The sequence below is a fragment of the Anolis sagrei genome, chromosome 5 (assembly GCF_037176765.1).
Source record: "Anolis sagrei isolate rAnoSag1 chromosome 5, rAnoSag1.mat, whole genome shotgun sequence".
Taxonomy (NCBI): Eukaryota; Metazoa; Chordata; class Lepidosauria; order Squamata; family Dactyloidae; genus Anolis; species Anolis sagrei.
Genome location: NC_090025.1, coordinates 13,630,545 through 13,750,544, shown reverse-complemented (window position 1 = coordinate 13,750,544; position 120,000 = coordinate 13,630,545). Strand labels below are relative to the sequence as shown.

The following is a 120,000-nucleotide window of genomic DNA, read 5'->3' as shown; positions in this document are numbered from 1 at the left end:
GTTTTTGTACTTTATTCTTCGTTTTTTCTTTTGCCAAATAAAATTCATCATGTCCTTGTTCCAATCTTTTAGGATTTTTTGAGTTTTTAATATTGGTAAGTTTTGAAATAAAAAGATCATCTTTGGCAATATTTTCATCTTTACCGTCGCTATTCTACCCAATAAACTTAATCTTAGACTTTTTCAGCTTTCCAATTCTTTTTTTTTATTTTCTTCCAGTTCTCTATAAAGTTGTTTTGTAATAGATGTAGGTTTTTTGGTGTTACTATAATTTCCAAGTATTTAAATTTTTTCAGAATTTTTATCTTCCAATTTTTCCTCCATTTTTTCTTGCTCTTTCATTGAGATTTTTTTTTGTTAATGCCATTGTTTTTTCCATATTTATTTTAAATCCCGCCAGTTCTCCGAATTCTCTTATTGTTTCTAGCCATTCGTTTAAATTTTCCGTCTGGTCTTCTATTATGCATATTATATCATCGGCAAATGCTTTAATTTTATAGTCTTGTCCCTTAATCCTTGTACCCTTTAATGTTCCTTCTTTTATTTTGTCTAATAATACCTCCAAGGTTAGTATGAATATTAAGGGTGATAGCGGGCACCCCTGTCTTATGCCCTTCTGTATATCCACTTTCTCTGTCTCATTCCCATTTATCAATATTTTTGCTTCTTGGTTTTCGTATATGGCGTTTATTATATTTTGGAAGTAATAACCGATGTCCATGTCTCTCATTAAAAATTTAAAGAAGTTCCAATTCACGTTATCAAATGCTTTTTCTGCACCCAGGGCCAAAAAATTACTTTCTTCTGATTTTTAATTTCGTAATATTCAATTAGGTCAACAATAGTTCTTACATTTTGACTTTGATTTCTTTTGGGCAAGAAGCCTGCTTGGTCGCCTTTTATGATTTTCCCCAATAAGTTTTTGAGTCTTTCTGCAATTATGGTGCTAAATATTTTATAATCTGAATTTAATAGAGATGGGTCTACAATTTTTAGCTTTTTCTGGATTCGTGTTTTCTTTGTGAATGACACATATCATTGCCTGTTTCCATGATTCTGGAATTTTTTGAGTTTCCCTCACTTCATTCATAATTATTTTTAGATACGGTGCTAATTCATTTTGGAACACTTTATAATATATGGATGAAAGTCCATCTGGACCTGGTGCTTTGTTTGGTTTTAGACATTTTATTGCTTTTATTTCCTGTTCTATAATTTCTTTATTTAATTCTTCTGTGTATCCGAGATTTTCCTGATTTTTTGATTGCCAAGGTATTGTGTTATTTCTTCTTCCTTTATCTCTTCTTTCTGGTATATGGATTTGTAAAAGTTTCTAAATTGATTTTCTATTTTTTTCTCCTGTATAAAGATTCTATCTCCTTCTTTTAGTCTTATTATGTAGGTTGCTTCTTTCTTTTTCCTTAATCTTTTAGCCAGCCATCTTCCAGGCTTGTTTGCATTTGCAAAATCTTGGATCATAAATTTCAGTTGTTTGCCTCTTTCCTCCATTTCTAAGAATTCTCTTTGTTTATGTAATGCCTTTAATCTTCCCTGTATTTCTTTAGTTTTGGGTTTCTGTTTGAGACTCGATTCTTCCTTGCCAATTTCTTGTCTAATTTCCTCTAGTTTCTGTGTCATTGTTTTTTTCTTCCTTGCTTTTTGTTGAATGAAGTAGCCCCTCATGACCACCTTACTTGGCTCCCATACTGTGAATATGTGAGTTTCTGGTTTGTCATTTAACTGATAATAATCCTTCAGATTTTCTCTATTTTTCTCTGTCTTCCTCTTTTTTCAATAAGTTCTCATCTAATCTCCATCTCCAATTTTTCTTGTTGTTTATGCTCAATTCTAAGGGGCAATGATCTGAGTCCTCGGTAATATTTTAATCTCCTTGACCGTTATCATTGAGGATTTTGATACCTAAATCATGTCAATTCTGGACCACTTCTTGTGTCTGTCAGAAAAAAAAGTATAGTCCCTTGTCTTTTCATTCTTTGTCCTCCATGCATCACACATATCAAATTCATCTATCCAATTTATTATTGATTTTGGGAGATTTCCGGACCTTGTCTTTTTGCCTTTTTTTTTGTCTAATTTTTTTACTTCTGTCCATGTCATCATCCATGACTCCATTAAAATCCCTGAGTATTATCATTTGATCGAATTCTTCTTGCTCAATTTGTTTTTTTAATTTTGTTGCAAAGTTTGTTTTAGCGTCGTTGGGAGCATATATATTACAAATCAGCACTTTCTTCCCTTGGATTAATATTTTCACCCCTACGTATCTCCCTTCTTCGTCTTTGAAGGCAAGTTCCGATGGAATTTGTCTGTTTATATATGTAGCCCCTCCTTTTTTTTCCTCCGGTGCCGATGCGTAATATAGTTTCCCCAATGGTTTGTTTTCTAAATGTGATCCATGTCTTCGTTTGATATGAGTTTCTTGTAAAGCCAATATATGATATTTTCTTTTTTTTATTTGTTAAATATTTTGTTTCTTTTATTTGGGGAGTTCAGACCATTTATATTGGAGTATATTTTTAGTTCTCCGTGCATGTTGTTTCTTCTATCCCTTCTCCCCCTCCTTCTCCATCTTCATCTCCTTCGTGTCCTTCTTCCTCTTCTTCTTCCTCTTCTATTCCTTAATCATCTGTTTGTCTTTCATCTTTTTTGTGGATTCTGAGACCAGCCTCTTAGTTTACTTTTAGAGTCCTCTATGTTTTTCGTCTCTCGTTGTTGTGTCTGACTGTTGTCCCTTTGCTATCAGTTCTTTTTCCTTTTTCTCTTCCTCTTTCCGTATCTCATTTGATTTCGTTGAAGAACTCTCTTGCTCTCTCTTCGCTCGTGATCCAGTATCTTTGGTCCCTATATGTTGCCATTAGTCCTTCTTTTTCCCATCTGAAGCGGATTTTTTGCTTTCTTAGTTCTTCTGTAAGAAACGTGTACTTCCTTCTTCTTCTTAGCACTGCAGCTGGGAACTCTTTTAGTATTATGACTTTCCCCCCTTTGTAATAGATCTGACTTTTCCCGTTAACTCTTAGAATTTCATCTCTTACTGTCTTTTTCACCAGGTGCACTATCACGTCCCTTGCTGTTTTATTTCTCTTAGCATAGTTTGTGTTTGTGAGGAAGTGCCAATTCCACTGAATGTGAGGAACCTTCTCTTTCTTTGTCAATTAAGCTGCCACCAATAATGTTCAGAGACGCAAGTTTACGTCTCTGTTTATCCTTAGTTGTGTTGTGAGGTGATTTTGGTAGTGTGGAATGCACCAAACGTAAAAGCAATGGAGGAGGCAGGTTTGAAATACAAAGAGAACAAGTTTTGTTACACTCTGCCTCCTATAGATGGTGTTTTCTATGTCAGAGCCCTTTTCATGCTGTGGGCGCGTTTGTTGTGGATAAAATGGCTGCCTGTTTGTTCTTTTGTCCCCTGGCAGATCTTCCCTTTTAAATCCTTCTTTCAAGGTTGTTATTTGATCCGCCATACCCGCTGCCTCTACAATCGTGGATGGCTTGCGATCTTGAATCACCCAACGAATTTCACTAGGCACTAATTGGAAAAATTGTTCCAGCTTTAAAAGTTCCCTCAGCTGTTGATAATTTTCTACCTCAGATGTTCTTATCCAACTATCAAACAGTTGAGACAATCTAGAGGCCACCTGAGCAAAACTTTGTGTTTTATCTTTCTTCAAAGTCCTGAACTTAAATCTATAATATTCAGGAGTCAATCTATATTCCTGTTGAATCTGTTTCTTAAACAGATCATAGTCTCTACAAGACTCCTCAGGCATCTGTCCATAAATCTGTAACAGCTTCTCACTTATTTGAGGCCTTAGGTATATCATCCATTTGTCTTTAGCCAACCCAAAATCCCGACAACATCTCTCAAAAGATATAAGGAATTTCTCTGGGTCATCTCCTTTGGTAAATTTTGGGAATTTCTTTGTCAAATCTGGGGTATCCACCCCAGATCTCCCTTCCTGGACCTCACTGGGTGTTTGAGACAAAGCCAATCTTTGTTTTTCTAGCTCAAACTCCATTCTTTTTAATTCTAACTCCTGTTCTCTCTCTCTTTGTTTTTCCTCCAGTTCTCTCTCTCTTTGCTTTGCCTCCATCTCTAGTTCTAATCGTCTCATCTCTAATCGTTTTTCCTCCATCTCCAGTTTGTATTTATAAGCCATTTCTGACATAGGCACTGGCTCTGTCTCTGCCTCAGAGCCCGAACTTTCCCCTATGTCTCCCACTCTTTCTTCAGCCAGCTTTCTCTGCCGCCTGGTAGCCATTTTTCAGCAACTTTTACCTCACAACTTATTTTTTAAATCAAACTTAAGGCACTCGATCAGTTGTTACTCGAATCCTGTCGTCTGCCACCAAAATTATGTGAGGAAGTGCCAATTCCACTGAATGTGAGGAACCTTCTCTTTCTTTGTCAATTAAGCTGCCACCAATAATGTTCAGAGACGCAAGTTTACGTCTCTGTTTATCCTTAGTTGTGTTGTGAGGTGATTTTGGTAGTGTGGAATGCACCAAACGTAAAAGCAATGGAGGAGGCAGGTTTGAAATACAAAGAGAACAAGTTTTATTGTTAACAGAACGTAATTGTTGCAGTTTTAAGAAGTTGAGATACATTCAGGCTTCTGATGTTACAATTCTACAAACTCCTTCTTTAGTGAAGTGCTTTTATTACTTCAGAGTTCCCAATTGTGAATCTCCACACTGTTTGTCCTATACTCGGATCAAACCCCTGATCACCAGTCTTTTCCTACTGGCGATCCTTAAAACCCCTTCTGTTAGATTCTTTTAACCTAAGCAATCTAACAAGGTAACACCTTCAGCTCTCTTGCTGAAGAAATATTCACAAATCCTAAGAACTAACTGAATTCTCACAGCTTCACACCACAGAGCCCTAACTGACTCTGCTCTTCTTCCCCGGGTCTCATCCACCGGACTGAATATTAACTGACGCTTTCAAACCTTTTATTCCTTAAACTCCGCCCACCTCCTCTGAGGCTTTGTTACCATGGCAACCTATCCCTCACAGTTAGGCCATAGCAACTAATGTAAAACCTAAATACAGTTTAAATACAGTATAATAAACACTCTATAATAAACATTTCTCTACAGTGTTTATCCTGTATATTCTATCTGTTTGCATTAGCACTTCCTGTTCTGTCCATTCTAGCAGTTCTGTCAAAATTTCTGTTATTTTTTCCTGTATATCTTCTCCTCTTTCTTTTGGAACATTTCCTTTTTTTTTTTTTTGTTAAATCGTTTTATTTAGAATATGTGCTCTAAAGAGAAGAGCATGATAGGGAAGCCTCGGATCCCCTAAGATTAATATAAAAAGTATATATCGATATCATGGAAAGGGGGGAAACAATGGGTTTGTGATAGGACAGTAGGAAAAAGAATAGGGAAGGGGGGGAAGAGAGGGGGTGAGGGGGGTAAATAGTATAGAAATCGGTCTGCAAGTGACCGTAGATCTAGTCTCTTACAGGTAGATATACTTCCAGGATTCCGGGTCAGATTTCTTTCCATTTTTTGTTTGTTTTGTATGTTTTATATTGTTGTTTTTATTTTCCTTTAATCCGAGTAAGAGAAAAAAATGTCCTTGTTTATCGTAGAAGTAGACACTGGTCTTACTTATTTCTGATTGTACTCACTCATATTGTCTCATTCTTGTAATGTTTATTTCATTGTTATCTTTTTCAATATATTTTATTAATTTTTCCCAATTGGTTTCCCTTGATTTAGTTATATTCTGCAACAATCTCTGTGTTAGTAGATCCATGTTCATTATATCTAAGGATTTTAGTAGCCATTGTTCCGTTGAAGGTACTTCTTTTGTTTTCCAGCATTGTGCTAACTTTATTCTTGCTGCTGTAACCAAAAGGAAGAGAATCTTGTCTGTATTGTCATCTATGTCCATGTCAGTTATCCCCAGTAAGAAATACTCTGGCTTTAGATCGAACTCCATTTGTAATATTGTCTCTATTTCTTTATGTATACGACGCCAGTAAGATTTCACTACTTTACATTTCCACCACATGTGGATTAGATCTCCTCTCTTTTTATCACACTTCCAACATTTTCCTGAGCTTCTTCCTTTATCGAATTTGGCTATTTGTGCTGGTGTCAAGTACCACCTGTAGAAGAGTTTTATCCAGTTTTTTTTAAGTTGAGTGGAATATGTACATTTTAGTTTTCTCTGCCATATCTCTTCCCATTCAGAAAAATTGATGGAACGGCCAATGTCTTTCGCCCATTTAATCATTACCTCTTTGACCTGATCTTTTTCCGTTATTAATTTTGACTCTTGATTTCATTATTTTGTCCCAAAAGCTTTCTTCCACTTTGAACCCCACTCTTTTATCTTTGTCATAATTCTCTTTAATTTGGAAATAGTGGAACCACGAGATGGTTGGGTCAGTTTCTTTTAGTTCTTGAGATTTTAGCGTGATTTCTTTACCTTCCCTGTTTATTAACTGCTTGTACGTGAACCATTTGTCCCTTGGGATCTCTCTTCTGTGTTCTGCCTCGATCGGAGAAAACCAGAGCGGGGTCTTCTGGTAGAAGTTTCCTTTATATTTCGCCCAAACTTTTAACAATGCGGATCTTATAAAATGGTTATTGAAGTTCCTCTCTGGTTTTATTTTTCCCCTCCATAAGTATTTGTGCCAGCCAAGGGCCAGATTGAAACCTTCCAAGGCTAAGAGTGATTTTTTTCTCTAGTACCGCCCAATCTTTAACCCAACATAGGGCTGCTGATTCATAGTAAATTTGTAGATTTGGAAGACCCAGGCCTCCACTTTTGGTGTCGTCACTGAGATTTACAAAATTAATCCTATGTTTCCCTCCCTTCCAGATAAATTTTACCATATCTTTTTGCCAAGATTTAAATATGGACATTGTTTTAATTATTGGTATGGCCTGAAAGAGATATAATACCTCCGGTAATACATTCATTTTTATTACCGCAATTCTACCTAAAAGGGAGAGATTTAGTAATTCCCATTTTTTCATCTTTTCTTTGATTTCTATCCATTTCTTCTGGTAGTTGTTCTGTTGTTCATTGTTATTATAATTCCTAAATATTTTACCTTAGTTGTAATTTTAAACCCTCCTACTACTTGTAATCTCTCTCTCCTTTCTTTTGTTACGTTTTTTGTTAGAATTTGAGTTTTTTCCTTGTTTATTTTTAATCCTGCCATTTCTCCATAGGAATCAATTTCTTTCAGCGATTTTCCTACACTCTATCGATCCCTCGATTATGCACACCATATCATCCACAAATACACAGATTTTATAGGAAAATTTGTGTGTTCTTAAACCTTTAAGTTCAGGATTTCCCCTTATACTTGTCAAGAGGAGTTCTAATGTTAGTATGAACAAAAGAGGGGAGAGCGGGCACCCCTGCCTTGTTCCCTTGTTGATCTCGATGTTACTAGACAATTGGCCATTGATTTTAATTTTCGCATGTTGTTTGGAGTAGATGGAATCTATAGATTCCATCTTCTGGAACATTTCTTAGTCTCAATTGAAACTCTAGATTTTTTGCTTCTAATATTTCCTGTTTTGTCTCCAACTTCTCGATTTTTGAGTTTAATGTTTCCACTTTCCTCTGAAGCAGTTCCTGTTCCTTTTTTATGTTCTTTTTTCTGATCTTAGTTCCTTCACTTGTTGTATCATCACGAGTTCTGATTTTACTGCTCCTACTTCTTTTAATTCTTTTTGTAAGTCTAGCATTTGTTCCTGTGCTATCTTTTGGTAGGCGTCTTGTTTTTCTTGCATTTTCTCTTGCTTTTCTTGTAGCTTATCTTGTTTATCCTGTATTGTCTGAAGTTCGTTCATCATGCTCTTCAACATCTCTCTTATGCTTGCCTCTTCCGATGCTGAGAGTCTTCTTGCTGCTGTTCCTTTAGTCTCTTACCCTTCTTTTTCTCCTTTGGTCTTAGGGGCCGCCATTTTTTTCTTCTTTTTCTTTGATTCTCTCCTCTTTTTTTGAAATTAAATTTATTTATTTGTAATTTTTTTGTAATTGTGGTTTGAGTTTGTTTTTTTTTTAATTTGATATTTTTAACTTAATTTACTTCTTTAATTTTTGCTTGTTATTTCATATATGTATATATTTGTTTTTGTTTGTTTTTTGTTTTTGTTGTGTTGTTGTGTTTTTTAAATATATATATTACTTGTTATTTTTATTTAGTTTATTTATTATTATTATTATTATTTTTCCTCTAATTTATTTCTTATTTTATTATTTTTTATTTTTTATTTTTTATTTTTTCCCTCTTCTTGTGTTATTTTTTGTGATTCTCATTTGCGTACCTTCCACCCTTCTTACGTAGTCTTGCGTCAACTTCTTTGTTTACTTCCGCCCTCCTGTTCTCCCTCGCTTCAAATCCCGTTCTCATCTGTAATCTTGCCTCTTCTCGCGATCTAGCTCTTTCTCTCCTGCTTAGCCTTACTTCCTCTCTCCGCCGTGTGGGCCGGGATGCTGTGTCCTTCGTCTCCTCGGATAGCCCAAACAATCCTGGCTTTTCCAAGGTCGGTTTTTTTTATTGTTTGTTTTTTTCCTCCTTTCTCTTCTTCTTCTCTCTCTCTCTCTCTTCCTCTTCACCCTCCTCTCTCCTTTCTCTTTGTTTTATTTACTTTATTTATCTATTTTCTTTATTTTCTTTTCTATTTTTTCACATTTCCTTCGCGTTAGCACTAGCGGTTGTTTGGATTTGTCTAGATTTGTTTTATTTCCTAGTTTTATTTGTTATAATTATTTTATTTGCTCTATGTTTTATGTTTCTTCCATTTTTAATTACTTTACAGGAATAGGGTGGAGAATGTCGTGGGGGGGGGGGTGCTTTTCTTCTCTTCTCTCTCACCCCCACCAGATCTTCTCTTCTCTTCTTTACTTCTTACCCTCCTATCCCCATATATCATTTTTTTCCACTTCTTACTTCGCAGACTCTTCTCATCTATGACTGTTTCGTCTTCGGTCTTTTGTATGTTGTTGTATTATTTATATGAGGGGCCCTCCCGGGGGCACCTTCCTTATTTCTTTCCCCTCCGTTTGTTTTCTCTCCTTCCTTCTCTTCCTTGAAGGAGAGACTCCGATAATCCACTCTTCGAAAATTACTTACTTTCGCATGTCTTCTCTTCTTCTTGATAAGGTGTGCGTGGCAGGAGATATACAGGTTTTTCCCCCTGTGAGCTTCTGCCTCAGCCCACCGTACCTCGGAGCCAATACCGGACCCTTTTGGAGATTCCCTCTTGAGGAGAGGACCTCCCCTTTGGGTCGTCGGTTGGCCCCCTGGTTCCGCTGTTCCTCTCACCTCTATCCGTTAGTGGAAGGGAGTATATAAACTCTACCCAGCCGCTGGCAAAGCTGGCATCTCTCCGGAGAGAACTAAAGTGCCCGACTCTCCGCCATTGCTGCACACCCGGAAGTCCCGGTGAGGACGATCTGGCTGTGACATCTGTCACCCCATTGATCGCCAGGGTTGATTCGGCTGATTTGGCTGGCTAGGCGGGTGTCCCCTTCCTCCCTCACCGCTCCATGTGCGTCCCTCCCGAAGCTGCGCGCTCGGTGAAAGAGGACGACGTCCCAGCTATAGAAGGAGTGTACCGAGGTCTCCAGTCTTCAGTCCCAGGTTTATGATAGCTACGCTCCCCTGCTAGAACCTCCAAACAAGCTCAAGGTGAACATTTTTTTTGAAAGGAAAAGAAAAAAAGGGGGGAAGGGGAAAAGAGAATAGAAGGAGGAAGGGAAAAGGGCATGGGAAAATGGGATTAAAGGGTAAAGGAACAGGGAATATGGGATGATAGAGTATGGGGGGGGCAAAATGCAGAAAGTGAAAGTAGGGTGGAGTGTAGTGCTTCCAGTACGATCCACAGAGGTTAAGTCTTCAAAATAAACAATAAATTCCTTCCGTTGCTCATCTAATTTCCCTGGGGAGTGAATTCCATAGGTGAGGGGCCACCACTGAGAAGGCCCTGCTCCTCGTCCCCGCCAATCTCACTTGTGATAGAGGCGGGGCCGAGAGCAGGGCCTCCCCAGAAGATCTTAAACTCCAAGGTGGGACGTAGAGGGAGATCCGTTCGGACAGATAAGCTGTTTAGTAAATAATATTCCGGTTTCAAATCATACTTAACCCTAATTATCTTTTGAGTATGTTTATGAATTAGAATCCAGTATTATTTTATTATTGTGGATCCCCACCATAAGTGGAAATAGGTTCCTATTTCTTTCCCACATTTCCTGCACTTATTACTGTGGTTTTTATAAAACTTAGATAATTGGACCGGTGTTAAATACTAATGGTAAAATGATTTGTACCAATTTTCTTTTATGTTTACTGCTTTTGTATATCTTAGTCTGATCTTCCATGCCTGTTCCCACTCATTCAATAAAATTGAGTGACAAACGTCCATCGCCCATTTAATCATATTGTCCTTTATCAAATCTTTCTCTGTATCCCATTCCAATAATTTTTGATAGAGTATTCTAATTAACTTTTTCTCTTTTTGAATTACTATGTCCCAATACGTTTCTTGCGAGTTGAAACCTATCTTCCTTAAAGCAATCCCTTGTTTGCAAATAGTGGAACCAACTCATTCTTCCATCATATTCTCTTTAGATTTCAATTTCCATTCATTATTATATTTTTTATTAGATATTTATACGTAAGCCATCTTTCATTGGTATTTCCTTATTGTGGAATGCTTCGGCTGGAGATACCCATAAGGAGGTTTTTTCGTAAAAGAGTCCTTTATATTTGTTCCATACTTTCAGCAATGCCGCTCTCACAAAACGATATGTAATTTTTTTTTCTACTTTGGCCTTGCCGTACCAAAGGTAGGCATGCCAGCCTCTTCTTAAATCAAAACCCTCCAAAAAATCCTTTTTTTGTAATAGTGTCCATTCTTTCCCCATGTCAGGGCACTTGCCTTGAAGTATAATTCCAAATTTGGTAACGCCAATCCCCCCTCTATTCCTCTCATCATGGGAAACTTTTGATAAGCCCTCATTTACTAACCACTGCTTTACTTTCTCTACATAGCTATTTAATTGCCTTTTTAAATGTGTCTTCTATTCCAATTTGTCCATTGTCTCCCATAAATTCATGATGTATTGTGTCAAATGCTTTATATATGTCCAATTTTAATAATGCCAATTTCTTATATGCTCAATCATATTTATTATATTTACTATATAATGGGGTGTCCAATTTGCCTCCCTTTCACAAATCCAGATTGATCCTCTTTTATCATTTTAGGTAATACTTTTTCTGATCTATCTGCTAAAATTTTTGTGAATATTTTATAGTCTTGGTTTAATAAGCTGATTGTTCCATATGAGCCATCGTTTGGGTTTCTCTGTGGTTCCAATATTACTCTTATTTCTGCTTTCGTGTGTTAAGGGCTTTTGCCTACCTATCCCTGAAATGAAGAGGCAACACACATGTAAATTGGATTAAAATTTGGGCAACGTTTATTAATAATTATCTATATTACTTTTCCTATCAGAACTATAACTGTGTTGGACTTGATGGCGAAGCCAAGGTAGCGTCCTTGCCCGGCCTACTCCTCAACTTGTAAGGGCGAAAAATCTGGGTTCCCTGGTGACCTAAACCCGGGCAACCTCAAAAGGGAAATGTATGGAGAAGCCTCCCCCAAGGTTGTCAAGACCATACTCCTCCCGTTTCAGGGCCATTTAATTTCACCTCACCCCTTAACTAGACATTTGCCCGCCTGCTTCTCAGCCTCCTCCTGGTTCATGGGGCGCGAGTTACCTGCCCACCCCGTGGGCTTCATTCATGGTGGGGCCAGGGCCACTTTTAAGTGTTGTTTTGATGGAATTGTATTTTAAATAGTTGGATTGTATTGGATAAAGGCCCACACCCCAAATGGGACCAACACTAAGCCTATTTAACCAGACCTACCATCCCAGCTAGCCCCTAAACAGTATAGGGTAGGCAAAAAAAAGAGAAGAAGAAAAACCACCTTTCTAGAACATAGAAAGGAAAAATTCCAACCTGTCCCGGTAGGCAACCACAAAGCTATACTGATAATGGATGGGAGTGGCGGGTCGATGTTTGAAACCAAGAATGAAGGGCTGGCTGCCTTCTGGCTAGCCACGCGCCTTTCTGGATGGTTTGATGTAACCATCCACCCTCTTCAGAGGAGGAAGCAAATTGCTCTCCCTCCCCACTTCGTCAAGGAGGGAAATGTTCATCTGGAACAGAAAATTCATTTTCGGCAGAATGTTCATCTTAACCATGGCCACTCTTCCCATTAAGCTTAAGTTTAGATGTTTCCAATTATCTAGTTTCCTGGCGATCTCCTTCCATGTATGTTCATAGTTGTTCTTGATCAATTGTGCGTTTTTGGCCGTGAGGGTAATCCCCAGGTATTTTACTTTATTAACAATGGTAAAGTGTGAAATCCTCTCTAATTCTAGTTTCTTACTTGTACTGATGTTTTTCGTTAAGAATTTGGTTTTGAAGCGATTTATTCTTAGTCCTGCCACTTGCCCATATTCTTCCATTTTTTCCGTCCAATTAGAAATGGTCTCCACCGGATTCTCTATTAGGCAGACGATGTCGTCTGCATAAGCTTTTATTTTGAATTCGTCCTTTCTTTTATGCCTTTCAATTTATCGTCTGTCCTTATGTCCTCCAGGAGAATTTCCAAAGTCATAATGTACAGGAGAGGGGAAAGGGGACAGCCCTGTCTAGTGCCTCTCTCTATGTTGAAGTGTTCCGTGAGTTGGCCGTTTATTTTTATACTAGCATTTTGCTCCCTGTATATTGCCGTTAACATATTGTTAAATTGGTAACCCATACCTTTTTCCCTGGCTAAATGAGTCATGAAGTCCCAGTTTACCCGGTCAAAAGCCTTCTCCGCATCAAGGAACAAGAGGCCTAATTCTCTTTGATGGTTCTTTTCGTGAAGTTTGATTATATTTATTATGGTTCTTAAGTTCTCATTCATTTGCCTTTTCGGCAGGAAACCCGTTTGGTCCTCCTTAATGGTCTCTCTGAGGTATGATTTTAGTCTGTTGGCCATTATTTGTGCAAAGATCTTATAATCAGTGTTTAATAATGCAATGGGCCTGTAGTTCTTTACATTATCTTCCTCAGAGCCCTCTTTGTGTATTAATGTAATCGTCGCTTCACGCCAGGAGTCTGGGATTCTTGCTTCTATTAGTATGTTGTTAAATATCTCCTTCAGATATGGTGTTAGCTCCTCTTGGTAGATTTTATAATAGAGAGCAGTTATTCCATCTGGGCCAGGCGCCTTCTCCTTAGGGAGATTTTTTATAGCCCTACTTATCTCGCTCTCTTCTATCGGTTTATTCAGTATTTCCCTTTGAGCGTCCGTTATTCTTTCTATTTTGTGCTTCGCCAGATACTTTACTATCTCTTCTTCTGGTATTTTTTCTTTTTTGTATAAGTCTTTGTAAAACTCAATAAACTGTCCTCTTATCCCCTCTTCCTGCATATAGCATCTTCCTTCGTTAGTTATTTTCGAAATATGCTGACTTTGTCTTTTTTCTCTAAGAGTCTTTGCCAGTAATTTGCCTGGTTTGTTAGCCTGAGCAAAATATTTTACCTTCAAATACTTTAAATTTTTTGCTAGTTGTTCTAATTGGCTCGCGTTCCATTGTTTCCTCAGTAACTCTAGTTCTATTTTGGCCTTTTTATTCCCTGGTTTCTTTTTAAGGATATTTTCTTTTTCCTCTATTTCCTTTAACGTGTTTGCCTGTTCAGCTCTCCTTGTTCTATTACGCATTATTCCTTGTTTGATAAGATGCCCTCTGACTACCGCCTTACTGGCATCCCATAGTACTTCTGCTTTTGTGCCCTTGTTGGCATTAAGCTCAAAATATTCTTTAATCTGATTCCTACATGAGGCTACATCTTCCTCTTTTTTTAATAGATATTCGTTTAATTTCCAGGTTCGCTGGGGTTTATTCCCCTGAATTTCCACTATTATCGGGCAGTGGTCCGAGTAGGTTCTTGGGATTATCTTGATCTTATCTATTTAGGTTATCATTGTGTTTGATACCCACACCATATCAATCCGAGACCACGTAGCGTGTCGGTCTGAGTAGAAGGTGTCGTCTCTGCCTGTTGGATTTTTAACTTTCCAAACGTCTTGTAAGAACCACTCCCTCTTCATTTTTAGGAAGCTTTCCGGGAGCCTCCCTCCATTACCATGTGTCCTTTTTGTCCCTGATTTGTCACTCCTATACTCCATGACTCCATTAAAATCCCCCAGTAGTATCAGATTGTCGAATGTTTGTTCTTCTAGTTTCCTTTTTAGTGTTTTGATAAAGTTCATTTTAGGGCCATTGGGGGCATATATGTTGCAAATGAGTGTTACTTGGTTGTTTGAGGTGATTTTTATCCCTATAATTCTTCCGTCCTCATCTTTGAAGGCCATAGAGGCTTTATAGGTCCCTCTTACATATATAATGACCCCCCCCCCCTTTTTTTCCGTGTAGCTAGTGAAAAGAATTCTTGGCCTAATTGTAGTTGGACCAAGTAAGTACTGTATTTGGGGATAATGTGAGTTTCCTGCAAAGCGATGACATCATACAGGCCTTTCGTCAGGGTGCTGAATATTTGCTTTCTTTTATTAGGGGAGTTCATCCCGTTAACATTGCTAGAATATATTGATAAGTTCCTCATTATACGTTGTTTGAATATCTTGTTCCAAAGGTCCCATTCCTTTTTCTCCTTCTTCCTCTTCTGTCGAGTCCGGTCTTGGTCTTTTCTTGTCCTTTTTGTTCCATTCTGTCTTTTTTGCTGTCTCTTTTTTGGATGTTTCACCTCCTTTGTTTGTTCCTTTGTCTTTCTCGGGGTTTGGTTCTCTTTCTAGGTCTTTCATCAGTTTTTTATGGAATTCCTTTGCCTTTTCTTCGGAGGTAATCCACAATTTATTCTCTTTATAGGTGACAAGGATTCCTTCTATACGTTCCCATCGAAATCTTATTTTGTGTTTTTTAAGTTCATCCGTTAAGAAATAATATTTTTTTCTGTTGTTCATGGATGCGGGCGAGAACTCCTTAAGTATAATCACTTTCCTCCCTTTGTAATTTATTTGTCCGTTGGATTTCAGTTTTAGAATTTCCTCCCTCACACTTCTCCTACAGAAATTTACTACGATATCTCTTGGGACGTTGTTTCTTCTTGCATAATTGGAATTTACTCTCCTGATGGAGTCAATCTCTTTACTTGTTTCTTCAATGGTTGTCTTTAGTATCTCTGCTGTAATCTCCATTATTATACTCCTGAGGTTATCCCCTTCTTTCTCCTCTATGTTCCTATACCTCAGTTGGAACTCCGTTTCCTTACTCACCGTCGTTTCCTGCTGTTTCTCTATTTTTTCATTTTTTTCTTCTAATTTTTTCATTCTGACTTCTGCTTTTTCCTGAGCTTTCTTTAGGTGTGCATTTTCCTTTTTCAATTCCTTGATCTCCCTCTGGGCCCCTTCCATATCTCTTTTTATCGTATCCATGTCTTCTTTTATTTCCTGTCTTAGTTTCCCCATTTCCTTCTGGAATAATTTTTCCAGGTTATTTTGGGTTTTGACTTGGTTATCTTCAATTTTCTTTTCGATATTTTCTTGGATTTTCCACATTTCCGCCATCAAGTCCTTCAGTGATATGTCCCCTTGTGTTGAGTGCCGTCTTGCAGGTATTGGGATTGGGGTTGGAGTTGTTCCCTGCCCATTTGTGGGGGGGGGGGCTCCCCCTCCTGCTGTATTTATTGTTTTGTTTTGCTTGGTTCCTGTCAGATATTTTTCCATTCTGCCCTCCGCCATACTTTCGTTGGGGGTTATGAGTTGTCTCTTACCTAAACTCTATGGTCCTTAGTCTGGCACTAGCTGTTTTAAAGTGTACCATTCACTTATCCCTCTTCCTGTCCTTTTCTTCGCTCCACTATGTCCTAGAGTCTGGATTCTTTACTCTTTGAGCTTTTTTCATCTCTTTATACCTCTCTTCCTCTTCTTTGCACTGTATTGTATGAACTCCGCTTTTCTCAGGGATCTTTCCTATTTCTTATTTCTTCTCCCACTCCTTCCTTCCTTCTTCCCTTTCTCCTCCCTCTTCCAACTCCCAGTGTCTCCTCTTGCCAATCTTTAAGATTGTACCTTGAATATTGCTGCCTTCGTCTTCTTTTCTTGCCTCCGTGTCTGCTTGTCTTGCTCCCTCTCTTCCACTCCTCCCTTTCCCTAACGTCGTCGCGTCGTTCGAGGCCGCTTCTGGCGTTGCATTGCGTCGCTACGTCACTGCGCAGCGGCGCTACTGCGCAAAAGCGCTGCAGCGGCGCAACGCGCGCTCTCCTCCGCCCTCCTCCGCCTTCCTCTTCTTAAAGAAGCCGGTACACTTTATATTTATATATTAACAGGAGGGTGTTCGGATGGCATTTGGGAGGGGGTTTGGGGGGGTGTTTCTATTCCCGATAGGAGTGGGTATGACTTTGGGAGGCAAGGGTAAGGGGGGCTTAGTGCCTAACCGGGACCTCCCCCAATCAGCTGAGCCTTAAGGCCTTGGGGCCTTGTGGCCTACCTTTATGTTTCTGGATTTGCTGTTTGTTCTTCTTTATTATTTATTCTTTATTCTTCTGACTTTTTGTATGTCCTGCTTCCACTCTCCACTAGACCTCTGTCTTCTCTCTCCTCTCTTCTTTTGGTTGTTTTTGGTTACTCCAATCTTATTGTTATTATTGTTGACGCTGCATCTATGCATCTCGTTTCATGTTGCTTTCTTCTCTTCTGTCTGCTGTCTGCTGTCTTCTTATCGTGTTTCTTCTGTATAAAATGAAGGCTGGCGGCGAAGCAGTCCTTTCGGACTGAGCTTCCTTCGGGGCGCACGCCCACTGACCTGCCAGGCAGAGATGGCAACCTCCCTTGAGGGGAGACCACTCCTCTGCCCCCGCAGGAACCGTGGGTTAGCCAGCAAGCCGTCCTCACATCCAACGGCTTGTGGGGGCTTTTCCTGCCCCCTTACCCCTCGTGAAGGATGCCTGGGATTCCCTAGGCTCTCGGAGCCTCAGGAGTCCGCGTCTGCCGCCATTCCCACCTCCACCGGAAGTCTGTTCCAGATGATACCAGTCCTTAGAACAAACCACTGCTTTTTAATCTGGAAGAGAGACATTCTGAAATTCATCTGGCGGGGAAAAAAAGCAAGGATTAAATATACAACCATGGTGGACACGAGGGAAAGGGGAGGTATGAGTTTACCAAATTTACAATGGTACTTTGAGGCTTGCGCGCTGACATGGGTAAGGGAATGGGCTACCCTAAAGAATAAAAGATTGCTAAACCTGGAGGGAGCAGAGCTAAGGAGGGGCTGGCATGCCTATCTATGGCATGGGAAAGCTCAAATAGAAAAAGGTTTTTCCAACCACTTTATTAGAGCAGCACTGCTGAAGGTTTGGGAGAAGTACAAAACTAGGTTTTATAACAAAACGCCTCTTTGGATTTCTCCCATTGAGGCATTTCACAAAAGGGAGCTCCCCAGTTGTACTTCGTACCCATATAGGATGCTATTAGAAAAGCAAGGAACACAGTATAGTTTAAAATCCTTAGAAAACTTGAGGACCCTAGATGAAAACTTTTCGTGGTTCCACTATCTCCAGGTGTCAGACAGTTTTAAAGAGGACAACAAAAAAGGTTTTGAGTCAAATGAGACCCTCTGGGATACAATTATGGCAAAAGAAAGGAAGCTAATTTATCAAAAACTAACAGAATGGGGGACTGAAAAGGAACTCATAAAGGAAAATATGATTTCTTGGGCAACAGACCTGAGGCATTCCATCTTGTTAAAAGACTGGGAGGATATTTGGAAAGTTAAAACAAAATTCGCCAAATCGATAAACATCACAGAGAGCTGGTACAAGATGTTTGTAAGCTGGCATTTAACACCTCAGAGATTGGCGAAATTCTATAAGAGCTCAAACCCAAACTGCTGGAAATGTGGTACTAAGGTGGGCTCATATCTACATATTTGGTGGCAGTGTAAGAGAACAAGGATATTCTGGAGGGAGATTCATCTACATGTACAAGGTGTATTACAAACAAAATTTGAGTTAAAGATAGAATACTACCTACTACACCTATTAGATTTTGGGCTGGAACGCAATAAGGAGATGCTATTATATCACTTATCGGCAGCAGCAAGAACTGTGTTTGCAAGTAGATGGAAATCGAGGGAGCTGCCTTCAGTAGAGTCTTGGCTACTTAAAATAAAGGATTACATGGAACTAGATTCATTAGTGAATATAGTGTATGATGTAAGTAAAAAGAGAAGAGTAGATTGGCATCCACTTAGACGATACTTAAAAGAAAGGAAAAATATTAAGATATGAAAAACTCAATAGTTGACGAGAGCAACGTAATAATAAAGAAAATAAGGAAACAATCAGGAATTAGACACCTCGCAGAAGGTTGGGAAGTCAACCGGTTGTATGGAAAACAGCACACTAACACTTCCCAAATCACCACACCCCACCCACACACACACCCCCTCCCTACCCATGCCCCCCCTCCCTACCCATGCCCCACCCCTCCCCTCCCGGGTATGCGTGGATTATATGTAAGCATAGATAGGGACAGGTATATATAAGACCTCTTGGTATGGATTCAACTGTTGGGATCGATACTGTAACCGGTCTATGTGAATATATAAATGCTTGTATGTATGTGTGTAACAATGAAAATACTTCAATAAAAAATATTTTTTTAAAAAGAGGGAAATGTTATGCAGCGACGTGTTTTGCCCAAATGCAAAGGACTCGCAGACCAGAGTAAAAATAAACAGAAAAATCTTTACTCTTTACTCAGCAGAGATGAAAACATAAACTGGCAATGTTGCATACATAAAATCAAGCAGTGCAACAATCTTACTACAGTCTTTATAAGAAACAGAAAATAAGGCATCTTCATCTTACAGCAAATGAGAGATCAAAATGAACCTTGAGTAAATGCTATTTCACCATAGCCTCCTCCAGAGTAGCTTCTCCAAACTGCTCCCCAGAGCAAAGCCTTGTAGCATAGGTCTCCTCAGAGAAAAGGCTCTCTAGAAGCTCTCTAGGATGTCCCCTTCTGCATCTCCTGCTGGAACTCCAGAATGTATTCTAAAAACTCAAAACAGTTATAGCCCCTTGGGCCACACCCAGGCTTGCTGGTTGACCTACATTTCCAGCTGTACATGATAATGCTGCAAAAAAAGGCCGTCAAAGCCACTGCCTGAAATAAAATTGGCTCATATTCAAAACTGCAGACCTTGGCACAAGATTGTCTAAGGCCTTTTAAAATCTCAGGAGTCAAGGGCTCTCTTTCGTCACTGTGGCAACCATACTGTTGTGTCCAACCTGCCAAAAGCCTATGCAAGTGAAAATCATTAGTAGGATCAGGAAGACCTTGTGCTTTAAACCAATAGGCCAATGCTGCAAGCTTGGATCTAATTGAATGGGGTACCAAGCCCCTCCTATTACAATATACACAAAACTGCAATTTGGTCGTATGGTAGTGGAATGAAACTAGGCAAAATGTAGTGCCATCTAAAATGACTTAAATCTTGGACAGTTCTAATATATGTCTTACTGGAACTGGGAGCCAAAGCTAATGCCATACCCAACATCACTTCATCACTCCAACCTGCCTGAAGATGGTGAGGGTCTGTGTTGGGAGCTAACTGCCAAAAACACTCCATCTGCATGTGAGACAGTGCATCGGCTAATGAATTATCTATACCAGCTATGCAAAATGCATGAAACAAGATGTTAAACTTCAAGCAATGCAGTGTAAACAAATGCAGTGCATCCATCACCCATGTAGATTCGGAGGTTAAGGTGTTAATTATATGGACAGTTGCCAAATTATCACACCAAAGAGACTAGGACGCGGAACAATGGCTTCAAACTACAAGAAAGGAGATTTCCATCTGAACATGAGGAAGAACTTCCTGACTGTGAGAGCCGTTCAGCAGTGGAACTCTCTGCCCCGGAGTGTGGTGAAGGCTCCTTCTTAGGAAGCTTTTAAACATGCTAGATGGCCATTTGTCAGAGGTGCTTTGAATGCAAACTTACTGCTTCTTGGCAGGGGGTTGGACTGGATGGCCCATGAGGTCTCTTCCAGTTCTATGATTCTATGAAAATGAAAATTATGAAAATTCCAAAAAACTTAAGTTAGCTGTAATGCCCAACTCGTGTGCTGGCCATTAAAATAAACTCCGAAACCGAAAGGTCCCGATGCACCCGAAGCAACTTTCAAAGCATTTTTCATCATTAACTCCTGGAGCCAAAATGAAACACGGTTAAAATTGGACAAAAGATCGGATTTTATGGAGCATGTAATTCTGATGTGATGGTGGGTTCTCTCACACCAGAGAGGACATTACACATTCTCAAAAAGACTTTGCCAGGCACCACCACTTTGCAAACAAAATTCAAATGACCAATTAGTTTCTGAAACTCCCTCAAAATGGCCAGAACCGTTTAAGGCTTTAAAGGTTAAAATGAGCACTATGAATTGTGCCTGGAAGCTAATCGACATCCAGTGAAGCTGGCGCAACAAAGGAGTGGTTCGCTCCCTGTACACCGCTCCCGTTAGCAACCTGACTGTCGACTGTTGGACTAATTGAAGTTTCCAAGTAAAATCTAAGGCTAAGTTTTTTTTATAGAAATCTCTTGCTTTGTCTTTTGCCAAACCTGAAATTTTATTTGGAAGTATTGGATCTTTTCAGACAAATCGAGGCATGTTGCATTTGGTCCGTGAAGCAATGATAAATTTAACTCATTCAAGATGGAAAACAGTTCTATTTTGGTTTCACCTGACCATATGACATTCTCCCAATACCCTCCTGGATCATCCAAATGCTCTTCTGGATGATCCAAACTTCAGTCAGCCCCAGACATGTACTGGCTTAAGCAGGGGGACACGTCTTGTGCCGTCACACCCAGACACGATAAAGTTAAAACTAAGATGTGCTTCTCTATCTGGGCGAACCCACGGGTGCCTTTCTTTGAAGCTTAAGATTCTCAGCAACTGAGGCCACTCCAGGTTTTGAACATCAAACAGAACATTTATTTCTCAAAGTCCTTGGCAGACTTCGCACAGCTTGGTAAAGTTGCAAACAAAACAGTCAATTTGTGAATCCATGTAGATGTTCTTTCCTTCCTTTTTCCTCCAGCTGCTGAGTTAACTTCCCCCAAAAGGTAGAAAAATCCTGAGATTTTTGCCCTAGCCCTAAGCTGCTGTCTTTTAGAGAGAGCAAGTCTTCCCCTATTCAAGCTTAAGGCTAGTTTTGGAGATGAAGTAATGGAGCCTCTCCCAAATAGCAAAGAAATCCGGAGATATTCCCTGCCCCAGCACTGAGCTGTTATTTTCAGGAAGAGCAGGTCTTCTATCTAAGCCCAGCGCCAGTTTCAAAGGCAAGAGGGCCCCTAACCTAAATCTCAATATCTATCTCAATAGTACTCACAATAGCTTGTCAGAGCTTCCTAGCTTGACCAACAGCACATCTGAGACTTTTTTGTATACTGAAGAAGGCAGGGAAGATTCCAAAATGGAGATCTTATCCCCAGGGAAAAAGGCGGTCTTTAGACCCAAAGGATACTTTTTCACTGTTCAACGGAGAAAAAGTTGCGGGCCTGAAAATAGCTGTTCTTTTATGATTTTGGGGTGCTGAAAACGAAAATGACATTTAAAAAATGTATATTGGCTCTAGTTTTTATGATATAAGCAATCACGTGATCACATATGATTGAAAAACACATGTTGCGACTTACACTATGGAAGATTCTAGAATATTCTAGAAAGTTTGATGACGCAGTATTACTGCCGGGTGCAAAAGCCAGATAGCCCTATATAAGGCCAGACTTTTGAACGGTGAGGGTCAGTCAGTTAAAGACTGAGACAGTATTGTTAAACATCGTTTTACATTGTTCTTTTTACTGTAGTTATGCCTCACACGTGTGTAAATAAAGCAGATAATTTCTGCTATGTTTGTGGCGAAGTTACTTTTGAATCATAAAAGAGACGAATAACAGCAGTGATTAGGAAAGCCTACAAGTTGTATTTTGAGTGCGAAATAGGAGACCAAGACAAAAGTTGGGCGCCCCACATCTGCTGTAATTCATGTGGATTGAGACTTGTCCAGTGCCTGAAGGGGGGAAAGTCTTCCATGCCTTTCGCAGTGCCAATGATTTGGCGAGAACCAACCGATCATGTCAGTAATTGTTACTTTTGTATGGTGCCTCCAATTCAGAAAGGTGTTACAAAGAGAAAGAAATTGTTTATTCAGTATCCAAACATTTCTTCACCAATGCGTCCAGTACCTCATGGAGAAGGACTACCGATTCCAGAAGCACCTGAATCTTTCGTAATTGACTCCAGTGAGGAAGAACCAGACGAAGCTTGTAGCCTTATTTGATCCCGATTTTCTGCCATCCACATCCAATGAACCGCATCTCATAACACAGATGGAACTCAACGACCTAATAAGAGATCTGGATCTTCCTAAGAACAAGGCCGAGGTTTTAGGTTCAAGACTGAAGCAATGGAACATCTTGGCAGAGAGACCGTCAGAAAGACCTTCCACTCTTTGACCAAGTAGGTGATATTGCTGTTTGTAAAGTTTTAACATATATTATATCATTGATATTTTAGTATTTAAATGTTTAACACCACTTTAATTACCTTATTTAATAATTGGGTTTTAAACTCTGTTTTAACATTGTTTCCTAATATCCGGATGAGTGTGTAACCTGATGCTTGTATACTTCTGTACTTGTGCTTGTACATGTGTGCGTACTCTGACACTTGCACACCCTGACACTTGTACTTCTTTTATGCTGGTCATTGACCATAATAAATGTTTATTATTGCTGTTTGTAAGAATATCTGTGATTTAATGTCGGTCCTCTACATAAATTATAGTCCCGAAGAGTGGAGGTTATTCGTTGACGCTTCCAAAACAAGTCTTAAGGCTGTATTACTGCATAATGGGAATCAGTTACCATCTATTCCAATTGCTTATGCAGTTGCAATGAAAGAAACATATGAAAACCTGAAAGAGCTTCTAAGATGCATCAACTATGATCAACATTTATTTATTTATTTGGTACACTTGTATACCGCTAATATCTCAGCCTGTGCGGCGACTCATTGCGGTTTACAACATATTTAAAATACAATATTCACTTTAAAAATATAAAATAGAATATCAAAATACATACATAGTATTGGGCCACCAATACAGACCGGAACATCTCATAGTTAAAGTCGTAATCCAATTCGTTATCCTTGATTGCTAGTCCATGGTCAAAACAACATCACATCGGAAATTAGTTGAAAACATCAGTGGTCAATCTGTTGTGACCTAAAAGCTGTTGCTATCTTACTTGGTCTTCAGGGTGAATACACTAAGTACTGTTGTTTTTTATGTGACAGGGACAGTCGTGCCAGAGAATTGCATTACATCAAAAGAGACTGGCCGCTAAGGCAGACATTGCAGCTGGGGAGTAAAAATATAAAACATCCGGCACTTATAAACAGCGACAAGATCATATTACCTCCATTACACATAAAGCTGGGATTAATGAAAAACTTTGTCAATGCAATGGATAAGAATAAACCAGCTTTTATGTATTTGAAAGGTAAATTTCCATCAATTAGTGCTGCAAAAATAAATGAAGGAATTTTTGTTGACCCACAGATCCGTCAACTTATGGGCGACGCCGAGTTTCTTTCTCTATTGAAAGGAAAAGAAAAGGCTGTGTGGATATCATTCATGTCAGTAACATCAAAGTTTCTTGGAAACAACAAATCCTCAAACTACAAGGAAGTGGTTGAAGAACTACTCCAAGCCTACCATCGTCTTGGATGTAACATGTCATTAAAAATTCATTTCCTTGACTCGCATCTGGATTTCTTTCCATCAAATTGTGGGGCAGTGAGCGACGAGCATGGTGAGCGTTTCCATCAACAATTGCCACTATGGAAAAAAGATATCAAGGCAAATGGACCCCGTCAATGCTGTCAGACTACTGCTGGAGCATTGGAAGAGACAATCCTTTCCTTGAATACAAAAGAAAAGTCAAGAGAAGCAAACAGGATATAAACTAAAGTCACGATTAAGGTGACATTTAAACTTTCAGACTTTTCAACTGCATTAGGCCTACTAATATAGTTTCTTGCTGCACAAACATAAACAATAGACTAATTAAATAAATATTTCTCATGTATAAACTATTGGCAATATAATTTGACTAAAATTTAGTAAATATTCACGGTTTATATACATGCAGTAAGGTTAGGCGCATTATCATAATATTAATGAATTACCTATTGTGGAGAAAATTGAAATAGCTGTAGCTGCAACCTTGGGGAAAATTCAAAGGGATGTTATTTTATGCAACTAAGGGGCAATGCAAACCAAGCTCCTGGAAGATGGAACACGTCTGGCAACCAAGTAAGCTCACTGCAGTTCACTGAAAAGTGCTTTTAACTGTGATCTTGCATTCTGGTAAAAAAACATTTTGAGATTATCACGAAACTCAAAAACACATTTTAAAGAGTGATCATTAGCAGATTATTATGAGGTTAGAATCTTCAACAATTATGCAAACGTTGCCTTCAATGACTCATGCTAACTAAAAAAGAGATGCTGTTCTCCTCTATAGTTGTATAAAGGGGGAAAAACAACATGATTTATGTACCTTGCTTTGATGCATCTATTCTCTGACACAAATTACTTGTGCCAATACAAGTCCCTGATCATTTTGAATTAGTCTGTGCTTGCTGAAGAGCTGTTGTACTTGTCTAATTTAATTACAGCGCATTGCATTAACAAAGCGGCGTTTGTGTTTGCATTCTATGTTGAAACTTGATGACTCATTCAAGGTTCCACCAGTGGCAGCACCAGAAAGAAATTTTGGACTTACTGTTCTAGCCATCCAGGCATCATCAGACCTAATGGTTTGAATTCAAAACCACATAGTTATAGTTAGGAACCCTGCACAGAAATCCTGCAGAGGTGCTTTCATTTATGGATGACGTCTGTTAAGAAAGCGAAGATCACTTATTTAACCCTGATCCTACTTTTATTCATTCTATAACAAAACATCTGAAGATGACAGAAATTACAAATAATTTATCAATATTTATAAACAAAAATTCATCCAACCCCCCCTCTAAATATGTAATGAAATTTCATGCACATATCCCTAAACACAGTGAAAAGTATCCCCAGCATGTTTGTGTTAATGCCACCACTGTTTACTAATATAGAATTAGCCAATCCATGATGTCCCACTATACACAGTACTCCTTTTCTGTTGTAATTCCCATCTCCTTTCCCCACTCTGGGATTTCTTGGTATTAGGTAAAGGTATTCCCCCTTGACATTAAGTCTAGTCATGTCCGACTGCGGATTGGTGTTCATCTCCATTTCTAAGCCAAAGAGCCGGCATTGTCCGTAGATACCTCCAAGGTCATGTGGCCGGCATGACTGCATGGAACGCTGTTACCTTCCTGTAGAAGTGGTAGCTATTGATCTACTCACATTTGCATGTTTTTGGACATGTTAAGTAAGGAGCCTCCAGTGGTGCAGTGGGTTAAACCACTGAACTGCTGAACTTGCTGACCGAAAGGTTGCAGGTTTGAATCCAGGGAGCGGCATGAGCTCCTGCTGTTTGCCCCAGCTTCTGCCAACCAAGCACTTTGAAAACATGCAAATGTGAGTAGATCGATCAGTACCACTCCTATGGGAAGGTAATGGTGCTCCATGCAGTCATGCTGGCCACATGACCTTGGAGGTATTTATTTATTTATTTATACCCCGCTAACATCTCCCGAAGGACTCGATGCGGCTTACAAAGGCCAAGGCCGCCAATAAAACAACAACATAACAATACAATAAAACTCCTAAAGCAAACAATAAACATCAAGCAAAAAAATAAAACACTAAAAACAATGACACCATGACACATTTAAAACCTAAGGCCAGGCCAATGTAATGAACAAGTGCTGGGCATGACAGGTGAAATGTAGAGGTTTGGAGGTAGGTGCAATGTGCAGAAAATCCTAAATCTCTAACAAAGTGCATTTGGGACATGGTGCTAGGAGTTTCCTATTCTGGAAAGGCACACTGGAACAGCCAAGTTTTCAGGCTCTTCCTAAAGACTGCCAAGGTTGAGGCTTGTCTAATGTCCTTGGGGAGGGAGTTCCAGAGTTGGGGGGCCACCACAGAGAAGGCCCTGTCCCTCGTTCCTACCAAACGCGCTTGCGACGCAGGTGGGATTGTGAGCAGGGCCTCTTCAGATGATGGAATGGATCGTGTGGGTTCATATGTGGAGATGCGGTCACGCAGGTAGGCGGGTCCCAAACCGTTTAGGGTTTTGTAGGTGAGCACCTGCACCTTGAATTGGGACCGGAAGATGAACGGCAGCCAATGGAGCTCCTTAAACAGGAGGGTTGACCTCTCTCTGTAAGGAGCACCAGTTAACAACCTGGCTGCTGACTATTGGACAAGTTGGAATTTCCGAGCCATTTTCAAGGGCAGCCCCACGTAGAGCGCATTACAGTAGTCCAATCTGGAGGTGACCAAGGCATGGACCACCGCGGCCAGATCAGCCTTCACGAGGTACGGTCGCAGTTGGCGCACGAGTTTCAATTGTGCAAAAGCCCTCCCGGCCGACGCCTGAGCCTCAAGCGTAAGTGATGAGTCCAAGAGGACACCCAAACGGCGGACCTGTGACTTCAGGGGGAGTGTAGCCCTGTCCAACACAGGTTGCCACCCTATACCCCGATCCAGTTTACGATCGACCAAAAGGACCTCTATCTACAGACAGCACCAGCTCTTCAGCTTAGAAATGGAGATGAGAACCAACCCCAGTATCGGACACAGCTGGCCTTAATGTTAGGGGAAACCTTTATATTTACTTAGATTAGCAGGATCTGGGCTAATAGTGGGAGCTGGGTAGCTTCCCATATTTGAACTACCGACCTTTCGGTCAGCAAGTTCAGTGGTTTAGCCTGTTGCAGCACCAGCGGACCCTTCTTGGTATTAATCTGCTTTTTCTATTAAGAGAGACCCAAATAGTAAACAATTCTAAAACTACAATTTACAATGTAAAACCCCAAGCATCTAAACAACAAACTATAATTAAACACAGGAATGTTAAAAATAAACAGTAAAACCCATTAAAATAATTAAAAACTTATTAAAATACATAAAAACTACTACTGGATGTGCTGCCCTACAAAGGAGATGCCCTGGTAGGGTTGCCAGACTACACACTGGAGACAACTATACTTTTAATGGCTTTGTATACAGCAAGAAATTTCAACAGGTGCTGCTTTTCATGCAGTCAAGTCACAAGTAACCCCTGCAGAAATTCCCTCTTCTGCACAACCATTAAATATAACAGAATATATTTTTTTCTTCTGGCAACCCCATGGTTGTACATTTTCCTTAGTGTGTGTGAAAACCATCTCCAGAGGACCGTAGCATGTCAGCCTTTGGAAGAATCAGCAGGTGTTGAATTAACTCCTGCAGCCCTTGCAAAGATGCTTGAACAAAAGCTCTCTGCTAGTGGAAACCGGACACCAGAAAGTGGCATTGTGCAGTTCCCAGGCTTTTTGCTCAAAGCTACTATCTGAGGTGGAGTTGTTGTTGCCTGGGTTACGCCGGCTTGTGAAGTGAACTTGCCATGTAGGCAGCCCAAAGGAAGATTATTGGAGCTGCTGACTCTTTCAACGGTTAATCTGCGCCTCTTTGGCCTCCAACGGTTGCCAGAGCCGCGTGCAAAGGGCAAATCGAAGCATGACCCAAGGGGCAGGCTTCAGAAAGAAGCAAGACCTCTCTTCTCCCTTTGTGCATATTATGGCAAGGTCATTTTCATACTTTGCCAAGAACTGGAAGGGAGAAATCCTTCAGGTATCCAGTTGGAGGTAGGTGCATGTAGCATGTCCCAGGGTGGAGCTTCGTATTATTAGTGACTGATTTCTTTCTTTGTCTGAACTTTTAACTTTTGTCCGACGTAATGTAGCAGGTTGCAGACTGGAGGAAATTCCTGATTTCCCCTCTCTAGATTAGCACAGACTGACTTTCCAGGCCTTTGTGCTTAAAAGGTATTTCTGATTAACAGTTTTTCTAAAACCTGCTCTCTTGTGTTATCAGAATTTTACACCTGAAAATGTCCTATCCAATTTAAAGTCTAGGTTAGTTTTTTGAATTAGTTTGAGAACCATGTGTTTGGGTTCATGTTTATAGTTAATGTACTGTTGCAAACATTATATAAACAGATACACAAATGCAAATGGTTGTGATTGTCATGACACTAGATTGAAAAACTACATTTTGAAATAAGATCTGTCAGGATTGATTAGTTTTCAGTTTTCCCAAACCATTTTTCTCCTTGGGTTGTTGTAGGTTTTTTGGGCTGTATGGCCATGTTTTAGAAGCATTCTCTACTGACGTTTCACCTGCATCTGTGGCAAGCATCCTTAGAGGGTTTGTTTGTTTTTTGTTTTGTTTTTTTGTCATGTCAGGAGCGACTTGAGAAACTGCAAGTCGCTTCTGGTGTGAGAGAATTGGCCGTCTGCAAGGACGTTGCCCAGGGGACACCCGGATGATTTGATGTTTTTAGTAGGGCTGGGCGGTTTCGTTTCATTAATTCGTAATTCATTAAAAATTCGTTATTTTTTTTTTTTTGGTTAACGAAGCGATAACGAACCATTCTGGAGCAACTTAAAAACGAAACGAATTTTTCAATTCGTTTCGTAAATGCTTCGTATTTCGTTATGTATTCGTTTTGTTATTGGTTTGAGGTCGTTTTGTTATTATTTCCGCATGTGTGGGGCAAGTTTTATAGTTGTTTTTTGTTTAATTAGTGAAAAAAAATTATAATATCACACCAACACTCAACAACAGAGGGAGAGGGAAGCTTCAGAAGTTTTTTTAGCGTATTGCGCGATTGCGGCCGCCATTAACGAATCGATTCGTTATTGTTTTGTTATTGTTTTGTAATTTTTTTACCATTTACGAAATTTTGTAAATATCAAACTTTTTTTAAAAAAATCGGAATTCTTTTAAATATCGAAACGCAAAAAAACCCAAAAAACGAATCGATTTTAGAAACAAATTTTTCCGTTGTTACCCAGGCCTAGTTTTTAGCATCCTTGTGGGAGGCTTTTCTCATGTCCCCGCATAATAATAGTAATAATAATAACAACAACAACAACACTTTATTTGTACCCCGCTACCATCTCCCCAAGGGACTCAGTGCAGCTTACATGAGGCCGATCCCAAACACAACAATACAAGCAATAATCACAACAATACAAGCAATTAAAGTAAAAACATAGACAATAAACATATAATAAACATAACATCAATGAGGAGCTGGAGCTGATAGAGGGAGCTCATCCGCTCTCCCCGGATTTGAACCTGCGACCTGTCGGTCTTCAGTCCTGCCGGCACAGGGGTTTAACCCACTGCGCAATCGGGGGTTCAATCCTCAGAGGTTGTGAGGTTGTGAAACTCACAATCATACACATGGCCATACAACCCAAAAACCTACAAAAGCCCAGTAATTCCAGCCATGAAAGCCTTCTACAATACATTTTTCTCCTTCCTTTTAAAAGTCAAACTAAAGTTGTTGTTTTTCTTCCTGCCATGACATTCATAACATGCCATATACAGATATACCTCACTTAACAAAGTACATGTGTTCCTGAGAATTGTTTATTTAACAGAATCAATGGCTGCCTTGGGAGGCCGCTTTTGAGTCCCATTCAGGGTTGAGAAGAGCGGGATACAAATACTGTAGATAAATAATTAATAGGAACAGATGCAGAAAGAACGTGGGAAGGTTTTGCATATACACACAAAGAAGTAGAGTTCAACATGTTTCAAATAACATTTTATCTCAGACCAGGGATGCTCAAGGATTGCTCAAGTTGTTGTTGTTTATTAGTTCAGTCATTTCCGACTCTTCATGACCTCATGGATCAGGCCATGGCAGAGCTTTCTGTTGGCCGTCATCACCCCCAGCTCCTTCAAAGTCAAGCAAGTCGCTTTGAGCATACCACCCATCCACGTTGCCCTTGGTCGGCGCCTCTTCCTTTTTCCTTCCATTTTCCCCACCATCATTGTCTTCTCCAAGCTTTCCTTTCTTCTCATGATGTGGCCAAAGTACTTCATCTTTGTCTCTAGTATCCTTCCCTCCAGTGAGCAGTTGGGATTTATTTACTGGAATATGGACTGGTTGGATCTTCTCGAGGTCCAAGCCACTCTCAGAATTTTCCTCCAACACCACAGTTCAAAGGCATCTCTCTTCCTTCATTCAGCCTTCCTTATGTTCCAGCTCTCACATCCGTATGTTATTAAGGGGAATACCATTACTTTAACTATGCGGATCTTTATTGTCAGTGTGATGTCTCTACTCTTCACTATTTTATCGAGATTGGTCATTGCTCTCCTCCCAAGAAGGAAGTGTCTTCTGATTTCCTGGCTGCAGTCTGTGTCTGCAGTAATCATCGTGCCTAGAAATACAAAGTCTTTGCTCAAGTTATGTTAGTAACAACAACAGTGGTTCAAGATTGGGAAAGGCGTACGGCAGGGTTGTATACTCTCACCGAACCTATTCAACTTGTATGCAGAAAACATCATGCGATGTGTAGGGCTTGAGTAATGCAAGGCTGGGGTGAAAATTGCTGGAAGAAATATTAACAACCTTAGATATGCAGATGACACCACTTTGATGGCGGAAAGCGAAGAGGAGCCGAGGGGCCTTCTAATCAAGGTGAAAGACGAAAGCGCAAAAGCTGGGTTACAGCTAAACATCAAAAACCCCAAGATTATGGCAACAAGAATGATTGACAACTGGGAGATAGAGGGAGAAAATGTGGAGGCAATGACAGACTTTGTATTTCCAGGTGCAAAGATGACTGCAGATGCAGACTGAAGCCAAGAAATCAGGAGACGTGGGATCAAGAGCAGGGCCTCCCCAGGCGATCTTAGGTTCCTGGGGGGTTCGTAGGGAGAGATGCGTTCAGATAGACTGGGCCAGAACCGTTTAGGGCTTTATAGGCTAAAGCCAGCACTTTGAATTGAGCCCGGTAGCAGACTGGCAGCCAGTGGAGCTGATTCAACAGGGGAGTTGTATGCTCCCTGAGCCCAGCTCCTGTTAGCAGCCTGGCTGCCGCATGCTGGACCATTTGAAGCTTCCGGGCCGTCTTCAAAGGCAACCCCACGTAGAGTGCATTGCAGTAATCTATACGGGATGCAACCAGAGCATGGACCACTGTAGCCAAGTCAGACCGACATTTTGTTATTCATTTGGCGGGGACGAGAGATAGCGCCTTCTCTGTGGTGGCCCCCCAGCTATGGAACTCCCTCCCCAGGGATATTAGATCAGCCCCCCTCCCTCCTGATTTTTCGAAAAAGAGTAAAAACTTGGCTCTTCGAGCAAGCATTCAGAACCCCGGAGTAAACAGACAAACTAGAGTTGGAAATTGACCCAGGAACGGCCAAGACAATGTAATGGATGAACAGAGGACATAGTTTCTTTTTAAATTGTTAATTGCACTTAATGTTTTTGCTTTATCAATGAATTTTGTTTCGGCATCGAATTGTGCCCACTGTGTATACCGCCCTGAGTTGCCTTCGGGCTGAAATGGGTGGGATAGAAATAATGTAAATAAATAAATAAATATATAAAGACAAGTTGAGTCTTCACAAATTCAGATGTTTGATGCATATAAAAGGCTAGAGAACAGTTCACAACTCCCAAATGACAACATCAACTCCCCTCTCAACCCCACCAGTATTCAAATTTGGGCGTATCGGATATATTTCTGCCAAATTTGAGCCAGTGAATGAAAATACATCCTGCACGTCAGATTTTTACATGATGATTCATAACAGTAGCAAAATTACAGTTATGAAGTAGCATCGAAAATAATGTTATGGTTGGGGGTCACCACAACATGAGGAACTTGTATTAAGGGGTCGTGGCATTAGGAAGGTTGAGAAACACTGTTGTACAGGATTGACCCAAGTTGGAGATAATCAATTGCAGTACCACCTCCTGCCTGCAGAGGGTGCTGTGTTTCCCTAGGCCATGTGCTCAGGTGTCAGTTCTACTTCCTCTTTCTGCCACTTCCTGTCCAGGTGAGTCACAGCTAGGACAGGCTTACAGCAGGTTGGACATGGCTGAGGCCTAGAAGACCAGGTGTTGTTGTCCAGGCCCATTGAGGAGGCCTCCTGCCCTCTTCCTTGGCCTGACTGCTCTGTGCTTCTGAGGCTTCTCTCCCCCACTGACATTATCCCAGTATTGTTACTCTGCAGCCTTGCTGGCCTCCCAGGGGATCATGGGGTGCCAAATCACCACCGCAGCACCAAAGCCAGGCTTATATTTAAAGGTTGATGACCAGCTTGACCTTTCTCTCATCTGGGTCTTAAGATAGGTGAGGTTTTCTCAAGCACCAGGCCGCAGGCCTTCATATGAGCAGGAGAAATAGGAAGGGAAGGTTGTTGAAGGACCCAAAAGAGCTGCCCAGATGCAGCTGTACCTCACATGGGCAAACTTTGGCCCTCCGGGTGTTTTGGACTTCAACTCCCACAATTGTGGGAGTTGAAGTCCAAAACACCCAGAGGGTCGACGATTGCCCGCGCCTGATCTATACTGTCAAATTAATGCAGTTTGACACCACTTTAACCATCTTGGTTCAATGCTACTAATCCTGGGGTTTGTAATTTGATGAGGCACCAGCACTCTTTGCCAGAGAAAGCCAAAGACTGGATGAAATTACAGTTCCCATTATTCCGTAGCATTGAAACATAGCAATTCAAGTTTTTTTTGGTCGTGTCAGGAGTGACTCCTGGTGTGAGAGAATTGGCCGTCTGCAAGGACATTGCCCAGGGGACGCATGGATGATTTGATGGTTTTATCATCCTTGTGGGAGGATGACAACTCGAAGCAGGCCTGGTGCCTGCTGGGTCCACCGCAGCCCATTTAAGGCTGCTGGGCCCAGGGTGCAACCAGCCCCTGGCCAATGCCAGGAGCTGGGTGGAGCTGGCCTCTGGTTGGCCAGCTGATCCAGTGGCAGGAAACTTCCTGCCACACAGGGGCTTTTGGGAAGAGAAGCCCCTGGTAACCACATGGCCAGAAGGGAGGGCACCCCCCCCCCCACCGCAACAGCCTTGCCCAGTAAGTTGGGCAATGAATTTGCGTGTGGATGGGCGACACTCCTCCCTCCTACAGAACCAGAGATGACACAGACACATAGATTGGGCCCACATCCGCATGAGGAGCTGGAGCTGATAGAGGGAGCTCATCCGCCTCTCCCCGGATTCGAACCTGCGACCTGTCGGTCTTCAGTCCTGCCGGCACAGGGGTTTAACCCACTGCGCCACCGGGGGCTCCAAGTGATGTCAAACTGTATTAATTGGACTGTTGTAAATGTACCCCAGTTTATTTTTTATTTATTTATTTACTATATTTATATACCATTCCTCTCAGCCTGCAGACGACTCGGGGCGGCTTACAGTTGGTGTCAAGACCATAAAATACAATTTCAATACAAAAAAAAAACATAACAAAATCAATAAAAACACAAACATTGGGGTCTCCTATTAAAAACATTGTCCAATCATATCGTCGAACCATTCCATTTTCCTATGTCTATTACACTGTATTTGGAAATGCCTGCTCAAAGAGCCAAGTCTTAACACTCTTTCGAAATGTTAAAAGGGCGAGGGCCAATCCGATATTCTTAGTTTAAATATTGCCTCTGGAACACCCCAGCCCAAGGAGATAAGAACAGCCCCTTCCCCCCTCCCTTTTAAGAAAGAGCTGAAAACTTTTTTGTGTTCTCAAACATATAGAGAGGACATAAAATATATAAACATCTGGCACAATAAAAATGGAACAGAATATGGAAATGTTTTTTGGCAATAATAATAACAATAATAATATATGTTAATATTATTAATTACTATTATTTTTAATAATAATAATAATAATATGAACTGGAAAGACTGGCACAAGCCAGTAAAGGTGGTCCCAGTGCTGATCGGTACACTGGGTGCAGTGCACTTAAACACAATCGGCACTGACAAAATTACCAGCTGCAAAAGGCCACCTTACTGGGAGCTGCAGGCATTATTCGCCGATATATCATACAGTCCGATGTGTGATCCAATACAACAGCCAGCAGAGTGATCTTGTCTGCTGTGAACTCACCTTGTTGTTTCAAATAATAATATGTTTAAAAGAATTGCTTTTGGGTGTGGAAAAATTAGCCGTTGCCCAGGGGACGCCCAACTGTATTTACTCAGTCTTTGAGGAGGCTCTTTCTGTTTCCCCCAGAACTACCTAAAAGAGTCATCTACCTTGTGCGACTGTGGAGCAGAATAAACAACTCTGCACCTGTATGCTTGTCCACAATGCCCTGCCTCATGTACAGAGGAAGAATTGTTTAAAGCTACAGACAATGAGACCACTGTGGCCCAGTTTTGGTCAAAACATTATTTACCCACTTGTTCTCTTTCTGTTTTTGTCAGTTTTATACTTATGTATGCAGTGCTTTTGATATGAAATAAATAATACTTTATTTGTAACCCACCTTATCTCCCTGAGGGGAGTCAGGGCGACGGTTTCCAATGAATAACAAAAATGGCAAAAATTCAGTGCCAAAAACAAAAACGACAAATCAAATCAAATGCAATGGATAAACAATCTCAATATAAACTTATAAAACTATCCAAAAAGTAACTGAAAATTAAATTTAAATAAATATAATATAACACAACACATACATTTACCATGTAATAAACTCATACAGATTAAACTAAAAGCATAAATTGTTTACAGCATCCAACGGGCTGGGGTAGGTGTCCAATATCTAGGCAAGGATATATATAGGGATGTACTAAAGCAGCAATAGGAAAGATTACCAGGCCAATTAGATTTGACGCTGATGACTAGGATGGTTTTATATTGTGTGTTTTAATACTGAGATAAACGTTTTAAATGTTTATGCATGTGTATATTAATTTGTATCCCAGCATTGAATGTTTGCCGTATATATGATGTGCTCGGCCCTGAGTCCCCTTGGAGGTGAGAAGGGCGGAATATAAATGTTTTAAACAAACAAACAAACAAACAAATAAATGTTATGTTTTAATTCCTATTAGCCCTAATTTTTAAGTGTTGTCCTTTCTCCAGTACTGGGACTCAAGGCAGTTTAGAACTTATTCTAATTTTCTAGGAGGGTTTGATCAAAATTTGGTCCACCTTTCCTTTTCTATCGCAAACAAAACTCAGGGGTGAACCAGAGATGGGGAATAGCTCTATAGAACAGGCAGCCAGAGAGAACTAAATACGGTTTTGGAGAGCTGTAAATGATTGTATAGTTCAGGGTTTGACTGTGATCTAGTTATGTATTAATAAATTCCCATTTGTTTATTAAAAAAATATATCAAAATTTCAGAAATGTAACATAATTCATGTATTTATGGGATATGTACCCCATCTGCTTTAAACACCTCTTTAGACAGATTCCACTAACTCAGGTCATTCCTATGTGATCCTGACAGACTTACATGTATTTTGAACTTGGTGATCTGAACAAAATTGGTAAAGTAAATGCACCAAACTTCAGTCTGCATACTATTGCCTTCTCTACATAAGTAGAAAGAGAATGGAACCTCAGTCATTACATTCTTGAACTTGTAAAATGATGCTCTATACCCTGACAGTATAAAATGTTCTGTCTTGCTTACTGAAAGATCTGCCTATGACAATTTTGAATACTAACAAAAATTATATTATTCTAGGTTTTCCATGAAATCCTTCTATGATTTTTGAGCAGGGGAAACACCATTTGTTGAGGTATAAATACTTAAGCAGTACCTTTGGTTTTTATTCTTGTGATGTGATGTGATGGTGGCTGTGTACGGAGAGAAGGTACTGTATATTGGCTTCTATTATATAGAGGCGTGAACTACTGTGAGAGTGTTTGAATGTATATTTAGAGAAAGGGACAGAAGGGAAGGGAGACATGGACAATGAAGGACAGGACATTAAGTGGTTACAATTTCCTTTTAGAATTAGTGAATTATACATTTGATGGTATTATAAAGGATAGCATGATGGTGAAAAATATCCAAACTAAAGCATCAGAATAGAGAGGTTTTTAAAGTGCCACAAGACACTTGTTTTGGCTTGAATAAACTTATTTGTTTCATTGTTTGTATATAAATCAATTGGCAAGGCGTTCAATAACAATCTATAAATGTTGTCTGGTGCTGTCCTGTGTCAGTGGAGTAGTGAATCTATGCTAGCGTATAGTCCGAACATTGAAAGGAACTATCCAAAGTTCTGAATCTGCTTTATGAAACTATAGCTTAGGCTGGATCCACACTTCCATGTTGTTCAGTTTGAATTGCATTATATAGGTCTACACTGACCATATATGGAGTTCAGACTGCAATATATTGCAATGCAGGCCCACTTTTAGACAATTCTTTTAATGTTTGCAATAAAACTCAGTGCAAGCTCATTGTCCTACTGATATACAAGTCTCCACCAACCATTGCTGGTTAAGAAAGCAGTTTTCCCGGGAAATTTGCATGTTACATTATTTTTAGACATAGCTTGTTAAACATACGCAGATTTTTTAAAATACTCATTAGTTTATCTATATACATTCACGGACAGGATTTATAAATTTAATTTCTTACCAATATTGTTTTCTCTTGATTTGCTTTTTGCAGGTTTTGCAAAAATGAGTAAGAGCCTTCAGGAGCTAAGGTAATAGTTGTTTTCATGCTAATACAGAAATTTCACCAATAATGTGCAGATAACATTTCAACTAAAAAAATGTTGATGATCATTAATATTTTTAGGGAGAACACTGTGGAATTATCTGTCAGTCAATCCAACCATTAAGATAGGTAATTTTTGTTAGTCAAGGCATGTGTGTTAATACCTATTAAGTCTACTGATCACCGTAATGTAGCAGTATATTCTAGATGAAAATACAGGTTAAGTATCACTTATCCAGAAATCTGAAATGAACGTCTGAAATTTTCCATGTGAATAACTGAGTGTTGCACCTCAAGCCAAGAAATACCTCTGTATTTATTTATTATTTATTTATTTGCTTCACTTTTATACCGCATATTTCAGCCCTTGACAGGCGACTCAATGCGGTTTACAGTGCAATTAAAACACAGCAATACAACAACCGGAACGACAACGTCGCTCCACAACAATTAACATCAGACAGACAAATCAACAAACAACATATATAACGCCTCAGTTAAAGTCAGACCCATTCTCATAGTCATTGTGCCGTTCCTATGTTCAGTTACCGTCTTCCTTAGTTAGTTGCTTTGCCTAGCCAAACGCTTGTTCGTAAAGCCAGGTCTTGACCATTCTCCGAAACGCCAGCAACGAAGGTGCCTGTCTGATGTCTGCCGGCAAGGCATTCCATAGCCGAGGGGCCACCACTGAGAAGGCCCTGTCTCTCGTCCCCGCCAAGTGCACCTGTGACGCAGGCGGAATCGAGAGCAGGGCCTCCCCAGACGATCTTAATATTCTAGTCGGTTCGTAGGCGGAAATGCGTTCGGAGAGGCAAGCGGGGCCAGAACCGTTTAGGGCTTTATAGGCCAAGGCCAGCACCTTGAATTGAGCCCGGTAGCGGATTGGCAGCCAGTGGAGCTGGCTCAGCAGAGGAGTGGTGTGCTCCCTGAGTGCCGCTCCTGTTAGCAACCTGGCTGCCGAGCGCTGGACCATCTGAAGCTTCCGGGCCGTCTTCAAGGGCAACCCCACGTAGAGCGCGTTGCAGTAATCAATCCGGGATGTGACCAGAGCGTGGACCACCGTGGCCAAGTCCGACTTCCCAAGGTACGGGCGCAGCTGGCGCACAAGTTTGAGTTGTGCAAATGCTCCCCTGGACACCGCCGAGACCTGGGGTTCCAAGCTTAGCGAGGAGTCCAGGATCACACCCACACCATTCTAGGTTAAATCAGCAAGACAGTTTATTGAAGATTATATAAAAAGCAAACAGAAAAAATAGTAAAAACTTCAAAGTTCAAATGTATCAATAACCCATAAGGTACCAGGTGCAAAAATAATCAAGAGTCCCAAGGCAGCAAGGCAGCCAAAAAAGGAATACAAGAAAACTCAAACACAGAATCCAATACAGTAAAACAGGAACAAACCCTGGTCCTTGAAAATAAGAACACGAACAAAGGCACATAACTAGACGTCTCTAAGCAGGCATGGCTTGACAAGAGCTGTTGTCTCCATTATCAACGTTGACCAGACTACTGGGCAAAACTCCCAGCCTCCCTAATGTACCCAAAAAATCTTTTCACATGAGGTTCAAATATGGGCCTCTTTTCTAATAAGCACCATGGCCTTCTACTAAAACTAGGTCTCCTATCAACAAACTCGTTACCATTATCTTGAAGGTCATTATTCTCCGCACCTGGAGTTTCAGGCTCTGAACTCCTTTTCCTAGAGATTAGCTCTGCTGCATCCTTTGGAATGGGGTCTTGACTAGTTGGAGACACAGACTGCTCAGTTTCAGGACTTAAAATCTCAGGCCTAGAATCCCTACTAACAGTAATATCAGACACCACCACGGGCTGAACTACAACACTGAGGTAGTGACAACTAATATAGAGGTAATGAAGTTATTAAAACACAGCATTGTATAAAACTTCCTTCAGGATATTTGTGTATAGTATATAAGAAACAAATGAACATCATGGTTTGATTTCTACATGGAACACTGAAAAACAAGCCCTTGGAACAGCAACCAATAAGCCCACTATATGGTTCAGATATGTGGATGACACCTTCACTATTTGGAGCCATGGAGAAGAAGAACTCAACAGGTTTCTGGACCATGTTAACAGCATCCACCCAAACATCCAGTTCACTATGGAAAAAGAAAATGAAGGAAGACTGCCTTTTCTAGATGTCCTAGTCATCCGCAAACCAGATCAACAATTGGGTCACACCGTTTACAGAAAACCCCCACACACAGATAGATATCTACATAAAAACTCCAACCATCACCCAAGTCAAAAAAGAAGCACCATTAAAGCCTTGGCAGACCGTGCAAAAAGAATCTGCGAACCCCACCTCCCCCAAGATGAACTGAACCACCTCAACTGGGCTCTCCAGGCCAATGGATACTCCACCTCAGACATCAGAAGAGCTGCAAGACCAAGAACAAGCCACGAGAGTCAGGACAAAGATCCATCCAGAGGAAAAGTGTTCCTGCCATACATCAAGGGAACCACTGACCGCATAGGGAAGCTGATGAGGAAACACAACATACAAACTATCTACAGACCCACCAAGAAAATCCAACAAATGCTACGTTCAGCAAAGGACAAGAGGGATCCTCTCACTTCTGCAGGAGTCTACCGTTTGCCGTGCAGCTGTGGACGAGTCTACATAGGGACCACCAGACGCAGCATTGCCCAAACACGAATCAAGGAACATGAAAGGCACTGCAGACTACTCCAACCAGAGAAGTCAGCCATAGCAGAGCACCTGATGAACCAACCTGGACACAGCATATTATTTGAGAACCCAGAAATGCTGGACCACTCTCACAACCACCATGTCAGACTACACAGAGAAGCCATTGAAATCCACAAGCATGTAGACACTTTCAACAGAAAGAAAGAAACCATGAAGATGAACAAAATCTGGCTACCAGTATTAAAAAACTCAAAAATTACAACGGCAAAACAGAGAGTAAACAATCAGGCACATCAAATCACCTCTCAAAGAAAGATTGCCCCAGGCACTTCCAAGCCATTAAATGCTAATCAAGGTGGTCAGTTGAAACATTCACACCTAGCTCCAGCAGACAAAAGTCCTTTGTCCCACCCTGGTCTTTCCACAGATATATAAACCCATTTTCCTACTTCCAACAGACCTCACTACCTCTGAGGATGCTTGCCATAGATGCAGGCGAAACGTCAGGAGAAAATGCCTCTAGAACATGGCCATATAGCCCGGAAAACCTACAACAACCCAATCATGGTTTGACTCGGGTACCATCTCCAAGATATCTCATTAAGATGTTTATCAAGATATATTCTTCTTGTCTCAAGCATTTCAGATAAGGGATACTCAACCTGTAACAGGTTTCATTGTGGGGTGAGTAATAAATGTTGCATGGTGTATGTTGATATCATACCATTTGATTGCACAGGGAAGCATTACAAAAACAAACACAAGAGACCTTGAAGCTCCAGGAAGAAGCAAACAAATTCTCAAAAGAATGTGTCTCACGCCGGCAAACAGCTAGTTATCCTTGTAATATTATTTCAGGTATGTACAGCACATATGCATAATTGTATAGCAATTAAAGAATACTTTGAAGGATGTTTTTCCATAAGTGGCTATTGTCGGGGCAAATAATTTCATTCAACAAATTGAAAATTAAACCTAGGAGAACTTTGTTTAGACCCCTTGGATCCTATACAAGGAGAAAGTTGGTATATAAAAATTGGATAAAATAAGAAAATACTTCCTTGGACAAGTGTCTTAATCTTCAAGTCCAGTTCCCTGTTGATAATATAAAATTAGCAGTGATCTAGTCTACACAAGTGATGTAAAAATCAACATTAGAAAGTATAAAGTATTATATACATTTTAAAATAGCATGCAAATTATTGTTGGTGAATGAAATAACTTTACTATTTCATCTTTGCCAACCATTTTTGATGGAGAATTTCAGTCACCTGCACACTGTCTCCAAAATTATACTAGTACACCCAGATCATTTCTTTCTCCATATATTGACCCCTTCTTTATTAGAGGAAAACATATCAGATGGTGTAGACTAGGGGTCCTCAAACCAAGGCCCAGGGACCGAATGCGGCCCTCCAAGGTCATTTACCCGGCCCTCGCTTAGGGTCAACTTAAGTCTGTAATGACTTAGGTTGCACACAACAACAACAGCAATCCTGTCTCATTAGCCAAAAGCAGGCCCACACTTCCCATTTAAATACTAATAAATTTATATTTGTTAAAATTGTTCTTCATTTTATTTATTGTATTGTTTTTAAGTGGTTTTGCACTACAAATAAGATATGTGCAGTGTGCATAGGAATTCATTCATGTTTTTTTCAAATTATAATCCAGCCCCCCAACAGTTTCAGGGACTGTGACCTGGCCCTCTGTTTAAAAAGTTTGTGGACCCCTGGTGTAGACTATATTTCAGAGGAAGGAACTTGCAAAACCACCTCTGATTCTTCCTTGTCCAAGAAACTCCCATGAAATCCATGGGGCCAACAGTCAACTTGGAGGCAAATATGCACTTATGGGGTGTGTCTTGGTTCCTTGAGGAGATGTCTCCGAAAGATCATCTTCATGCTCCTTCCATTCACAAACTGACCACTGGGTTTTGTGTCATAGTTATGATTGCCACAATAGGTAATGGTTTAAAGCAGTGGTTCTCTACCTGGGGTCCCCAGATGTTTTTGGCCTTCAACTCCCAGAAATCCTGACAGCTGGTAAACTGGCTGGGATTTCTGGGAGTTGTAGGCCAAAAACATCTGGGGACCCCAGGTTGAGAACCACTGGTTTAAACGAATGGAAGAGGTAATAGATTGCAGCAGAATGGAGATCACACTTTATTTCTTCAGTATACCTCATATAATAGGAGCCCCCAGTGGCGCAGTGGGTTAAACCACTGTGCCGGCAGGACTGAAGACCGACAAGTCGCAGGTTCGAATCCAGGGAGAGGCGGATGAGCTCCCTCTATCAGCTCCAGATCCTCATGCGGGGACATGAGAGAAGCCTCCCACAAGGATGATAAAAACATCAAATCATCCGGGCGTCCCCTGGGCAACGTCCTTGCAGACGACTAATTCTCTCACACCAGAAGTGACTTGCAGTTTCTCAAGTCACTCCTGACACGACAATAATAATACCTCATATATTGTCCAGACTTGAAGAAATAAACTGTGTTTGCAAGAAATAGCTTCATAAGCAAAAGAAGTAGAGTAACACACAGTAAAACTTTTGGAAATTACAGATTCCTTGATGAAGAATTAACTGAGTTAATCTATTTTCACTGCTACCTGCATAATAATAATAATAATAATAATAATAATAATAATAATATATTGCTAACCCACCCTCTCTCCCCAGAGGAATTCAGGGCAGTATAAACATACAAAAGGCAAATATTTGATGCTGTATATAATCATAAAAACAGAAGCAAGTATGCATAAAACACGATAAAATACAGATCATAATACACAGCACTATACTAAGAGTAGTAGTGTTGAGTGCTTATTTTTGAGTTTGTAAAGAAATGAAGTAGAAGAGTAGAAGAAGGAAATGATCAATTACTGTTCGCAACGAATACATTATTGATAGTTGTCAGCTTTACACTTTATTCTACTACAGGCGTGCACAACATATGGGCCCCAGGACAGATGCAACGTGCAAAGACCTTCACTGCGGCCCAAGGTGGGGCTGGACTTTCCTTTGTCAGTCGGCCCTTTGCATGCCTGCTTGACTAGGAACTACCGACTGGCAAATGAAAAGCCCAGTCCCTTCGCTAGCCTTAGCCAATTCCCATGGGCGTCTTTTTTGGCAGGGAGAGAGGGAGGAGGGGTAGTTCATAGAAGTTTTTTTAAAAAATTACTTTAATATTTGCCCTTTACGAGGGCCAAGTTGTTCAGGTTTGTTCTACTCCCCTGAAGCTCTGTTTTTGTCTTAGGTGGTTCTGTTCCACTTGCAAGAAACTCAGGTCTGCAACCTTCCATTATGCAAAGTGAAATCATAGCGAGCTCTGGTCCATTTGCAAGCAATGCAACTTTGCAGCCTTCCGTTATGCAAAGCGAAATCATAGCGAGCTCTGGTCCATTTGCAAGCAATGCAACTTTGCAGCCTTCCGTTATGCAAAGCGAAATCATAGCGAGCTCTGGTCCATTTGCAAGCAATGCAACTTTGCAGCCTTCCGTTATGCAAAGCGAAATCATAGCGAGCTCTGGTCCATTTGCAAGCAATGCAACTTTGCAGCCTTCCGTTATGCAAAGCGAAATCATAGCGAGCTCTGGTCCATTTGCAAGCAATGCAACTTTGCAGCCTTCCATTATGCAAAGCGAAATCATAGCGAGCTCTGGTCCATTTGCAAGCAATGCAACTTTGCAGCCTTCTGTTATGCAAAGTGAAATCATAGCAATCTCTGGTCCATTTGCAAGCAATGCAACTTTGCAGCCTTCCATTATACAAAGCGAAATCATACACAGCACTGGTCCATTTGCAAGCAATGCAACTTTGCAGCCTTCCATAATACAAAGTGAAATGGTAGTGAGTTCTGGTCCACTTGCAAACAGTACAACTCTGCAGCCTTCCACTATGCACAGCGGAATGGTAGAGAGCTCTGATCCACTTGCAAGCAGTACAACTCCGCAGCCTTCCATTATGCGCAGTGGAATGGTAGAAAGCTCTGGTCCACTTGCAAGCAACACAACCCTGCAATCTTCCAAAATGCGCAATGGAATGGTAGAGAGCTCTGGTCCACTTGCAAGCAACACAACCCTGCAATCTTCCAAAATGCGCAGTGGAATGGTAGAGAGCTCTGGTCCACTTGCAAGCAACACAACCCTGCAATCTTCCAAAATGCGCAGTGGAATGGTAGAGAGCTCTGGTCCACTTGCAAGCAACACAACCCTGCAATCTTCCAAAATGCGCAGCGGAATGGTAGAGAGCTCTGGTCCACTTGCAAGCAACATAAGTCTGCAACCTTCCTTTATGCGAAGCGGAATGATAGACAGTTCTGTTCCACTTGCAAGCAACACAGTTCTGCAGCCTTCCATGGTGCAAAGCGGAACAGCGGAACAACCTGCCATTACACGAAGCAAAACGATAGAGAGCTCTGGTCCATTTGCAAACAACATTCAATTTCAGTCTTCCATTATGCAAAGCGGACCAGTAGAGAGTTCTGTTTACTCTGGTCCTAGTAGTGCTGGTGGTAGCCCTACAAAAACCTTGTATTCTAACTATGAACTGGACGTTGAAAGCCAGAGGAAACCCTCTAAATACTCAGAGAGAGATACCCTCTTGGAAGAATATTCTCAGCAAGTCAAAGATCTGCAGAAGAGGCTAAGTGAAGTGAGTTTTGTACTTAAGACAAAGTGTGTTGATTGTCATGTTAAGTGCAGAGAATAGATACTGTCATCAGGGTTATGTATTCTCTGCATGGAAGTAGTGAATGAACACTGGCAAAAAGGCTTGTATTCTGTGCCAAGAAAAGGTGAAATCTATATCCTATATGAATGAAGAAAGATAGGGTAATTTCTTTCGAAGTCTGGACATTACATAGAACCCATCCTCTTTTACTAAAAAGTGAGTTTTAGCTTTCATTTTTTTAACCATGAGGGCCAGATAATAATAATAATAATAATAATAATAATAATAATAATAATAATAATAATCTTTATTTCTATACCACCCTATCTCCCCGAGGGGACTCAGGGCAGTTTACACCAGAAAATTGGCAAACTTTTAATGCCGGCATAACATAGCAAACAAATTATATCGTAAACAATAAAATAAACAACATCAGGTGTACTTATAGAACAACTCAAAATTACAAACCTAGACATTTAAATATATAAATCAAACACTTAGAACATGTTAACTACTAGATCTAATAATAGCAAACAGTCAAAACATGAAAAGGAAAAAGGCATTTACTAGTCAACAGGGCTGAGGTGGTGTCCGAGTGGGGGGTTTTAATAAAATTATATTGCACAATTCCATAAGTTAAAAAGGACCTATATGAGTCTAGTTACCATCCCCCTTCCACACCCGCCTCCCCATAATATCCACTCCAATTCTTTATGCCCTCCCAGAGATTCCCAGATCCTCACAATTAAGGAGTCCTCTGAATACTGTTTAAGCACAGGAATGTAACCCAGGTCTTCATGGGGTGGGGAGTATAAACTGTGGTATGAGGTCCTTGGGGAGGCAGATGGGAGTGCACATTTTAAATTACCTTGCACGTTTTAAATTACCTGCTGAGATTTTCAGGATGCCAAATTCTGCTCTTTCCATGCACTTGCACAGACTGGATCATGGATGTCTCTATATCACAGGTTCAGTTTAATCAGTGGATTACACCAAATTACCACTTTCCCCATCTTCGTTCATTAGCCACAACACAGTCCCATTTTTTCTTGCTTTTTGCAAATGACTGCTCTTATTATTTTTCATCTATTATGGTTTATAATTACTGTATATACTTGTGTATAAGTTGAACCCATCTTTGGAGTCAAAATTATGGATTTTGCCATGACTCGTATATACTTAACTTACTTACTTAGGCGATCCCTCGTAGCCCGATGATGATGGCCTTCCAAGTGTGGTGTCTTGGTGATGGATATGTAGATGGTTGTGGAAACCTATTCTTGACCTGCATGTTCTTTCTCAGTGAGGACATCAGTTTTCAGGTGGAAGGTGGTCCTGGTCAGGGTTGGCTTGACATGTCTTCTTCTTGGCACGTTTCTCCCTTTTGCCCTCCATTCATGCCTCTTCAGATTCCACAGCACTGCTGGTCATAGCTGACCTCCAGCTAGAGTTGCTCAAGGGCCAGAGCTTCCCAGTTCTCAGTACCTATGCCACAGTTTTTAAGGTTGGCTTTCATTCCATCTTTAAATCTCTTTTCCTGTCCTCCAACATTCCATGTCCCCTTCTTGAGTTGGGAGTAGAGTAACTTTTCTGGGATGTGGTGATCAGACATTTGGACAATGTGACCAGTCCAGCAGAGTTGATTGCGTAGGAGCATTGCTTCAATGCTGGTGGTCTTTGCTTCTTCCAGCACACTGATGTTTGTCCGTCAGTCTTCCCAAGAGTTTGCAGGATTTTTCGGAGGCAACACTGATGGGAATCGTTGCAGGAGTTGTGTGTGATGTCTGTAGACAGTCCATGTTTGCAGGCATATAGCAGGGTTGGGAGGACAATAGCTTTATAAACAAGCACCTTGGTATCCCTACGGATGTCCTGGTCCTCAAACACTCTGTGCTTCATTTGGAAAAAGCTGCACTTGCAGAGCTCAGGAGGTGTGGTATTTCAGTGTCAATGTTGACTTTGGTGGAGAGGTGGCTGCCAAGGTAGCGAGAATGGTTAACATTTTCTAATGTTACACCATTAAGCTGTATTTCTGGCATTGCAGAGGGATTGGCTGGTAACTGCTAAAGAGCACTTTGATTTTCATGATGTTCAATTAGAGGTAAAGCTTCTCGTATGCTTCTGCAAAGACGTTTAGAGTGGTTTGTAGGTCTTCGAAGGTCTGCAGAGAGGAGAAAGCACTAGTATTATTTATTCAGTTATGATATTTCTATCCCGCCTTTCTTGAACCCAAAGGTGACTCAAGGCGGCTGTTCTGTACTACCTCAAGTAACCAGCCATCCTAGGCTGCTGCAGCCACCATTCCCCAAGCATTGAAAAGAGCCAGGAGTGGTACCACAGAGAAGAGAGTAGATGAGATCAGTTCTTTTAGGCTTTCCTAGGATGAACTAAACTATCACCTTTTTGCCACTCTACTCAATGATGACTCTGTTTGTGATATGTGTTAAGTTACAGTACTTAAACTGCTCCATGGATAAGTCAACCTAGTGGCTTGGGGGTCATTTTTTTGACTAAAATTTCCAGACTTTTACACGAATATGTACAGTATTCAGCAATATTTAGTATGAATAATGTGAAATCATATGTTTTATAGAATCATAGAGTTGGAAGAGAACACCAGGACCATCTAGTCCAATCTTCTGTCATTCAGGAACACAAAATCAAAGCACCCTTGACAGATGGCCATCCAGCCTCTACTTAGAAACCTCCAGAGAAGGAGACTCCACTACACTTGGGCAGCATACTCCACTGTCAAACAGCTCTTATCAGGAAGTTCTTCCTACTGTTTAGGTGGAATCTTTTTTCCTAAAATGTGAAATCATTGGGTTGTTGTAGGTTTTTTCGGGCTATATGGCCATGTCCTAGAGCAGGGGTCCTCAAACTTTTTATACAGAGGGCCAGGTCACAGTACCTCAAACTATTGGGAGGGCTGGATTATAATTTGAAAAAAATATGAATGAATTCCTATGCACACTGCACATATCTTATTTGTAGTGTAAAAAAAACCACTTTAAAACAATACAATACTTAAAGTGAAGAACAATTTTAACAGATATAAACTTATTAGTATTTCAATGGGAAGTGTGGGCCTGCTTTTGGTTGATGAGATAGGATTGTTGTTGTTGTTGTTGTTGTGTTCTTTCAAGTAATTTCAGACTTAGGTTGACCCTGAGCGAGGGCCGGGTAAATGACCTTGGAGGGCTGCATCCGGCCCCCGGGCCTTAGTTTGAGGACCCCTGTCCTAGAGGCAGGATGCTTGCCATAGATGCAGGCGAAACGTCAGGAGAGAAGGCCTCTAGAACGTGGCCATATAGCCCGAAAAACCCTACAACAACCCAGTGATTCTGGCCATGAAAGCCTTCGGCAATACTGTGAAACCATTGTTCCAGGTCCAAGTCTCCAGAGCAGCAGAAAACAAACTTGCTCCCTTTTCAATGTGACATCATTTCAAATATGTCAACTTGGCTATTACATCCCTTCTCAGCCTTTTTTTTTTCTCGAGATCCCTCCGCCATTTCCTATTCAGAAGACTCACTCTAATGTTGCTAGTATAGGGAAAGGTCAGAGGACTAAAGACTAATATCAGTAATCCAATTTAGAGTCAGCATTTAATGCATGAATGAACATTTAAATAAAATTTAAATAAGAACTTTATGGGGGAACGTTACAGATTAATTGCAGTGAACATCACTCATCTGGTTTGGACTCCCATGATTCCATAGCACTGAGACATTGAAGTCAAAAGTGTGAAACTGCAGTATTTCTACAGTTCAGATGCACCTTGTAGTTCTCAGAATTTCTAAGCCACCCTGAACCCTATGTATATTCAACATTTAAAACTATCTAAACTAGCAAGTTATCAAGTTAGCTGGCAGTTGTGGCCTTTAAAACTATAGTTGCCAAGTCCTGCAAGCTTCTACTCTGTCTCCTTGCTATTTCACTCTCCTATTTCTTCTCAGTTATGTTCAGCCCAGAATTTATAAAAGCCTTACAATTAATGTTTTTCTCCCACAGACCACGGAACAACACGAGCAACAGAAATTGGGTTTAAGGCAATCAATACTGGAGTTGCAGGCAAGCCTTCAGCAAGTGGCCAGAGAGAAAGAGATGATTGCTGATATCAGGTAAGCATATTAATATAAATTAGCATTGACGACTCGGACTGGCCATGGATTATGACCTGGATTATGTGATTTTAAATTGTTGTTCTTAATGTGATGTTTTAACTGGTTGGTTTTAATGTATTTATTTATTGATGATATGTGTACATGCAACATCAAATTGTTGCCTTTTTCAGGCTGCTCTGAGCCCCCTTCGAGGTTGAGAAAGGCTGGATATAACTGCGGTAAATCTATATAAATAAAAATGTAATGTTCGTTTGTGGGATTAACAGAATTCAAAAACCACTGGACGAATTGACACCAAATTTGGACACAAGATACCTAACAACCCAAAAAAAATTATTTTGTCATTTGGGAGTTGTAGTTGCTGGGATTTATAGTTCACCTACAATCACAGAGCATTCTGAACACCACCAACGATAAAATTGGCCAAAACCTCCCACACAGAACAGCCATGTGGGCGACAGCAACGCGTGGCAGGAGATGGCTAGTAATAAATAAATATATTCACAGCATGAGCCAGAAATGCAGTTGGTATTTGTTCTAACTGCAGCATCACAATTGAGCTCTAGAATGATTAATGTAGAGGCGATGATTCTTTAAATGTCTCAAGCTCTGTCACATATAAGTGAATGCAGACTTGTTTTAGAGTCCATTTCAGTTGCCCATTAGAAGGAATGACTTGACAGTTAAAGCTGGTTTGTCAGTGGAACGAATTGCCTCGAGCAGTGTTTCTCAAACTGCTCCTCCAGGTGTTTTGAGCTTCCACTCCCAGAAATCCCAGCCAGCTTACCAGAATTGTGGGAGCTGAAGTCAAAAACATTTGGAGGAGCACAGTTTGAGAAACTCTGGCCTGGAGAGGTGATGTATTTCCCTTCTTTGGCTGTCTTGGAAAAGAGAGTGGATGTGATGGCCAGCACTTTTCTGGCCTGGCTCGCTTGCTGCTGGGGGCATCTCTAGCAGACGAGGACCCTTCTCAGTATTGCAGCAACCTTGGGAGGAGTTAATCCAGGTATGGACAAACTTCAGCCTTCCAGGTGTTTTGGACTTCAACTCTCAATTCCTAACAGCCAGTAGGAAGTTGGAAGTCCAAAATACCTGGAGGACCGAAGTTTGCCCATGTCTGAGTTAATCTAACCACATCAAGGAAAGAATCATAAGCTGCAGGGGTTATGTTGCTGAAATGAACACCAGCTGAGATTTCATAGTAAAAGAGGTTTGGAAAAAAATAACTCTTTGGCAGAAGATAACACCATACCTTTGGACTCTTGTCATGGATCTTAGCTGCTGCCCCAGGGTTAGAAGTCTGTACCCTGACCTTGTTCATGTAATCCTGATCTGGACCCTGTTGAATACTGAATCCTTGACTCTGATTTATGGAGTTGAAAGGGGACTTGGACTTCAGTTTGCATCCCTTACTGTCTGGCTTGACTTTGGAACTCTACCTTTGGTTTGTGTACACTTGGATTCTTGGTCGTTTTTTGATAAGCGAACACCTGGCATATGATTATTGAACTGTAACCTTGGGTATTGTTTATTATTGCTTGTGACCTGGCTCGGCTTGTTTGCATTAATTGGACACTTGGTAGTATATATATTTATCGTGTCGTCAGCAACCATTGTGTTACAATTCTAACAGAGCAAAACAAACACAGATTAAAAAGAAAAAGAAAAAAACACACAGATTTTGCAAATTTGGTATTTGGTTAAATGTCCTTTGACCAGTATCAGGCCACTTGGAGTGCCTCTGGGGTTGCCGCAAGAAGGTCCTCCCTTGTGCATGTGGCAGGGCTCAGGGTGCATTGCAGCAAGTGGTCAGTGGTTTGTTCTTCTCCGCACTCGCATGCCGAGGATTCCACCCTGTAGCCCCATTTCTTAAGATTGGCTCTGCATCTCGTGGTGCCAGAGCGCAGTCTGTTCAGCGCCTTCCAAGTCGCCCAGTCTTCTGAGTGTCCAGGGGGGAGTCTCTCATCTGGTATCACCCATGAATTGAGGTGCTGGGTTTGGGCCTGCCACTTTTGGATTCTCGCTTGCTGGGGTGTTCCAGCGAGTGTCTCTGTAGATCTAAGAAAACGATGTCTTGATTTAAGTCGTTGACGTGCTGGCTGATAACCCAAACAGGGGATGAGCTGGAGATGTCTCTGCCTTGGTCCTTTCATTATTGGCTGCTACTTCCCGGCGGATGTCAGTTGGTGCAATACCGGCTAAGCAGTGTAATTTCTCCAGTGGTAGTGACTTGTATTCATCATTACTCCAGCTGTCGTGACCCAGAGCCCAAAGATTGTCCAGCACAGCAAATAAAGGGTTAACAGAGTATTTAATGGGTCTTTAACAAGGCTAATAGCACTCAAACTGCAGTACTAATTAGCAAAACAAAAAGGCCTTCAGGCAGGTAAACAAAGGAGGAGAAAAGCCGGATTTTCCCAGAACTCAGTCACTCAAAAAGGAAATCTGGAGCAAAACTAGCGATGGCAAAAGCGAAGTCAAAAAGTCCTAGGTCAAACACGGAGTAAGGCAGCAAGAAGGGTCCGAAAAGCAGATGTCGTGGTCAAGAAACGTTCCATAGTAAAGGGCAAGATGAAGTCACTCACGTAGTCCAATCCAGAGTCAAGGCACACGGTAACACGATAGCTGTATTCCCAGGACCCAAACAGGAGATAAGGCAGCACAAAACACCCGATACAACGCTTTGTCCTCTGCAAAGCTACACATCCCAAAGCCCTCATTTTATTAGCAGTCACTATCGCTGGATTGACTATCATCACTTGCACCTGGATCATTATCTTCAGTTGCTGGCTCATTACTTCGCCAGCGTTGCCAGCGTTGATCTTGTCCAGAATCCTGCCAAGACGTGCCTGCCTGCCAAGTATCTTGGAATCCCTCAAACTCGTCGCTAGACGTGGGCTGTGCACATATGTCCTGAATTTCTCTAACACGTGTCCAGTCCAGCCCCTCTTCCATTTCCCCATCACTGGATCCCTGTTCATCCGAACTGCAATTGTCGGAGCCGTTTGTTCATTACTTCCTCATCACTGTCAGACTCACTGGCAAAGCGCTTTACTCCCCTGTAATCTAATTCCTCTAAGTCTTCGGTCCCAAACCCTGCAAAGTCACTAGGTGCCAAAATAATCTCCCGAATGCGTTTCAGCTGACGCTGTTCCTCCTCTAACTCAGCATCACTCCCTTTCCTCCTACAACTGGTAGTAGCTTCACTGCCAGGACGCTGAGCCTCAACACCAGCTGTGTGATCCAATTCAGTTATTTTGGCCAGACCTTGGAAGACTCAATACTTTAGTTTTATTTATAAACATGGTGTTTGTTTAAATAAATCTCAGCTCTGATACTGGGAGAGCCTCAGGACACGACAGTGGACAACTACCTAGTGGTATGCTTTAGCTGGAGATCCTACACGGAGAAGGGAGTTAGATTCTTTCAACTCAACTATTCTATTTGTTGTGTACTCTTCTGAGGAGGAGGAGGTAGAACAGGAGGCTGGAGATGTAGGAAATGGGAATTTGCGGCCAAGTGTTGAGGAGGAAGAGAAGGAGAGGAAAACATACTGCCGTTTCCTACGTTTCAGGAATGCCGAAGGGTGAAGGAAGAAAAGGAGAAAGTCAGCTAGAATTACTGCAAGGACGCTGAGCAATCAGACCTCGGCCTAGCTGAGGGCTATAAATAAGCAGTAAAGCGAGTAGTCAATGCTGGCAGCAACTGGTCTACTTAGTGTTTCTCTGCTTGCAGCTCCAGCATCAACAAAGTGCCCCACAAAGATGTTTTGCCAAAGACTCTTGTTTCATGTCTGATGTAAGACATTTTGGAATTTTCCTGCTATTCCTTTCCTGCTGTTTGTTACATTATTATCATTTTGCTGAAGTAAAGGTTTCTTAGTTGCTTTAACCCATGTTGTAAGGCTATTCCTGGGACAAAACAGGGCACTATTGTTGGTTGAAGGCTGCTAATTTCGATCAGCAAAAGATAGCAAGTTATTGCTGTGCACCTTCAAGTAGTTTCTGACTTATGGCAACCCTGAGATAAGCCTACCTTTGGGGGCTTTTTTGGGAAGATTTGTTCAAGAGGGGTTGCCTTTGCCTTCTCAAGCTGATAGAGTGTGACTTGCCCAAGGTCACTTGCCCTGTGGCTGAATAGGGATTCAAACACTGGTCTTGGGATTCGTAATACAACACTTAAACCACTGTGCCATACTGGCTGTCAATGTATTATATCAAGCTTTAAAAAAGTATTTTGTACTGCAACTTCCTGAAACTTCCAATCAACTGCCTAGAAAATTCTGGGAGGTGTAGTCCAAAAAGGGGATTTCCCAAGCTCCTGTAAACACATGAATAAAGCTAAAACATAGCCAGCTACCCAAGGCCACTACATTTATTAATAAGTGTTTTTGTTTCTGGTAAATAGACGGAAGGAGTCTCAGACTCAAGAGGATCTCAGCTGTCAGATGAAGGCTACAATTAGTGAACTGGAAACTGCCAGTCAGCTTAAGGAAGAAATGCTGAAGGAATCCAGTAGCCAGACAGAGCACCTGAGGATGATGGTCCAGGGCCATGAAAATGTGTTCCGGGAACTCCGGCAAATCCTAATAAAGTATGAAGAGGACATGGGTAAGAAGGTGTACGAACATGAATCCGTTACCAATCTCCACATCTGCAACTTGCCCACTGCTTTTGGCAAAGTGCTGCGAGATCTGGAAGCTGAGGTGCTGCGCCTCCAAGGAAGGCTTGCCTCAGTAAGTGCCCTTCCATTCAAGTTGCCTAGAGTCTAGAGCAGGGGTCCTCAAACTAAGGCCGGAGGCCAGGTGCGGCCCTCCAAGGTCATTTACCTGGCCCTCGCTCAGGGTCAACCTAATTCTGAAATGACTTGAAAGCGCACAATAACAACAACAATCCTATCACATCAGCCAAAAATAGACCCACACTTCCCATTGAAATACTAATAAGTTTATATTTGTTAAAATTGTTCTTCGTTTTAATTATTGTATTGTTTTTAAGTGTCTTTTGCACTACAAACAAGATACGTGCAGTGTGCATAAGAATTCATTTATGGTTTTTTTCAAATTATAATCCGGCCCTCCAACAGTTTGAGGGACTGACCTGGCCCTCTGTTTAAAAGGTTTGAGGACTTGCTGGTCTAGAGATTGCATAGAACTGTGTATTTGTAGTATTATGTGTAGGAGAGAAACATAAAAATTGGAATAGGACATGACTTAATCAAAATCATGTTGAGAGACTAATCATAATAAGGTAGTATGAAAACAATTACTATTAATAATGACGACAATCCACTTTCCTTTCTCAAAGGACAATACTGGTCAGTTGAGTACCTGTCCAAACGTATCTCCTGCTATGAACCACCACAAACTTAAGATCATCAGGAGAGACCCTGCTCTCGATCCCACTCACAAACGCAGTTGGTGGGAACGAGAGACAGGGCCTTCTCAGCAGTGCCCCCCCCCCCCCCCCCCCCGTCTGTGGAACTCTCTCCCTAAAGATATCAGGTTGGTCACATCCCTCCTGTCCTTTAGAAGACAACTGAAAACCTGGCAATGGGGCCAGGCATTCGATTAGAAGCCAGCGGCAATAGGAAAAGGAAATTGGGATTTTACGACATGGATTCTCCTGGCTCGGCTTGGTTTTACTAGCACGTTAATCAATTAATTTATTGTTAAATTTTACTATGATGTTGTACAATGTTCTAAAATGATTTTATTGTGAATTGTAATTTTTATGGTATTTATGCTCTTGGCATCCTCTGATGCTCATGTGAGGCCGAGCTGAGTCCCCCTTATGGGGAGAAGGGCAGGATTTAAATATATTAAATAAATAAATAAAATACTGGATACTCCATCCTGTTGAGATAGGGGTAAATAACTACAGTGGTGGCTCACTGCCATTGTTTTGGATGGCTAGTCACAGTCTTAATGCACTTTGGTCTTTTAAAGTGCATGGGTTTAAGTGTCTACAAGGCTGTACTGAACTCTCCTCCTAAATGGGTTTGAGGTGAGACCATGTCTGCAGACAGTAAAGCTTTGTGTTAAAACTGGGATACTTTTGATTTCTAAAAAGCTAGATATTGCCATGGGAGCAGTCTTCCAGCAAAAGACAGATCCTGGATCCAACTTCGGAAATTATCTCAAAGCTCATCTAGTCCAATAACTTGGAATATAGGCAATCTATTACCACACTAAACACAATAAGGTAAAAGCAATGTTGCCACTGCATATGCATGCACACAGTCATACCACTTTTTTTCTCTGAAAACACCCAAAAACTTTGTATGAGGTGATAGAATGAGTGTGCAAACTATAGGCAGTATTTTTGTGCCTTTTTAAAGCTCTAGTTGTCTTACCACCAACCTCTCACTGTTTTGACAGTTCATTTGGAATGGGAGGGGGCAGATGGTAGTAAAGGGGAGTATACAGTTATGGGGACAGGTGGACAGTAAGGTTGTGTCAGGAAGCAAGAAGAACAGTTCCAGGTTTCTGAATCGCCGTCTGGTTCCAGCAGCTATCTCAAATTCTACATGATTCCAGTAAAAGGAAACAATGACAGAATGATAGTCAAGCCCTACTGCCATCTAAGATGCAAGCTCAATTAAAAAGACACATCTGCTGACATTGCACTACACTATTTCCTCAAATAGTGTAGTGGCTACTCCAGATAGAACCCAACTGCCAAACATCACTCAGGGGACCTTTTCATCAACCGCCCTATGACTGGACTAATCTGCTGGAAGAGCTTTGACAGTTAAGTTAGCTGTCAGAATTTAAGAGACAATTAAAGACATGGGTTGTTGTAGGTTTTTTGGGCTGGATGGCCATGTTCTAGAAGCATAGTTTTTTCAGGCCATACAGCTCAAAAAACCTACAACAACCCAGTGATTCCGACCATGAAAACTTTCAACAATAAATTAAAAACCTATCTTTTCCAGTAGGCTTTCCCAGTCAGTTTTAACTTGAGAATTTCAATCCGCATTTTTACTATGTGTATCTTGTTATATATATTTTTATAGTCTTGTATTCTATTTTTCTGTTTTAACCATGTTGTATCCTGCCTCGAGCTGCAGGGAGAGGCAGTTAATGCAATAACAACAGCAATAATTCCCAACCAGGAAATGAAGAGAAAAGGCTTTCCTGGCCTAAAACTGTGTGATCACATTATTTTAGAGTGCCCCTGTATAAGGTGTAGGGTTGCTTTTTTGTATAATACTAGCTGTACCCGCCACGCGTTGCTGTGGCAAACCTTCCCTCCCTCTTTCTCCTCTTTTTCTCTCTCCTTCCTTCCCTCCCTCTTTCCTTCTTTCCCTCTTTTTCTTTCTCTTCTTCTTTCTTCCTTCTCTACCTGTTCCTTTTCTCGCTTCCTTTGCTGTTTGGTTTCATCCTTCCTTCCTTCCCTCTTTCGTTCCTTCTCTCCTTCCTTCCTTCTTTCACTTTTTTATTTCCTTCTCTCTTTCCTTCCTTCTCTACCTTTCTTTCTTTCCTTCTCTCCTTCTTTCCCTCCTCTCCCCTTCCTTCCTTCTCTACCCTGCTTTCTTTCTTTCTTTCCCTCATTCTCTCCCTCCTTTCTTCTCTATCTTTTTTTCTTTCCTTCTTTCTCTCCTTCCCTCCTTCTTTCCCTCTTTCTCTCCCTCCCATTTCGTGTCGTTTTAGTTGCCCTCGGCGGCCCCCCGCAGCTCCCATGCCCTCCCCGAGCGTGAGTGCTTACATCGGTCCGGTGGGCTTTCTCAGGCTGGGTTCGTGTAGAGGGAGGCAGGCAGATGGCAGTATTCATGCGGAGGGAGATTTGGGTGCGGGGGAAGCTGGGAAATGGAGTCCTTCCTCATCGTATTCCTCCCATGGCAGTGTGCATGCGGAGGGAGATTTGGGCGCGGGGGAAACTGGCAAATGGAGTCCTTCCTCACCGTTTTCCTCCCGAGGCCTCTGCGCATGCTCCGTGTTTTTCGGGTGTTGTGCGTTTGTGTTGTTGCATATTGGTGTTTTGAGAGTTGTTGGTCATACCTTGGGGGAAGAGGTGTTAGCAGGGCAAATGTGGTGAGATTTCGTCCGGTGGTTTAGCCATTTTTGACCGCCTAATTACAACCTTAAGGTTCTTATATATATAGATTGAATTGTAACAAAAAATTAAGGCGGTGTTAGGATCTATGTTGGGGTCCCTGGGAATCACATATGTTCTATAGGATACACTCCGCCTTATGTGTTTTTAACATGTAAGAAGAATTGTTCTTTGTTATAATTTGTGACAATTTATTAACAGCTTGAAGAACAACAGGAACTACTGAAGAAAGAATCCCAGTGCAAAATTGAAATGGTGCTTCAGGACCATCATGAGAGGTACGTCATTCTCTATTTTCATTTTTTAATGTATTTTATGTTAATGTATGAGTAGTGTAATGTGAATGTTTAAATGTAATTTTGTACAATGACTGTGAATGTAACCTGAATGCATTAGCAAAGAGTGTATTGACACTGAAAGGGTTAATCAGTCAAGACTCTAGTAAACTGAAGTTGTGACCCTGAGTGTGCCTGGAACGCGTAGGGAGGATCCAGAGATAAGATTTCGTTCGTACTACTACGGTGCTTTTGTCTTGTTTCTGTTCTTTTTGGTTGGGCGTCAATGCAAGTGTGTGCTGTATATTTGCTCTATTCAGTAAAGCTATATGTTTGCTTTTACTGAAGTCTCAGTGTCCATTCTCCTAAGTTTGAAAGGTTCTGTCGCACTCTGACATTTTAATGGTTTAGAACAGGCATGGGCAAACTTCGGGTCTGCAGGTGTTTCGGACTTCAACTCCCACAATTCCTGGCCTCAGGCCCCTTCCTTTTTCCCCTCAGCCACTATAAGCGGCTGAGGGGAAAAAGGAAGGGGCCTGAGGCCAGGAATTGTGGGAGTTGAAGTCCGAAACACCTGCAGACCCGAAGTTTGCCCATGCCTGGTTTAGAATGTAGACTTACCTACAAAAAACAGTCTACATTCTAAAGATCGCCAATAAAAAAACAAAATGGAAGGTTCTTAGCCTGAGATATTCAAAATGAAATAAAATAATCCACAATAGATACACAAACTATTAGTATTAAGAAAACTATTGAAAGCTTTGCCGTTTTCATAGTAGGTAAGTGCATTCTCAGCAGGAGCCGTGTAGCTTGTGGAAATCTAGGAAATTCTAGGGAAGTCGTACAGCTTTCTTAGATAAGCTATAGTTTTCCATCATTGTGGGGGTGGATTCCCAAATGTCTCTGAGAGAAGGGATTAAAAATTGCTTCATTTTTCTTGAGATCTGTTTGAACTTGGAGAAATCAAGATTTACCGTCTCCAAACGTGGGATGGAGGTGATGATTTCCTCTGGAACTTTTCTCTTCAACTGTGGGACTTTGCAGCAGCCATTGAGATTTCACTATGATAAGGAGATCATTTTCAGGACAGCATTGAGTTCCCTACAAACTAGTGTTTCCAAGCATTAAGAATCAAGACCCCTCCCATCTATATATCCCCTTCTATGATTCTGTTTATTGGTCGCCCCAGAGTGCAACTATATGTTCAGCACTTGCTTCCGTACAAACAGATAATTTGATGTAATGAATATCGCCTCTCTCTTTGTTTGTTAATCACAGTATTGAAAGGCTGATCAGTGAGCATGAACAGGAATTGGAAGCGCTGAGTGAGAATGCTAATGCTTCCCGCAGCCATGCAAGCAGTATCCAAAGCCAGCTGGAAATTGTGCAGTATGTCTCTAAGTCATGCTAATCTGCAAGTATATCACTGCAAGCTTCTTAGAGCTCTTACCCACAACTTGAATGTATACACTTTGATTGAGTATATAAGTAAGGGATGTAATTGTGCAGAGGGCTAATTAACTCTAGGATAGGAAAAAAAATCCCTGCTTGCCTTCCCAGGATAAACCATTGCATATTCACAGTAAATTGTGTGTGGCAGAAGCCCGACTTTTTATAGTCTTATACATTACCAAATATGTAATATGGATTCCTTCACGGCCCTAAGTAGAGTTGGCAACTCAAAATTCTGCCCCCCTCCCCCAAATAATTGTAAGTTCTTGATGTTTGAAAGTATTTTTCCAGCTCTGTCATCAGACACTGGCTGCATTCACACTGTGCAGATGCTGAAAAGGGACATGGTGCCCCATCACTCCACCGTGGCTCTTTAGCTCTTTAGCTCTGGAACAGCTAAAGTAACCCAAAAAGTGCATGAAAAAATATAGCATTTGGCATGAAGTTAAGATAGATTTCCTGCTTCTATAACAAACCTAGATTGCATCTTATGAAGCGGGTTGCAGTGCACAAATACTACTATATTTAAAACTCTTTCGTTTTTAAGGCTGTTATTTTGGTATAACTCCATCACTCAGTTCCAGACTGTCTTTCACCTTTGAAATATTTTGAAGCTCATCATTATTTTTTTCTGCTTTGGTATACTTTCCTAAATGTTTCAGTTGCTCATGTTTATTTTTATTTATTAAGTTTATTTATATCCTGCTTTTTCCTCTCCATACAGAGACTCAAATTATTTATTATCAATAAGCCAGTGACTTAATATGTTGTGCAGTGATTTGATTTATTGCAGATAACAGTAAATCTATTTTATTCATTCCATTTAATTGATTTTTTTTCATTCATTCAAATATTATTGATTTAATTTCTTGCTTAAATATAGGAAGAGCCCTGGTTTTCTTCTGAGAGATTCTACAGTGAGGCCTATCAACAGGGCAAGAAACTCGTTGCCTTTTTCCTGTTGCCCCAGTTGGCATCTGGACATCACAGACATGCCTTTCAAATTTTCTTTCTAGATGAACAAAACATTGGTGTCATTGTAAATGTAACCTTAACAATTTATTTGCAGGCATGTATAGTGCTTCTCCTCAGTGTGAGTCCTGTGATGTGAAAATAGACTTGCACTGTTCGTGAAATTCTTTTCAGACTTCAGGCAATTATAGGGTTTCTCCCCAGTGTGAATCCTTTGATGTGAACATAGGCTTCCACTCTGAATAAAGCTGTGTCCACAGTACAGCTAATTCTAGGCTTTCTCCCCAGTGTGAGATTCTGATGTGAACGCAGACTTGAACTCTGAGCGAAGCTGTGTCCACACTCAATGCTTTTTTAGGGTTTCTCCCCAGTGTGAGTTCTTTGATGTTTCTGTAGACTGGGGAGAAATCCTATAAATGCCAGGGATTTGGACAGAGCTTCACTGAAAGTGGAAACTTTCAGTGAAGCTCTGTCCAAATTCCTGGCATTTATAGGGTTTCTCCCCAGTGTGAATCCTTTGGTGTGGCTGTAGATGTCCTTTCCGAGCGAAGCTCTGGCCACACTCCAGACATTTATAGGGTTTCTCCCCAGTGTGTGGTCTTTGTTGTAAACTTCTAGTTCCACTCTGAGCAAAGCTCTGACCACACTCCGGGCATTTATGGGGTTTCTCTCCAGAGTGAGTCCTTTTATGTAGCCCCTACATCTTATGGCAGCAGCTTCCATAACAATATATTGTTTAAACTACTTTATGTTTCCCTTCTTAGAGAACAAGCAAAAAACCAGAATTCATTGTACATGCGTCAGGTCAACCAGCTGGAAAGCACTGTGTCTCAGTTACGTTCGGAGCTGCGAGAAACAAGGAGAATGTCTCAGGACAAGGTGAATGCAAAGGTTTTGTCAACACAAACTGTACTCCATTATGTATGTCTTGAACTCCATGTTGAGCATCAGGCTTCTGATAGATACTCCAGAATGAAATTTGGAGTTTGCCTGCACCTTGTTTCTTACACTTATTCTGTGTTTCTACCACATTATTTCCAGATAAGCCCCCATATTGGCAGTCTTTAGGAGGCCCTGTTCTCACTCCCACCTCCCTCGCAGGCACGATTAGTGAGGACGAGGGAGAGGGCCTTCTCGATGGTTGCCCCTTGACTCTGGAACTCACTCCCCAAGGATATCGGACAAGCCCCCATATTGGCATTCTTTAGGAGGAGCCTGAAAACGTGGCTGTTCCAGTGTGCCTTTCCTGAATAAAGGAAACAATCCCCTGCAAATACTCTGAGAAGCACTTTAATTACCTGTTGGGTTGCTCTTTACTTTTGATTTAAAACCTTCCAAATAGATACATCCTTTGTTCATGTCCAGCATTTATTTTTAAAGTTTTAATTATTACATTTGGCCCAGCCATAGGTTTAAATTCTTGTGTGTTATTGTCTACTTGTGAGTTACATTAATTGTATTGTTTATTTTGTTTTTTGCTTGTTATTTTATCATTGCTTGTTTTGATGTGTTGTTGGGCTTGGCCTCATGTAAGCCGCTCCAAGTCCCTTGGGGAGATGGTGGCGGGGTATAAATAAAGTATTATTATTATTTATTATTATATTATTATAAGGTAAGCAACATATTATTATATTATTATAAGGTAAGCAACATAACGGCGCTCCATGCTGTCATACCGGCCACATGACCTTGGAGGTGTCTACGGACAACGCTGGCTCTTCGGCTTATAAATGGAGATGAACACCACACCCCAGTCAGACGTGACTGGACTTAATGTCAGGGGACTACCTTTACCTTTACCTTAAGCAACATACTTGTCAGAAACGTGCATTCCCTAACTAACATTGTTCAGCTGTTGTCTGAAATGTGCTAAGGCCAGCTCTGTTTACTTACTGTTTCCTCTATTCCCCAATGCAGTCGAGAAAAATTATACTTTTTACAGACATTTGCTCATACTTCGCTATTTGACTTCTAATCCACAAAAGCAGCTTATTGGGTGTTTATATTGGCAAACCTGCCAATAATTTGCTCGATTTCAGTGAAAGTTTTTTTTATGACATTAATAATACTTCCTCTTAAAGATAATTCCAAAAAGTCAAAGTAGAAGATTGCTGACTAATATTTCAGTTTTTGAAAGGAATGCATTCAGCTCTTTGTTGAGGTCTTAACTTGCTTAGATGGTGGACACAAAGCAACAGGTGCTGCTCCTTGTATCTTGAGATTAGGAATTGCTCATGGAGTTTGTGCCCACTTTTATACCCACCTTTAACCTCATCCTCTTTCTGGCTGGACTTTCTTTAGCAACATTAGCATTTGGAAACTAATAAGGGAGAGCTGGAGGGAAAAAAGCATTGCAACAGCATATCTGCTGTACAATGAGTAAAGTCTTGAACTGGAAAAGTACTACCATGTTCCTGCTCTTGCCACATTAACACTATGGTAGCCTTCTGAGTAGGACAGCTGCTGTAAGACTCTTCGTGACTGTGGGAGTGTTTTTGTGTTAATATCATAGATAGAAGAACTTGAGAAAGAGCTGCATCTGGTTAACTCAGAAATAGCCGAGGCTCAGAGTGAAAGGGATCAGTATAGCCTGGAAACAGGAAACTTGGATGATCAGGTTCAGCTGTTGAGGGTAAGAATGTAAGACAACATTATTATTATTGTTATTAGTAATAGAAGCAATATAAGTTGAGCATCCCTTATCTGGAATTCTGAAATCTTCCAAAATTTTGAGGCTAAGATAGTGACTTTTTTGCTTTCTGATAGTTCAGTGTATTATGCATAAAATCATTAAAAATTGTGTGCATAAAATTACTTCTAAGCTATATGCATGAGATGTATATAAAATGTATATGAATTTCATGTTTAGACTTGAGTCCCATTGGCAAGTTTAATTCTTATGTTGGTGAATGCAAATATAGGTATTCTTAAAGGCAAAAAAAAATTCCAAAATAATTCTGGTCCCAAGTATTTCAAATAAGAGATACTTGAACTTTCGTAGTAGTATTTCCTTAATATCTTGAATGAGACTATCATATTAAATTACTTTAAAATCATAGTAATGATCCAGCTAAATGGATCAGATTCCACACATTTGTGAAGACCTAGGGAACACTGAATTCCACAATCTGAAGTTATTTAATCTTCATGATATATAAACCCTCCAATATTTAATGATTTATAATTCAAGATTTTGTTGAGGATGCTCAGAACTCATGGTTTTGGGAGCAGGCTGTGTCCAGGAAGGGGAGGAAGATTTAACTCTTTATTATTTTTCATAGCCTTTTGTAGAAGACCACACAAATGGGGTGGGGTAAATTTCATTGGGAGGGAAGGGTGCAGCAAGTTAAACCACTGAGCTGCTGAACTTGCTGACTGAAGGGTCAGCGGTTCAAATCCGGGGAGTGGGTGAGCTCTGTTAGCCCCAGCTTCTACCAACCTAGCAGTTCGAAAACATGCAAATGTGAGTAGATTAATAGGTACTACTTCTGCGGGAAGGTAACGGCACTCCATTCAGTCATGCTGGCCACATGAATTTGGAGGCGTCTACAGACAACACCGCCTCTTCAGCTTAGAAATTGAGAGGAGCACCACAATTGACTTAATGTCAAGAGGAAACCTTTACCTTTACTAAATTTCTTTGGAGTAGGCCATGTTTACCTCACATGGTGGGGGAGAAGGAAGGACTAATTCCCTTTCATTGGCCATATGTAGCTTAGAAAGAATCAGAAAATAAACATGATAAAACTCATACCCCTGACAGTACCAATTAGAATTAATGCATTACCTTGTAGAGTGTTGTCCCCAAGCTCTGTTCCGTTGTTTTTTGCTCAGTGATGTTTGCTTCTAGGCAGCATAAGAATGTTTGTATACTGGCAAGATATTTTGGTTAGTGGAAGATATAAACGATGTTTAATTTGAACTACAGACTGTTATTTAAATTCTTCAAGCATATGGCTTACTTTAAATGCTCTTGGTAGAGCAGCAGGTTAACCACTGAGCTGCTGAACTTGCTGACCAAAAGGTTAGTGGTTCAAATCCAGGGAGTGGGATGAGCTTTGGCAGTTAGGCTCAGCTTCTGCCAACCTAGCAGTTCCAAAACATGCAAATGTGAGTAGATCAATAGGTACCTCTCCTGCGGAAAGGCAACAGCACTCCCTATAGTCATGCTGGCCACATGATCTTGGAGGTGTCTATGGACAACCCCAGTTCTTCGACTTAGAAATTGAGATGAGTACCACCCCCCAGAGTCAGACATGACTAGACATAATGTTAGGAGAAACCTTTACCCTTATGGCTTACTTTGACTCTGCACTGTAGTATAATTTAATAATGATAAATGTAAAGCTTTCTTGCTTTTTTAAAAAAAACCAAAGCAAATTGTAATGCTTTGAAGATGCCCTGTTTGCATTGTAGTCAGAATTGCACAAGAAGGATATGGAGCTCAATCTAGAAAAAGAGCAGAATAAACGGCTCTGGGATCGAGACACGGGAAGCAGTATCACCATTGACCATTTGCGGAGGGAGCTGGACAACAAGAACATGGAATTGCAGCGCATGGATGCCTCAATGAAGTCCATGAAGGCGGAGAGCCAGGAACAAATGGATCGACAGGTCAGGAGGGATGGCCAAAGTGGAGAGCTAGCTCAAGGGGAAATGCCCACTCTGTGTTATGGTCCTAAACTCCTGATGCATGAGGATGCTTTTTTATTTTAATTACTAGCTGTCACCTGCCATGCTTTGCTGTGGCCCATTCTGTGTATATGTGTTTTGTGTGTGTGTGTATATATGTGTATATGTATATCTATGTGTGTCTTTGCATACATGTGTGTGTGTGTGTGTGTGTGGTTTTGCACATATGTTGTAATGTAGTTTTCGTTTTTAAGTCTCTTCTGGTGTGTTTTTCAGTGATGTTATGAGTGATGGTCACTCGTTGGCCTGAGAGGTATATTGTGTCCAAATTTGGTGTCAATTTGCTCAGTGGTTTTTGAGTTATGTTAATCCCACAAATGAACATTACATTTTAATTTATATAGATAACTAACTTGAGGCCATGTCATACTTAGGCCATCAAAGAACTTACTTTTGATAGTAACAGCAGAAAATTACAATTATGTGACCTCAAAGCAGCAGCTTTACAGTGATATTGTTACGTTAGAGCAGGCATGGGCAAACTTTGTTCCTCCAGGTGTTTTGAACTTCAACTCCCACATTCCTAACAACTGGTAGGCTGTAAGGAATTGTGGGAGTTGAAGTCCAAAGCATCTGGAGGGATGAAGTTTGCCCATGCCTGGTCTATAGGGTCCCTCATCCTTCAAGCAGTAATTAAACTTTTTAAAAAATCAAATGGATGCTTTAAAAAAAACCTTACTGGAAACAGAAGGAAAAAGCAGAGGATAATATCACCATGGAACTATCCCTTACAAAACTGGTATAACCGTATTAGTGGCTGGTTGGAAGCACCTTGAACAATTAATGGTTATTTCTTCAGCTGCCTGTTGATGGCATTGTTGCTTTATGGTAAAAGCAAAGGTAGGGTGTGCATGTAAGTTTAATGATAGGGAAATTGGAAGTGTTGGTTTGGACCTGAGTGTGCTAACATGTAGCATTTCAACTTTTGTTGAGAACCACTGGTCTAGAACAAATATTATCATAACTCTCTTTACTATCATGAAAAGGTCGAGAACACAGAAGTGGGGCAGCATCTACTTAAGCTGTGAAACACAGTCTAAACGTGATGCAATGCTTGGCAAACTACTACTAGGGAGCTGGATTCAGATCCCCTTCCAATCATAAATCTCACTGTCTAGGATTCCTTCATAATGCTGTTGTTTAGATATAATGTATATTGATGCCACATAAAGAGGTATTCCTGCTGCCACATGCACACAAAGGATTTCCTTGGTCTTGGAAGCTAGTGTTTTGGAAACATTGCAAAACTTTTCTCCGTGGGTTAGTTTTTAGTAGCTGCAGTGGAACAGGAAATGAATGCACATAGATGGAAACAAAAAAAATGAAGTTTGAGTTGAAGGTGTCATAAGAGCTTTGAAGAAAGTACTTGCAGGTCGTTGGAAAGAAGCGTTGACTAGGAAATGCTGGAGCAGTTAGCCAAGCCCCCACACTGTCCTTTCATAGAGAACTGAAAATCTGGATGTTCCAGCAAGAACGATTAGTCCCTAAGCCCAGTTGGTAGGTCGTCAGATAGTCCTCTGTTCTGCACTTCATTCACTTCCCCTGCCCTATGATACGTTGTTTGGACTACCTTCGCCCAGCGCTTTTAAAAAGATTATGTCCACTTTTAGTGTTCCCGGCCATTGCTATTGTTGAACCTCATTTGATGGAACTCCAATGTTCTCAGTGTTTATATTTTATTTTTAGTTGTTTTATCGGGTTATTTTGTATTTTATTATGTTTTTACTTTTATTTTTATTTTATTTTTTATTTTTATTTTTCTCTATTTTGTTATAGTTGTGTTGTTTTCTATTGTCTAATGTGTTTTGTCCTGAGGTAAACTGTTTGTATAGTTTTTGTTTGTGCATTGAATGTTTGCCATATTTGTTAGAAACCGCCTTGAGTCCCTTCAGGGAAATAGGGTGGTCTATAAATAAAGTTTGTTGTTGTTGTTGTTGTTGTCTGGGTACAACTATCTAGATTTTTTCAAATGAGGCATCAATCCAGGAGCTTACATTGTCACAAAAAACTGGTAAGTCTGTCGGGTGCACATATCTCGCACGTGTTTACCTATTTAAAGGAAAGAGCAGATTCAATATTGGTGAGTGAGCTGGAGGTGGCACATTTAGTGAGTGTTGGGGTTCAGCCTGTGTGTGAATCTGTACCTGACTCTCTGATTGTATTTCCTGATGTCAATAAAAATGTCAGTGATTCTGAGATCAATGTAGAAGATGACGGTTTGTGTAGTGAAAATCCTGCTGCTTTGGAAAGCGAAAGTCCAAATTACGATGAGAATGATTCAGAGCCAAGCGTTGAACTTTCACTCCCTTTTAGCTCTCCAGATAATCTGACACCTGGTCCCTCTAACGAGGATAGACGGGGGCAGATTTGGAAAAGCAGAGGCGAAGCGCAGAGTTTACAGAGGTCAGCTAGATTAAGAGAAATGCAAACACGGCCTTCAGGCACGTCACGAAATAGATTTCTATGCTTTAAAAATGCTTGGCCTGGATGCCCATTTAGTCCAGGCATCGTTTCAGATTCATGTGCAGACTCGCAGTTCCAGTGGCTTTGTTCCAAGGAATTTTTCTAGTGCTTCAAGTACGGTTAGTGGATTGCTAACAGGTTCCAGGATTTAGCAGTGTTACTGTGGGTTTTTGATTTTGTTCATGGACATTTCTTGTTGCTGATTTTTACTGTGGCTTTTTACCTTGCATATTTTTGTACTCATCTTTCATCAATAAAAAGGATTGTTTTTCCTCAAGTCAAGTGTGGTGGATTGTTGTCTTAGGGTCCAGTTTCCTGCTCTGGGTTGCAACAGTGAGTTTCAAGATAAAAGTGTTAATTGGAGGAGATAGTGAACAAAAGTATTAAACTTCTGCCTCTGATTGTGGGTAGAGTGGAAGAATGCTGGCCCAGCCTCGCATCCCCTCTTCCCACAGATAGCTTCTCCTCTCACCCTGGTTTTACTTAAATTGGTATAACCTCCCTTGATGGGTGAAAGCAGTGAATAAATGCTTTTTTTCCCCTCCCTAGATGTCTGCCATTAAAGAAAAGAATGAAAGTATAGAGAAGGTTGCATCTATGACTGCCCAGCAGGAGTCAACTAAAGAAACTCTCCGCAAGGTTTCAGAGGAACTGGCAGAAAAGAAAATCAGCTTAGAGGCTGCAGAGAGGCAAGTGGCTGAGTTGACGTCGTCTGTGCAAGAGAAGGAAAGCATGATTGAGGTGACCAATGAGGAAATCCAGAAACTCCGTGGTCGAGTAGATGGCAAACTGCAGGAGCTCCAACAACTGAAGACTGAAAGTGAACACCTACTAGGCGTCCAGTCGGAGTGTGACTCCTTGAAGCTGCAGCTGGTGGAGAAGGAGAAGGTGGTTGAGATCCTGCGGAAGCAGATCGAGAACATGACCCAGGTTATTGGCCAGCATAGCCGGACAGCTGGTGCATTGGAGTTGGAGAAATCTCAGCTTTTGAAAGAGGCAAATGACAAGAAACTTGAAATCCATGAACTTAAGGTATGTATATTTTATTCGATTCCCCAGATAGGGAGTGCTAATGTTTTTTAAGAAAGACATTTTGGCTGTTTTCTCTAGATTTTACAGGACAAGAAAGACTGCCAGTTGCGCGATTTAGAAGCCAGCTTGAGTGAAATGGAATTGGAGAAGGTGAAACTGATGAACGCAAATGCTGAGAGGCTCCGAGTGCTGAAAGAGATGAAGCTTGAAAGAGAAGAGCTCATCAATGAAATAAAAATTAGTCGCATTGAGTTTGCCACCTTAGTGGGTTGGTAATCCTTCTCTGTTGATATTTTTTAAGGACCGTATATACTCAAATATAAGCCGAGGCACCTTAATTTACCACAAAAAACGGGGGAAACGTATTGATTTGAGTATAAGCTGAAGGGTGATTTGAGTATAAACTGAGGGTGGGAAATGGAGCAGCTACTGGTAAATTTCAAAATAGAAAATAACAAAATTACATTAGTAGGTTAAATGTTTTTGAATCTATAAATAAAAATGTAATATTTGTGGGATTAACATAACTCAAAAACCACTGGACGAATTGACATGAAATTTGGACACAACACACCTAACAGTCCAATGAGTGTCCATCACCCATAAACACACACACACACACACAACCCCAGCGGAACAGACTTAAAAACCCAAAAATTACACCATATTTTTTCTTCGTGGTCTCCGTGAATGCACACATATGGAGTTCTGCGCCTGCGCGGGCTCCAACGGAAAACTTCCCAAGTTTAAAAGTTTTGGCAGTAACCCCACCCAGCCGCCCGCAGGGCATAAAAGGCGCTCCTGCGCACACTCCCGGTAGTTCCTGTTTTTCCGCCGCACAGCTCGCTCGGAGAAGCTTTCCCATACTATGTCAACGACACGCTTCAAGCGTTGTACCGAATGCCCGAGAAAGATCCCTGACTCGGACAAACATTCGAAGTGTCTCCGCTGCCTTGGAGAAGGCCACAACACTTTGACCTGCAAACATTGCCAGGCGCTGTCAGCCCAATCCAGAAAGAACAGGGCGGCGCGCCTTAGAGTCCTTCTTCTCAAAGAATCCCTAGCTCCTTCGACATCGACTGCTTCGACGTCTCGAGCTTCCTCGATACCGACGCCCTCGACATCCGCGACGGCTTCAGGTCCGTCGGCGCCGACTTCAACGATGCAGGCCTCAAAACCCGCATCGACTTTGTCCAGGGCGTCCAAACGACCTGAAAAACAGCTGTGCACGCTGACAACACAGACGATGCCGGCGAGACAACCGTCCACCTCGAGCTCGGTGGCCTCGGTTCGTTCGACGAGGTCGACCACGGCTACACCGCCTTCGACGTCAGCGATGCAGATAGCCTTTAAGAGGTCGCATGAAGAGTCTCGCAGGTCAAAGTCTGCCCTGCCCGCGGTCCCTCCAATGCCGGGAAGATCCGTTCAGCAACCCCCGGCGAAAAAGAGGTCGCAGCCGAGATCGTCTTCTTCATCCTCCTCCAAACATCCGGCTCAATTGTCGTCGGCAACCTCATCGTCTAGGTCGTCTCCCATCCAGTCGGCTCAGAAACCCAGGCCGGTGATGGACAAGACTCCGGACATCCAAATTGCGGAAGAATTGCCTCCGTCACCGGTGCAATCGGTGTCAACCGTCGTCGAAAATCCTCCACCGGCAGCAAGGCAACAACTTTTCCCACCTTCTACCCCAGAAAGGGGACGGCAGACCACGCGGTTGGCAAGAGCCGCTCAGGCCTCGGCATCTAAACAAGCGCCTCCACCTTCCTCCCCAGTGGGAGTGGCCAGGCCTCTCCAGATACCATCGAGACATCCCTCTTCCTCCTCTCAGCGCTCAGAGGAGGAAGAGTTCGACAAAGACATTAAAGGCTCTATACACTCAGAGTCTAATTTCTCTGGCTTTGGACAGATCTCCAACCCATGATGCCTATGACGCCGACCCACCCTCGCCTGCAGACAATGTTCGGGCCTTTGCCGACCAGATGGCGAGGATGGCAGAAACGCTGGGTCTTGAGATTAAACAGACCTCAAAGGCAGTCACCGATCCGGTCTTTAAGAGGGTGCAATCTGAAGCCCCTCTGGCTCCACTGCTTCCTTTCCTGCCCTACTTATTAGAGGTCATCCAAGCGTCCTGGAAGACCCCTTCCTCGATACCCCCTACCTCTAAAAGAATTGAGGCATGGTATTGTACCGATGATGAGGGACTGGAGTCGCTCAAACACCATCCCGACCCAAATTCCGTGGTGGTCAAGGCAGCCCAGTCAGGGAGGCAGTCCAACACCCCGTCGGATCGAGAGGGAAAACGCTTCGATGCCGTGGGGAGAAAACTTTACTCGGGAGCCTTGCTCCTCACCCGAATGGCCAACTATGGGGCTTGCATGGGTGCCTATCAGCAAATCATCTGGGAGAAGGCCCAACCATTCCTGGAGAAGCTCTCCGAGGAAGATCGTGCAGTAATGTCTGCCCTCTCTCAAGAGGCCACCTCCCTAGCTCACCATCAAATGCAGATGGCAAAGCATACAGGTGATACTTCTGGCAAAATGATCGCACATGCGATAGCAATCCGGAGACACTCCTGGCTCCGGTCTTCTGGCCTCTCTACCTCTTCTCGACAAGTCATCGAGGATCTTCCCTTCGATGCTCTCGGCCTTTTCAACGCAGGGACTGATGACAAGCTGAAGTCCAATCAGGACTACAAACTCTTGGCCACTAAATGTGATTTTGATAATCCACCGCAGGCTCAAAGAAACCGCTGGAATACTTACCGACAGCGTCATTTCTCCAACTACCCATATAGACAACAGTCGACGAGGCGGTCTCCACGGCCGGCTCAGGCCGCCCAAAACCAACCCCAGCAACAGCAGCACCGGGGCCAGCAGAACCAGAGGTCTCGCTCCCGCCAGCCTCCGAACAACAACTCCAGACGTCTGGTTTGACGCCATCCTCGACGATACCGTCTCCACATCAGATACTTCTGCCGACTCCATCTCAACCCTCCCAGTTCTGCCCCATCCCAGAGAACCCGCAATCTCGAACCACGATCTTCCACAGTTTGGAAACGGTCTCTCAAAATTGATCGAGGCATGGCGACGCATCACATCAGATGCGTGGGTGCTCCATATTGTCAAAGACGGTTATGCCTTGCAGTTCAAAGAACTTCCTCCCATGGGCCGCATCGTCCTGACGGACCCGTCGCTGCCCATTCTGGCAGAAGTCGACTCCCTCCTCCAGAAAGGAGCAATCCAAAGGTCTCCATCTCACTTGGACAGTCGAGCCTTTTTTTCAAGGTACTTCACAGTACCAAAGCCCGACGGCTCCCTGCGCCCTATCCTAGACCTCAGGGCACTGAACAAATTCATTCGTCTCACGAAGTTGAGAATGGTCACGGTATCGTCAATAACTCCTATGTTGTATCGAGGCGACTTCTTTGCATCGATAGACCTAAGGGACGCTTACTTTCATTTGTCTATCAGACAGTCCCACAGACGTTTCCTGTCCTTCAAAATAGGACAACAAACTTATTCCTTCTCCGTTCTGCCATTCGGTCTCGGTACGGCCCCAAGAACATTCACGAAATGCATGTCGGTGGTGGCGGCATTCCTCAGAAGACGGAAAATCCGGGTTTTTCCATACCTGGACGACTGGCTTTTGGCCTCGACATCGCCAAGGCTACTGGAGTCTCAAATCTCCTTCACCCTCAGACTTCTAGAGGATCTCGGCCTTCAGTTGAACGCCGAAAAGTCTTGCTTACTTCCATCGACGTCAATAAAGTTCATCGGCGCCAACTTCGATTCCCTCTCAGAGACATTGTCCTTACCAAAATTAAGATTCCAGGCCCTACAACGAGAAGTCAACCATTGCACTTCAACAACAAGACTAAGGGCGCGACGCATCCAAGTACTCCTCGGCCATATGGCCTCGACGGTGATGGTCACCCCATTGGCCAGGCTGAAGATGCGCCCTCTCCAGAGGTGGTTTCTCGACAATTTCAACCCCCAACGAGATCCCGACTCCAAACTGCTGACAATGCCAGCGAGGGTCAAACATTCCTTGAGATGGTGGAAAGATCCCATCAACGTGTGCGTCGGCCTCCCATTCCACCCCAGACAACCGCCGACAGTCCTCACGACAGACTCATCGACCTTCGTGTGGGGAGCCCACATCGACCACTTCTCGGTTCAGGATGTTTGGTCGACACAAGAAAAGACTCATCACATAAATTACTTGGAGCTCCTTGCCATTTTCAAGGCACTCAAATCATTCCTCCCTCTGCTACAGGGCAAGATGGTCCAAATACAAACAGACAATATGGTAGCAATGTACTACCTAAACAAACAGGGAGGAAAAGGGTTGAGAAAGCTCCTCAAACTCTCCATCGAGATCTGGGAATGGTGCTGCTGGTACTTGATAGTTCCAACAGCGCTCCACCTACCGGGCTGACTGAACGACCAAGCAGACTTTTTGAGCCGCTCGATGTCGACGTCCCACAAATGGAGACTCGATCCCGAGGTGATACAACAGATCTTCGACGACTGGGGACGGCCGTCGATCGACCTCTTCGCCTCTCCGGACAAAGCTCATCTTCGGCCCTTTGCGGCCCGTCTTCCCCGGGACGATGCCAATGGGTGTCTCGGAGACGCCTTCCTCCTCGACTGGTCAACCGAGTTCCTCTACATGTTTCCCCCGATCCCGCTCCTGCTCCGGGTGATCGAGAGAATCTAACGGGTCCAGTCCAACTGCATCCTCATCGCACCAGAATGACCACGCCAAGTGTGGTTCCCGACTCTCTCTCGGCTGGCCAAGGGTCGAGTGATACGCCTGCATCCCAGGCCGAATCTCCTCTCCAGAGAGAAGGGCCTGCTCCTCCACCCGGACATCCCGTCCCTGCACTTGGCCGCTTGGAGGATTCTTCCTTGACATCCCTTCCTCCCGAGGTTCGATCGATCATGGATGCGGCCCACAAGCCTTCGACTTCAAAGGCCTATACTTACCATATCGCACGGCTTCATGCCTTCCTCTGAGAACAGTAGTGTACCAAGATGCCGCCTTCGGTACAAACCATACTAGACTTTCTCCTCTCTTTGGCCGATCAGAAACTGGCCTTGTTGTCGCTGAAGTCTTATGTGGCGGCCTTATCCTGGTACTTCCAGAAACTGGGTTCACCATCCCTGTTCCAGAACCACTTCATCAAAACTTTTCTTCGGGGTTATAATAACCTGAACCCCCCAGTCCACCCTCCTACCCCAGGATGGAGCCTCGACCTCGTCTTAGCTCAACTGACTGGCCCTCCCTTTGAACCACTGGCTGCTCTCCTGGAAGGTTGCCTTTTTGGTTGCGATCACATCTGCTCAAAGGCCCTCGGAATTAGCGGCCCTTCAAATCGACGAACATTACCTTTTGTTCCACTCTGATCGAGTAGTCCTCAGAACTGACATTACCTTCTTGCCGAAGGTAGTATCTGCTTTCCACGTGAACGAGGACATTGTGTTGCCTTCTTTTTTTCAACACCCATCTTCGTCGACTGAGAAAAAGCTCTATGCCCTTGATGTCCGAAGGGCTCTCCTCTTCTATAGACAGAGAACGACTTCTATCCGTAAGACGCCTAGGTTATTTGTGGCCTATGCGCCGGATAAAGCTGGACTACCAATATCATCACAGCGAATTTCTCGCTGGATCGGGTCGACAATTGAACTATGTTACGAATTGGCCCGTAAGACTCCCCCCGACCTCAGTTTGCCCGAGGTCGACAAGGGGCATGGCTGCCACGACAGCTTTCCTCAAGGGTGTCCCCATTGACTTGATTTGCAAAGCGGCCATTTGATCCAACCCGATGACTTTTGTTTCGCACTATCGTTTGGACACTCGTTCTCGAAGAGACACTTTATTTGGCAGGTCAATTTTGACCACTTGCCCACCCTAACCATGTCAAGGTTTTTTTTCACTTGTTGATCTACTTGCACTGATATGCAATGTTATTCCGTGCCTTATCTTTTTGCTTTATGTAACAAGCTAAGCCTGGACCTGTGGATACCATACACACCCCACATGTAGATTGTAACTGCCTTTATTGCACTTATGCTTGTATGCTGCAATTTCCACTCATTCTTTGTTGTCTTATTGACCTTGCACTTGTTCGTGTATTGCATTTGCACTCGTTTGGGTCTCATTGACCTTTATCCGTCTATCCCCTCGATAGACATGTTTTCCTCAGGTTATTTATCCAACTGAAGTTGATGTATTATGTTCTTGTTGGGCCATTTTTACATTTATCGACCGTACTTGTGTTGTATCAACCGTGCTTGTGTTTACATATATGTTTCTTCACAACATGCACTCTCAATGGTTTTATTGCATATATTTGTCGATCCTTCAATAAACATGTGTTTGGCCCTTAACTTGTGTCGGTTTGTTCCCACCTTCCGGGACCTTAGCTTGCTAGTTCTCCATATGTGTGCATTCACGGAGACCACGAAGAAAAATGGTAGGTTACTCACCTGTAACCATCTTTCTTCGAGTGGTCCTCCGTGAATCCACACAAACCCGCCCGGCCATCCCCTCTTCAAACCTCCCCCTTTTTCCTCACTAATGCGGCGTAGGAACTACCGGGAGTGTGCGCAGGAGCGCCTTTTATGCCCTGTGGGCGGCTGGGCAGGGTTACCGCCAAAAATTTGAAACTTTTAAACTTGGGAAGTTTTCCGTTGGAGCCCACGCAGGCGCAGAACTCCATATGTGTGGATTCACGAAGGACCACTCGAAGAAAGATGGTTACAGGTGAGTAACCTACCAATACATACACTCATATACATATGCACATGCACACATTCATACACACACGTATAATATTCACAAATACACACATACACATACATATATACTAGGCTTGGTTGATCCTGCTTGTTAATTGCTAATCTCGTTAAGAAATTGTTAAAAAATTACCTTTAGAAGTGATATTGATGCGTTTTGGGAACCCGGGAGTGTTCTTGCCAATACGAAGCCGCGTTCACCATTTTTAATACGACTTCCGCCAGTATCGGAAATGAGGAGAAGCCAGGTATGGAGGGGCGGGGTTTCTGCAGGGCAGCCATTGCCCTTTAAAAGGAGCCGTGTGTGCCTTGTGGTTCCATTGGGAGACGTGATAGGGACAGGAGAGGAGGGAGAGGGTGTCTGCTGCTGGTGATTTTCAATTTGCCAATTGCCAAATAGCCAGTGCCACGCAGCAGGGAAAGACAGAGACAGGGTTTTGAAGAGAAGCCCTGGTTGTTTCTCTGTCTGGGGGTATTTTATTTTTAAAAGGAAAAATCTTATCCATTTTTTCCTTTCTACCTGCCCTACCTTTTTCGTTTTTGGAAACTATAACTGGGGCTTTGAACAAATAAAGGCCCATTTATAAAGAAACCCCCAATTATTATTTATTTTATTATTTTAATTTAATTTTATTTTTTAATATATTATTTTCCTTTTTTTTCTTTGGGAAAAAAATCAAGAAGTTAAAATTCTTAGACAACATGGCCACCTTTGTAACCAGGTAGCAGATATAAGATAGACCAGGTATAGAAAAACTTCAGCCCTCAATTGTGGACTTCAATTTCCACAATTCCTACCAGCCGGTAGAGTTGGAAGTCCAAAACACCTTGGAGGCTGAAATTTGCCCATGCCTGGTCTATCTTACATCTGCAACCTGCATGTCTTAGTACTCTTCCTCTGGAGATTTCTTCCCTGCTGGTCCCTGGGACACCTGCATTGATTTCTTGTTGATTTTGCTTGCACACATTCACCAATGCATATCAATCTGATTCTGTTGCCTTGCAGAGGAATCTGAAGTTATAAAAAGCGATTTCCAAGAAAGAAGTGAAGAGATGGAAACTACTGTGAACAAACTGAAGTTACAACTGAAATCTGCTCAGTTTGAACTGGAACAAACTAGGGCCACCTTAAAGAATATGGAGGGGTCTGATGGTCATGGTAATCATAGAACTGTTATTGTTGCACTCCAGAACAGAAACGATACCCTCTGAATTTAAAACACACCACACGTTGAGTGAAAACCCAATCCTTTTTATTGAAACTGAGTAAAATAGCCAGTAGATAGAAATGCTTGTAAAAACAGAAAAATTTTCAAAATGTAAAAAGATCAGTAAAATGCAGTCATTCAAAGCAATGTCCACAAAAGATATAAAAACAAAGGCAGTATTTAGTTCTTGTGGGTCTTTTTGGGCTATATGGCAGTATTTATCCAGACAGGAATCAACAGGTTACAAAGATAATCCAGAAGGTGCTAGACCACAGCAAAATGGTAAAAATCTCTGCAAGAACAAGACCCCTTGAACAGGATTGCCATCGCACATGAACATGATTTCCAAATGATGCCTGATCTAACAGGCTTTCCCTTGAAGCAAACCTTATATCCCAAAGCCCAAAAATTGGTTTCGTTTCCCCCCACTCTTGCCTCTTGTCTGACGAAGGCTTTCGGAGCGACGTAAACATTGAGTTTGTTGTCGATCCTGGCTGAACTCTAGCCGCCTATTTTTCAACTCCCTTTCTGGCTGCTCATTAAAATTTCCAGGTGTCAGACTGTTTTCCAAACTCAAATCTTGAGAGCTCACAGAAAGAGGGAGTAAACCATCCTTAAGCCCAGCAGGAATATTCTTTTGAGAAACTGCCCTTTGACTGGGGCCTCTTTGTCATTGTCTGCATGAAAATCATTGACCAAACCATCTCCATCTTGCACCTCGGCCTCAGCACCATCATTTCCCTCATCGTGTCCCACATCAAGCGTCATGAAACACAAACACAGGCTGATTCCCAACAGTTATTTTTTTCTGCAGAATAGTTGTTTTTCCCATTGTGAGGAAGTGGTGTTATTTCTTCATTTGAGGTTTTAATACAGAATTTCACATGGATGTTAATGAATCAGAACTGAGCATTCGGCATGGAATCAGAAACCACAGAGTTGGTGGAGCTAATATGCCGTACATATAGCTTGGAATGATGAGGATCAGTGGTTCCCAAATAGTTGATGACAATTAGAAATGGTAAAAGCACTGCAAGGGTTGCATTGTAAGTGCAGTATGTTTACCCCACCTACTTTTTGAATTTATTCTTACTGTGGGGTTGTAAGTCAATTCCATCACTAGCTCACATGCAAAATAAGGCTAGTTTGGATCTTGGAATATCAATTGCTAGAAGAAATGGATGGCTTTTCTGCTTATGAAAGGTAATTAAAGATAATATTAGACCAGTGTTTCTCAACCTGGAGGTCGGGACCCCTGGGGGGCGGTCGCAAGGGGGGTTTCAGAGGAATCGCCAAACTCAAACATATTTCTGGTGGTTCTAGGAATGAACCCCTTTGGCAGAGAAGACTGAAAATCTCTCAGCCTCCCCTTCTCTTCCTTTTAAAGAGGATCAGTCAGAAGACAGGGAAAATCCAGATAGGAAACAATCAGGGCCAGCTAACACCTCCCAACAAAGGATCCCCTTAGACAGGAAGCAGCCAGGCTTTAAAGCTGCAAGGCTATTCAGTGGTAATCGAGGTGTCCAATGGCAACATTCACACTGGCCTCAAGTGGACGAGTTCTTTCTCACACCCTGGAAATTCCACAGATATATAAACCCCACTTACCTAATTTCCAATAAACCTCACAACCACTGAGGATACCTACCATAGATGTAGGTGAAATGTCAGGAGAGAATGCTTCTGGTACATGGCCATACAGCCCGAAAAACTCGCAGCAACCCAACTCTGAATAGTCCTTGCCTAAGAAAACCCAATGAAATTCATAGAGTTCATTGACAGATGACTTGAAAACACATATACATACATATACCAAGAGTCATTTTTGTTACTTTCTGTTGAATCTGTGTTTTGGAAATAGTAACTGTTTTTACTTGGTGACCTTTTTCATTGCTTCCAAAACACAGTGGGACCTGAGCATATATATTCCTTTTCTGAAAGCAGTGGCTTAATGTAAACCCACCTTGAGAATCTATCATAAGCCTTGGAGCTCCCAGAAAGTACTTCATATTGAGAGAAGCGTCTTATGGATCTCCAAAATAAAATCAGTTTATACATGTACAATATCCTGGGCTTCCAGAGATGTTTTTTCCCATCAGGAAGCACTTTTACAAAGCAGCCCTTGTCTTCATGCTGCAGGTTGATTTCCTTATCCTGCACATGTGGCCCACCCACCATCACTGTGATTGTGTTTATTGTAATGTTATATTGTTAATTTATCCATATGTTTTTGTGTAATTATGATGATGTTGCTTGTTGCTTATGTTTTTGGTTTTATTTTGCTGTAATATGTTGTTTGGGCTTGGCCTCATGTAAGCCGCCCTGAGTCCCCGTTGGGGGAGATGATGGCAGGGTATAAATAAAGTTTATTATTATTAATTATTAATTATTAATTATTATTATATTTTAAATACAAGGTTAGAGTAATTTCAGAGAGTTTGGCTGCAAGTACTTATTCCACACTACTAGAAGAATCTTATTTTGGCCAGAACTAGAAGCCTGAGGGCATTGTCTGTACTAAAACATGGTGTTATACCTGCAGAGTTTCTTAAACACAGTTGCCAGAGGAAAGCTGACACTAACATGACTGTAATTACTCTCTTTTACAGCCATGAAAGTCGCAATGGGGATGCAAAAGCAAATCACAGCCAAGCGAGGTCAGATAGAAGCTTTGCAGAGCAAGATTAAGTTCTTGGAGGAAGCAATGACTACAGCAACTAAGGTTAAAACTGCTAAAACATTTATTTTATCTGTCCTAATTCTGTAGTGGCAAAATCATCCCACAAAAACCCATTGTAAATCTATCTCAATATATGTTGTTAGTAGTCTACACTTTTATTGAAAAACAACACATTTATTCAGCTCACTTTAATTGTTAGAGTAGGTCATGAACCACCTATTCACAATTTTTTTCTGAATTAAGTACAGGTTGAGTACAGATTATCTGGAAGTCTGAAATCCTCCAAAACCAAATCCTCCAAATTGAAATCCTCCAAAACCAAATCCTCTAAATTGTTCACATGAATGGCTCATATAATTACAAATTTGCCTTCCAATCGGTCAGTGTAAACAAACTTGGTTTTTTCACAATTATTTACAATCTTGTGGTTAAAAAACATTTTCAGACTACATATAATGACCTCATCACACTAGAATCAAAGAGTTGGAAGAGACCTCATGGGACATCCAGTCCAACCCCCTGCCAAGAAGCAGGAATATTGCATTCAAATCACCCCTGACAAATGGCCATCCAGCCTCTGTTTAAAAGCTTGCAAAAAAGGAGCCTCCACCACACTCCGGGCAGAGAGTTCCACTGCTGAACAGCTCTCACAGTCAGGAAGTTCTTCCTCATGTTCAGATGGAATCTCCTCTCTTGTAGTTTGAAGCCATTGTTCCGCGTCCTAGTCTCCAGGGAAGCAGAAAACAAGCTTGCTCTCTCCTCCCTGTGATTTCCTCTCACATATTTATACATGGCTATCGTGTCTCCTCTCAGCCTTCTCTTCTTCAGGCTAAACATGCCCAGCTCTTTAAGCCGCTCTTCATAGGGCTTGTTCTCCAGACCCTTGATCATTTTAGTTGCCCTCCTCTGGACACATTCCAGCTTGTCAATATCAGAGAATGGATCCACTTTAAATTTGGTTTCTGCCTCCTGCAGAATTCTGTGGTTTGTAGTTTAGTGAGGTTGTTAAAGGCTCCTCCCTAAGCTACAAACCCCAAAATTATGCAGGAAGCAGCAACCAGATGTAAAACAGATTCATTCTCTAGTGTGTAAGAAACAGGAATGAATTTCCTTTTTAATCATGGGTCTCATCTCCAAGATATCTCATGTGTATGCAAATTTTCTGAAGTCCAAAACACTTCTGGTCCCAAGCATTTTGGATAAGAGATACTCAACCTGCATGTAGTTTTCATTTAGGGTAGACACTTATATTTATTAAATGAGCTCTTGTGTTATTTTCTCTTCCAAAGTGGCAAATCTGAGCATTGCTGAAGAGAATGGTTTAATTAAGATGTAACACAAAATCAATACAGCTTTAGGGAGAATTTAGGGGCTTTTATTTCTGCTTTTGGTTACCCTCAAGTGATGGTGTCCTCCAAAGGTAGCCAGTACTACAGCACTATGCTACACCACACTGGCACTTTTGGAAATAACTAAAAACTTGGTTCTTTCAACAGGCCTTTGGTAACGCTTAAGAGCAGCCAGATTTAGACAGAGAAGGCTAAATTGATTGCATGGGTTTTTAATCAATGACTTTTGCTATATTTTGTTTTTGTGAATTTTATGTCTGGTTTTAAATATGTTACTTTATTTTTAATGTTGATATACTGTATTTTGGGAGTGGTGACGGCCGACAGGGAGCTCTGGCGTGGACTGGTCCATGAGGTCACGAAGAGTCGGAGACGACTGAACGAATGAACAACAACAACATACTGTATTTTATATGTGGTGTGGCACCATGTATGCTATTGTAAGCTGCTCCGAGTCCCTCTGGGGAGATAGGGCAGAATATAAATGAAGTATTATTATTATTATTTGAAACACAACAAGATGAGTCCACAGCAAACAAGATCATTCTGCTGGCTGTTGTATTGGATCACACATTGGACACTTCCCAAGTGTCTAGGACTGTGATGTATCGGCGAATAATGTGTGCAGATCCCAGTAAGGTGGCCTTTTGCAGCTGGCAGATGGTAATTTTGTCAGCGCTGATTGTGTTTGAGTGCAGGCCAAGGTCTTTAGGCACTGCACCCAGTGTGCCGATCACCACTGAGACCACTTTGACTGGCTTGTGCCAGAGTCTTTGCAGTTCGATTTTTAAATCCTCATATTGCGTCAGCTTTTCCAGTTGTTTCTCTTCAATCCTGCTGTCACCTGGGATTGCATCACCGGCAATCCGTAGAGGTTGTTGTTATTCTAATGAGTCTTTACCAGTTTTAAGATTTGTTTTAATGAAACATAGTTTCAAAGTATATTCTTTGGACTTATGAGAAGAAAGATGAAGCAAGTTATAGTAGAGCAAGTTATCAATATTATGATCATCTTTACAAGAAAATCAGTGAGTTCCAAAATCATCTACCATATTATATTTCCTTAGGTATTTTTTAAATGTAGTACTGAGTATGGACCAGTTGTCATGCCCAGTTATAATACTGAATCTACCAGTCACAATTCATTTATGCCATCAACCATAAAAGTGAGGGTCATGGTGTCACAGTTGTTTGGCATTTCATCAAATTATCGTCTTATGTTGAGATTTTGAAATTCAAATTTAAGAATTAAAGTTCTTGAAAGATTCAATGTCGGATTTATTTTAGTCTTTTCATTCAATTTAGGAGAAGCATTACCTGAAAGAGGAAAGAAATAAGCTGAGCCAGGAACTGACCTGTATGGCAGCTTCAAACATCAAAATGGCAGAAGAGCTGGACATTCTAAAGTCGCAGGATAAGCGCTTGAAAGAAAAACTTGCTACCATGGAATCTGCACTGGATAAGGTCTGTGTTTCCTCTGTTAACTTCCACAATTGGCTCTACTATTAAACCAAGGGATATTTAAGAAGCACATAGATTGCAAAATGAGCAAGACTGGGGTGCAAAAGGCCTCCCTTTTGCACCCATCAGCAGTCTCCCTTTTGCTCCCCAGTCTTGCTCATTTTGCAATCTTCCCTAGGCAGTAGCTCTGCTGCTAGCCCCGAAGAGGAAGGAGAGCAGGAAGGCAGGCAGGCAACCGTATTGGGAGGTCCCAAAACTCCCTCAGTTCCTCTACCCTCGGCAGAATCTTGACTGATTGGAAGTGGGAGAGGGGAGAGGGAGAAGCAGGGCATGCCTGTTGGGTAATGTAGTCTTCTCTCTTTTTCTCCAAGACAGCTCCTGTCCCTTCAGGAGGCTGCCCCCTGCTCAGATTCAGTGGGTCCTAAAGGAGGGAGAGTGGAGGAGGAGGAGGAATATTATTATTATTATTATTATTATTATTATTATTATTTTATTCTATTCTATTATAGTTATTACATTTATTATTCTACCCTCATTGTTATTATTAAATTTATTATTTTACTCTATTATGTTTATTACTTATTAAATTTATTATTTTATTCTATTGTTATTACATTTATTATTTTTCTCTTATTTATTATTATTGGAAGGATGCATACTGGTAAGCACATTTACACTGAAGAAGGTTAGAATAATGATTTCATCAGAGTTGGACAATCTTAAATTACAGGTTTATGTAAACATTCAAAAACATTTAACCTACTGATACCTCAATTAATGTAATTTTATTGGTATCTATTTTTATTTTGGAAATTTACCAGTAGCTGCTGTATTTCCCACCCTCGGCTTATACTCGAGTCAATCAGTTTTCCCAGTTTCTTGTGGTAAAACTAGGTGCCTCGGCTTATATTCGGGTCAGCTTATACTCGAGTACATATGGTAATGAACAGATCTTACGTGTCTCAAAACATTTCTATCAAGCTATCATATTATTGACACAGGATACTAACGACAATCCTTAGGTCAAAATCCCGTCACAATCCTTTAACATTGTCCCCTACAGGCCTCTATGCAGTTTGCAGAATGTCAATGCATCATGCAACAGCAGGAACAGGAAGCTATGCGCTTCAAGCTTCAGCATACTTTGGATGTAAAAGTACGTCTTCTGCTTCACTGGTGTTCTGGAAGCATGTCCATTTTAAAATATATATATATTTCAATAAATTTTATTTTCAAAAACTGGCATTTTCCTATTTCAGAATATTCTTGTGTTAACCCTCTATAGACTTTGTTCCCAAATATATCAAAGATCCCTGGGATAGATTACACCATGTCTCAACCCCCTATATCTAAGGCTAGATCTACATTGCCATATAATGCAGTTTGGAACTATATTATAAGGTCATTGGAAACCCAAATAATGCAGTTCAACTTAGGTACTTTTACTTCCAGTTTCTTGCCAGTGAGAATAGTGCCTCGTGAAAAATGTACAGTACTGTTCTTCCCTGTAACTACATTTCCTTTATTTATGCATGGATTCAACCATCTGAGCTTGTTGCAGGATCCATACATGTGCTGCAGTTTCTATTAAGCAGGCTGCAATTAATACTGGGCAACCTTTTTAAAATTAGAAAGTTAGCTTTCACAAAGAAGTTCCTCATCCTTTGCTTTCTGTGGTGAATTCTTTTATATGATATACTCATAAGGTCTCTCTTTCACAGGAGTTGCAGGGGCCAGGTTATATACTGGGTTCCTCATCAGCAAAGCAGCGACATTGCACTTTGCCACACTCCCACCCGTCCAGCGCCCCCACATCCCAAGGCTTTGCAGACCACGTCTCACTGGTAAATATTCTCTAACACAGGCATGGGCAAACCAGCCTTCCAGGTGTTTTGGACGTCAGCTCCCATAATTCCTAACAGCCTACCAGAATGCCTGCTATGGCATGACAGTATCACTGTAAAGCTGCTGTCATGTTCATCTCACAGAGGTGGAAATGGACATAATTCTATTTTAATATTTATATGTTGTTGGTCTTACTTTGGTTTTTATGTCGAGAGTCTCTTTGAGTCTTCTTTAAGAAAGAAAAAGCAGGGTATAAAATAATAATAATAATAATAATAATAGTAATAATAATAATAATAGCAACAACAACAGTAATAATAATACAATTCGGCCACCTCTCTGTGATGTTTTCTGCTGCTCTGACGCTGGGACTCAACAAAAAAAACTCCTGCTTTGTAACATATTTCCTATGAAGCGTGTGAGGTGGTAATCATTTTGAGATGTTATACATTTTTCTTAGGATGAGAAAATGATGATTTACAGCAGTGGTTCTCAACCTGGGGTCCCCAGATGTTTTTGGCCTTCAACTCCCAGAAATCCTAACAGCTGGTAAACTGGCTGGGGTTTCTGGGAGTTGTAGGCCAAAAACATCTGGGGACCCAAGGTTGAGAACCACTGATTACAGTATCATAAATTGATGACGGATCTGCGAAGACAGCTCCTGTAATCTGCTGTCTTTCAAAACCATCTTCTATGTGCCGAGTCAGGTTCAGCCCTTGGGCGCTTGCTCCATCAATGTTTAACGTTTACACAAATGATCAGCCACTGCCAGAAGTGACAGAAAGTTTCATCTATGATTGTGCCATGACCACTCGAGCAGGGAGCTTTGAAATGGTTGAATGGAAGCTCTCCAAAGCTTTAGGTGCTCTTACTGCCTATTACAGGGAAAACAGCTGATTTCTAATCCATCTAAAACACAGACATGTGTTTTTCATCTTGAGAACAAACAAGCATCTCAAGGTCTGGGAAGGAATCCCGCTGGAGCATTGCAGCACACCAAAATACCTGGGAATCACTCTGGACTTATAAGAAGCACTGCTTGACTATCAAGCAAAAAGTGGGTGCTAGAAATAACATCATATGAAAGCTGACTGGCACAACCTGGGAATCACAACTGGACACAGTGAAGACATCTAACTTTGCACTTTGCTACTCAGCTGCTGAATATACATGCCCAGTATGGAATAAATCTCACCACATTAAAACAATGGCTGTGCCTCTTAATGAGACATGCCATATTATCACAGAATGTCTATACTCCACACTACTGGATAAATTATACTGTTTAGCCAGTATTGAACCATCTAATAGTACCAGGGAAGTTAGCAGCCAGCAATGAAAGGACCAAGGTATTTACATATCTGGCTCATCCTCTGTTCAGATATCAGCCAGCACGGCAACGCCTTAAAATTTTTTTTGTCGTGTCAGGAGTGACTTGAGAAACTGCAAGTCGCTTCTGGTGTGAGAGAATTGGCCGTCTGCAAGGATGTTGCCCAGAGGACGCCCGGATGATTTGATGTTTTTATCATCCTTGTGGGAGGCTTCTCTCATGTCCCCGCATGAGGAGCTGGAGCTGATAGAGGGAGCTCATCCGCCTCTCCCCGGGTTCAGACCTGCGACCTATCGGTCTTCAGTCCTGCCAACACAGGGGTTTAACCCACTGCGCCACGGAGGGCACGCCTTAAATCATGAAACAGCTTTCAACGATCTATAGAGATACTTGCAGGAATACCTCAGCAAGAGAGAGTCCAAGAGTGGCAGGCGAAAATCCGGAACCTCAATCAGTGGCTGATACCAGATGAGAAACTCCCCCCTGGACACATTGAAGTGACTTGGAAGGCGCGGAACAGACTGTGCTCTTGGACCACGAGATGTAGAGCTAACCTTAAGAAATGGGGCTTCAAAGTGGAGTCCACGACATGCAATTGTGGAGAAGGGCAAACCACAGGCCACTTACTACAATGCAGTCTGAGGCCTGTAACATGCACCTTCTTGCAGCGACATCAGAGGCACTTGAAGAGGCCAGCTTCTGGTCAAAGGACATTTAGCCTAATGCTAAGTTTTTAACTTCGTTTATAGTTTCAGTTTGCTTCTGACACGATAAATAAATACCTCTCTGTGATGAAGCCATCCCTAGCTATCGAAGGGCAAATACCACAATAGGAAACATTTTTGTTAGAGAAAGGTCAGTGGGAAGTATTTTAACTGATTGTGGCAACAACTCCAAAATATAGATTTTCATACTATGTACATTTATTTGTGAGTAATCATCTCTGAATTTCAGGGCCAACTTTAACAGTCATCTAAGGCTTCGTAAGCTGTAGTCTTTGTCCTATAACACAAATATATGTCCTTCCTTGCTCCTCACATACTATCTTGTTACTAAAACCCAGCTTGTTTGATCCGTTTTCTCCATTTCAGAAAATACAAAATAAAACAGGCCCTATTTTTAGTAGTTTTTCTCTTAAGAAAAATAAAAATTCACTTATTTGAGTGTATTTCATCCTACAAATAAATGATTCAATCTGTATTTCCAATTAGCTAGCATCCCAATCTGTTTTGACAACGGAAAATCCATTACGAGATTTAAAGCAAGTTCTTCAAGAATTGCGAAGCACGGTTGAAGAAATGCCCTCTGCAAATCTGCCTAGAAGAGAAAGTGACAGTGATACTGACTCCATTACAGAAGGCGCCATCAATATATTGTAAGGATGTTTTAAATAATAGGAACTAGCTGTCCCCTGCCACGCATTGCTGTGGCCCATTCTGTTGATCTGGGAAATAAAGTAATGAGAAAAAGTTGGTTTTTAATATATTTAATTTCTTTCTTCTTGTGGGTAAACAGTACTTCTTGCTGTTTCTTTGTCAGTGTTGATGTAGAGATTGTCTGGTTTGCCTACTCTGGAACATGCAACATATTATTGTCCTTCTTTAGGGGTGCCTTTCAAATCTAGGATACTATATCTGTGTGTCTGTGAATCATATCTATCTATATCTGTCTGTGGGTGGATGGCTCTTTATCAGGAGGGCTTTGATTACGTTTTCTTGCCCTGATGAAGGGAGTTGGATTGGATGGCCTTAAGTATTTTCTGATGGTCATGGGGATTCTGTGTGGGAAGTTTGCCCCAATTCTGTCGTTCATGGGGTTCAGAATGCTCTTTGATTGTAGGTGAACTGTGGGTGAACTATAAATCCCTGCAGCTACAACTCCCAAATGACAAAATCCTAAATTTTTGAGTGATGGTCAATCCTTGTGTTCTGAGAATTTTTGTTGCCAAATTTGGTGTGATTTCGTGCATTGGTTCTTTCGTTTTTAAGGTACTGCTTATGCACAGAGCATTTATATATAGATAGATGCATCTATGCATATGTATGGGTGGATGGCTCTTTGTCAGGAGGAGTGTGATTGCGTTATCTTGCCCTGGTGAAGGGAGTTGTAGTGGATGGGCTAAAGTTTTTTTCTGTTGGTCATGAGGGTTCTGTGTGGGAAGTTTGCCCCCATTATGTTGTTTGTAGGGGTCAGAATGCTCTTTGATTGTAGGTGAACAGTGAATTCCAGGGACTATAACTCCCAAATGTTAAGGTGTATTTCCCCCAAAGTCCATCTGTTTTCATATTCGTGCCAAGTGTGGTACAGATCCATCATTGCTGGAGTCCACAGTGCTCTCTGGATGTAGGAGTACTACAATTCCGAAACGAAAGGTCAATGCCCACCAAACCCTTCCAGTATTATCTGTTGGTCATGGGAGTTCAGTGTGCCAAGTGTGGTTCAAATGCGTAAATCCCAGAAATGAGGAGTACATTGTTATAAAAGTGAAAAAGCAGCGGGCAGGAGAAGCAGTTGGGAGAGCCCCACCTCCCACCGGGCAGGTTTGGAGGCCACCGAAGGCAAGAGAGGCATCGGGCCGTTTCGTATTTGTTTGTTTTTTTGCCCTCGGTGGCCCCCCGCAGCATCCATGCCCTCCCCGGCCGTTAGTGCTTACATCGGCCTGGTGGGCTTTCTCAGGCTTGGCTCGCAATCTCTCCTGGTCTTTTTCCGTCTGTGTATCTGAGGCAGCGGCGGGACTGATGGGGTAGAGGGAGGGAGGCAGGCAGCAGTGCACATGTGGAGGGCGACTTGAGCGCAGAGGAAGCTGGGAAATGGAGTCCTTCCTCCTCATTGTATTCCTCCCAAAGCCTCTGCGCATGCTCCGTGTTTTTCAGGTATTGTGAGTTTGTGTTGTTGCGTATTGGTGTTTTGAGGGTTGTTGGTCATACCTTGGGGGAAGAGGTATTAGCAGGCCAAATTTGGTGAGATTTTGTTCGGTGGTTTCTCCGTTTTTGAGCGCCTAAGGACGCCCTTAAGCTTTATATATATATAGATATACCTTCAGGGGAGAACAACAGAAATGTATTTATAGGTCTAAACATTGTAATGATTACCTCAAGTACAAATTTCATTTCCCCCCCATGCAGAGACGTTTCAAACAGAGAATGCATTGGCAGAAGAATACGTGAACTCTACAGCAGGTAAGACACCTCAGCTGCAGTGCTACAGATCCTTTGAAGATCCAAAGTACTGTGGGGCAGATAGGAAAAAGAGCAACGAGATGAATTTTTCACATTTATAGTATACATTGAACAATTCTTATTTCGAATTCCAGAATATTCGAAAATTGTCCACATGGGTGGCTGAGATAGTGATATCTTGGTCATTGTAATAATTGCCTTTCTCTCAATGCAGGGAAGCTGCTGTCAGAGACATACCCACAGATGTTACCAGGGGGCAAGATGCTTTCAGCAGGTAAGAAACAATGTTTTTGGGGTGTTGTGTGATCTTTATGGCTGTGTTCTAGCAGCATTTTCTCCTGACGTTTTGCCTGACTTTTGTTGCTGGCATCTTCAGGGGATCCGATTGTTGTAAATGTCTTTTATCTGAAGCTCCTGGCATTACACATTTCCCTCCCATTATTTAGAGGCTTGTTTGTTCACAAAGAGTAAATACTTTGAGCCAGCAGGAGCAACAGTGGCTTTCCTTATCTTGCTTGAAGTTTAAGATTTTAGGAATTATTTATTTTATTTATTTTTTGCATTTATTTTTTGCATTTATTGACCGCCCCTCTCAGCCCGGGGGCGACTCGGGGCGGTGAACAACAACAAAAAAGAACGGTGTACAATAAATCAAGACAACACAAACCAGACAATACACACATAACAAACACTTATCCTAAAAATCCGCTACGTCAAGTCCTGGGGTCATAGCCAAAAAATCATAGTCCTAGTCCGTTCCAGTGTCGTTCAGGATACATTCAGTTGAAGGCCTGCTCGAAGAGCCAGGTCTTCAGGGCCCTACGAAAGGCCATCAAGGAGGGCGCCTGTCTCACTTCAACAGGGAGGGTGTTCCACAGCCGGGGGGCCACCACCGAGAAGGCCCGCTCCCTCGTCCCCGCCAGACGTGCCTGTGAGGCCGGCGGGACCGAGAGAAGGGCCTCCCCGGATGATCTCAAGGCCCTCGTGGGCTCATAGGCCGAGATGCGGTCTGCCAGGTATTTTGGGCCGGAACCGTTTAGGGCTTTGTAGGATAACACCAGCACCTTAAATTGGGCCCGGTAGCGAATCGGCAGCCAGTGGAGCTGGGACAGCAGGGGCGTTGTATGCTCTCTGCGTCCTGCTCCCGTTAACAACATGGCTGCCGCGCGTTGGACTAGCTGAAGCTTCCGGGCCGTCTTCAAGGGCAGCCCCACGTAGAGAGCGTTGCAGTAGTCGAGGCGGGATGTGACCAAAGCATGTACCACCGTGGCCAAGTCAGACTTCCCAAGATACGGGCGCAGCTGGCGCACGAGCCTAAGCTGTGCAAATGCTCCCCTGGTCACCGCTGAAACCTGAGGCTCCAGGCTCAGCGATGAGTCCAGGGTCACACCCAAGCTGCGAACCTGCGCCTTCAAGGGGAGTGCGACCCCGTCCAGCACAGGCTGTAACCCTATACCCTGTTCGGCCTTGCGACTGACCAGGAGTACCTCTGTCTTGTCTGGATTTAATTTCAGTTTGTTCGCCCTCATCCAGACCATTACAGCGGCCAGGCACCGGTTCAGGACTTCGACGGCCTCCTTAGTAGCAGGTGGGAAGGAGTGACAGAGTTGGACATCATCTGCGTACAGGTGACACCGCACCCCGAAACTCCGGATGATCTCACCCAGCGGCTTCATGTAGATGTTAAACAGCAAGGGGGACAAGATGGAACCCTGAGGAACGCCACAGATCAACGGCTGTGGCGCTGAACAGGAGTCCCCCAGCAACACCTTCTGAGTACGACCCTCCAGAAATGACTGGAGCCACTGCAAAGCAGTGCCCCCGAGACCCATCCCCGCAAGGCGCCTCAGAAGAATACCGTGGTCGACGGTATCGAAGGCCGCTGAGAGGTCCAGGAGCACCAACAGGGACACACTCCCCCTGTCTAGCTCCCGGCGCAGATCATCCACTAAGGCGACCAAGACCGTCTCGGTACCATGTCCCGGTCTGAAACCAGACTGTGCCGGATCCAGATTATCCGTGTCTCTCAAGAATACCTGGAGTTGTGAGGCCACCACGCTTTCCATGACTTTGCCCAAGAAGGGAAGATTGGAAACAGGCCGAAAGTTGTCCAATTTAGTGGGGTCGAGTGATGGTTTCTTCAACAGCGGCTTTACAACAGCCTGTTTGAGGCTCGCTGGAATCTTGCCTTCCCGAAGGGAGGCATTAACCACCACCGTTACCCACTCGGCCAATCCCCCTCTGGCCTCCTTCAGAAGCCAGGATGGGCAGGGGTCTAGGATGGACGTGGTGGGTCTCATTCCTCCAAGTATCTTGTCCACATCCTCGGGCTTCACAAACTGAAAAGAATCCAACGAAATCGGACAAGCAGGTGCTTGTGTCACATCCACAGAGACTGCATCTAATGTGGCGTCCAGCCCAGCGCGGATCAGAGCGACTTTGTCTGCAAAGAACCGAGCAAATGCTTCACAGCGCGCTGCCGAGTTGTCAGGGCTCCCACCTGAAGTAGGGGGAGTTAAAAGACCTCTGACAACCCGAAACAACTCCGCCGGACGGTTTTTTGCAGACGCAATAGTGGCCGCAAAGAAAGTTTTCTTTGCGGCTTTTATTGCCGCGGCATATGCCCTTAAAAAGGACACAAACCGTGTTCGGTTTGACTCGCTTGGGTCTGAGCGCCACACGCTCTCTAGAACCCTCTTCTTTCGCTTCATCGCTGCCAGCTCCTCAGTAAACCAAGGGGCTGGTTTAGCTCGGTTACTCGAGAGGGGACGTTCCGGAGCGATCTTGTCAATAGCCCTGGTCATCTCCCCATTCCAGAGAGCGACCAAGGCCTCGACATGATCACCTACCGCGGTGGCGGGAAACTCCCCAAGAGCCGTCAGGAATCCGCTCGGATCCATTAGCCTCCTGGGGCGGACCATCCTAATGGGTCCTCCACCCTTGCGGAGGTTAGGGGGCGCAGTGAGCCTAAATCTAATCAGGAAGTGGTCGGACCATGGCAACGGAGAGATGGACAACTCCTCCACACCGCCACCCTGCTCCCATCCCTGACAGAAAACCAAATCCAATGTGTGTCCAGCACAGTGGGTGGGGCCAGTTATTCGTTGGGACAGCCCCATGGTTGCCATGGCGGACATGAAGTCCTGAGCCGCACCTGAGAGGGTTGCCTCGGCGTGGATGTTGAAGTCCCCCAGCACAAGAAGCCGTTGGGACTCCACCGCCAGGCTCGAGACCACCCCCGCTAGCTCAGGTAGGGAGACTGTAGTGCAGCGAGGTGGACGGTACACTAGCAGAATCCCTATTCTGTCCCGGTCACCCACCCTCAGGTGGACGCATTCAAAATTTGTGGTCTGCGGGATGGGGCTCCTGGTTAGATGGATGGAATCTCTATAGACCACTGCGACACCGCCTCCCCGTCCTCCGGCTCTTGGTTGGTGTTGCACGGAGAAACCTGGAGGACAGAGCTGGGAGAGGTTTACGCCCCCCGCTTCATCCAGCCAGGTCTCCGTGATGCACGCCAGATCTGCCCGCTCCTCCAGGATTAAGTCCTGGATCCAAGATGTCTTACCGTTGACAGAAGGGCAACTTTATCTTCCCAAAGTCTTCTGTCTGTCTGTCTGTCTGTCTTGACACAGACTAAATAAATTCTAGAGTTACTGGGTCATGAACCAATAGTTGCAAGTATCAGTTGCACTTCTAAGTAAACCTAGAAGCCTATATATTCTATTGTAGCATCTTAATTTGAAGATGTACGAGCAGGCTGGGCTCCCTCTCCAGGGAAGCTAGAAAAAGCAAGTGGTAGTAGTAGTAGTAGTATTAGTAGCAGCAGTAATATAATAATGATGATGATGGGTTGTTGTGAGTTTTTTGGGCTGTATGGCCATGTTCCAGTGGCATTCTCTCCTGACATATTGCCTGCTTCTGTGGCAAGCATCCTCAGAGATTTTTCAAGTTGCTCCTGACATGAAAAAAAATAATTAGAGGTTTGTTCAGAAGTCTGTTGGAAATGAGGCAAGTGGAGTGTGTGTATATATCTGTGGAATGTCCAGTATGGGAGAAATTATCCTTGTCCGTTTGAAGCAAGTGTGAGTACTGCAATTAGCAAGCTTGATTAGCTTGTCAAACTACACAGAGAAACCATTGAAATCCACAAACATGTGGACAATTTCAATAGAAAGGAGGAAACCATGAAAATGAACAAAATCTGGCTACCAGTATTATTATTATTTAAAATAACAGTAAATAAAGAGGAGCACTCAGGAACAGGAATTCCAGACAGCAAACAATCAAGTGCCAGTTAACACCTTCCAATCAAAGGATGTCTCTAGGCAACAGCAGCCAGGCTATCTCTGTGCAAATACCCTCACTGATTAGCATAGAGTAGCTGCAAGGCTACTCTATACTAATCAAGCTTGTTAATTGCAACATTCACACTTGCTTCAAACAGACAAGGGGCCTTTCTTCCACTCTGGACATTCCACAGACAGATAAACAGACACACACACACTCGCCTCATTTCCAACAGACCTCTGAACAAACCTGTGAGGATGCTTGCCACCGATGCAGGTGAAACGTCAGGAGAGAATGCTAGTGGAACATGGCCGTACAGCCTGAAAAACTCACAGCAACCCAGTGATTCTGGCCATGAAAGCCTTTGACAACACAATTAATGATGATGGTGATAGTGATGATACAGTATATGAGAACACCTTTGTTGCATATTATAGATTTAATCAGCTCTTTCCAGAATATTCCTTACTCACTTAGGGTCTAGACTTTAGAGCTTCTCTAGAGTCCATCCTGAGAAAGTGGTACTTGGTCTAGGCAATTTATTGCGGCAATTTATGTATTAAGATCCATCTATAATGTAGAATTAATGCAGTTTGACACAACTTTAACAGCCATAGTTCAGTGCTATGGAGTCATGAGAGTTGTAGTTTTGCAAGGTCATTAGCCTTCTCTGCCAAACAGTACTGGAGCACCAAAAAACTATAACTCCTGGGATTCCATTACATGGAGTCTTCGCAGTTCAAATAGCATTAAGCTGCATTACATGTACACGATAGATATAGCTTTGGTCTCTTAACATGTACCAAAGCTATTTCCTTGAATATTAGCTTTTCCCGTACCTGTTAACAGAAGCCACTTATGAAATAAGATCTTTTGCATTTCAATAAATACCTTGCTTTTATGGATGGACTGAATGCACAGTCACTGGGCTACAAAGTAGTTATCCTATAATATGAAGGAACATTCGAGTTTTGGTATTTTCCTTGGCTGTTGAACAGTAGATAGCAGCTATCCTTTTTTTGTGCATAGGGAGCCTTCAACGTTGCATGCTGCAGACCTTGAAGATCCAACTCTCTCTCTTCCCTCCAGCAGTAAGTTTCCACTGGTTGCACTAAACAGTGTTTGATCCAATGGCAGTATGAATTAAGTTTGGGTCTTGAAACAAGTGGCCTGGACCCCACAACATTTTAATTGGTTTTAATGCTTACATCAACAGTGAGCAAGTTTATAATATTTTTAATGTGATACATGTGTTTATTATTATTATTTAGTTTTGTACATTTATGAGTAATATTTGTGAGTTTATTCTCAACTTTACTGCTATTTATCGTCTATGTATTTGATTTGTTTTACCTTTGTTGATTGAATTTTCCTGATTGTCATGTGTTTATTTGTTTTTATATTGGGGTTTTTTTTTCTGTTGTAAGCCACCCCAAGTTCCCTTGGGGAGAGTGGGTGGGATTTAAATAATATAAAGTTTTGCTGTTGTTGTTGTTGTTTTCCCTGAATCAATGACCTCATGTTCCTGTATACCCAAAAAACTTGCTCCAGAGGACTGGGAAATCATTTGGAACATTAGGTTCTTGTGGGTTTTTCCGGGCTATAGAGCCATGTTCTAGAGGCATTTCTCCTGACGTTTCGCCTGCATCTATGGCAAGCATCCTCAGAGGTAGTGAGGTCTGTTGGAATTAGGACAATGGGTTTATATATCTGTGGAATGGCTGGGGTGGGGCAAAGAGCTCTTCTCTGCTGGAGCTAGGTGTGAATGTTTTAACTGACCAACATTCACACCTAGCTCCAGCAGAGAAAAGCTCTTTGCCCCACCCCAGCCATTCCACAGATATATGAACCCATTGTCCTAATTCCAACAGACCTCACTACCTCTGAGGATGCTTGCCATAGATGCAGGCGAAACGTCAGGAGAAATGCCTCTAGAACATGGCTCTATAGCCCGGAAAAACCCACAAGAACCTAGTGATTCCAGCCACGAAAGCCTTCGACAATACATCTGGAACATGTTTATAGGGTTGGAGGCAGAAGTAGTAGGAACCAAGTTCAGTATTCAGGAGGATGTTGGGTATTTCTTACAGCAACAAAACTCAAACTGTGCTCTACTGGGCCCAGGTTTCCTTTCTCCTCCCTGCTCCTTTTCCTTCCCCTCCAAACATGTGGTGGTGGGGAAGGAGACACTGATTGCTCCCTCACTGCTGAAATGCCAGAAGTGTGGCTGCGGAAATGCCAGCTGCCGAAGCAGCTGGTGCTGAAGTGCTGCCTGCGAAGTACATGCCACCAGAGTGCTGCTGCCAGAAACACGACCACCAGAAGCTCCCTTCCTTTCCCTATTCCCTTCCCACTTCCCCTTCCCACCTTCCTTTCCCCTTTCCCGTCATGCAGACTCAAGAAGGAAAGGAAGGAGAAGAAAGGAACAAAGGAGGAAAAGGGATGAGGGAAGGGAGGGAAAGGAAGGAAGGGGAAGGAAGGGAAAATGAAATGAAGAAAGGGAAGGGAGCGGGCTGAGAGCAGCGGTTAATAAATGCAGGAAATAAATAAATAAATAAATAAATAAGGGAGGGAGGGAGGAAAAGAAGGAAAGGAAGGAGGGACAGGAAGGAAGGAAAAAGGAAGGGAAGCGAGAGGAAAGGAGGGACAGGAAGGAAGGAAAAGGAAGGAAGGGAATGAAGGAAGGAGGGAGGGAAGGCAATGAAGGGAAGAAGGAAATGAAGAAAAGGAAGGAAAGGAGGAAGGTGGGACAGGAAGGAAGGGAAAGAAGGAAAGGAAGGAGCAGGAATAAGGAGGAAAGGAAAAGGGGAAATGAGGGAGGGAAGGAAAGGAAGGAAGGAAGGAAGGGAAGATAAGAAAGAAGAAAAGGAAGGGGAAGGAAAGAGAGGAAAGAAGGGAAGGGAGATAGAGAAGGAAGGTCCTTCATTTAGAAGCACCATCCTTTCGCATGGAGTGTGGCAGAGGCAGCTGCCTTCCTGTCTGGATGTTAATAAGAAAGAGTGTGTCTCTGTGTGTGTTAAATGCGTGGTCGTGTTGCCGGAGACAGCTGAGCGGGGCAAGCAGACATAAAGGAAGGAGCTGAAAAAGAAAACAGAAGGATCTAAAGAAATGCGGGGGGAGAAGAAGAGGGAGGAAAGAAAGAAGGAGTTGGTGGGGGAAGAAGGGAGCAGGATGCAGAGGAATGGGAGAATTCAAAAATAAAACTTGTTTCTGCCTCTTTCTTTCCTCCTTTCTGCAGTGAAAGGAGGAGGAAGGCAAGAAAGAGTTGACGAAGAAGGGAACAGTCTATCTCCCCTTTTCCCTCCCACCTGCCTGCCTGCTGCTTCCACAGGGGCATCTTGGAGGAAGAGGAGGTGACGGGGGGGGGGGGGGGGCAGCCAAGAGGAGGAAGGCTGCTGCTTCTGCTAGCGAGGGAGGGACTTTAGGTGCCCATCCACCATCCTCCTCCTCTTCCTCACTTATAAAGCGGCGGCGCAGTTTCAGGCTGACCATTGTGTTGTTATTGTCTCCACTACCACTGTTTCACATGAGGAGGAAGGAGAGGAAAAGGAGGAGGACGGTGGGTGGGCTCCTAAAGTCCCTCCCCCACCTGCTTGCCAGCAAGAGCAGCCTTCTTCTTCTCAGCTTTTCCCCGGCCTTCCTCGCATCCTCCGCCTCCTCTCCTTCCTTGCCTGGGGGCTCCCCTGCTGCCCCTTCCACTGCTGCTCGTCCACCCCTTCCTCTTCCCCGATGGCCAGCCAGCCTCGGAAGAGGAGGACAAGAAGCGGCTGCGATGGCATTTTAGCCTAGCCTGTGGGCTCCGCTGCCACTACTCCTTGTCATCCTCCGGCCGCTCCATTAAAGTGAATGCCAGCCGGCTTTAGAGCCTCGCCTCCAGGCTCCATTGCCCCTTGACTCGAATATAAGCTGATGGAGGTTTTTTCAGCCCCAAAAAGAGGCTAAAAAACTCGGCCTATATTCAGATATATATGGTATATAGCCAGTGGGAGGGGCTACTAGCTCAGTTCTTTTCTGGAGCTGAGGCACAGCCACAGTTTGATTTGGAGCTGCAGCCTGCGCAGGGTTGCAGGTGCAGATTGCACAGGAGACCCCAGCTACCCCATCGATGCCGGCGCTCTCAGCACCGTCTTTGCCTGTCCTCTCTGCTGCAGAGATACAGGATGAGCTCATGGAGGCTCCCTCTCTAGCCCTGCCCCCACCATCGGAGCCATTCCTGGCACTGGTGTCGGGCTCACCGAGCTCAGCATGTCATCAGCACATGTGGCCTTCCTCGAGCCATTGGTTCCATTCTTCGTGGCGTCTATGTTACAGGTTGGCATCGAGGAGCAGGTTATTGTCAGCCTCATCATTGGGCTCCTCTCCCGGTAGGGCGTGGAGGTGGTACCATGTGCACTTACGCTGTTCCATTTCCTCTTCCCACTGGGAGGTATTCACACCAAGAGCTGCAAGTTTTCTGGTTTCTGGCAAATGACCCAGCAGGAGTAATACTTCTATTTTGGGCCTCCTGCACCCAAAGGTGCTGGAAATTAATTATTCAGATTCCTCAGGTAATGCAAACAAATCATCCCAAGGCATCAAGGAGCCAGAACCTGAATCGTCTTGTACAGGGGACTTTAATAACTTTGTGGCCCTAATGGGTTGTATGATCACAGCCCTTGATCTTCCTGCTCCTAAGCCTCTTGCTTCAGTTGGGGACCCTTTGCTTCCTTCGGACCAGCAAGAACCTCCACCCTTTACTGCTCTCCCAGCAGTGCCGTACCTTCTCAAGTTAGCCAGAGTCCCTGGCATCCCTCTGGCCGTGGCCTCGGCAATTCCAAAAAGGTTAGATTTTTTGTATAAAGTTGATCTCACCTTGGCAGATTGGGCAGCTCGTCCCTCCAAACCAAATACTGTAGTGGCCAAAGTGGCCCAAACGCGTCTTCAATCACTCCAGTTGACAAAGAGGGAAAAAAGATTGACTCTATGGGGGGAAAAGTTCATGTTTCAACGGGCCTTTTTACTCATACGGCCCATTATGCAACATATATGGGTGTGTATCAAACATTTTTGTGGTCCAAAATTCTGCCTTACCTTGACCAATTACCTTCAGAAGACCAGTATCTTCCCAGGGCTTTACAGGCAGAGGCTCCTGCTCTTGCCAAGCTACAAAAAGATTTTGCCAAACATCTGGCGGAATCAGCAGAGAAACTTTTTGATATGGCCACGTCCATCCACTGCCATGCTTGGCTCCAAGCTTCCAACCTTTCTGAAGAGGGACGTTCCCTAGCGGAGGACCTCCCTATGCACAATGAGGGCTTCTTTAATCCTGCCACCACTGAAACATACTCAAGAAGTGCACCAAGCAGCGCACCAATTTGGTTATCCTTGGCAACCTAGCTTCCAGCAGAAGTCGCAGTGGCAACAATCTGCTCCCCCTTATCATAAGAGTTATATTAATGTCTTTAATTCAGGTTCTAGATCTCACAATGGCACCCTTCTAGGTTTCAGGCTGACCGTAAACATAATTATGCAGCCAAGGGTGGATTCCAGCCCTATCAAAACAGGGCTAAGAACCCGGGGTGTGCTAAGCGGCGCCTTTGATGGGGCTTGTTCTTTCTGGGGTTAGGGACGGCCTTGCTATCCAGTCCTTTCTGAAGCTCCCTGGCCCAGTGAGTTTGAGGTCCTTCAGACCAACACCCCTCTTTTTTCCAGGTTGGGATCCCCTGGAGATGTTATTCAAGGTTTTGATAGCTGCATGGTTTTGAAGCCTTTTCCTAAAGGGAAAAGGGAATTCCCATATTCCCTTGAAAAGTGGGAATGACCATTAAATTTTATAGCTAAGTTCTATTATTCGCTCCTCAAAGCTGTGTTAAATGTGTTAAAGAGTTTTATTCCATTCATTGAACTATCATTTTTACTTGTGTGTGCTGTCTTTCCTGTGTTAGCTACTCAAGCAATCTTCAGTTCTACTCCTCGTTGCACCTCTTCGAAGAAACCGTCCCCAGAGGAGAGGTACAAAGCGAGGTCTCCTGTTTACTCCTTGCTCACTGCACCACTGGATGACCTCAAGGCTTCTTCTGCACCTTCTTTGGAACGTCGATCCAGTCTGAAAAAGAGCTGCTCCCCTGAAGCCTCAGCCTCTGCTGCCAGTAAAAGTAAGTGAGAAGCAGGCACGAAAGGATTACAAATATTTGGAAAATGGTGGGAAAGAACCTGGATGAAAAAATAATAACCCTGGAGAATCTTCACAGTTCAGGAGTACTGCTTCCAGTGCAGAAAATGCTCCTTTCTATGCTACAAAAACCACATGTGACTATTGCGACCAAACAGAATCAAAGGGGACAGCATGCTCTGCTGTCTGTGTAAGAATTGGATGTACATATATAATAGTAAGGATTGCCACAGAGAGATGAAGTAGCTATGAATGCATTTGTTTGTCTTTTTGACTATCAGAAAGATATAATGCTAATTGGTTTGTGATATTTTTTTCCTCCAAGCAGATAGTTCCTTCAGCACTGGTTCTTGTAAGTATGATTTTGCTTCTTTCATTTGTTTTGAAACATAAAAGTGAAATTCTGGTGCAGAGTTAAGCTTTAAAAGTTTCGAAATACTTTATTGAGAGAACTACATTTCAATATAGGAAAGTTAGGGCTCGAATAATGATTTAATCAGAGTTGGACCGTTTTATCTTTATTTATGTAAATATTCAAAAACATTTAACCTACTGATACCTCAATTAATGATACCAATTAATGTTATTGGTATCTATTTTTATTTTGAAATTTACCAGTAGCTGCTGCATTTCCCACCCTCGGCTTACACTCGAGTCAATATGTTTTCTCAATTTTTATGGTAAAATTAGGTGCCTAGGCTTATATTTGGGTTGGCTTATATTTGAGTATATACGGAGAGAGATATATATTAGTTTGAAAACATGCAAATGTGAGTAGATCAATATGTACTGCTTCAACAGGAAGGTAACGGCGCTCCATGCAGTCATGCCGGCCACATCACCTAGAAAGTGTCCACAAACAACGCCAGCTCTTTGGCTTAGAAATGGAGATGAACACCACCCCCAGAGTTGGACTCAACTAGACATAATGTTAACAGGAAACCTTTACCTTTATATTTAGCATACTACTAGGCAGCACATTCCAGTGTATTGTTAAACACTTCTTATTGCTATGAGAAGTTTTTGCATCTATAAGAATCACATGAGCTCAGAGGCCTGTGGAAACCTATCCTGTGCAACAAAACCTGAATCCTTGGGGATTACATTTTTGGTGGGAAAGAGCAAGGCTAAAACTCATCCTTCTGTTCCAACCACGGTGTAGTTCACCCTTACAGGACACAATGAAGGTTCTTTATTTTCAAATGACAAAATTTTTTGTGGAGGCCACTCAGTTTTGATCCCACTACATTTTTGCAAATCAGTTTTGGGAAGGAAGTGCACCTTGCTAGCAGAATCAAGAGTATAAATGATGACTGTTTACTTTTTTCCCCAACTTATATTTATTAAGAATAATTTGGCTCCGAGAGGTTGGAGCGTGAAGGAAGTTTGTAACTGTTTGTGTCCATAGCCATGCAGGCAAGGGAAGCCAATGGAAAGGCATGCAGGAAGCTACAGAACAAGATGGAGAGTCTGCAAAACCTTGTGGAAACATTACAGTTGAAAAACCAAGGTATGGAGATACGCGCTGTGTGAAGGTTTAGGTCGCTTACATGTCTGAAGTCTTGTATTATACTGGCCTTATTGCATGTTGCTCTCCCTTTTTATTCAGAGAGTTACACATTAGGCCAGAGATAGAAGTTGTTTGGACCAGGTGCCTCAGTGGAATGGAGTTGGTTAAATGCTCTTGAGCCATCTCCTTGATAGGCAATGCTCATATCTTCTGACGTGTCTTTCCTTTAAAAGCAGGGGTGGCAACTTTCTGTCTTATAAGTATTATTATTCCACTTTAACTTCAGTGGCAACATGTTGTGGAATTCTGGGATGTTTAGTTCTTTGGCTGAGGTTTCCAAAGACCCCTTCCTAAACTGTTAAGTTCCAGAATGCCTTATGATCTTGCCATGCTTGTTAAAATATGATGGTAGCACTATAAGAGTATAATGTCATAATAGCCAATAGTTTCCAAGGACACTAGTCTGCACCTGAAAAGTGTCTTGCTAATACCTACAATTTTAAAATGTGTTTCAAAGTTTTTATTTAAATTACTTAGCTGGAACTGCTTCAAAACCAAGTAGTGGCCTTCACTCCTCTACCATTTTTCTTAAGAAATGGTTGCTCTTGAGACCTGATGGCAACAGACAGCTGGAGGCCAGCACTTTGCTTGGAAGCACTTCAACTCACCTTTGCAAAGGGAAGGAAGGGGCAATGTCACAATATGAAAGACCCTCTCGCAGAAGGAAAATAAACTCGATACGAAAAGCGGGAGCAGGTATCCTGCTTTTTGGCATCATAGTTATAAAAAGAGGGATTACACTGAGGTCTTTTCATCAGAGATCCTTGGTGCAGGGCTGGTGGCTTACCCTCCACAGCTCAGCAACCATGCAGGCCCTGGTAGGCCCGCACGCTTTGGACCTACATGTGCGGGTCTGCCAGGAAATGCAGCTGAGTGCCGAGTAAAGAGCACTACTTACTCAGTGCTCAGCTGGAGGTCCTGGCAGACCCACACATGTAGGCCCAAAGCGTTCGGGCCTGCCAGGACCTTTCTGGACCTGAACAGTTGCCAAGCAGTGGAGGGCAAGCCCTGGCAACTGGCAGTGATCTCCAGTAAAGCAACCTCAGTAGCAGTGGCATAAGTTAGGTTTCCCAATTGAAGTGGGAAACAGCAGCACCCCTAAAGCTATGGGGCAGGGAGCATTTGTATAGCATTGCCCACCCACTATCACCAATGGGACAAAAATATTTGTTTTTTTCAGATATTGGGATAGGCACGGCTTTCGGAAGCAGCGCTTGAAAATGAAAACAGGGCCATATGAATTAATCAAACAGAAACTGATAGCGATCCTATACAAATGCACGAGACTATTATCCAGAGTTTTCATGGTTAAGCAGGGATTCAATCCCTGGTTTGCAGCATGGTAGTCCAATGCTCAAACCACTGCATCATATGGCAGAATCCCAGATCTGGGGAAAGGCATGGGTTGTAAATAGATTATACAACTATGTGATGTGCTTTTTCCACTTAAAGCAAATGCCTGCAAGAGCAACTGTTTCTACCTGCAATATTTCAGGCATTCCTCTCTTTGGAGACTGCAATGTGTATAAATGCATGCCTCCCATAGAATCTTGTTGCTTTAGTCTTGCCCCAAGGAAATAGTGCAGTTGTGATGGCAGTGTAGTATTAATGACCTTTTGCACAGGAATTATTTCATGTGTGGTGGTATCAATGACCTTTCTCCCTATGGTACTTCCAGCAATGTCTACAATGATCAGATGCCAGGAAAAGAAGATTGAGAAAGCAAAGGAAAAGGAGAAGAAGCTGTCCAAATGAAATGCAGTGTGGTTTTCAATGTATCTCAGTTTGCACTCTTGTTAAATGGACTGTTGAATGCCTGCTGCTTCTTTTAATAATAAAAACAGACATAGTTTTGTAATCGGTCTCTTGGACTTGGAGGGATGCAAATCAGCCACAAGCATAAAGCAGCAATACGAATCGCAAATAGGTTCATGCAGGATTTGGCCAGCACTTTGTGAGGGAAGTTGGGAAAGCTCCTTTATGGAAGGGAGGGATTGCAATAGCATGCTGCAACCATCCAGAGGTTAGCAGAAGTAGGATAATGCTAAGAACCCTAGAGCAGGCTTGGACAAACTTCAGCCCTCCAGGTGTTTGGACTCCAACTCCCACAATTCCTAACAGCCTACTGGCTGTTAGGAATTGTGGGAGTTAGGATTCAAAATACCTGGAGAGCCAATGTTTGCCCATGCCTGCCCTAGAGCATCCCTCGCAGTTACCAATGGTTTCATAATGTTATTTTATTCATTTATTTTTAATTCGTACCTCATCCAGAGTTCTGACCATTTTCAAGTCATTTCTTTTATACGTGGTCAAGTTTTGACTTCATAGTAGCTAATTAACCCAAATAAATGGAGCCCCCGGTGGCACAGTGGGTTAAACCCCTGTTCCAGCAGGACTGAAGACCAACAGGTCGCAGTTTCGAATCCGGGGAGAGCGAGGATGAGCTCCCTCTATCAGCTCCAGCTCCTCATGCGGGGACACGAGAGAAGCCTCCCACAAGGATGGTCAAAACATCTGGACATCCCCTGGGCAGCGTCCTTGCAGACAGCCGATTCTCTCACACCAGAAGCAACTTGCTGTTTCTCAAGTCGCTCCTGACACAACAAAAAAATAGATAAGTAGATCGCAAAGTTATTTTCTTATACCAGGGAGCCCAGTCGTGGTCTTGTAGTGTTACAAAAAAAAAGCCAAGCTAGCAAAACAAGAGGGAAAACATTCTGGGACATCTAATCACCTCTCAACAAAAGATTCCCCCAGGCACTGCCAGGCCATCAAATGCTAATCAAGGTGGTCAGTTGAAACATTCACACCTAGCTCCAGCAGACAAGAGTCCTTTGTCCCACCCTGGTCATTCCACAGATATATAAACCATTTTTCCTAGTTCCAACAGACCTCACTACATCTGAGGATGCTTGCCATAGATGCAGGCGAAACGTCAGGAGAGAATGCCTCTAGAACATGGCCATACAGCCCGAAAAAACCTACAACCCAAGCTAGCTGTTTGACTGCTGTTTCTCTAGATGGCAATGCGGAGCCTTTAAAAGTCAAAGGTTTCCCCTGCCATTAAATCTAGTTGCGTCTGACTCTGGCGAGGGGGGGGTGGTGCTCATCTCCATTTCTAAGCCGAAGAGCCGGCATTGTCCATAGAAGCCTCCGAGATAATGTGGCTAACATGACTACATGGAGCCCTGCTACCCTCCTGCAGAAGTGGTACCTATTGATCTACTCACACTTGCATGTTTTTAAACTGCTAGGTTGGCAGAAGCTGGGCCTAACAGCGGGAGCTCACCCCGTTCCCCAGATTCGAACTGCCAACATTTCAGTCAGCAAGTTCTGCATCTCTGGTTTAATCCGCTGCCCCACCAGGGCGCCAGTGAAGCCTTTATTTGGAAACAGTTGTCAGTTTAAATTCAGGAAATAAAGCCCGACTGCTCATTGGAGGGAAGGATAGTAGAGGCAAAGATGAAGTACTTTAGCCACATCATGAGAAGAAAGGAAAGTTTAGGGAACACAATGATGCTGGGGAAAATGGGAGGAAAAGGGAAGAGGGGCCGACCAAGGGCAAGATGGATGGATGGCATCCTTGAAGTGACTGGATTGACTTTGAAGGTGCTGGGGGTGGTGACGGCCAACAGGGAGCTCTGTTGTCGGCTGGTCCGTGAGGTCATGAAGAGTTGGAAACGACTAAATGAATGAACAACAACAAATAATACATCAGGAAATTGCCAAGTAAAGCAACACCTATTTCCTGGGATATGGTAGCTTTTAAGCTCTCTTGGAACACACTGCTTATGTTAATGTACATTTTACATTATGCATCAATGTATTTCCCTCTGTAAAATACAAATGTTTTATTTGCTGTCCTTCATTGCTGAACAGAGAGGAGGTGATTGCACCTGAGCTGTACAGTGGTTTTAGAATACATCAAGGAGCCCCCGGTGGCGCAATGAGTTAAACCTTCATGCCAGCTGAACTGCTGACCAAAAGGTTGGCATTTTGAATCCGGGAAACAGGGTGAGCTCCCATCTGTCAGCTCTAGCTTCCCATACGGGGACATGAAAGAAGTCTCCCACAGGGTGGTAGAACATCTGGGTGTCCCCTGAGTAACGTCCTTGCAGATGGCCAATTCTCTCACACCAGAAGCGATTTGTAGTTTTTCAAGTCGCTGCTGACATGAAAAAAATCCTACATCAAGGAGTTTGCGGGAGGCTGAGATCCAGTGGATCACATTCCGACTTGAGTCATAAATAAATAAATAAATAAATGTTCTTTTCAGAGCACGATGGGAAACTTGGCTATCCAGATATTGCTAGACTTCAATTCCCATCATCTGCAGCCAGCCTAAGCTCATTGGGAGGATGTTAGAATCAAACTCCTCGCAGCTGAGCTTTCTTCTGCCTACATTCTGAATATTCGCTCCCACAGAGTGACTGCTTTACTTTGTCCTTCCTCTTTTGCGGAGCCACAATTTCTTTAGGTACCATCTATGCTCAATGTTTATTTAGACTTTGAACCCTTGTAGAATAGCAGAGCACTCACTGCAGTAACATACCTCACCCAAAGTAAACATGCCCGTTGTTTAGGAGGTAGTTGCATTCAGGTAGCAGGCACAGTTGAAAGCCACCAATCCGTATCTATATCAGTAAAGTAATGATTTTGTTAACGTAAGCTTTTAAAGTAGCCATGTTTACTAAGTGAACATTTATGTCAAGTTCTTTTTGTTTACCTTAAATAACATAATTGGGGGGGCCCGAAGGCACAATGGGTTAAAGCGCTGAGCTGCTGAACTTGCTGACTGAAAGGTTGGTGGTTCGAATCTGGGGAGCAGATTCCCGCTGTCAGCCCCAGCTTCTGCCAACCTAGCAATTCAAAAACATGCAAATGTGAGTAGATCAATAGGTACTGCTTCTGCAGGAAGGTAACGGCATAGACCTTGGAGGTGTCTATGGACAACGCCGGCTCTTTGGCTTAGAAATGGAGATGAGCACCACCTCTCAGAGTCTGACATGACTACATTTCATGTCGGGGAAACCTTTACCTTTAATGTAATGGGAACCCAGTCTCTCAGCATCCCATTGCTGTTCTCTCCCTTGTCAGTTGCAGTGAAATCATTTACTCAGGCACCCCTTATATGCTGAAGGTCCTGGACAGTTTAAAAATAAATCTATAATATGTCAGGTATGCTCAGTATCCAAACATATATATAGCCTAGAGAAATATAGCTCTGCAGTATAAGCCTAGTTATTCAGCCCATTTTTTCAGGCTGAAAAAGCTTCCCTTGGCTCAAGGTTATTAGTTTACTCTGTTGTTGTTATTTTATTGCATTTATTATTTTACTCTATTATTTTTATTACATTTATTATTTTACTCTGTTTATTGTTATTACACTTATTATTTTACTGTATTATTACATTTAGTATTCTTCTCTTTATTATTATGATTACATCTATTTACTCTATCGTTGTTACTATTCCATTATTTTACTCTATTAATATTATTTCTTTTTTAATCTATTATTATTATTATTATTACATTTGCATTATTTTACTCTGTTTATTGTTATTACATTTGTTGTTTTACTCTATTATTATTACATTTATTATTTTACTCTGTTTATTGTTATTACACTTATTATTTTACTCTATTATTACATTTATTATTCTTATTATTATTATTATTACATCTATTTACTCTATCGTTACCACTTTCAATTATTTTACTCTCTTAATATTATTTTATCACATTTCTTTTTACTCTATTATTACATTTACATTATATTACTCTATTATTGTTATTACATTTATTATTTTACTCTACTTTTCTTAGTATTACATTTGTTATTCTATTCTTTTTATTATTTTACCCTATCATTATTACTGCTTTTCCAAGGTTTTTAAGTGGCTACTGTTTTTGAGAAATCCATAACCTAAAGCTTTGTAAATAAAGTTAGCAGCTTTGTAAGACAGAATTCACAAAGTACTGGAATGGGGAGAAAACCTATAGTCACTTCCAACTCTGATTCTAAATGTTTGGAAAATAAATTGTGCTATTTTACCCAGCCCCTTGCCCAAACTTAGGAGCATATCAATTGTTGAGTTTCATCCCTGAACTGCACAAGTCTCTTGTGTCATCAGGTTTCCAGACCTCAATGAGTAACTAGACTAGAGATAGAATTAGGCTGGGGCATTCTTTCCCCCACATTCCTAGACATGTTTTCCCAGATAGTGATTTGTCTTTACTCTTCTTCCCTGCCACTGTTTCCTCCCCTTTTGATGATGTAGCACTTCCTTTTTAAAGGTATTTTTTATTTCCCTGGGGTTGACCACGCTGTCTCTACCATTTCCCAATCTCTTCTGCCTTTTCTTCCTCCCAGTAAGGACGCATTTTGCCTCTCTCTAGGCAAAATGTAGCTGCATGGAGCTTTTTTGATTTTTTACCTTTTAACTTTCTTAGAAGATGAGATTTAGTAAGCTAGCTAGCTCCAATACCTATTCCAGTGTTTCTCAACCTGGGGGTCCGGACCCCTGGGGGGGGGGTCACGAGGCGGTGTCAGAGGGGTCACCAAAGGCCATCAGAAAACCCAGTATTTTCTGTTTGTCATGGGACTTCTGTGTGCCAAGTTTGGTTCAATTCAATCATGGGTGGAGTTCAGAATGCTCTTTAATTGGAGGTGAACAATAAACTGCAGTGACTCCAACTCCCAAATGTCAACGTCTATTTTCCTAAACTCCACCAGTGTTCATTTGGGAATATTGAGTATTCGTGCCAAGTTTGGTCCAGATCCATCATTGTTTGAGTCCACCATGCTCTCTGGATATAGGTGAACTACAACTCCTATACAAGGTCAATGCCCACCAAACCCTTGTTGGTCATGGAAGTTCTGTGTGCCAACAATTCCATCGTTGGTGGAGTTCGGAATGCTCTTTGATTGTAGGTGAACTATAAATCCCAGCAACATCAACTCCCAAATGACAAAATCAATCCTCCTCCCAACCCTACCAGTATTCAAATGTGGGTGTATTGGGTATTTGTGCCCAATTTGGTGGGATCACCCCAACTGAGGGTTGTTTGGAGCCTAACAGGTCAGATTCCCCAACATAAATTCCTGTGCTAGATCAGAGCCAGCTTTTATCTCCCTGGCCAGGTCTCCTTGTGAAGTGTCGCTGTGTACTCAGAAGAGGCTGAAGTTAGGTAACATACTTTCTAAAACATACCATCCCTCCCATCTGTCTAGTGAGGTATTACAAATATGACAGCTTCAGTCTTTAAGTTCCATCCAGAACCTGCCACAGGAATGAACAACCTCCACTTAAGTATCCTAACAAGCGTGTCATGTAGGCCAGTTGGAATATTCCAGTAGTAACCTCTCAGCAAAGGCCCCCTGGTAGTGCAGCAGTTAATCCACTGAGCTGCTGAACTTGCTGACCAAAAGGTTGGCAGTTCAAATCCGGGGAGAAGGGTAAGTTCCCAATGTTAGCCCCAGCTTCCGCCAACCTAGCAGTTTGAAAACCTACAAATGTGAGTAGATAGGAAAAAGGAACGACTAGATGATGGGACCAGACAATGTTTTTACCAAAGAGACACTATGGATTTATGTTTTACTAGCTGTCCCCTGCCACGCTTTGCTGTTGGCCACTCTGGTGGTCATGGGGGTTCTGTTTGGGAGGTTTGGCCCAAATCTGTCATCGGTGGGGTTCAGCATGCTCTTTGATTGTAGGTGAACTATAAATCCCAGCAACTACAACTCTCAAATGTCAACGTCTATTTTTCCCAAACTCCACCAGTGTTCACATTTGGGCATATTGAGTATTCATGTCAAGTTTGGTCCACATCCATCATTGTTTGAGTCCACAGTGATCTCTGGATGTAGGTGAACTACAACTCCAAAACTCAAGGTCAATGCTTACCAAACCCTTCCAGTTCGTCATGGGAGAACTGTGTGCCAAGTTTGGATCAATTCCATCGTTGGTGGGGTTCAGATTGCTCTTTGATTGTAGGTGAACTATAAATCCCAGCAACTACAACTCCCAAATGACAAAATCAATTTTTTGAGAGAACATACATTAGGTTGTTAGGTGTCTTGTGTCCAAATTTGGTATCAATTCGTCCAGTGGTTTTTGAGTTCTGTTAATCCCACAAACTAACATTTTTATTTATATAGATTGATTTTGTTAGGGTTTTTATTATATGTTAATGCTTTTAATTGTACTTATGTTACTGCTGACATTGAATTTTGCCCTGTAAACTGCCTTGAGTCGCCTGCAGGCTGAAAAAGGCAGTATACAAGTACAATAAATAAATAAATATAAATCAATAAGTACCGCTTCTGCGGGAAGGTAACGGCGCTCCATGCAGCCATTAAATTTTAATTGATTAAAATAGATAATTTGAAGTGTTAACTTAAAATAGTCTTCTACCAGAAGAGAAATAAAAAATTACACCCGGTGACGTAGTGGGTTAAAGTGCTGAGCTGCTGAACTTGCTGACCGAAAGGTCGCAGGTTTGAATCCGGGGATCCGGGTGAGCTCCCGCTGTTAGCCCCAGCTTCTGCCAACCTAACAGTTCGAAAACATGCAAATGTGAGTAGATCAATAGGTACCACTCCGGCGGGAAGGTAACAGCACTCCATGCAGTCATGCCAGCCACATGACCTTGGACAACACCGGCTCTTTGGTGTAGAAATAGAGATGAGTACGACCCTGGAGTCGGACACAAATAGACTTAATGTCAAGGGGAAACCTTTACTTTTACTCTCTCACTATGGATCAGAATTTCACTGATAAGTAACAAGGCTTCAAAAAGCCATCTTTCAACAAGATCACTTCTGTTTTAGAGGAAGCTCTAATTCTATGATGGTGCTGTTACAATGCAACTCTTCTGGTTAAAGAATGACTGTGCAGTGAAGTTTTCTTTCAAGCTGGATTGCAGGTCCTTGACCTCGCGGTTGACTGGTGGCTCTCTCTATTGCACAGTCCATCAATTGAGCAATTGGGAGTGTCATTTGGTATTACAAAAGTATTTTCCTTTTAACCATCCAGGTTTCAAGACCCTTGGATAAGCATGAAAGCCAGGAATAAATCTTTTGTGACTCTGATATTGCCAGGAGCCACACCAAAAAAAGAATATTTAATATTCTGCTCATAGAATCAAAGAGTTGGAAGAGATGTCATGGGCCATCCAGTCCAACCCCCTGCCAAGAAGCAGGAATATTGCATTCAAAGCACCCCTGACAGATGGCCATCCAGCCTCTGTTTAAAAGCTTCCAAAGAAGGAGCCTCCACCACACTCCAGGGCAGAGAGTTCCACTGCTGAACGGCTCTCACAGTCAGGAAGTTCTTCCTCATGTTCAGATGGAATCTCCTCTTTGTAGTTTGAAGCCATTGTTCCGCGTCCTAGTCTCCAGGGAAGCAGAAAAGCTTGCTCCCTCCTCCCTGTGACTTCCTCTCACATATTTATATGGCTATCATACCTCCTCTCAGCCTTCTCTTCTTCAGGCTAAACATTTCAAAGTGATGGTACTCGCCTTTAAGACCTTGCATGGTCTGGGGCCGATGTACCTGAGGGACCGGCTCACTCCCTACCAACCCCAGAGATCCCTCCATTCCGAGGGCCAAGATTTGTTGGAAATTCCCAATGTCAAGACCTTGCGTCTAACAGCAACCAGATGCAGAGCCTTTACAGCAGTGGCACCATCACTCTGGAATACTCTAACACCTGAAGTCTGTGCCTTGCGGGACTTACCAGCTTTCCGCAGGGCATGTAAGACATAACTGGTCTTTGATATTGCTGTTTTTAAATTGTTTTAAATTGTGTTAGATTTTAGCCTGTTCTTGTAAGCCGCTCCGAGCCCCAGGGGAGTGGCAGCATATAAGTTTGAATAATAAATAAATAAATAACATGCCCAGCTCCTTAAGCCGCTCTTCATAGGGCTTGTTCTCCAGACCCTTGATCATTTTAGTTGCTCTCCTCTGGACACATTCCAGAGAGTTCCTTAGAGACATAAAGTTTTGAACCCATGGTCTGTACTCCATAGGGACACAGTTATGACACAAGCAAGAGAATTAGAACAGGGGTTGTTGTGAGTTTTCCTAGCTGTAAGGCCATGTTCCAGAAGCATTCTCCCTCGACGCTTCACCTGCATCTGTGACAGGCATCCTCAGAGGTTGTGAGGTCTGTTGGAAACTAGGCAAGTGAGGTATATATATCTGTGGAATATCCAAGGTGGGGCTGAGGGTGGTGACGGCCGACAGGGAGCTCTGGCGTGGGCTGGTCCATGAGGTCACGAAGAGTCGGAGACGACTGAACGAATGAACAACATCCAAGGTGGGAGAAAGAACTCTTGTTTGTTTGAGGTAGGTGTGAATGCTGCAATTTAATGGCCTAGCAGTTTCAAAGTATGACTTCTTACTGCCTGGGGAAATCCTTTGTTATATAAACCTCATTTTCCTGGTTTCCAAAAACCTCACAACTTCTGAGGACACCATAGATGCAGGAGAGAATGATCTGGAGCGTGGCCAGACAGCCCGGAAAACTCACAACAACCCAGTGATTCCGGCCATGAAAACCTTCAACAATACATAGAATTAGAACTGATTTCCTGTAAGATTTCAGTTGCCCTTTTCCCATTCCTCAAGGCAGAAACAGAGACTGTCGTCCATGTAGTCTTGCGTTCGTAGACCCTTATGGCGAGACTACCGAGGCCGCAGCCTGCGTGGGCCGGAGAGGATCAGATGTCCTGCCTGAGGCTCTGAAACAGGTGCCACGTGGATTTGCCTTGAACTTCTGTGCCGTGGCTCTCGGATGATATCTGCTAAAGACTGCTGGGCAAATTGAGATTATGTTTCCAGCGCAAGAATGAACTCCCCAGAAGCAGGCATTGAGCTATTCTAGTGAAGGCTAAGTGGCTTTCAGATGGCGAACGTCTGAATCAGCTAAATAATGCAACTAATCCTCTCAGACAGGCCTCCCAACATGCCTTTAAATCCATCTGCAAAACTTAAAAGCCTCTGTTAAGACTGTTTTAACCTTTGTAACGTATCGGTTGATAGCTGTGACAACACCAGTTTGTGCACATGCAGAAATATTTGCTTTCAGCCTTGTCTTTTTCATCGTTTGGGATTCAAAAAACAAAACTGATTCTGTAACTACTACATTTTGTTCTTAGTGCATTTCAAGATTATAGGTTATAATGTATCATAAGTATCCCTTTGGAGTCCTGAAACTAATAAGAGAAGCAGGACTATCCCTCCAAATAGATAAATTAGTTAAAATTCTTTGTCTGATTTTCCAAGTTAGCTCAAGTCTGTTTTGGAATAAACTTGGAAAGAAATACGCTCCTACGAACAGTATGCTTCAAATAATTCAGCTCAGTGGTGCATGCATCTAATATTTGCACTGGAGGAACTATTTATATTTGTGTCAGTAGAAGCTCTCCTATGCAAACTGTCAGAAATATTAAAATTTAACTGGGTATTTTTGATTACAAAAGTGAGTCAAGCACTGAAAGATTTAGTAGGCCGAAGCCGTTTAGAGCCAAAGCTAGTGTCGTCCTGAGAAGTGCGAGGTAAACCTCAGTGTGAGAGAAGTCTTGTGTGAGAAAAGCCCAGTGTATAAAGCAGGGGTTCTCAAACTTTTTAAACAGAGGGCCAGATCACAGTCCCTCAAACTGTTGGAGGGCTGGGTTATAATTTGAAAAAAACATAAATGAATTCCTATGCATACTGCACATACCTTATTTGTAGTGCAAAAACACTTAAAAACAATATAATAATTAAAATTAAGAACAATTTTAACAAATACTAGCCGTCCCCTGCCACGTGTTGCTATGGCCCACATGGGGGTTCTGTATGGGAAGTTTGGCCCAATTCTATCGTTGCTAGGGTTCAGAATGCTCTGTGATTGTAGGTGAACTATAAATCCCAGCAACTACAACTCCCAAATGTCAAGATTCCATTTCCCCCAAACTCCACCAGTGTTCACATTTGGGCATACTGAGTATTCGTAAAGAGTTTGGTCCAGATCCGTCATTGTTTGAGTCCACAATGCTCTCTGGATTTAGGTGAACTACAACTCCCAAACTCAAGATCAATGCTCACCAAACCCTTCTAGTGTTTTCTGTTGGTCATGGAAGTCCTATGTGCCATGTTTGGTTCAGAATGCTCTTTGATTGTAGGTGAACTATAAATCCCAGCAACTACAACTCCCAAATGACAAAATATTTTTTTTTTAGTGAAGGACATACATTGGGTTGTTAGGTGTCTTGTGTCCAAATTTGGTGTCAATTCGTCGAGTGGTTTTTGAGTTGTTAATCCCACAAACCAACATTACATTTTTATTTATATAGATAAACATAGTATTTCAATGGGAAGTGTGGGCCTGCTTTTGGCTGATGAGATAGGATTGTTGTTGTGTGTGCTTTCAAGTCGTTTCAGACTTAGGTTGACCCTGAGCGAGGGCCAGGTAAATGACCTTGGAGGGCCATATCTGGCCCCCAGGCCATAGTTTGAGGACCCCTGGTATAAAGGCTGCTGTGTGTAAAAGGTTACTGTGTGAAGCTCCTGTGTAAGTTCGGTCTGAGAACTGCTTTCAACTGTGGTCTAGATCAAGATCTCAAGAGAAGAAGGGCAAAGGGCTATAACAGGCATGGGGAAACTTTGGCCCTCCAGAGGTTTTGGACTTCAACTCCCACAATTCCTAACAGCCTCAGGCCCCTTCTTTAAACAGCTTGGGGAGGGGGGGGGCTGAGGCTGTTAGGAATTGTGGGAGTTGAAGTCCAAAAGCCCCGGAGGGCCAAAGTTTCCCAATGCCTGGGCTACAGCCTCTGACAATTCTCCAGGTCAGGATCTTAGTCCAACATTCACACAGGCTTGTTTAAATCCCCACGGCATTTACAGCATTACTAATTGCATGTGTAGCATCTAACAACACATATTGCTAATTCCGATTCTATTATCACTTAAACTTGAGAACTCTGAGTTTGGTACTACAACCGATTTTGTTCTAAAGAGAATGAGTTCACAGTGGGACCAGAGCACAGTTTTGGTCTGTTTTCTAACGTGCCTCTTTGTATTGTTTTTAGCGTAAGCCATTTTGAGTTTGTTATAAGAGAGGAAAACAAGATAAAGACACGAGAGTTCTGTGGCACTTTCAAAAAAGGAAAATTACTTGTGGTTTCTGTAGACCAGTTGTTCTCAACTTGTGGGTCCCCAGTGTTTTGGCCTACAATTCCAAGAAATTCCAGCCAGTTAGGATTTCTGGGAGTTGAAGGCCAAAACATCTGGGGACCCACAGGTTGAGAACCACTGCTGTAGACCCAAAAGAGTATACCACCAGGAAATACTCCTAATTCCCTCTTTAGCTGGAGTTTTTGACTAATTATGTTTCCAACCCCCACCCCACTCCAAGATATTTTAAGTATAGTATTTGTAGATGACACATGCTGAACACTACTTCTGAAACTCACACATCCCCAACACATGTGAAACTTGTCTCAGGGAGAAAAGGCATCTTTGAAACAATTTAGATCTTACTGTTTCTGCATCCAAACATGATGGCAAGCCCTACCAATTTTATGGCTCAAAGTTTGCCATTTACTATGTGGCTGTCACTTGGCTGCTGTTTATTTTCCTTCCAAGACCACCTTGGTAACAGAAAGAAATCACTTTTTTTGTGTGTCATGAGCGACTTAAGAAAGAGCAAGTCACTTCTGGTGTGAGAGAATTAGGTGTCTGCAAGGACGCTGCCCAGGGGATGCCTGGATGTTTTACCATCATGTGGGAGGCTTCTCTCATTTCCCCACATGAGAAGCTGGAACTGACAGATGGGAGTTCAACCCTGCTCCTTGAATTCGAACTGCCAACCTTTCAGTCAGCAGTCCTGCCGGCACAAGGGTTTAACCCATTGCATCACTGGGGGTTCCTACAGATATGACCAAGCACCATTAAATTAAGAGGGCAATTCCTGTCCCAGCACATCATAAAGTCTCTCTGGAGTACGCAGATTAGAGAAGGATCTTCTCTAGAAATTTGCTAGGTCTTCCAGCACGAGTCTATGACAACTCCTGGGGGCCAAATCTGCCCTCTTAACTGGACCTAGACATTTCTTTTTGGTGTAACTGGTTTTGGATAGATAGCAGAAAATGAGAACAGTTTGATGCCACTTTAACAGTCATATCACCAACCTATGGAATCCTGGAAATTGTAGTTTGGGAGGGAACTTGGAAATCGCAATGATGGATGCCTTCTATCTAGTTAGTCCAGGGTTGGCATTCCAGAGTTTTTGGGCAAGACAGCTGCGGGTTTGAAAATATAAAGGACGGTCACCAGTCTAAAAATCATTTTTATTGCTTTCTTGTGGAATCACAATAAGTTAAGAACATTATAACAGATAGTTATTGTGTAATTTAATTACACTTCACCCGTTCTGCAGTCCGCTGTCCCTGAGCTTCTGTCTTTTCCCACAATACAATCAAAAGCTTAAGGTTTAAAGCTTTCAGTGAGGAAAATGTGTTAAAAGACTACCCACTAGAAAGCCCTAAGGATTTCTCTTCCACTAGGAAGGCTTTGGTCTGATTTATTTTGAAGAGTATCCTCATATCTTAAAGCCTGCACTAGGAGGAGAGAGGCTTAAATCTAAGGCAGTGCTGGCAAAACATACAGCAGAGAGGTGCTAAAATAAGCAAAAGGGCATGTGTGTGAACTCCTATGAAGAAATGGAATAGAACCAGAATCCCTGTGTTTGGCCCAAGCTCTCTCATTCAATGATATCCCCACCACTGATGGGCCACTCGATCCACATGTTCAGTCGTAAGGGTTCGATTGTCACATTCTTCCCACCGTCTCACTTTCCCATTCTCCACTACTATGAACTTCCACTCAATTCGGGTATCAACAGGTAAGACAACAGAGTCTGACCAGAACCAATCCTTGTCACACCTGAGGGGGACATAATGTTGCCACTGGCCTAGACATTCGTGGTCACCTGTGACGGCAAGCAACTGGGTTTCTGAGTGAGTGACGTAATGGACGCGGAAGGTCACGTGGACAGTCTGAGGCATTGGAGACACTGCGGCAACCCTCTTGCTGGGATCCGTGTCTTTGCTGCTAGCGTCGTCCACACTGCTCTTCCTTGTAGCACTGCCACATCCCGAGTGCTCAGGGACCATTTCCCATTCCTCGTGATCAGCGGAGTGCTGCAGCTGCTCCTTACACCTCTCCTCGCATTTTTCACTAGAAGGGCCTCCGCCATGCTTTTCAGACTCTTGTTTTAGCGCTGGTTCGGATGGTGTTGCAGCTCTCAAAAATTCCTTGTAGTTCATTAAGGGGATTGTGGACTCCTTAACCAATGGCTCTGTTTCTGGAGAGTTGTTAGGGGCACAATGATCCGAAGAAGACAGCTGGTTTTCCACTGGGACTTGTGAACTGGAAACGCCTGTTTGCTTTGTTTCATAGTTTCTCTGGTCTGGTTCTAAACAGAAAAGAAATTAGTTAGTCAGGTGGAACATAAATCTCAATTCTCACCTATAACTTATCTCATGCTCAAGAACAGCAGGAAATACAACAAGGAAGTTGGACTTGTCCCAAACTATACTCTTTCTCCTGCCATACAGAGTTCATATGCACAATTCAAGGTGCAGGTTATCACCTACAAAGCCCTAAATGGATCAGGACCTGCCTATCTATGCGATTGCATCTTCCCTTACAAACTCATGCGAGCTCTAGGACAGTGGTTCTCAACCTGTGGGTCCCCAGATGTTTTTCCTTCAACTGCCAGAAATCCTAGCTGCTGGTAAACTGGCTGGGATTTCTGGGAGTTTATTATTTATTTATTATTTACTTCATTTATATACTGTTTTTCTCAGCCCTCAGGCAACTCAAAGCGGTTAACAACAGCAAAATTCAATGCAAAACATCATAAAACGATTATGGGACAGTTAAAACAATAGCATCATCAACAATTAAACATCAATATAACAATCATTAGTGTCTCATCAGTAAAATCAGAATCCAATCTCATCATCCATTATTCCGTATTCCTATATTCATTACACCGCTTAATCGAATGCTTGTTCGAACAGCCAGGTCTTCACTTTCCTCCGAAACGCCAATAAGGATGGGGCCGATCTGATATCTATAGGAAGGGCGTTCCACAACCGAGGGGTCACCACTGAGAAGGCCCTGTCTCTCGTTCCCGCCAGGCGCGCCTGTGATGCAGGCGGGACTGAGAGCAGGGCCTCCCCAGATGATCGTAATGTCCTAGTTGGTTCATAGGAGGAGATGCATTCGGAGAGGTAAGTAGGGCCAGAACCGTTTAGGGCTTTATAGGCTAATGCCAGCTCTTTAAATTGTGCCCGGTAGCAAACTGGCAGCCAGCAGAGCTGGCGCAACAGAGGAGTTGTATGCTCCCTGAGTGCCGCTCCTGTTAACAACCTGGCTGCCGAGCGTTGGACCATTTGAAGCTTCCGAGCAGTCTTCAAAGGCAACCCCACGTAGAGAGCGTTGCAGTAGTTGAGAACTGCTGCTCTAGGATCTTCTAGGGAGCCTTGCTCTCACTCTTGCCTCCGTCTCAAGCGCGGTTGGTGGGGATGAGGGAGATGGCCTTCTCGGTGGCGGCCTGCTGGCTCTGTAAATCTCTCCCCAGGGAGATTAGACCCACCCTGTCCACTTTTTGCAAAGACCTAAAAACATGCATGTTTCACTGTGCCTGTGATTAAACAGTTCACCAGATTAATCCCCCCCCCCCCCAAATATTATTTACTATCAGCTCCTACACTTTATCACTGTCCCCTGCCCTACAGTTCTGGCGATCTAAATGACATTGCCCTCCCAGCCCCTGTCTTGAAACTATACTGCACAAGCTCCTACCCTCAATATTTATTACTGTTCAGGCTACTGATTGTTTTATGATGTTGTTTTATGTTATTATGATGTTTATTTCACTGTGTCATGTTTTTAATCTATGTCTGTTTGGGCTTGTCCCGTGTAAGCCACCCCGAGTGTCTTCGGGGAGATGGAGGCAGGATACAAAAATAAAGTTGTTGTTATATTTTGCCCCAATAACAAACTTCATGAACTCCCATCTGCAAGTCTTCACCAAGTTCTCTGTGCGTCTTTCCAGCCTTCAGCACCTTTTCACATACAGGTCTGTAGAAAGCTTTGTAACTACAAATGTAAAGATATTTTAAAATGCTTTAATTTTACTTATGGTGATTAAAATTTCCCAAAGTACCAAGACTTACTTCACTGAACATTAATCTGTCCAAAGTTGTACAGGCTCCAAATAAAGAGACAAACCCCCAAATGAACTCGTTTTAATTGTTTAATTTAAATGTCCTTCATTTAATTACAAACAAGTATGTAAACATTGTATAATAATAATAACAATAATAATAATAATGGTAATAATAATAATAATAGTCCTAGTATTAGAAATATTGGTAGCCAAATAGATTTTGCCGCACAATAATTGACAGTACCGTTTGCCAATTTTTTTGCAGCAAACGAATGTAAGCCTGAATTCTATTGTTTTAACCAGTTTAGCTTTAACAACAAGGCTCTTGTTCTGCTTGCCTAGGAATATGCACGAAGACTAGCATGCCTTTCCTACATGGATTCTAAAAATAGTTGATGGCTCAGTTTTAGTTTTGCTTTGCCCATAAACGTCAACAGGACTAGCAATGAGCCAACCCCTGAGAAAAGGATTCCTATGGGAGCCGCAGAAGTGACTTGATAAGATCGCTCGTTAAGGGATCAGGGCAATGCAAAAGGTCAAAGCCACTAATGTAATTCTCATGCCTGCCCTTTTATAGCAGCAGAAGCCAATGCCGAGAGGTCGCTTAATAGGCTCACAAAAAGCCAAGAGACTCCAGCTCGTTTCTTCAGGCACTGAATTCAAATCATAAGTCCCTTTTGCTATAATTGATTACAAGGCAAGGGGAAGGAACAGGTCTAGGGTCCATGGGCATTGCACCTTTTAGCATAGGATGTTTTGCCTTCCACTATCTTCAATGAAGAGTGTTGTGCTTCCATTAACACTAGGAGATCTGAAAGATCACTCTCAGACCCTGAATATGTTTGCACATGAGAAACAGCAAACCATTCAGAGGCATGGACGGACAAGAATCACAGCCAGGAGGATATCAAAGTCAACCTGACTACAGCACATATTTTCTAGATAGACTGAACGGTCCACTCCCAACTCCCAAAGGTGAAAGAGGATTCTCCCTACTGCCCAGGACTCAAATAGCATCAAATATTAATACCAATTGGGAAGGGTAAAGCAAAAGGCAGCATGTATGTAGTGTCACCAAAAGGTATTGCAGTCAGCCCTCTAAATTTGCAGTTTCAACTTACAGGTTTGATTAAAATTTCTCTCTAGGAAATTCTCTGAATAGGTCAATTCAATTTACCATGCTGCCAGAGAATGAGAACAAAATGCTTGCAATGCAAGGCTTGGATGAGTTCCTTTTTTAAAAAAAAAATTACAATTTCTAGAATGCTTGGTCCAGAATCCTGAAGATTTTGGAGCCCAAAGCTAATATTTCCAAACTCTAGTAAAATATAAAAATCATTTGGTGGGATGGCTGTACTTGCTGCTTTGCCTCGGGAAGCTCTGCCACTTGTCACTGGGCATGTTTAGCCTGAAGAAGAGAAGGCTGAGAGGAGATATGATAGCCATGTATAAATATGTGAGAGGAAGCCACAGGGAGGAGGGAGCAAGCTTGTTTTCTGCTTCCTTGGAGACTAGGACGTGGAACAATGGCTTCAAACTACAAGAGAGGAGATTCCATCTGAACATGAGGAAGAACTTCCTGACTGTGAGAGCCGTTCAGCAGTGGAACTCTCTGCCTCGGAGTGTGGTGGAGGCTCCTTCTTTGGAAGCTTTTAAGCAGAGGCTGGATGGCCATCTGTCAGGGGTGATTTGAATGCAATATTCCTGCTTCTTGGCAGAATGGGGTTGGACTGGATGGCCCATGAGGTCTCTTCCAACTCTTTGATTCTATGATTCTATTGTGGTTGACCTTCAAGGAACACACAAATAGCATGGCAGACTCTCCTTGGGAAGATTTCAACGAGAGGTTCGATGCTCACTTCTCAAGAATGCTTTAGCAAAGGGTTGGACTAGATGATCTTTGGAGGCCTCTATGATCTTAAATTTTTTTAGATGCAAAAGAATTGGGTGCCACTTCACTATTATTGTTTCATAAAGGAAAATTGCAAAAAAAACTGTCACTACAAATGCTGGTGAGAGCTGCAACCCGTTGAACTTAACATTCAGATTTTGAAAGCACAGATACTCTATACCAGTATTTCTCAATCCCCCCCCCAACCCGGAGGGGGGGGGGGGCGCAAGGGGTATCAGAGGAATTACCAAAGACCATCAGAAAATACAGTATTTTTTGTTGGTCATGGGGGTTCTGTGTGGCAAGTTTGGTCTAAAAATGCTCTTTGATTGTAGGTGAACCAGCAACTACTACTCCCAAATATCCAGGTCTGTTTTCCCTAAACTCTACCAGTGTTCACATTTGGGCATATTGAGTATTCGTGCCAAGTTTGATCCAGATCCATCATTGTTTGAGTCCACAGTGCTCTCTGGATGTAGGTGAACTCCCAAACTCAAGGTCAATGCCCACCAGACCCTTCCAGTATTTTTTGTTCGTCACAGGAGTTCTGTGTGCCAAGTCTGATTAAACTCCACCATTGGTAGAGTTCAGAATGCTCTTTGATTGTACATGAACTATAAATCCCAGCAACTAAAACTCCCCAACGTCAAGGTCTATTTTCCCCAAATTCCCCCAGTGTTCGCATTTGGGTATTCATGCCATCAGTGTTTGCATTTGGGCACATTGAGTATTTGTGCCAAGTTTGGTCTAGATCTGTCATTGTTTCACAGTGCTCTTTCGATGTAGACAAACTACAACTCCCAAACTCAAGGTCAAACCCTTCCAGCATTTTCTGTTGGTCATGGTAGTTCTGTGTGCAAAGTTTGGTTCAATCCCATTGTTGGTGGAGTTCAGAATGCTCTTTGATTATAGGTTAACTATAAATCCCAGCAACTACAACTTCCAAATGACAAAATCACACACACACCCAAACCCCACCACTATTCAACTGTGGGCATATGGGGCATTTGTGCCAAATTTGGTCCAGTGAATGAAAATACATCCTGATTATCAGATACTTACATTAAGATTCGTAACAGTAGCAAAATTACAGTTACGAAGTAGCAACGAAAATAATGTTATGGTTGGGGGTCACCACAACATGAGGAACTGTATTAAGGGGGCATGGCATTAGGAAGATTGAGAACCACTGTGCTACACCTCTCTAATGCATCCTCCACTTGGTGCATTGAGCATGGAGTAAATATGCAATAAGAAACCTACACAAAATTGTGAGGGTTCCCTTTTCCCAATATCATGTCTATTCTATGGCAATAAAACCATAGCCAAATACCGTTCTGCAAAAGAGCAAGATGGTGGGAATTCAGAGGAAAAAGTGTGCCAAAGGCATGGGAAGAGCCGCAACAGAGTAAGTATAACAATTATGATTACGGAGAGGAATACCAGCACCAGCCAAGGAATATAGGTTAACTATCCAATTTGTGAGTCTGCATTTCACACTATGGGAAGCTTAAATAAATACATCAATAATAACAGACTCCCAAAGCGGAGTGGAGTGTGTTATGTGTGTTATCTAAAGACCAAAGGATATTTTGAGTTGGGGGGGGGGGGGAGTAAATACCTGAATTTGTGGGTATGGATTTTGCAGAGTAGACAAAAGTATATTGTTTACAAACAGAATCAAGTGTAAGTGTCTGGGGCCATTTTCCAGGATATTTCATGAAGATGTCAGTCTGTTTTCCT

General features: G+C 42.4%; 2 protein-coding genes across 3 annotated transcripts in view; one reads left to right on the top strand and one right to left on the bottom strand.

Moving 5' to 3' along the window:
• Nucleotides 1–36,800: 36,800 nt before the first annotated feature.
• Nucleotides 36,801–100,995, top strand: CCDC158 (coiled-coil domain containing 158). 2 transcript variants are annotated; one of them, XM_060779373.2, is made up of 25 exons: nucleotides 36,801–36,833; nucleotides 40,267–40,385; nucleotides 42,790–44,186; nucleotides 48,219–48,328; nucleotides 52,739–53,066; nucleotides 56,590–56,666; nucleotides 57,942–58,052; nucleotides 59,852–59,966; nucleotides 61,600–61,719; nucleotides 63,504–63,701; nucleotides 66,792–67,274; nucleotides 67,353–67,542; nucleotides 75,081–75,233; nucleotides 77,892–78,004; nucleotides 80,617–80,775; nucleotides 81,836–81,928; nucleotides 82,494–82,616; nucleotides 85,159–85,322; nucleotides 87,073–87,126; nucleotides 87,341–87,400; nucleotides 92,446–92,507; nucleotides 97,341–97,550; nucleotides 97,896–97,919; nucleotides 98,976–99,077; nucleotides 100,816–100,995. In XM_060779373.2, the coding sequence occupies exons 1-25, from the start codon at nucleotides 36,808–36,810 to the stop codon at nucleotides 100,890–100,892; spliced, it is 4,668 nt and encodes a 1,555-aa protein (XP_060635356.2). In that variant the 5' UTR covers nucleotides 36,801–36,807; the 3' UTR covers nucleotides 100,893–100,995. The 2 variants fall into 2 exon arrangements, with proteins under 2 accessions (XP_060635356.2, XP_060635355.2); XM_060779372.2 differs by having other exon boundaries at nucleotides 97,893–97,919.
• A 12,461-nt stretch (nucleotides 100,996–113,456) lies between these two features.
• The window catches only part of STBD1 (starch binding domain 1), a 13,145-nt gene continuing 6,601 nt past the window's right edge, over nucleotides 113,457–120,000 (bottom strand). The window contains exon 2 of the mRNA XM_060779374.2: nucleotides 113,457–114,602. Coding sequence (XP_060635357.2) covers nucleotides 113,893–114,602 — 710 coding nt within the window. The 3' untranslated portion in view covers nucleotides 113,457–113,892. The remainder of the gene's footprint in view (nucleotides 114,603–120,000) is intronic.

Excerpts from the sequence above, each read along its gene's own strand:
- CCDC158 (XM_060779372.2), top strand. The coding sequence starts at position 36,808 with ATGAGTAAGAGCCTTCAGGAGCTAAG. Across the intron at positions 75,234-77,891 it reads GGAGGGGTCTGATGGTCATG|CCATGAAAGTCGCAATGGGG; the intron begins GTAATCATAGAA and ends TCTCTTTTACAG. Across the intron at positions 92,508-97,340 it reads TCTCTCTCTTCCCTCCAGCA|CTACTCAAGCAATCTTCAGT; the intron begins GTAAGTTTCCAC and ends TTCCTGTGTTAG.